Source organism: Rhipicephalus sanguineus, chromosome 8 (assembly GCF_013339695.2).
Source record: "Rhipicephalus sanguineus isolate Rsan-2018 chromosome 8, BIME_Rsan_1.4, whole genome shotgun sequence".
NCBI classification, from domain to species: Eukaryota; Metazoa; Arthropoda; class Arachnida; order Ixodida; family Ixodidae; genus Rhipicephalus; species Rhipicephalus sanguineus.
In genome coordinates, this window is record NC_051183.1 from 79134494 (window position 1) to 79278672 (window position 144179).

General features: G+C 46.2%; 4 protein-coding genes across 4 annotated transcripts; all 4 read right to left on the reverse strand.

Annotated features, from left to right (window-relative positions):
- Positions 1-5600: 5600 nt before the first annotated feature.
- LOC119403343 (Y+L amino acid transporter 2) lies at positions 5601-18710 on the reverse strand. Its single transcript, XM_037670286.2, has 7 exons — positions 18494-18710; positions 15499-15600; positions 13869-14126; positions 11012-11137; positions 10821-10917; positions 9576-10344; positions 5601-5660 (listed from the first exon to the last, which is right to left on the reverse strand). Exons 1-7 carry the CDS (start codon positions 18708-18710, stop codon positions 5601-5603), a joined length of 1629 nt encoding a protein of 542 aa, XP_037526214.2.
- Positions 18711-38733: 20023 nt separating this feature from the next.
- Positions 38734-42255, reverse strand: LOC125759463 (cystine/glutamate transporter-like). Its single transcript, XM_049418284.1, has 2 exons — positions 41875-42255; positions 38734-38790 (listed from the first exon to the last, which is right to left on the reverse strand). Exons 1-2 carry the CDS (start codon positions 42253-42255, stop codon positions 38734-38736), a joined length of 438 nt encoding a protein of 145 aa, XP_049274241.1.
- A 14087-nt stretch (positions 42256-56342) lies between these two features.
- On the reverse strand, positions 56343-78225 carry LOC119402147 (large neutral amino acids transporter small subunit 1). The gene is made up of 7 exons (XM_049418285.1): positions 78144-78225; positions 67557-67778; positions 66024-66125; positions 60422-60679; positions 58529-58702; positions 58377-58479; positions 56343-57765 (listed from the first exon to the last, which is right to left on the reverse strand). The coding sequence occupies exons 1-7, from the start codon at positions 78223-78225 to the stop codon at positions 56970-56972; spliced, it is 1737 nt and encodes a 578-aa protein (XP_049274242.1). The 3' UTR covers positions 56343-56969.
- Positions 78226-86703: 8478 nt separating this feature from the next.
- On the reverse strand, positions 86704-111131 carry LOC119402148 (b(0,+)-type amino acid transporter 1). The gene is made up of 8 exons (XM_037669270.2): positions 111024-111131; positions 107627-107717; positions 102669-102872; positions 96524-96625; positions 93852-94112; positions 91620-91751; positions 90783-90879; positions 86704-88873 (listed from the first exon to the last, which is right to left on the reverse strand). The coding sequence occupies exons 2-8, from the start codon at positions 107628-107630 to the stop codon at positions 88093-88095; spliced, it is 1581 nt and encodes a 526-aa protein (XP_037525198.1). The 5' UTR covers positions 107631-107717; positions 111024-111131; the 3' UTR covers positions 86704-88092.
- Between the last annotated feature and the right edge of the window lie 33048 nt (positions 111132-144179).

Sequence of the window (144179 nt, forward strand, 5' to 3'; positions counted from 1 at the left end):
GGAGGCGTCGTATATCATTTGAAATTAAGGGGCATCCAGGATTTCCACCAGCAGTGCTATACATCGCACTTCACTACACTTAGACCCCTCGTAGCCGCGATCACGAACAGATCCGATTAACAAGTCCGGCTTAGCTGCTGGTGCTCACTGATCACGGTGATGATTACCTTGTTCAAGAACTGTCAAGAACTCCTCCTAATCATATACAGAAATTCGTGAAACGTGCGTGCGTTCTCCGTCATAATGGACAGGTATAAGCATAACAACTGTAACGTAACTCTAACAACTGCAACTGGGACTGTAACTTACATGCAGTGCGCCTGCGCGGGCCACTCGGCTGCGTACCATATATCTAGAGAACCTTTCCTAAATGAAGCTTAGTTGCGAGTAACGCATGTCCTGTACATTTGTGTTTCTTGATTGTGCTGTTCGGATTCGCGCTATCCAGTATTGAAGAATATAAGCACTACATATCAGCTTACCGCGTCAGGTGTTGGTAACACCCATATTGCTGTTGGCATCGTCACGCAAGTGTAAACAACTGGTTATATAATACATATGCGACTCTTCAGCATATATGAGTGTGTTTATACCTCTTCCACATTTCTCTAGCGCCATTCCGTAAACTTTCGCTCAACCTGAAAAATTATGCCAGTCACCATCCCGCGCATGCTTCGCATAACATCGATTTCTACGGTACGTGGGATCTGCCGAATTTTTTTTCTTTTTCTTTGCTGAATGTTACAAGTGTATGAGAAATAGTAATACAGCACTTTAACTGCTGGTGCGTATTTAAAAGATTTGGAATTTGCCGATTTAATGGCTGCAGTTCGTCATTAATTCTTGTTTTGGCCCAATGAATGCCGAATATCTAAATTCGAACTTTGGTGAAGTGTTAGTATAGGCGGGTGGAAAATTTTGACAATAAGCTGTGTGATAGTTAAGAAAAGTTACGCAATAGTCAGAGATGAAATTAACAACCATGCGCCACAGCCCGGAGCTTGCTGTCATTCTGCGTATCACGCTGTCCTTGCTGCTTCACCTGGATGTACAACCCTGCGGCATAGAACACACCCAAAAATTTGTGAAGATGACCTGATTTATTACGAATGGTGCACATAGGTGATGTGATTAAAGAGTCCTGTAATATTTTGCGAAAAAAGATCTGCTTAAAAACAGTCGGCTTCAATCCTGTACCGTGAAAATCGGTGCACCATGCAGGGGAATTATTAGGATTTTAAGAGTTGGCATTTGAGCATCAAAGCATTATCGACCAAGCCATAGGTGGACATGCCCATAACCTCGCTGTTAATTAAATGCCTCGCCTGTCTGACTAGACAAAAAAAATCAATTTTATAAGTTTTCACCAAGACATTCTTAAATATTTTCTCAAGAAGTATGCTTTCCGAACTGATTCGCCTAATATTTTCCTTCGTAGCTTGTGACCCTGATATCAACATGTCCATCAGCGTGTAGGTCTTTCATGTTTTACAAATTTTCATTTACCATGTATTGGAAAGCTTAAAGAACCCATTTGCTTGCCTGTTTTTACATTGCTTTAATACCTTAAAATAAAGTAAGTGCCACTGGATGCTCAAGTTCAAGCAAGTTTAGCTTTTTAGAATTGTTAAATATAGAATTCGCTCCATCAAACACACCCATATTCACTAAATAGAACTACTCGTGGTATTTCGTTTTGTAAAGGCTAGTTAAAAAGCCTCAGTTCATCACACAGGCGGATGCGACGACTTGCTGGTCGTTAACCGCAGCTACCTGATACGACGGCGCATTGTGTGCAAAAATAACCCGCACCCAAATGGCCCGTGATACTCCAGCCCTACATTCATAGCCTCCTAACGATGCCGTGGCTCTGACTCAGCGGTGCCTGGCGTGTTCTCAGCAGGGCTTGCACGGCGAGCGTGTAGTGCGAGTAAATAAAGAAGCAGGAGACCACCTGGCCAGCCAAACAAAGCGAGGTGCCAGATGAACCGAGGACCTGGCTAGCTCTGAGGTTAATTGCATAACAGGGAATGCCTTGACCCTGCCACCTTGACGCTGGCACAAGATAGCGACTCGCAGCTGTTTTCAAGCTTAAAAGAATAGTGGCACCAATTTTTCAAGCTGAGCTTACTCTGCCATACAAATCTTCTGAAGACAAGAACCACTCTCAGCAATTGTGTAAACGCTGATATCTTGTTTTGATAATAAAAAGCCAATTTTCGCATGGCGCCCCTACTCTCGTCGACATTATCATGACGTCAGTCTACACTATCAATTCTGGTGACTTCACGCACAAGTATGGCTAGTTGTGATGACGTCGGGTACCAAAACATTCAAAATGGCCGCTCGTGTATCACTAACAGAGTAACGGAGCGCAGCGGCCATGGAAACATCCCAATATCTTGCGCGAGCACGTGACGTCCCGATACGGTATGAGCTCGTCGTCAGGGTACAGTAGGAACCGAAAGTATCTTTTTAAAACACATTGTAATAATTTTTTCAGGATACACTCACGCTTAACGGTACAATGACTAGGCTCTTGAGGGCTTGGGCTTTAGTTTGACGCAAGAGCACGACAGCTGAAAATTTTTGTGTCAGTACCACTCTAACTGTGTTTATCAGTACTAGATGATTTGAGTAATCATGTGCTGGCATGCAGGCTCCGCGACTCCAGCTCCACATGTGTGTATCTCTGGCAATAGGATGAATGAACTAGAGACAATAGGGTGAAAGAACTAATAAGACACCCTCGTAGACTATCTCTGGCAATAGGATAAGTGAATTAGTCAGACACCCATCGTAGACTATCTCTGGCAATAGGATGAATGAACTAGCAGGCAATAGGGTGAAAGAACTAATAAGACACCCATCGTAGACTATCTCTGGCAATAGGATGAATGAACTAGAGACAATAGGGTGAAAGAACTAATAAGACACCCTCGTAGACTATCTCTGGCAATAGGATGAGTGAATTAGTCAGACACCCATCGTAGACTATCTCTGGCAATAGGATGAATGAACTAGAGACAATAGGGTGAAAGAACTAATAAGACACCCTCGTAGACTATCTCTGGCAATAGGATGAGTGAATTAGTCAGACACCCATCGTAGACTATCTCTGGCAATAGGATGAATGAACTAGCAGGCAATAGGATGAATGAACTAGTCAGACACCCATCGTAGACTATCTCTGGCAATAGGATGAATGAACTAGCAGGCAATAGGATGAATGAACTAGTCAGACACCTATCGTAGACTATCTCTGGCAATGGGATGAATGAACTAGCGGGCAATAGGATGAATGAACTAGTCAGACACCCATCGTAGACTATCTCTGGCAATAAGATGAATGAACTAGCAGGCAATAGGATGAATAAACTAGTCAAACACACATCGTACACTATCTCTGGCAATAGGATGAATGAACTAGCAGGTAATAGGATGAATGAACTAGTCAGACAACCATCGTAGACGTTCGTCTACAATGGGTGTCTGACTCCACTGACGGGACACGATACACTGTGCCGGTTACATGTAAACTAGCAAACTCATTTCTCATGCAAAACAATCAACTGAAAACTAGCTGCAATTGAATGCTAAGTTGGTAGTACTTGCCTTTGTATCATTAACAGCGACGTAGTGACAATGAGGTTGAGGTAGCATATTCGATCATGACCTGCAACGGAAGCATTCTGGTGTGTATGGAATACAAAAATGTAGTAGATGCCCCCTTCATAGGAATCTGTTTCAACACGACAGGGAGAAGTGTACTCATAGAAGTAGTTTCAGCTCCGTTAGATGTTAAGAAATATAAAAACCAAAATTTTAATTAGTTGTGATATGACTGAGTTCTGTATAATGTTTTTTTTATTGTTTAGCTTTTACGCCAACTTTAAATCGCAAGAGGAACCCCGCTCCACCTCTGGGGGCGGAGCTTGTATTTTATAATAAGTACAAGCTCCGCCCCCAGGACTGCAGCGCACTTGTCAATCACCAATATAAGAGAGCCGTGCAAGCCGGTTTGCTTTCGAGCATAAGCACTTTCTCTGTGACTATCGAAAACTAAATGTTCGTCGTTCCTACCTAAATCATGAACTTACGCTAAAGGTGTATGTCAGAATCTCTGATGAGTTTTGCAGGGACGTTCAAGTTTTCGTTTTAAAACCAGCGACACGAACATGGGTCTGTTTGGGTACACCAATTATCTAAATCACGCGCACAGTGCTTGGCGTCACAGGAATGAGCAAGTGTGATTGGGTGGAGCAGTGATTGCTGTCGGTGGTGCCTGTATTTATTCTTAGGTTGTAGCCGACTATAGCTCAGGATCCTTGTATTCCGAAGCATTCTAAATACTGTGTTCGTCAAAATTTTTAGGCCAATGGTAGGTTTATTTGATTTCCGCGTGGTGTATTACAAATTCAGATAAACGTTGTACGCGGAGGTCATTGTTTTCCTGAACAAGCTTGCAAAAATAGGATCGACCGATAATTCGCCATAAAACGCAAAGAGAATGATCAAATGGTGGTATTACCTTTAGGACGGGTGCGTAGAGTGGCATCTGGAAGACGTGCGCCGGAAGGTGGTTTCAAACAAGTCGCGAATTCATGGCGAATTCTGGTTCTCGTCAAGGTACGTCTACCTCATGATATTCGGGACAGGCGCTCCCATAGTAGACAACAGAGTAGTCTAAGCAGTCTACCATTTCTTCCAAGCACGTCTCTTAATTACGTTCAAGTGTCATTAAAGCGAAAGGCTTACATGCCTCAACAAACGCGAAAAGTGTCCATCGACCTGAACACGATTGATGCGAAAGATCATCACGTGATGACGTCATCGCCAAAACGTGTCAGGTCATAGCATTACATGGTCGCTTGGCCAAAGGTGTGCCGATCCCGGAATCAGTGCAAAACCACGTTGGGCGCAGAAAGCTTTCGGGGATGGGAGGATCAACTCAGTCCACTGTGGAGAACAAGAAAAAGATGGTTTTTGCTTTTGCCTACTCACCCGAAGGTTCCGGGATTCGATCCCGCGACCTTCGGGTGAGCGGTCTAGCACCATAGCCACTAGACTACCGGGGCGAGTATACAGCTTTAATTAGCTCTTTCAGACGGCACCTATGAATAACTGTCTCTAATGTGTCAAATCTATACAACGTTATTTTAAGGTACTCGACATTCTATCGCATCAAAAATAGTGTCATAATGCGTTAATTTATGTGTGTGATAGTAATTAATTCTAATTCAATTGTAAAGAAATATCTCATTTTTGTGAAGCCATTCATGCTACCTTTTTGCATTAATAGAATGAAATTTTATGCCAGAAATACAGTGCAAATTCGTTTTCGGGTATGTCCACTTGGAGCAAAGAAAAATTACAATTTCGATGCGGCTCGCGCGAAGGGGCAGGTCGAACGACTCGTCGAACCGTGGAGTGCCTTCATTAAACTGATCATATACAATTTAAAATGAAGTTAAATGAAGACAAATTTATATTGCCGGAGGTTCATTTCATCCAAAGCTAAATTTATCTTGCTCTCTCTTAGCTTCTAGCGGTGAGAAATGGCAAAAACGAGTGGTGTACACAACTGTGCACATAGCGTGTCACAGGTTTAGACGCACTCGTTTTGTGATCTTCTTTCCTCCGTCCTCGTCCAAGTGGACCTGCAAAGTTCTCAAAGATGACTTAGCACCAACTCGCCAACTTTCTCTTCTGGTCGCAGCTATAGAGTTTCGTGAACGTTGAAGCCCGTGATACGCTGGTTCCATCTGATTTATTCGACGTGTAAAGGCGTTTATTGACGGCTGGATTGACGGCGACGATGCACAACAGTCACGACGGAGCGCAGACTCTCACGAGCACGAGCACGAGAGGCGTGCTCTCCGAGAAGAGGCGAAGAGGGCGACCCACTAGAAGGCGCTGGAGAGTACGGCCCATTACAAGGTTCCAATGCTTCTCTACAATTACCCCGGGTGCGAAAAGGGAGCCGTCTGGCGACCTAGCAGCTGGTCACTATGAGCGGGTCATGGTAGGGCTTGAGGCGCTCCACGTTGACAATGTCGCGCCCTCGACGGCGCATGTCGGAAGATGGGTCGATGGGTTCAATCAGGTAGTTGACCGGGGATGTGCGTTCGACGACACGGTAGGGGCCTTCGTATTTGGGCAGCAGTTTGGAAGAGAGGCCAGTTGCAGTGGTAGGGACCGAAAGCCATACGAGTGCTCCAGGTAGGAACGTGGGTGCAGAAGTGTTGGTCTCACCGCGAATGCTTTTCTGCCGCTCTTGGTCCTGCGTAGTAAAGGTCTTCGCAAGCTCGCGACACTCCTCAGCAAGTCTGGCTGTGGCAGAAATAGGCGCACACTCAGATCGATCTGGCTTGTATGGAAGGATTGTGTCGATTGTGTGCGACGGGTACTGGGATCGATACCCAGCACCTCCACCACTTTGTGAAGGCGTTTATTGACGGCTGGATTGACGGCGACGATGCACAACAGTCACGACGGAGCGCAGACTCTCACGAGCACGAGCACGAGAGGCGTGCTCTCCGAGAAGAGGCGAAGAGGGCGACCCACTAGAAGGCGCTGGAGAGTACGGCCCATTACAAGGTTCCAATGCTTCTCTACAGACGCAACAAAGGCACCGCAGAAGGAAGCTTTCCGTCTTTTTCAGTCCACAGCTCTGCCGGTACGCCATACCGTGGCCGAAACGGAAACCCCGGGGCTCGTTGCATCCGCTAACCGTCTTTGTTTTCCTTATGTATTTTCGTTGTCTTGGCACCATTCGCCACTCATGCGTAACTGCACTGAGACTTCTTACGCAACGGACGTAGATACGGCTTCAAAACCGCATCTACCCAAGTGATAGCGGGCCCATTCTGGGCCTCCCGGCCGCTTCTGCTGCGGACGGGTATCGTGCTGTCAGCGGCAGGCGCAGAAACAAAGCGAGCCGCGCTAGGCTTGGGCGTGTGCCCACCACACGGTTGTGTATCCCGGAATAAGACAGCGGGGACGAGAAGAGGATTTAGCGTTGTGGCAGCGAGGCGGTGGCGTGCTTTAGGCCGAGCTAAATTGGCCAGCCGCTTCGTGACGACGATACGCAGGGACGCACCGTTGTCTCCTACTCTCCCGAGATTCCAGAATAGCAGTCATTGTTCGTGTGGGTGATTGCACCGGCAGGGAATGCTCGGGACGTGTTTGTGTCCGCGTGGGCGCGTTTCACTTGTCTTCATGCATTTCACCTTTTTTTTTCTGTGTGGGTTGTTCCACGCAGTCGGCAGCGATGTTTTGCTGTAACGCTCTCTTTTTTTTTTCCGGAGAGAAGCGGCCCGTTTTGCACGCTGTTGCACTTTCTGTGTTCCTGTTGTATAAGTTTGCTTTGCACTCGGCGCGCAGGTTTGAAGCTTCCCAGCGGTGCATAAACAGTGCGACGTTTGTGGACAATGCCGTTTTCAGTGTCAGCGAATTTGTGGGGGTGAACGTTTCAATTCAGGTGCTGGAAGACATTCAGGCCCGGCCGGGCTAATTCGTTTTCGTTTACCACGTTAAAAATGATTTCGAGCCAAGCGTTCCTTCTCTTTACCACAAGTACGACATTACTGACGGCATATAACACCGAGTTGATCTTTATTAACATGAAGCTACGCTTTTTCAGTATGTTCAAGCACCGACAAAAATTTTGTATTACAATGCCTGGCAATCCAAAAAAACGGCAGAAAGGGTAAGATGGAAGCTTGCGATGAAAAAAGCGGGTGCTCGAACCGACGTTTCGACAAATGGACTGTCTTCTTCAAGGCTGGAACTGATCTCAAAATCAGTTCCAGCCTTGAAGAACACAAGTGCACTTGTCGAAACGTCGACTCGAGCCCCCACGTTGGCTCGACCACCCACTGTTTGCGGATTTTGTCAATCCCTGGAAATGTAACAAACAGCCCCTTCCGCTTCTTAGGAAGGCTTTTCAACGTATTTATTTATTTACTATTTATTTCAATGTACTACCTTACGGACCCCACGGGGAGCACTGAGTTGCGAGGGCATGGTGGAATAAATGATAGCAAAGAAAACTGACACACGACAGCCCAACATACTTGCAATATTAAAGTGCTAGTAAAATAGCGTTACAACCAAAATTGCATGGGAAAGCAATACTAAGAATTGTTAGAAAAAGGGAAACGCAAAGCGCGTCGTGCCGCCTCGGTAGCCCGGCCGCGATTTTTCTAGGGGTGAGCGCGTGAGCGGGGAACGCGGTGTTACAGCACGTGAGGCAGGCGAGCGTTGCAGAGCTATGAGCGAGGCCGACGCTGTTACGACGCTTGGCTTAAGGCCGCCACCTCGCGGTATGTCAAGCATTGATAAAATTAAACTTCTATTGAAAACGCGCCGAATGGGAGGGACGTGTAACGCGTTGCAGGCGCTAATCTCGGAGGTCACAGTAATGACAAAATACTTTACCGCTCCCAGAGGGCACACCACCCCGGCGACCGGGAGAGCGGTAGATATAAAAGGCGCGTTTGTAAAGCCTCTAGAGTCTGTGACCATGGCGCAGTGGATAGCGTGCCCGGCATGTGTGGTTGCGGACAGAGCGGTCGTAGGTTCGATGCCCGTTGACGGAACCATTTTTTCTTTGCCACCTGATCATGTAATTTTTTTCGACGTCATTTCCGTGACGGAAATATAAAATAATGTTTATGATATTTCATTAGTATGCATTACCGTAAATAAAACACACAGGATAAAACCTACTGGAAAAATTAGAAGGTTTTTCAATAGTGCCCACCGAAATAAACAAGGGAAGCGGCGAGCGTCGTCACTCTGTTCCTCCTGCTCCTAAAGTTCACTCCTAAAGTTGAAACAGTGTCATGCAGTGGAAGCGGAATCCACGATGAAGAAGGGTAAGCCAGCTCACCAAAGGGAACTCTTGAAGAAAACACTTGAAGTCTTTCACACCTGAAGAAAAGATGGACTCATCTAGGGGATAAACTCTCCATGTACCGGTTGGGGTCTTCAAACAATGTCACGCGTTAGAGCACCCACAACTACCATCGTTCAAATTATCCGTCAGAGACCTTGCGCGTTTGTTACTCTTCCTAGTCAGCCGTGAAGGGAGCATCTCATTGGTCGCGCTTTTTTTAATACTTTCCTCAAACAAGGGCGCTCAACTGGTTGGTCAATTGGTTCCTCTGTGACTAAGCGCAAGGCACCTTGACGAATCGGTCCTGTCATCCCAGGTTCATAGTAAAAAACAGCGCGAAAACTACATGGACGGGACAGATGAAACAGGAGTAGCGCTGCTGTTTCATCTGCTTGTTTCATCTGTCTCGTCCTTGTAGTTCTCGCGCTGTTTTTTAGTATGAATAGTGTACCAACAAGCTCAAGTTCGCACGCTTCTCAATCCCAAGTTGTTCTTCATCTTCGTCCATTCCTCCGCGTCTCCTCAGGTTTGTTGATCGTTGCCGTTGTCTTGCTTGGTTTCAGAAAACCACACACGCTGAACTCAACCGTAATCGCGTACGACAGTCCACGAGAATCCTCAGCGACCTTACGTTGCTCCCACAGGCGCGTTATGCGCTATCGGTAACACGTACATTTTGTCTTTCCAAATCTTCGGAGCAGGGGGCCGACTTGAAGCACTTCTGCACAAACACCGCCACATTTTCGTAGCCGCGAAGCCGAAACTTCTTCCTGACACAAAAGTAATAGTAGACAGCCCCCGTCGCAAACACGATCGCCAGCAACGCGTACTGATAAGCGTACCGCCTAACCTGGACTAGGGTCACGGTAGCCAGGGCGAAGCAAACGATGAGCCTCAACACGGCGACGACAGTGGGTACACGGTAAGGTCTCGTTGCGCCCGGCATAGAGCGACGCAGGAGGAACAGAGAGACGACGCTCGCCGCTTCCTTGACGTTGCTCAGCATGATACTCGCCTGTATCAGGAAGTGGACAGAGCCGGTGAGGGCAAAGGCCACGGATATCAGGCAGCGAGCCACGACGGCTACAAGCGGTACGGATCTGTCCACGTGCACGTAGGACATGACGCGAGCCAGGTGACCCTGTCTACTGGCCGCGAAGAAGATTCTCGACGACACGAGTACCGATGCGCACGTCGTCCCGAACACGGTCATCGCGATGATGAAGGGCATGACGGTGGCCATTCCCTGCCCCCACGTGGCGCGTATGAAAGAGACGGCTAGAACGTCGGTGTTTGTTATGGTGTCGGCGTCCAGAACGACGAAGAACGCCAGGTTGATGAGTAGGTACGTGAGCACAGTGATGGCGGTGCTGACGGCTATGGCGATGGGGATGTTCCGGCCGGGATTCTTGATTTCTTCGGCGATGTAGTTGATGCAAGTCCTGGGCAAGTGAAGCAGAATGTGTTGCACGGAAGCAATGTACGATGATTATGAAACAGCGCCAATTGACGGAACTCAAGCAGCCAGAAATCGAACATCAAACGGGGCACTTGAGCTCCTCCCCCCCCCCCCCCTCCGATCTTCTACTACCTTTTTGAAAACAGGGGAGGGGAGCGATGTGCCCCCTCCTTTTTTTTAACCTTAACTTCCGTTATGATTGCGCGAGACGGATGCAATATCGACTCTAACTGTACCATCCCTGCATAAGAACATGTTAGCAACTTCATTCGAGCATGGGAATCCGTGCAGTAACGCTTAGCCTTGCCCCCTCGCTAAGCTACTACTACCTGTTAACCGTGAACACGCAGCTTCTGTATTTCATCTGTTGTGAAATCGGCACGCGGGCTTAATTATCTTGAAAATTCACTCGTATTCTCCCCGTATTCACAGATCTTTGAAGTGATGAAACCACCTTACCATCCAACGTAGCAATAGATCGCGGAATACAGAGCCGATGCTATATCGCCGGCCGAAGGAGGAGTGTCCGAAGGCTGGGAATCGAAGATATGATTACCTGTTTGTTCAGTAAAGCAGAAAAAAATGACACGTGTCAGTATCTGTATACATAATGTAGGAATTTTGAGCATTTTTAAACAGATGAAACTTGCCATGAAATGCGTATATTGCTCCTGTGATGATCACAGCGTACAGGAATGAGCACTTGAGAACGGAAAGGACGTCCAGCACCTTTGAGGATATCTTAACGGAGAAGCAGTTGACGGCTGTTGCCAAAGCTGGGGGAAAATATACCAGAGTGACGGGTGAGGCCTACATAAACGATTCTATGTTTGTTACCACGTACCTTCATATTCTACCTCATTCATAACAGCTTTCCCATGAAATGAAAAATGGTATAATCAGAAGCTAACAAACACCTAAGTTTGTCTTCATTCCTAAATTATATTGCGCAATCGCAAGGTGCAAGTACACTTAGGACGAGATTAGGTATCTTTGAGAACAGTTGCTCTCTTTATTGCGATAGCAATTATATGGACAGTCTCGACGGGTTTCTGCCGTCGCCGTGATGTTCCGTACGAAGTCCAAATTGATAAGATCCCCCGTGCTTCGTATGTTCTACCGCGGGTAAAAGCGCGCGAGCGGGGGTGACAAACGCTGCCGAAGCAGGTATCAAACGAGCCGGCCCATTTCCGTCGCTCGGAGAGTGCATGCGATAACATCGCCCCGCTCGGGAGGCCTGCCGTCGAAGCAGACAGGAAACGCCCCGCCCGTCTTTAACGACCATGAAAAGACGCGAGGGGGGGGGTCGCACGAGCAGCAACTTTGAACTTTGACTCTAAGGGCGTGGTCGCGATGTCTGGCGCGTGCACTATCTCGACAGCAATCACAGCGGGTGGCTCGTATACCCTTGTACGTGTTGCGCTCTCAACGCGAAGTGACTATGCTGACAGAGTATCTCTCCCTGGAGCGACCGTATTCTCTTACACCAGCGTTTTGTAGTTACACGAGATCGGATACAAAACAGGTGCCAGCCTCACTTCGTATAACTCTACAATTTGTTGCTGTCGCATTCAGTGCTTCGCCCTTGCGGTGAAACCATGAATTTTTTGTTGACATGATGTAAGGAGATGTTGGCGCACAAATGAGGCGCCGGCTACTCTTTAACTATTAGAGGTGTATAATACAGAGCTCATATGGTCCAAATTTCAAAGCACAACTAACTTTCGGTACATTCATTATACAACTTAGCGTAACAATTAAGATATAACATAAGAGTCAAAACAACAGATTCAAAAATCACATATATGTGTACACACCATGATCTTAAAAATAAAAATAAAGAGCAACCGTTGCCTAGCATAACCATGACAAAAATTGTCAACACGCACATAAATTAATATTTGTAGTAATTAGGATAGAAATGTGAAGAAAGTAAAGTGGACGGAAAGATAACTTGTCACCGGCAGGGACCGAACCTGCGTTTAAAAGATAACTTTCCGTCGGCAGGAACCGATTGGTGAGATGTCACATGAAATGTTGTCTTTTCAGGAGTCTAAACAAGTGCGCGCGTGTACTCTCGGTTAAGAAACTGATGTTTCTCTACCTGACAACCCCTAAAAACCTGTAAGTTCATGCACAACGTGACGACGATCGCGTACACTCACCTGACGCCGAGTTCTTTTGCTGGAATTCACCAACACACGTGAGGCACTGTTATAGTACTGTAAAAAAAACTGTGTCACGTTTACAGTTCTCGACTTCGAACTGTAACGAAATGCAATTCGTACATCACCGCTGCATCTGCCTCCGCATGCGATCTTCTCCTTTGAAGGAGCATGAGCTGCACGAGAGCAGCAGGTGAAATGTGTACAGGTACGACGGGTAGGCTTGACTCCAAAATATAGGAAGCAGAGTTTGCGCACCGCCAACAGTACGCTTATTTGCCTCGATATTGTGGTTATTGGCGCAAAAAAACTAACAGAACATTTTAAATTTTTTTCTAACGCGTCCGGCGGTCCTCACGTAATATCTTGCGAAAGCCAAAGTGCAACCGAATGTGATCACCCGAGGATGCTGCTCCAGGAAAAAAAAAACGCCCGCCAGTCACTGTCGCAGACCGGGAGGTCGTGGGTTCGACTACTGTTAGCGGAACTTTTTCTTATATTTTTTCTTCTTTGCCATCTGATGGCGTTTATTGCGATTACGTATTTCCGTGACGGATGTACGTCATGAAAGTCTTGGTGGACCCCGGCATGAAACACTTTCGTGTTAAAAAAAATGAGCAGCCTTTCTCCTATCGAGAAAATGAGGAAAAGCGAAGCTTGGCGTGTGCGTGGCTGACCTGCAATTTTTCTTTTAACGCAATACCTTTTATCTACAATACATCTGTCAGATGTTGAATAAAAATTGAATTGAATTGAACTGAACGCGCACAAAAGTGCCTTTACTTGCGGCTCGGTCGAAGGCATTGCGCAAGGGGCCCGATTGCGCTATCGCGATATTTTCTTCAAGGCGTCCTCCAAGTATTCTTTCTTTTTGTCACATTGCGCAATGCTCCCTCCTAACTTTTTCCTTCTTCTATGCCGGGAACTAGACCTTCACTCACATTGCTTAGCAGCGCAACAGTTCTTCAGTTCTGTTGCTACAAGCAACAACGGCGGTCGTGAATTAAACAATGAAATGCAACAAGGAAATGCAATCGTCATTCCACGTTGAAATGGGACAACGTGGAATGACAATTGCACTCGATGAAGGTATGAGTTTCATCTTCAGAAACGGTTGATCGCCGGTAACTCCGCCATCGGGAAGGCCTCACTTATTAGAAAACGGTGCATACAAACACTCATGTGAATGGCGAATCTTCGAGAGCCTTTTTGTATACACTCGCACTTACGCACACGCGCCAGCGACGGGTCTTTTTTGAACCAAATCTGCCGCCGACAACGAGATCTGTAACTCACAGAAGCTTCGCTAACAAATCATGCCACTACAACAGACAACGCTTACTTATGAACAGACAAGCGACCAAGACTAGCAGCTCGTTAGGCGGAGCGCAGTTCGGGTACGGCAGACTGAGCACGTAGGCCGAGAAGGTCAGCCCCTGGATAGTCATGTACGAAGGATCCACGAAGAAGGACGTCCAGGCGAGAAGAAAGGCCGGCACGTCACCGTACTTTCCGTACGGCCTGCCGGCGGCGAGGAAGAACGCGTAGTCACCGCCAGATGACGGTAGAAGCGCACCCAGTTCGGCAGCGCATAGACCACCTGAGCAGAGTACAGGAGGTGATGTCAAGATCAGGATCCATTTCATTAAAGCGAAAGCCTTAGAAGCCTCATCAAACGTCAAAATTGACTGGCGTCTCCCGCCGGCGTCCACTCGAGTGATGCAAAAAATAATCACGTGATGACGTAACCATGTGTCAGCATCATGACGTCACAGATCGCCAAAATGTGTGACATAATTATGACGTGACAGTGACGACACGTGGTGACGTCATCAATGCATCTTAGCTTGGTCAACGGTAGGCCCATCACGAAGGCAGTGCAAAACCAGGCGAGGTGCCTCCGTCCTGGAGGCAATGCAAAGCTACATTAGGTGCAGAAAGCTTTCAGAGGGTGAACGCACAGGAACAACACGTCGACTGAGAAGCAAAAGAAGACTTGTTTTGTAGTCATCTTAGTTGTGTGCTTAAGGGTGCCTATGAGTTTTTTCCAACACACTTGTCGGGGGTCCCCCAGGCGAAGAGTTGTGCAAACAGCATGGCTGGACCTGGGGGCCTACAGAGGGCAACACATGTAGTGGGCTTCACACAGTTGTATTCATTTTAAACGAAACACAGACAGAATAAAACAAAGAGAATATAAGAAATCGCTTTATATACAATGAACATCAGAGCACCGTTCCAGTATGATACACACAACGTGAAAGGTTGCAATGAGGTTTCAACGAAAGAAAAGGCTTCATGGCTTGATCAGGTAATCAGACACTTCTGATTTGAACATGCTGAGAAGGATACTAAGGTTAATATGGGTTGTCAAGGCGTTATAAAATGTTGGTATACGATTTTCTAGCCTAGCTCTATTGTAGTCTGTGCGTGTGTGTGATGCTGGTATTTTCCTGCTACGTATGCTGTAGTCATTAAGGACGTCGAGTGACTTAGAGTTTTATTTGTTACTTCGGCACTAGCCAACAAGCCAGCATTTCCCCAACTCTAGTCAATAGTGCGCACCCTTAGCCAACAGTGACCAGCCCTAGGCAACATTAGCCATGTTGGCATTAACCAGATGCACATCATATTTCCGCACGAAAGCTTCCAGGCCAACTCATACCCATTCATTACGTACTGCATGTCTCGCCTTGAATGCGGTTCTATCGCGCAGTTTTCACGCGCTGCTTTACATAGAAGAAATGTAGGCGACCCTAATCCTACAAGGAGGTCGTGGGTTACGAGAATACGGGGTAGTATCGATGCGCTAAATATTTAACTTCTTACCCTTACTGTAAGTGTTTCCCAAAGCTTGCTCCTTGGGCATTGCAGCCGCATCGAACAAGAGACAATGCGCAGTCGATGCCTTTTGCATTACGAAGTTTTTTCGATGACCAAACATAAAAGAACCGTTTGTGCGTTTAACTTACCGATGAATGCGTTTAGTCCACCAATAGTCCACATGAGCATATCAATGCCTATAGTCTTTGAATTCCTTAGTACTCTGCCGGGAGTTATGAAGATGCCAGTACCTGAAACGACGGAATAAAAAAGTGCATTATTAAGCATATTATTTAAGAAAATGAGCTGCTTATTCCGGCAAACGATATCTCATCCATCGAAAGAAATAGTCTCACAGTGCTAGCGTAAGTCTTTCAAACATTGATTGAGTGCTACAATGTTTCCTATATCAGCCCTAGCAGAAAGCATTTACGAATTCTGTTCTGTTCTGTTTTAATTCTGTCGCCAAAGGTTCCAGGCTGTGCATATTAAGAACATAGTTAATAAAATATTTACCTGAAGAGCATTTAAAACAATCAAAGCACTTGTCGGGCTGTTCTTGTTTTCATCTGCGAAGCTTCACGTCGCATAACTTAACTACTACACTTGAGTAAAATCATCCCATGACCAAGTTCCTTACAGGTGACATGATTGAATTTCGCGCTTTTGAGAAGTACTTCAGAATATTTTCGCGCGCTCCTCATAGCAGATGCACCCGCTAACCCACATCACTGTCAGAGGTACGTCAATATAACAGCCCGAAAAGTACACTCAGAGTCTCAATGAGGTCCGGTATAAATGTAAACGCATTTTAGTGCAGGTGTTAGGTGATCCGGGCTAAAATAGCTCATACAATGTTACTGACGTTTCGACAGGTACTCTTATGTGGAAAACAATCATATTTTTTGTCGCCATGAATTCGAACCAACTCGCCCAAAATTCGGCCATTCTAAAGGTAGACACGTTTCAATCGAGAGCACCCTTGCTGTCCCTAGTGCCTTTGTTTTATATCGTGAGTGCGGTGACGTCACACGCTGTCACTGTAGCTGATGGCGACAGCTACCTCTCTGTTTCTAACAATCTTGTTTTAATTTCTTTCGACCGGAGATAACTCTCGCGACCAGCAGCCCCACAGACCTACCCCTTTTCGCTGGCCACTTACCTCGAAAGTGAGCTCGATGAGCGAAGAATTAAAAGCGACATGAATATATGGCGTTGCGATAGAGCTCCTTGCATGGTACGTTCTGCATACACATGGGCGCGATAGTAATACTGCAATAAAGACAGCATCCTGCCTTGAAACAGACATTTCAACGCTAAATCGCGCATTTGATGAGACCGACAGGAAACCGCGGCCTTTGGCCAGTGCGGCATAAAATCGCTCAGCAAAGTTAGCTTGAAGTTCATTGTCCGTTCTGGGAAGGAAAGCATCAGCAGAAGCCGGAACGCTGTCCATGCTTTGTGACTGTGAATAATGTGAAGCGCACAACTATTTGTGCGCTTCACATTCTAATTATAACGCTTCATGCTAAAATTCCACGACAGAAATGGATTTGAGGTCATTAGGTTGCCACGTGAACGATGGTGATACACTGCGTGAATATTCGGGCTTCAAAATGAAGACGCACTTGTGACTATATTCAATGCCCTTAGTTCACTTTATTGTAATTTAATTTAGATAATACTTAGATAGTAATTTGATTTAGATAGTACCAGAATTCCATAATATTCCGCTCACATTCACGGACATCTTTCACTCTTGCACTTATCGGAGAATATTCCGCCTATGAACGAAAAAAGGCGATTGGATCAAGGGCTCGTTTCTTCGTTAGACACATATCCTAATGAAAGCAACAGATAATGAAGCCAAGGAAAGCATAGGAGACATTATCTGTAATTTTTTTACTGTAATGTTGTAATTATGACATTAATATTGAACATATATTTTGCTTATTCTGATCAGTACGTAGTCACATATTTGATTGAGTCCAGGTAAGGTGAGCTTATGTAGTCGCATTCTACCTGAACTGTCATGCTTGTAGCTGCCATACAATTGTTACACTGTTCAATCTAGTGATCGCCTTTAAAACTCGCTTAAAGCACTCTGGACGAGCGTACGCGCATGCGCTGTATGTATCAGGCCAACAGCATGGTGGTCTGATACATAAACGCTAGAAGAAACTCAAGGCCCATTTTCGATAAAGTTAAGGCAAACCATTCGCCACTAAACAAGCAAATTAAGTTCCTCAGACAAGCTTGCCGCTCGGCAAGCCTGTCAACTTAGTTCATGCAACATTTAGGTGATACTGTCTGAAACAGGTAAGTACTTTGTGTTCGATTCAATCCAATTTTTGTTTCCAATCTAAGTACAACTCTGGAGGTGTTGTAGATGAAAGCTGCCCTAGCGAAACTTGACGAGTCTATAATACCCAATCCTCAGCAGGGAGGCCGTACAGCTTATACAATCCACCCGCCGCGTTGGTCCAGTGGTTGTGGCACTTCGCTGCTGACCCGAAGGTCGCGGTATCGAATCCCGGCCGAGGAGGCCGCATGTGGGTGGAGACAAAATGCTAGAGACCCGCGCGCTTAGGTTAAGGTGAACGTTACAGAACCCCAGGTGGTCCACATTTTCGGAGCTCTCCACTACGGCATTTCTCATAATCATATCGTGGTTTTAGGGAGTAAAACCCGAACAATTATATATTCTGATACAATTTAAAACAGAGATCAGTAGACCAAGGAATACACTAAAGAGAGTGTAGGAAACAGTAATATGCACCAGTTAACTTAAATCACATTACTTAAGTACTCCAATACTTAAACTTACTCACACGAATATACTTTAGCCCTGTGCTACATCAAAAGCAGATATGTGCTTCTAGAACTCGTAGTACTGTCAAGAACGTACACCTTGTATATGACGCATCTTAGCCTCAGATGCTCTTGCGCCATTAAACCCAATTTAACTAATTTAGTAACTGTCAAGAACAACGTAAGGTGGTCTAATGCAACAGCTATTAGTAGCATGTTTCCATGAAGAAAATGATATTGGAATAGTGGCGATGGGATAAAATGGAAGTAATGTCGTTAGCTCATCAGACGAGGATATTGGACGAACGAGAGATACGGGTGCATGGTATTCACCGATGGTCGCACTAAGAAGAAAGGTGATGCTGCTGAACAATCCCACATCCCTCCTGAGCGCAAGTCTTCGCTGCCGGTGCGGATCATCTCCAGGAGGAACGCAGCAACTCGTCTCTTCTTCTTTTGCTGCGAGCCCATCCCGATCGCTCAGCACGCGGTACTTGGCCTCCGTTCGGTTCCGTGGCTCATCGGGAGGTGGACCATTCTCTTTATACATTAGGCCTGCGAAAACGTTGCAAGCAGTAAAAGAAAGCGCGAGGAAGTGATACGCAAGTTGCTTTCTTCGGCTGTACCTGAGTTATCCACACTAGATAACATTAGACTAGATTAGATTAGATTAGATTAGTATAGATAGATAGATAGATAGATAGATAGATAGATAGATAGATAGATAGATAGATAGATAGATTAGATAGATAGATAGATAGATAGATAGATAGATAGATAGATAGATAGATAGATAGATAAAAACGTTATATAAGATGACCAACTCTTGTCAGCCCTTGAAGCCCTCGTCATCGCTATTCCTGTGAACCTCAATGGGTGGTCCATGTGGATGATGAGTGCATTTGTGGCTAGCTGAAGAGCATGATGCGCTCTACCAGCTAGGGTTTTGGTTAAAAAAAACTTATGCAGAGTTTGATGTAGTTGTAAATCCTGCGCTAAGTGCAGCGCCACTATATACTGTGAATACTGGGGAAGTTTTAATTTGTCTCGTATAGCTTGGCTTCGGCTTAAAATTCGTGTCTTGTCTTGTGCCGACTATTATCGGCTATTGCAACCATCACGTCGAAACCAAGTTGCGTGGCGCATCGCCTAAAGCTAAAGCTGTTGAGGCTTATACATACCGTAGCATACCGAGCAAGCGGTGTAAGATAGTCGCGCAAGGTTTTGACGGGGAGGCCTTTGCTCAATTGCGGACCAAACCTTCAAGACGGCGGCGGAAGAGCCTCCAAGAAGAATGCACGCATGTGCGTATAATGAAATGTTTTATTGAATAGGCATGCATTTGCTGTTTATGCTGAGCCGGAAGGACTCCTAGCGTGATATTTTGTTATGAGAAGAGAGGAAGGGCGTTGTTCAAGTGCTGCGACAGTTTGTGACAACTCAGAATCCAACCCCGAAGCACCACACTGTAAAAGTACTACGAAACGTTGCACATATCTAAACACTTGGGTTCCTAGGATCCGTTGCTGTAGAATTCTGCAGCGGAGAACAGATTGAAAAGAATTGGCGAGATTGGAGGGGCGGGAGCGCTTGCTCGGTCATTGACACATATTTGAAATCTCCCGAAAAGGGGAAGGGGGCGCTTGCTCGCGATTTTGCGGTAATATAGTGTTTAGTGTGTGCACACGGTAAACAGTGGGAGATTGCAACGTACCCAGGCAGCACACCAGCATTGGACCGATCTCGGCCCAACGTCGGCAGCAATATTGGCCCCACGTCGGTAAATCACGCTCACGCTACTTTCTCCCGCATCGGCCCGATGTCGGCTAGCCGGCGTTGGACCGATGTGGGGTAGCCAGCGTCGGACCGAGGCAGGCCTGCCGTTATTCAGCCGATGATGACAAGCCGTCATTGGGCCTATTTAAGCGAGGCGATGCTGGCGGGGTGTCGGCCCCACCGACGTCGGGAAGCCGCCGGTGTGACCATTTGCGCCTGTTATTATGGTGTTTTAGCCGTGGTCGTTTACCATGCGATAATATTGTACCGTCATGGTCTGCATGTAGGTAGTTTAGATGTGACACCAGCGGTAGTTGTTCGATGCAAACAATAACTTGATTTAAAAGGCTGATACACGTGTTATAAAGTAAAACGGCTGCGTGCCGACCACGGCATTTTGGTATTACTTTAGTTACTGTACTGTTAGTCAGCAGTGCTAAAATAGTCTATTCGCAGCCCAACGACATTCATCGACCGCCATTGGCGCCGTATTCGTAAAATACTTCAAAATTACAACGACAGCTCCGCTGGGGTCCATTGAGACCCAGAATTATGTGGAGCCGTGCAAGGACGAGAAGGAAAGTGCATATTGCCTCCACAAAACTAAAAGTATGAAAGGGCTTCTGCACCAACTACGCATGCGTCAGGGTAATAAAACAGCAACACATTTGCAAGATGATAAACAAACTTATTCACACATATGAAGACACGCCAGCAGTTCCGGAATAATTATGCCATAAAGGAATACCTAAACAACTGTAGATACCATAGCCAACATCTAAAACGATCCCACAACCACCGTATTCCTCAAGAAAGGCAGGAAAATCCTGATCGAGAATGGGGTCAGGCGAAGAGTTACAAGCTATCCAATGCTATTCACGGCACATTCACAATAAAAATTTAAAGAACAAGAACAGGGAAAAATAGGAATAAGGATTCGCGGAGAATATCTTAGCTACTTGGCGTTTTGCTGACGATATCGCGCTTTTCAGCAGTGATGGCGACAAATCACAAAAAAAATGTTCCTTCAAAAAGGTGTATTTTGTTTTTTGTTCGAAGATGCGTTTCACGGACCCTCAGAAGTGGCTTCGCTGACCCCCCTTGAGAACCACTGTATGCTACAGATAATGCTTGTGTTCTATCAAATGGGTTGAACCGATGATTCTTGCAAAACATCGTGCAGATAAGCGACAGGCAGTAAACGGAAACAGATCAACAGTGATCGAACATGGATGGGTTGATAATTTATCATGGTCGCATAATTTGTATAATAGATTTGGACATCAACTACAGGTACACGAGGCAGTAGGAGTGCACATGGCACTCACTTTTTTCAATTTTTATTTATCTGCTGCCCTCATGTCCGTGCTATGTGTAATTCTGAATCACGAAAAAGTCAAGTTGTGTACTACCGTGACAAAAATATCCTACCAATTAAAACGAAACCTCATTTTCTGAAGAACAGCTGTTTAACTGAGGCATACAATAATGCCATTTTTTAAATAGGTACTGCACAAGCTCTTCAGGAGTAGCGCCAACTACACGCGGACGTTCGCAATACAAAAGTCAACAGTATTATCTTTTCTATTTCAAGGGAGACGTGTCACTCGCGAATTAGTGGACATCGTGCTTAACCTTGGTGGACGCCTTCGACATTCATTTTAACGGCGGCGTGATACGGCAGAGTAGAGGTTATTTAGTAAAAGGTTAGCTAGTCTCCGAGTATAAAAGCAAAAATGCCCTTGAAACTCTGACATGCGACAGATGATGGTCTTCAAACAGCTGGAAACGCACTGCACACACTTGCAGCTAGCGGCAAAAATAACGAAAACTGCTCAACAGCACACGCACGTAGAATACACATACTTCTACCTAAAGGCACTTGCAACGCTGGTATCAGCAAATGTTTGGGCGAGCGAGACACCCACGATGTATGGTGAACACACAAAAAAACACACGTTTACCATTTCTATTGCGGCACGACAAACGACGAACGGAAGTCGGAGCTGACGGTGCTAACGGTGGCCTTCGTGAGTTCATGGTGCCGCGCTAACTATTTACTAACCTAATGCACGCGCAAATACACGCCGATGACGTAAGAAAAGAAGTAGCAAGCTCCGCCCCCTCATTGCAAACCACTTTGTAAGTATATAAGGTTGGGAAAGTCACCATAGCATGCGGTGGCTCTGTGGCGTAGTGGTTAGAGTATCTGCTTTCGGTGCTTGTGGTCATGAGTTCGATTCCCGTGTCCTGTGCGATTTGTATGTGTTGTCATATCTGCGTGTTTACATTGATGTCCGTTTTGCAATTATCCCTAGAGATAAGTATTACAGAAACTACTCCGTGAAACGCTGTTCGAGTGTCAGAAAGTCTCTTTTTTCGCAGCCGCTTTAGGGCCGCCTATTGACTTGACGCCAAGCGTAAGCGCTGCAGGCCATACCTAGCCAGGAAAAATATTGTAGCGGGGTTGCAGCTATGACTGTGGTGAGGTGTGCGAAGAAGAGGCAGAGGACGTGTCGGTGTTCTAAAAATACGCAACCGCCATCTTGATTGCTGGACTACTCCATACTGTAAATAAGTTAAATATATTCGTAACATTTTGGTGGTGGTGCTGGGTACTACGCAAGACGGAACTCCGCAGCGGACGTGTCCTGGACAGCCTCAATATGTCAACAGAAAGCAACTCTGCTGCTGCCGCTTCGACCGCGACTCCGGTACAACCGGTACAGCCGGTCGTATTGACTCAACCGCGCGATCCCGGTAACTTCTGCGGCACCGACCACATTGACGTCGATGACTGGATTGCGAAGTACGGGCGGTTTGCAGCGGTCTACAGGTGGGACCCTACAATGATGCTCGCCAACGTTGACTTCTATCTCTGCGGAACAGCAGGCGCGTGGTTTCAGGCTCATGAAGCTGACTTAACAAGTTGGGATGCCTGTAAACAGAAGCTTCGCGACCTATTTGGTAGAGCCGTCGGACGCCAGCGGGCCGCTTCTAAAGAACTCTCCTGTCGGGCACAAACTTCCACCGAATCATACGTCTCCTATATCCTTGACGTCCTGGCCCTTTGCCGTCGTGTCGACACCAACATGTCAGACGCTGACAAAGTAAGCCATTTGCTCAAAGGAATTGCGGATGACGCTTTTAATTTACTTGTGTCTAAAGACTGCTCAACCGTGGACGACATCATCAAAGAGTGCCGCCGGTTCGAAGAGCTGAAGAGTCGCCGCATTGCCCAGCATTTCATGCGACTTCCGAACACGGCCGCTACATCATCCTGCGAGGACCTTCAGCCGCCATGCGGTCAACCGCCTACCAACGAGAGCGTAGTTCGCATCGTGCGCCGAGAAATCGAGGCGGCGTCGCCATCATCTTTGCTGACGCGACCATCTGATGATCTTCGACCAACGATCTCGTTGATCCAGCAGGTTGTGAGGGAGGAGCTTGCAAATGTCGGACTGCAGCCGGTATGTTCGTTGACGGAACCTCGTGTCAGTTCCATAACGCCTCCTCGTGCACCGGAAATGTTTCGCCGCTATCGTGACCCTGCCCAGTGGAGAACGCAGGACGACAAGCCGATCTGCTTTCGTTGCCACGGTGTAGGACATATTTCCCGCTACTGTCGTTCTCGCACCTTTTCATCTCGCTCGTTTGCTGGCTATCGACGTGGCGACAACCACCGGCCCCTGCAGTTTCCCGCTCGTGACGGTGCACCATACGATGAGGCTCTCACGACATCGGTCCGACGCTCCAGCCGTTCGCCGTCCCCACACGATCGTCGCTCCCGGTCACCTCAGCCCCGTCGCCATTCGTCGCCTCGCCCTACTGGACGCCCATACTCGGAAAACTGAGCAATGCAGCTCCCGGAGGTGACGCTGCATTCGAACCCCGACCTGAAAACCCTCTGCTGACCCTCACTACGGACCAGAACCTGCTTGCTGTGGAAGTGGATGGCCTGCCTGTTACTGCCCTCATTGATACCGGCGCACATATTTCTATTATGAGCTCTGATCTCCGTGCACGATTAAATAAGGTCCTTACGCCGCCCGAGTCCCTATTTGTACGTGTCGCTAGTGGGGAAACTCCGGCTGTACTCGGAATGTGCACGGCACGTGTGAGGTTCTCCGACCGCCAGACGTCCGTTCTGTTTCATGTTCTCGCTCATTGTCCTCATGATGTCATCCTCGGACTCGATTTCTTGTCTGACCACTCTGCTGTCATTGACTGCTCGGCCGGTGTTGTACAACTTGACATGCCTGCGTCCGCCGACGTGTCGGAGGTGGTTCAGACCAAACTTTCGTGTGCTGAGGCTATTCGTCTGCCACCACAAGCCCTAACTTGCGTCGCTGTTGAACCCTATCCCAATGTACCGGATGGTGATTACGTGGTTTCTCCTTCTCCCAGTGTTCTACTGGCCCGCAACGTCTCATCTCCGTACACAGTTGTAACTATTACAGCGAACAAGACGTGCCTTCCTCTTCTGAACTTCGGACTGAGCCCTCAAGTCCTACCACAAGGCATTGCTCTCGCTACTCTGTCACCGTCGTACGAGTGCCAGATCTCATCGGTGTCACCCGAACTGCCCGCTGTCGTTTCTCCAAACCCGCATAGAGTCGACGCAGTCACCTCTTCTACACTGCACAACAACATAACCAAGATGATTGCCTCAGACCTTTTGCCATCTCAAGTTAAAGACCTCAGTGACCTCCTTATGACCTACTCTGACATATTTGACTTTGACGGTAGGCCCTTAGGTCAAACCTCGCAAGTCAAGCACCGCATAGATACCGGTGATGCAGCTCCAATTCACAGGCGTCCTTACCGAGTTTCACCATCAGAGCGCCAAGTAATTCAACAGGAGGTCGACAAGATGCTCACAAAAGGCATTATTGAGCCTTCTTCGAGTCCGTGGGCTTCCCCTGTTGTCTTAGTTAAAAAGAAAGACAACACCTGGCGTTTCTGCGTGGATTATCGGCATTTAAACAAGATCACCAAAAAGGATGTCTACCCGCTTCCTCGTATCGATGACGCCTTGGACTGCCTTCATGGTGCTACCTATTTTTCTTCGATAGACCTACGCTCTGGTTACTGGCAAATCGCCGTAGACGACCTCGACCGTGAGAAGACCGCCTTTGTAACGCCTGACGGTCTCTACCAATTCAGAGTCATGCCGTTCGGTTTGTGCAATGCGCCGGCCACGTTCGAGCGGATGATGGATACGCTTTTGCGCAGCTTTAAATGGTCTATCTGCCTTTGTTACCTGGACGACGTCATTGTGTTTGCTCCCACCTTTGAGTCTCACCTCGACCGACTGTCGTCTATTCTTTCCGTCTTTCGTGCGGCTGGGCTACAACTTAATTCATCGAAGTGCCACTTTGGCCATCGCCAAGTTGCTATTCTAGGGCATCTCGTCGACTCATCCGGCATCCGACCCGATCCCGACAAAGTTCGCGCTGTCCTCGATTTTCCCGTGCCAACTTGTGCCAAAGACGTTCGAAGTTTTGTGGGCCTATGCTCATATTTCCGACGATTCGTCAGAAACTTCGCAGATATTGCCCGCCCCCTCACTGACCTTCTCAAGAAAGATGTGCCATTTTCGTGGGGGTCCTGACCAAGCCAGTGCTTTTTCCCGCCTCATTACGCTGCTCACCACACCGCCGATCCTCGCCCACTTCGACGCGTCCGCTCCAACCGAGGTCCGCACCGACGCTAGTGGTTACGGCATTGGCGCTGTGTTAGCCCAGCGTCAATCCGGTCATGATAGAGTTCTTGCGTATGCCAGCCGGCTCCTTTCTCCTGCCGAACGCAATTACTCTATTACTGAGCGCGAGTGCCTGGCGCTTGTATGGACAGTTGGTAAATTCCGCCCCTATTTATATGGTCGCCCTTTCACCGTTACTACAGACCACCACGCTCTATGCTGGCTTTCAGCACTCAAAGATCCAACAGGGCGCCTAGCTCGTTGGGCTCTGCGCCTCCAGGAATTCACGTACACAGTGGTCTACAAGTCCGGCCGTCTACACCAAGACGCCGACTGCCTTTCTCGGTACCCCGTCGACGATCCAGACCTCGAAACGGATGACACGTCCATCTGTATTTCCTCGCTCTCCGCTTTCGGCAACATCGGTGACGAGCAACAGCGTGACGCGTCCCTACGAGATCTAATCACCCGCCTGAATACTGACTCGACGGACAGTTCGCTTCGCATGTTCGTCGTCATCGACGGCATTTTATACCGCCGGAACATGCGCCCAGTGGGACAGGAACTACTACTTGAAATGGTATAGCGCATTACGGGGAAGAAGAAACGGCCTAGCAGACCGACACAAGAGGACAGAGCGCTAACTTCCAACTGAGATTTATTGTCAAAATGCATCAAATATGTAGACTTGCGCAAGCATACAAAAACACCCTAACGCAACGCCAAGATTAGACACCATCGCACCGTCACACACCACAAATTCACAGACGGTTTCCCTGATTAAGAAAGGTCACTTGGCGTTGCGTTAGGGTGTTTTTGTATGCTTGCGCAAGTCTACATATTTGATGCATTTTGACAATAAATCTCAGTTGGAAGTTAGCGCTCTGTCCTCTTGTGTCGGTCTGCTAGGCCGTTTCTTCTTCCCCGTAATGCGCTATACCATTTCAAGTACGACGAACCAACTCGCCCAATCTTCAACACTTGAGGAACTACTAGTTGTAGTACCCACTCATCTCCGCTCGACCGTACTTCAGCAACTACATGATGTACCAACAGCCGGCCATCTTGGTGTTGCCAGAACGTACGACCGTGTCCGCCGACGCTTTTTCTGGCCCGGCCTCTACCGTTCCGTACATCGTTATGTCGCTTCTTGCGAGTCGTGCCAACGCCGGAAAAAGCCAGCTGTGCACCCCGCCGGGCTCCTTCAACCTATCGACGTACCTGGTGCGCATTTTTTTCGTGTCGGCCTCGACCTTTTGGGACCTTTCCCACTTTCTCACAACGGTACAGATGGGTCGCCGTTGCTACGGATTATTCGACCCGTTTTGCCATTACGAGACCTCTCCCGAGCAGCTGCGCTACAGACGTCGCCCGAGTTTTTGATCCAAGACGTCATCTTACATCACGGCGTCCTCGTCAACTTATCACGGACCGAGGTCGTTACTTTTTATCCAAGGTAATCGAGGACCTACTTCGCTCTTGTGCAACCAGCACAAGCTTACGACGGCCTATCATCCCCAAACGAACGGACTCACAGAACGTTGAATCGCACGCTCACTGACATGCTCGCCATGTATGTCTCGACTGATCATCGCGACTGGGACATTGCGCTACCCTTTGTCACTTTTGCTTACAACAGCTCGCGCCACGACACTGCTGTATATTCTCCCTTTTTACCTTTTGTATGGAAGAGAACCGACCTTGCCGTTCGAAACGCTCGTACCCACCCCTGCCCACCTGTCCACCGAATATGCTCGCCACGCTATTAGCACAGCCGAAAAGGCCCGTCAGATCGCCCATCGACGCCTTTCGGACTCGCAACTCGCCAGAAACATACATACGACAGTTGCCACCGGAACGTTCGCTTCAATCGGGTGACCTTCTCCTTTGGTCTCCGTCTCGGCATGTTGGCCTCGCCGAAAAACTTCTGCCCAAGTACCCGGCCCTTACCGTGTGCTACGCCAGGTGACTGAGGTTACCTATGACATCCCCTTGGACCATATGGCGCCCTCTACGTCTTCCAACGTCGTCCACGTCGCTCGCCTGAAGCCGTACCTTTCGCCCACCACCTGCTAACAGGCGCCGAGTCGGCGCTTTCGCCGCCGGAGGTCGATGTAGCGGGGTTGCAGCTGACTGTGGTGAGGTGTGCGAAGAAGAGGCAGAGGACGTGTCGGTGTTCTAAAAATACGCAACCGCCATCTTGATTGCTGGACTACTCCATACTGTAAATAAGTTAAATATATTCGTAACAATATGAACAAAATCCCGCAAAAGCAACGTCTAGGCTATTGTTTTGCTTTCTCTGGGAGCCGCCTACGGAGTCGCATAAGGAATTGACTAGCAGCGGCCGTAATTTGAACGGATTTCCTGCCTGCACGCGTGGATTCCAGCGAGTATTTGAATAACAGTGTAGCGAAACGCTCACTAACATCACACCTGAGTACACATCTCTCCCTAAGAGAGCGGGAAGGTTCTGTTTTAATGTATGTGTTTTGGTTGCGAGCGCTCTACATGTTTTGGCTGCGTGGATGTGTACGCGCAAGAATGTGCCATTTTCTGTACTCGATTATTTTATTTCAAAGCTGTTTCAACGTGATAGCTTTACTCCCTCGGAGGAGTGCTTTCACTCTATCGCTGACGGAGTACTGTACTCCATGAGGTCGATCACTCCCTGTCTAGAGGGAGTTGGTTCACCGCGGAAAAAGGATTGCCCAGAGGGACAACCCAAAACACTCGCAAAGGGCGTCGGGGCACTCCGTTTGTTCTAAGAGTGTGGGTAAATGTTGCGCCGCACGTTGCGTAGCCACACGCACGCTGAGTTAAGCCGTCTATTACCGGCCGGCTGCGGAGACACTGTATTTTCGCTACCCTTTTGTTATTATTTATTGTATATAAGGTGCGCCTGGCGGTAATGTGTGGCGGCTACTCCACTCGCATAATAGCTGCCGCCGCAAAACAGTGAAGAAACACAGAACTATAAAGATAGGTACATGGAAGAACATTCACGCACTTAGTTTCAGTACGTCAGTACAAAAATGCGCCCACTGAAAAAAAAAAAAAAAACATGGCTGATCCCTTCGTCATAGGAATCGGTATAACAGGAAAGTGAAACGTGTCTTCATAGACGTAGTGCGTATTGTGTAGTGATATACGAGAGCTTGTACAATATCTATTCATGTTTGGCAGCTATATCACCGTTTGACGTGGATGTGCCCATGTTGACGCCTAGTGGCAGGTCTCCATCGCGACGACTAACGCCCACGATCATGATGAAACCGTTGTGGTAGCTGGAGTTGTGAACATATATTTGGACACAGCGAACCGTGTATCCCGCGTAAAGAGGAAATCAACAAGCTCATAATCAACACTGGCACCCGATATGTGTTCCTTCGAAACGTCGTCAAATAAGCAGAGAAACAGCACGGTGTGCGCTTTCTAGTAATGGGTAACCGACCGCCTTTGCTCATGCGTACACTACCACAATGCGCTTCAGCAACATGGCAGGCAGAGGTTCGTAGCTTGAGCACGACATTCGGGCACGACATTCGCCAGTCGAAATCGTGTCCTTTCTGCAGCGCGTATTGCAGCAGTTTTTCTAGTCGGTGCTCTCGCAGTCGAAGCAGTCGGTGGCAGAGAAATCCCCTGGGTGCATGTGGAAGCTGCACTACTCCGATGAGCCGGCGCACGCTAACACGAAGCGAAAACCAAAGAACGTAACTGCGTCAAGCGTGCCTCGGCGACGCGAGCCGGCCAGTGTCCTTCGCTGGTATCGAGACGCTTTAACCATGACCTCCGCTATCACGTGCAATCTCGGAGTAAGCGCTAGTAAATGTCAATCGTAACGCATTACTTTTTTTCACCTCTTACAGACAGCGGCACAGTCCCGCTCCGCCCCGCTACTTACACCACCAACAGAGAGCACCGTGGAGAGAGAATGTGTGAAAAATATAAGGCGCCTTCGTGAAGTGTCCAGGTCTGCCAAGGTAGCTTAGTCGGTTTAGCGTCGGGCGCCACGTCGGGCGCCACGTTTAGCGTCGGGGCCGCAAGGTCGTGGGTTAGATTTCCAGCGGGGGATCTTTTTCTTGGTGCTTTTCTTTGAGAAGAAAAGGTAGTCACAGCCGATCACCAGGAACGTATAAATTGTCTCAAGTACCGCACTCTACCTCCAACACTTACGTTTGCATAAAAAATGCTTTCGTGATCAATGTACGCGATCGTTGTCGTAGTTCGACCGTCCACCACGTATGAACTACGTGGCCCCGCGCGCGCTTTGTCCAAACAAGTTCCATGCTTGAAGAAAGAGAGCGGTTGGCCGTACGTACGTTTGGTTGGGCGTACGTACGTCACACATGAAACCTACGCCTGGCAACAGGTACAGTCGAGCGTGATTTGAAGGTTATCGCGCGAGCGTCGACCAAGGACTACAACGGCGCCACGGCCCAGAATCCTATTTCGAGGAAAGGGAGTTACGATACAAGCTTCACTCTCTCTTTTTGCTGTTCCTTAAGCTGCGTTCACTCCCGTCTGAGGAAGGCGATTTTTTTATGGCAAGTCGATCTATTTTCTGCAAGTAGTTTAAATGAAGCAGTACACCAGCTTTATCAGGTGTTTCCCATTAATCCCGCTGTCGTCCGCAGAGATAAGAGCCAGCGCTTGATCGGAGCGAATGGAAAGATAGAGAGAAAATGTGGCGAGTTCACAGTAGGGGCGATTGTTGCAGTATGGAATAGCCAACGAGGGAGCGAAGAATGCGTAATCTTGAATTTCACTGTTCCAAAACGTACCGCTAGGCCCTTGGGACGCTAGGCCGGTCGATGCTCGCGCGATAACCTTCAAATCCCGCTCGACTGTGCATGCACTCGGTACCGACTGCTTCGCTTCACCCCTGCAATATATCCCAGTAACGCAGTATTTGCGTGCCTGTATAGCGTAATAAACCCCACCATACCTTGAGTACGTGTCGCTCCGACTACAGCCTCACTACGTTTCCCGCAGCAGTGTGTCTGCCGTTGCAGGTATGTGTCTATGCATCCAAGGATTATTCCAACAACAGCTGTGCTTTTCACACACGTGTAGCTTTCGCCGTTTTCGTATGTTTTGATGGCCGGATACTTACTGCGATTATTGAATTTGAGACATTGCTCGACAAACAAAAAGCCACATCGACAGCATCTACCTATCTATCTCTTTCTATCTATCTATTCATCTAATCTGCCTAGAGATTATTAATCGCTTTCTATGTCTTCTTTCGTTTTGCCGTATTGCGCCCCGTGCAATTTGAGCTTCCCGCGTGTTACCATAATTTCGGGCCACGTACAGCAAGCGTCAATAATATTATCTGGGCTTTAACGTCTCAAAACCACGATGTGATTGAGAGACACCGTAGTGGAGGGCTACGGAAATTTCGACCTCCTGGGGTTCTTTAACGTGCACCTAAATTAGGTACACGGGCCTTAAACATTGTCGCCTCCATGGAGAATGCAGCCACCGCGACCGGGATTCGATCCCGCGACCTTCGGGTCAGCAGTCGAGCGCCGTAACCACTAGACCACCGTGACGGGACAAGCTTCCAGCCACTGTGGCTACCACCTGCACGGAAATGTCGACGTGCGCGTATGACATAACACGAGCTAGGTGACCCTGTCTGTTGACCTCGAAGAAGGTTCGAGAAGTGGCGAGCACTTCGGCGCAGGGCGTCCCGAACACGGTGAGGGCAGTGATGACGGGCATGATGTTGGCCATTCCACGGCCCCACATGCCGCTCACTAATGTGATGGCTAGGACGTCGGTGCTCGCTATGGTGTCCGCTGGGAGACAAAAAAAAATATCGGGCAGTTCCGCGCCGTGGAAACAGTAGGACAGCAAAGCTGTAAGCGGGCGACCGTAGGTGATTTTTTAGCGAGGTCACGTGGTGGCGTAAGTAAACCGCTGGATTTGAAATACGCGCGCTTGCGCCTGATTCCGCGAGCGTGGCTGTATAGCTCAGTGGTTATAGCACCCGCCTTCATACCGTGAAGGCCCTTGCTCGAATGCAATTTATTTCGCTTTGTTTATTGTCCAGTCCCCCCTCTATTCACGTGAGCTGCGTGAGGGCTACTGCTATTACTGCGACAACGACGATAGCACAGGGCTATCCAGGACAGATTCGCTGTATAGGTAAAGGTCTGTGGACAGATTTGTGACCACAGTGATAACGACGCTGACAGCAATGTCAACGGGGATGCTCCGGGCAGGACTCTCTCGTTTATGGTGTCTTGTGGCCGTGTTTGCAAGCCAAGTCTTTTCAACATGATTCTCGCATACTAACTGAAAGGAAATCACTCGTATGCGCAAATAGCGAACTCAATTTCATGATAAATAAATAATACATAATTTATAATAGGAAAAAAAACTAAGACAGATTGGCGCTAGTGGTGGTGAGCCCGAAGGAAGTGCGGAGCTTGGCGGCCTTCTTTGTTTTTCTTTAGTTTTCTCCTTCTTTCTTCTAGTCTTTTTTTTTTTGCTCTCTTCTCTGTTTTCCTTCAACGTCGTTTCTGTTTGTCTTTATTTCTATTCTTTCTCTCTCTTTCTTTTTATAAATTTCTTTCTTTCTCGTTCTGTATTTATTTCTCTTTCTTTCCTTTCTTTGTCTAAATACCTATTTCTCGCTTCCTTCCTCTTTCTATTCTTTCCATCTCTCTATTTGTTTATTTCTCTTTATTTGATTCTCTTTCTTTCTCTTTCTGCATTTCTTTCTTTCTATTTCTCTCTTTCTCATTCTTTATATGCTATGCGTTACCCTTTCCCTCCTCCTCACCACCATTTACCTTTCCCGCCCCTTGCTATATGATACTATGCAAGGCTATGCTATGGCCTGTTAGCGTATCTAGAGAGCCGAGTGGTTCGGACGCTGCCTTCGGATTGTGGGTACGCGGGCTTCGATTCCGCCGCCTCGTGAGGAATCCTTTTTACAGCGAAAGCTGTTATGAGATCACAAGAAGGGCCGTTTTTGGCGCCGTACTTGTCCGCCGCCGCCGCCGCCGCCGGTGTCCGTAACCACTATCGTGCGAAATAAGAAAACAATATCCGGGATGGAACGGGGTTCGAACCTGGGCCCTCTGCGTGGGAGTCCAGTATTCTACCTCCGAACCATGCCGGTGCTTGAAACTGCTTTGCAAAAAGACCCTATACAGGCTTCATATCTGGAATGCACCACATTAACATATGTAAGTGTAGTGTGGATAGAGGAGTGAATTAACAACCAAGCGTCACGCAACGGCGAATTCTGTAACCAGGCGTCACACAATGCGAACTTGCGCAACGAGTGGGTTGTTGAATGCTTCCAATTCCCATTACAAAGGCTTCTGCCATAATTCTTCATCGTCATCAGGCACAGCACCGACATAGTGCACATAATGCCTTACAGGTGTTTAGCGGGTACCACGGTTATCCGCAGAATGACGAGAAATTGCATAATGGCTGCTTCCCTGCTTCAGAAACAGTATGATGATTTATAGCGTAATGGGTTCCTCGCAAGTGCAGTTCCATTGGTTGCCAAGGAAGCCCATAAGGCTCCCATGATCCATTTCCTCAGGGTCTCAGTAAAGTTAATTCCATCTCTCTTTCTCACGTAAGCGTACGTTATAAAGCGTGCTGGGAGAGTTAAATAGCGAAAGGGCGTCACACAATGCCACTTACGTAACCAGTAGGTCGTTTAAACCTTTCAGCCGATTACAAAAAGGTTTAGTCACAATTTTTCATCGTCATCAGCCGTCGCATTAAGAAATTGCACATAATATCTTACAGATCGTACCTCGCTTCTCCACAGAATGACGAGTATTGTTGTGGTGGGTGCTTCCCAACTTCACAAAAAATATGATTTGTGGCGTAGTGGGTACGTTGCTGATGTACTTATATTAGTAGCCACAAGAGAGTTTACAACGGGCTTTAGAAATGCCGCTCTCCCAGCTTTCGCTGTGACTGTGCTGCGCTTTCCGCGCAGGCCTGGCGTTTTTTGACAAGAATTTCTCTTTCTTTCTACCTCTTTCTCTCTCTCTCTTTTCTAATTTCTCTCTCTCTCTCTCTCTCTCTGTACTCGTTCTCTTACCCATCACGGTTATTATAGGGCGTGCCGGAGAAATCGGTGCACATGTTCTGCGAGCGCAGGAGAAGAGGATGAAGAGAGCGCGTGGTGGTCCATGACGATGATCATTTCTGTTTTCGCGCCACGGACCAACGCTTGGCTTAAGCAGCTCTGCTGTTAAAAAAATCTTGCATTGGCTTAGCTCGGCTATGACAGGATAACGAAGCGTTAGCAAACGTTCAGTTAAATGTTCTCAGCTGTCCTCATTGTCTAGGATTAACTTGATTATCGTGCTTACTGCTGCTCCAATGACACACACATGGTATACATATTATGTGGCACATGTACATTTATTTTGCCACGCAACTACTTTGGTATCCGATGAGTTAAGCTTCTCCGCTCTTCTGCGCCATTCAGCAGCATTTGCGCTCTCCTTCTCCATGGCTAAACCACACTGGCAAACGCCAGTCAGAGGCGCTATCAAGCGGCTAAAGCGCAGTGTCAGACGGCGACTACACAGCGAAGGCGAATAGCTGCTCGCGTGCCGGCGCCAATACATCTGCCACGGCTACGACGTCACCCCTCTGGAAAGCGCAGACCGGCAGCGGAGTGCGCGCGAGGTGCCGGCTCCGATGCGCCAGCTGTGTGAGATCACTGATCCGCGCGAATGCGCAGCACGGCTCTTGAGAATCCACGCGAGATTGGCTCGGCTAGGCCAGTGTAGCTAACGCTACAAAAGCAGAATTCTAGAGTCACTATCATTACTTCCTGCGACGAAAGAGGCTACCGGTAGTAGCGGATACGATGTGCCTAATTAGCGCAGTGGAGTCGACCGGGCACAAAAAGTGTTATGAATGGCTTTGACTGTAGGTTGTGGCAGCGGCATGCTGCTAACGTTTCGAAGCGTGATATTAGGCCTCGCGGACGAAGTGCGGGACTTGGTCGTGAATAATGCGGACGTACGAGCAAATCTTAGGTTTATTTGCGTTCGGTACAGTAAAAAAAAACTTGGTCGAATTGCCGCAGAGGCACAAGATTTTGGCCGTCAGCAAATCGTACGCCGCGGTCCACGGACAGGAGCAAAACTTGGAGGACGCTTGAGCTTCGCCTTCAAGAGTACAACGCAATAGCGTAATCAATACCAGTGCATATCGCCTTCACAATCGCTATGCGGCTTCGGTTCTAGGCGCATGCCTCAACTATGTCGCAAGCAAAGGAACGTCGGTGTTCGTAATTTTCGAATAGGCAGCGCACAAAAGGGCAACAAATACGTACACATAAAAAGACGCAAACACAAGCGCTGTACTGCAACCGGTGATTTATTGTCGAAAGACCTGGATTATGTATGTGAACACGCACATGCGCTCTGACAGCAGTGAATACGATGAGGACCAGAAAACACGAGGAGACCGCACAAATAAAGGCACAAAAAAAACAACAAAAACCATGTGCTTCTGATTCATTTTTTTTCCACACAGTATTTGGTTATATACCAAGGTATCGGCGTGCTTTTTCAGAGAACGCAACCGAGGGGTAACTGACACATTTATCTTTCCATTTGCCAATTTCCATGGCCTCGATTACCTCTCTAGTTTCCTTATTGCGTTCCTTGCGCACCATCTACGTAGCCGTTAAAGTGGTGAGCACAGCCACAATCCCTACAATGGAAGGCCAAATGTCCAGAATTTTTTGCTGCAAAGTGGCGGTTGTGTCCGTTAGCCATGTGTTTATGCACCTGCCCGTCTGACCAATGTGAACCTTGTTACATGTCAGAGGGATCTCGTAGATCACATATTCTGTGCATGCGACGTATTCGTTGCGGTGCTTGATTTCACACGATTGCGTATGCCTCTGAGCGCCATTCACCTTTCTGCACAGGCCCGACAATCGCACTAGTGCCGGGAACACAACGTCGACACCGGCTTTCCGTCCTATCTTTCTCAGATTGTGCGAAATGGCGTGCACATAGGGTATCACCACCGTACTCCGGTGGTTCCTGCATGCGGCAGCACTTGTTTTCTTTTTTTGCAAGCCTTGTGCGACCAAAACCAAGAGGTTCGACGGATACCCATGCTCCGACTTTAACAGGTACGGAAATTGTGCGCAAGGAACGCTAGAAGAAAACTAGAGAGGTAATCGAGGCCATGGAAATTGACAAATGGAAAGATAAATGTGTCAGTTGCTCCTCGGCTGCGTTTTCTGAAAAAGCGCGCCGATACCTTGGTATATAGGCACATACTGTGTGGCAAAAAAAAAATTTTTTTTTTATCAGAGCCACGTCTTTTTTATTGTTTTTTTGTTGTTTTTTGTTGTGCCTTTATTTGTGCGGTTTCCTCGTGTTTTTTCTGGTCCTCATCATATCCACTGCTGTCAGAGCGCACGTGCGTGTTCACATACATAAGCCGGGTCTTTCGACAATAAATCACCAGTTGCAGTACAGCGCTCGTGTTAGCGTCTTTTTATGTGTACGTATTTGTTGCCCTTTTGTGCGCTGCCTATTCGAAAATCATGGCTCACCAACTAGCCCATCAGTACATATTAAGCAAGTTCATTTCTAGTTATTCGGGCTTTGTACCTATACGTTCTCTCGAAGACCCACACCGCATCGTCGCCCTGATTGCAGCTGCTGCGGCCAGGGCTTTAGGCTTCGCAATTCGGAAGAAAGTCCTGCCTATCGAGGTGGTCACGTTGCTCGGTGGGTTCACCCCGTCAACCAGCCATGGAATGCGGTTATGCAGAATCTTGCGCTGAGAGTGGCGGCGCCAAGTTCGCGTCTACAAGGAACATCCTAGCCTTCTGCTTTAATGTTTCGTCACCCCTCGGCATCTCGAGGTTCAAGCGGCTGGAATTCTCCAGACTTACCGACAAGCCTACCGAAATGTTGTGGCCACACATACTCGGCCAGCTGCGGAATTGCCTCCCCAACAAGGATCCTTCGGCACGGCACCTCGTCCATTGCGTCGGTGACGTTCAACTTCCAGAACATGTCACGACGGTTCTGAGCCAAGGCCCCAAGTTGGCTGTGCAACTCACAAGGACGCACCCAGAACTGTTCACTATGGTAAGAGAAGTTGCTTCAAGTGTTCCGGAGGCCGAAATGGACAGGTGCATTTCAGTGGGACTTGATGTGCTTGAAAGGTGCAAGGCTCAGAGTACTAGGATTCCATTCCGCCAAACTGTTCCGTATCTGAAAGAAAATTCGTTGTCTCTGTTGGCAGCTGACAAAGACGGTAGTTTCGCCGTTCTTCAAAAAATCTTGCACAATCGTAAGGCACCCGAAGCTGTCTTGTCAGTCTTTCATAACTGCCCTAATTCTTCCATAGAGAATTCTAAAAAAGAAGGCTATAAAGTTGTATAAACAGCAAAAATTGGAAGAACTTGCGAAGTCCTTGGGAGCGAAAAGAAAGCTAGGTCTTAGCTTATTCTTTGCTGCAAAAACGCATAAACCTGAGTGCCCGCTTCGGGTGATTATCTCTGAGACAGGAACCTGGCAGAAATGTCTTGCCAATTTTTTTTGCAAGAAAAACTTAAACTTTCAACTATCGATGACCCTTACCTGATTCGAAACTCCGGTCAGGTAACAGACTTTCTTAAGAACACGACCCAGTCAGGTCACAACTTTCAGCTTTTTTTCGCTGACATAAAAGATTTATATTACGGTATCCCGCACAACGACCTAATGACAAGCGTGGGAGAATGTATTGACGAGCACGGTGCCACCAGATTTCAAAATAGCGCCTGTATTCACAGCAGGCAATTCATGGAACTCCTCTGAACTTTATTGCATTCTACTTTTGCAGCATGGGAAGACGAAGTGTACATAAAAAATGGAATTTCTATCGGCTCCTGCATAGCTCCGGTGCTGTCCGACATTTATTTTGCTGCGCGGGACAGGAAGCTAAATAACGCCTTTCAAAGACAGCAGGGGACTAGAGTTTTTAGATACGTCGACGATTTTTTAGTGGTTTTAGACTGTGACGACAAGGACTTTGATTCTGCAGTATCTAACGTTATGGCCACATTTGGTTCGTGCCTCGCACCGTTGTTACTAACGTACGAGCTGCCCATTAGCGGGTATATCAGGTTTTTGGCCCTTGGTGTATACGTATCGCCTGATCACACATGTTCGGCTTATGAACCAAGGGGCAACAAACCCGTCCTCCCTTACCAATCCGCACACTCCAAACATATAAAGAGAGCTATTGCGAGGTCTTGCTTCCTTAGCGCCCTCCAAAAAACCTGTCCGCACAAAGGTGATGTCAGCTTCACTAACCAGGTGAGCCGCCTTAGGCGCTCTGGGTATCCGTCGAACCTCTTGGTTTCGGTGGCAGAAGGCTTGCAAAAAAAAAAAAGATTTGCGGTGGCTTAGCTCGGCTATGCCAGAATATACGTATCGTTAGCATAGGTTCAGCTGATTATTCTTAGCTTTCCAGATTGTTTAGGATTATTAGTCTTCTTCTGTTCATTCTTCGTACGCTGACCCGTCTAATTACCAGGCAACTACTTCGGGATCTGATGAGATAAGCTTTTCGGCTCTTCTGCGCCGTTGAGCAGCATTTGCACTCTCCTTCTACATGGCGTTCTCCAGCGCAGTGTCAGCCGGCGACTGCACAGCGAAGGCGAATACCTGCGCGCGCGCCGGCGCCAGTGTGTCTGCCATGGCTACGACGTCACTCCTCTGGAATGCGCAGACCAGCAGCGGCAAGTTGCGCACGGCGGTGGCGTCGTAGGCGCGCGCCGGCGCCAGCGTGTCTGCCGCGGCTACGACGCCATCCTCCCGAACGCGCAGACCAGCAGCGGCGAGCCGCGCGCGGCGATGGCGGAGTCCGCGTGAGATGCCGGCTCCGGTGAGCCAGCTGTGTGACATCACTAATCCTCGCGCATGCGCAGCACGGCTCATGAGGATCCATGCGAAATCGGCTAGGCAAGTGTAGCTAACGCAACAAAAAGAAAAGTGCTGCCGCAAGCAAAACCCTCCGGAGTACTGTGGTGATACCCTATGTGCACGCCATTTAGCACAATCTACGAAAGTTAGGCCGGGAAGCCGGTGTCGACATTGTATTCTCGGCACCAGTGCGATTGTCGGGCCTGTGCAAAAATGTGAATGGCGCTAAGAGGCATACGCAATCGTGTGAACTCGGGCACCGCAACCCCTACGTCGCATGCACAGAAGAGGCGATCTACGAGATCCCTCTGACCTGTAACAAGGTTTACATTGGTCAGACGGGCAGGTGCATAAACACATGGCTAACGGAACACAACCGCCACTTTACAGCAAAAAATTATGGACATTTGGCCTTCCATTGTAGGGATTGTGGCTGTGCTCCCACTTTAACAGGTACGGAGATTGTGCGCAAGGAACGCAAGAGGGAAACTAGAGAGGTAATCGAGGCCATGGAAATTGACAATTGAAAGATAAATGTGTCAGTTGCCTCTGGGCGGCGTTCTTTAAAAGAGCGCGTCGATAGCTTGTTATATAACCACATACTGTGTGGCAAAATTTTTCTTTTGAGAACCGCGTGCTTTTTTGTTGTTTTTAGTTGTGCCTCTATTTGTGCGGTTTCCTCGTGTTTTTTCTGGTCCTCGTCGTATCCATTGCTGTCAAAGCGCATGTGCATGTTCACATACATCGGTCGGGTCTTTCGACAATAAATCACCATTTGCAGTATACAGCGCTTGTTTGCGTACTTTTATGTGTACGTATTTGTTGCCCTTTTGTGCGCTGCCTATTTGAAAATGATGGCTCACCAACTAGCCCATCAGTACATATTAAGTAAGGTGCGCGTAACATTGGCCGTTTCAAACCATCCTAGAATTGCTACTGCACAGTGGTGGGCATAAATCTTCGTTTTTGCGAATTAGCGAAGGACCCACTACGCATCAGGAAAGCAACACGCGAACCTACGCAGCTGATCACTTTGTTGATGCTTTCGCTGATGATGAAGACGTTAAAATATGTCTGAGCGCTTTCAGTCGGTGGGCCTTTAAAACACCCACTCGTTGCGCAACAATCGCATGTTTCGGCGCCTGGCGCAATTGCTTTTGCCAAGCAATATTACATGCGTTAGAGACACTATTCTTACCAAATTACAATAACATGCTGTTTTGTTTTCCCGAAGCAGCTTCATGCAATAGCGCGGCTTTGTGTTACAACATGTGTTTGCCACGCAGAAGGCCAGGGTTCGATTCTCACTCGATTGAAATATTTTTATTATTTATTTTGTTGCATCTCTCTCGGTTTCTCGGTCATGGACAACGCTGCTTTTTAGCCCACAACCAACGACACCGACACCAACGCCGACGCCGGAATTTCTGCGTAACGAGCACTATAATGCTATATCTTCAAAGTTTTGTGCAGTAATAGTCATAGATACAGCACGCGGCCTCGTTATTTAATCAAGACTCCTGGGTGAACATCTTAGCAAGGTTTACTTACAGAGGACCACTGTGATAAACTGATGACCGCTATAGCGTGAGTGTATGTAACTATATTTAACTCGTTGGCCGGAACAGCGAAAGTCAAAGTATATATGTGGACATTTCCTTGTGTTTGTACGTGCGCCTACACTACTTATGATTTATGAGCCACCGAGCGGTAACATGTGTAAGTGTTTTGATGCTCAAATATCTATGGCTTTATTGTGCTTGCAGACGTCATTACAGTATATAAACGCCGTCATTCGTGACTGTACCCATACAAAATCCAAGTCTATTGGCACACTAATTGCGCCCAAGCAAAGCATTCTGATATATTGAGCGTCTGTACGAATTACGATTACGCAATCACAATGACGCTGTCAGCCTTGCGCTGTGCGTTACTTGAACTCTCAGTAGAACGGGATGCTGCTATGGTTTAGGAGATTATTGTGAATTTAATGCGCAAACTGTGTGATAGGCTGATTGGATAAACATAGATACACAGCGACAAGAGTACCCTGTTTGTGGAGAACGCCATCTTCAGTGTTAGTGAACTTGTCGAAATGATCGTCTCATTCAGGTGCTCGATGACATGTAAACCTGGTGTGACTTATTCGTTATTGCCTAGAAGCGCTAAAAACAAATTTATGTCGGATGCTTTAGGCTAACAAAAGTCCCGACGTACACCACGGGATGAAACAATGAGTTGAGAAATTTCTTAACATGAAACGTTTTTTTTTGTCAGAACACAAGAACTCACGACTTTAACACTTTTAATTACAATGTCCATCAATATAAAAAAAAAAACAGATCATTTCGCTTTTCGTGAGAGGTTTTCAGCATGTATTTCATTAGCTTGCATTAGCGTCAAGACAGCACATCTTGCGAAATCTGCCAATGGGAATAAGAACAGCATTGTCTGCCGAAAGGAGAAAAGAAAAAAGAAAGGCTCACTCCTAAAGTTCGAACAATGCGGTGCAGTCGAAGCGAAAGCCACGATGAAGGATGGGGTAGCGGACTCACCGGATGTCTAGTGCCACGGTTCTAGCATAAAGGCAGGACGTCGCCATAGAAGTACGCCATTAATTTTTCTCGATTGCTCTTGAAGCAAACACCGCGAAATCTACAGGTCAGTTAAACACCATCAGAACACCAAGAGCATGAATTATCCAAGTACCGGGTGGCGCCTTGAATTTCGAGGACTCCCCCAGCTCCCGTGGACGGCGGTGTGCATTTATGGATTCGAGCCGTAGAACTGTTACCTTGTCCTTTGTTACTTGTCTTCAGCCATCGATGGAACACCTCACTTGTTCCATCGCTTTTCTATATATTTTCTGAATCGAGGGTGCTTGATTGGTTCGTTAGTTAATTTCTCACTGATCTGGGGTATCTTTCATGACATGCCAGGCTGTGATTCATCTTCATTCACTCCTTCCTGTCGCCACAAGTCTGTTCGTTGTTGTCGTTACCTTGTTCGGCTTAAGCGCACTGTATACACTGCACTTTTCCGCCCTGGCCAACTGTTTTCAGCGAGCTTACATTCACACAGGCCCGTTATGCACATTCGCCAACGTGCACTTCTTGACTGTCTAATTCTCTAGAGCAGGGAGCCGACTTGAAGCACTTCTGCAAAAACACTGCCAGCTTTTCGCCTCCGCGCAGCCGAAACTTATTCCTGACAAAAAAGTAATAGTATACAGCCCCCATCGCAATCGCGATCGCCAGCAACGCGTACTGATACGCGTACCGCCTAACCTGGACTAGGGTCACGGTAGCCAGAGCAAAGCAAACGACGAGCCTCAACACGGCAACGACGATGGGTACACGGTGAGGCCTCGGCGCGTCCGGCATAGAGCGACTCAGGAGGAACAGAGTCACGACGCTCGCTGCTTCCCTGACGTTGCTCAGCAGGATACACGCCTGTATCAGGAAGTGGACAGAGCCGACGAGGGCGAAGGCCACGGATATCAGGCAGCGAGCCGCGACGGCTGCAAGCGGTACGGATCTGTCCACGTGCACGTAGGACATGACGCGAGCTAGGTGACCCTGTCTGCTGGCCGCGAAGAAGATTCTCGATGCAACGAGCACCTCGACGCACGTCGTCCCGAACACGGTCAGCGCGATGATCAAGGGCATGACGGTAGCCATTCCATGCCCCCACGCGGCGCGTACGAAAGTGACGGCTACGACGTCGGTGACTCGTTATGGTGTCCGCATCCAGAACGACGAAGAAGGCGAGGTTGGTGAGTAGGTACGTGACCACAGTGATGGCGGTGCTAACGGCTATGGCGACGGGGATGTTCCTGCCGGGGTTCTTGATTTCTTCGGCGATGCAGTTGATGCAATTCCTGGGCAAGTGAAGCAATATATGTCGCACGGAAGCAATGTAGGATGATAATGAAACAAAGCCGATTGACGGGACACATGCAGCAAGAAATCAAACGGACGCTTGATCCCCCATCCCCTTTCTCGCTTCTTTTGTACAAATGGGATACGGCGCTATGGGTCCCCTTTATCAATGTTAAGCTTCCGTTATGATTATTCAAGACAGATGAAATATATCTTAGGAGCTTATGCCAATCATAAAAGTCTGCCCAATAACGCTATGCATTGGCTCCTCGTTAAACTAATACCCCTGTTGGCCGTGAACAAGAAGCTATTGTATTCCATATTTTAATTGTTAATTATTTATGTTAAATAATTCGATGATCTCAAGCTCGATGTTCCAGAAGCATAAATATTTCGTTCTTGAATTATTGTGCCACGTTTTCGTTCACAACTATCGAAGTCGCACTCACCAGTAGATCCATCCTTGTTGACTAAATCGATTTGATCTGTCTTTTTTTTTTTTTGGAGTTTACACTTGTAACAAGTAAGGGGTTGGGGTTGGGTGCAAAGTAAGGGGTTGGGTGCAGATATAGTGAGAAAGACCACACAGGGGGAGAAAGGGGCCCCTGAAGGCCTTCTTCATAGTGGTCCGGGTTTAGGGGGGATGTGAGGCGGCGTAGTGGAGGGAGATTAGAAGTTCAAGTGCGTGATGGTCCCCACCTGACCCTATTCGCGCTATCACTTGTAAATATTTTAAAACTCCCCCCCCGCACACACACACACACACACACACACACACACACACACACACACACACACACACACACACACACACACACACACACACACACACACACACACACACACACACACACACACACACACACACACACACACACACACACACACACACACACCACAACACACACACACACACACACACATACACATACCAATACCGCCTCCAAATGGCCATTTGAGAAATTGAGGCTCATTTCTGAAGCTTCTGGTTATCGGTGGTGCTGCATTCGATTCTCTTTAACATTCGTTCTCCCCGCGTTTTCTTATCTTTTTGAAGTGATGAAACCGCCTTACCACCCAGAGTAGCAGTAGACAGCAGAATACAGAGCCGATGCTATATCTCCGGGCGAAGGACGAGTGTCTGAGGGCTGGGAATCCAACATATGATTGCCTGTTCGGAAAAGCACGCAAATTGTATATCGATGCCAATATCTCTATAAATAACGTAGAAATTTTTAGCATTTTTAAAGTTCATAACTTACCATGAAATGTGTATATTGCTCCTGTGATGATGACAGCGTACAGAAATGAGCACTTGAGACCAGAAAAGATGTCCAGCACTTTTGACGACATCTTAACGGAGAAACAGTTGACGGCTGTTGCCAAAGCTGGGAAAAAATATACCAGAGAGGGAGGGGGGGAGCATTAGTAAAGAAGTACGGTGTTTTACCACGCACCTTCAAATTCTACGTCATTCCCAACAGCGTCTTCCATGAAATAAAAACTACAGGGCGATTCCTTTAGAACTGGCCTACTTCACTGGGCTGTAGTTTTGCTACGAATTATACGATGTTAATGCGGTTTGCTACAAAAGACTCGGGAAACAAATTTGATGGCCTATCCTATTTTCTATGTGCGACGCCGAAAGAAAAAAGAATAACACGGAAGTAAGGAAAACCGCGCCATTCCGCGAAACTGCATACATGAGGGACGCCGGGCGCGTGCTACTGCGCATGCGCCAAGGCGACACGGTGCTGCACGCGCGTGGGAGTATGGGGTGGTCGGTTTTCGCGTTAATGTAACGCTATGAACTTGGCGTCGCCAACTTCCACTGCTGCTGGCTGACGCGAAAGCTGCTCTGAACTCCCTTCTTTTATAGCATTCCGCGTTTTCGGTATTTCCTATTTATTCTTTATTATTTTTTTCGGAGGCACATAAAAAAAGAGAAACAATTAAATAGGCATCCTTTCTGAATGTTTTGCCGCAAAACTCATTAAATAGGACATTTTGTAGCGAAACCACAGCCGAATGAAATAGGTCCGTTCTAAAAGAATCACCTTGTATATCAGCAAAAGCCAAGAAAACACTCACCTTCCTCCTAAGCAAAAAGCAGTCTATCAAATGGCGGAGATTAGAGACCAGGACTTATCTGAATCCGGTGATCTCTCACCTCATTTACCCAGATATATAAAAGACAGATAATTGCAAGAACTGTGTTTGTGGGACCAGTCTGAAGCATATGCTACAGTAATGTCGAGGGATAACGAACATTACTGGGGACGCAGCCTATAGTAGTTGCCTCCGCGCGAGCTGTGAGACTTGTTGCACAGCTCTGCCCTTGGCGATCAACTTTGGGCTGTGCAGCGGGCCGAGGAAGCCGCCAGGATTCGAGAACTCCTGGCCGTCACCTAGGCGGGACCTTGTGCTCGTCCTACAGACTCGCAGGACCTTTCATTAAATTTCTATGTATGTATGTATGTATGTATGTATGTATGTATGTATGTATGTATGTATGTATGTATGTATGTATGTATGTATGTATGTATGTATGTATGTATGTATGTATGTATGTATGTATGTATGTATGTATGTATGTATGTATGTATGTATGTATGTATGTATGTATGTATGTCTGTCTGTCTGTCTGTCTGTCTGTCTGTATGTATATATGTATATATGTATGTATGTATGTATGTATGTATGTATGTATGTATGTATGTATGTATGTATGTATGTATGTATGTATGTATGTATGTATGTATGTATGTATGTATGTATGTATGTATGTATGTATGTATGTATGTGCGTTAATTATATTGCGCAATTAAAAGGCACAAATACGCTTAGGACGAGAGCAGATATCTTCAATATTAGTTGCTAAGTTATATGTCACATAAAATATTTAATTTTCAGGTGCCTGAGAAAGTGCGCGCACGCGCGCGTGCTCAATTAAGAAAGCGATGTCTCTATACTTTCACGTCGCCTACAAACCTGGGAGCTAACGCACAACGTGATGACGGACGCACACGCTAACCTGACCTCGAGTTATATTGCTGGAATCATCCAACATGCGTAACGCGCTTCTATAATGCCGTAAAGAACTGTGACATCTTTACAGTTCGCGACTTTGAACTGTATCGATATGCAATACTCAAATTACCGCGGCATCTTCCACCACTCTGCATTCTGATATTCAAGGAGCGTGCGCTGCAGGAGTGCAGCGGGGAAAATGTCTACAGGTATGACGGGTGGGCTTGGCCCCGAAATAAAGGCAGCGGAGTGCACGCACCCCCAACGCTATGTTTATTTCCGTTCCAGAAAAAAAATGAGCAGCCTTTCATCTATCGGCAAAATCGGCGAAAGCAAAGCTTGCCGTGTGTGAGTCTGACGTACTATTTTCTTCCTTTCTTTCTTTCTTTCTTTCTTCCTTTCTTTCTTTCTTTCTTTCTTTCTTTCTTTCTTTCTTTCTTTCTTTCTTTCTTTCTTTTTCTTTCTTTCCTTCTTTCTCTCTTTTTCATTGCGCAACGCTCCTTCCTAAGTTTTGCCTTCCTCCATGCTGGGAATTGGACCTTCACTCGCGTGTCTAGAAGCGCAACGCTCTGTTGCTGTAGGCAACAACGATGGTCATGTGGGAAACAATGAAATGCACCAGTCAAACGCATCATTAAAATGTGGCAACCGGAAATGACTAGTGACCTCAAAAAAAGATCAGATTGCCATATCAGAAACGGCTAATCGCAATCAAGTCCATGATCGACAGAGCATCAGCCATGGAAAGAGCACAGTAAACCAGGCTACACATGCATGGGGGGGGGGGGGGGGTTACCATGTCTATAACTAACATACTTACACCTTAGAAAAAAGATGTTTTGAAGCATCAAAACAGCCATATCATGGGGTGTTGCCAATGGACTAAACACCCTTATGATGGGTTGTTGCCAATGGTTTAAACACCCGTGTCACAGAAAAATCGTAATTCCATAACATGTAATTACAGATCACAACAGCATAGAAGGCGCCCGTACGCGCCCAATTCTACTCACAACATAGTGTATTGTTAAACACCCAATGGACGGAGCGATAGCGCTACACAGCCTTACACCAACCATCTGTTATGTATAGCCATAGTATATGAAGCCGATATTTAGTGCCGGTGGGCATATTCCTGTTCCGTACAAATGGACATTAACATTAATAGAACAGGCATAAACTTATGGTGTGCTTGTAGATGACCATAGAAGGGACAGATCTTTTAATCTAAATCGCCCAGTATGCAATAACTTTTCAATCAGCGATTCGCAGTGATCATCTGGCACGCTGTCTTATGAGCCACAGGTGTTTCGATAACCCATAACACCCTTTAGCTTCTAAAGGGTGCTTTAGGTAAAGGGTTACTCCTTAAATGCTATTTGAGGAACGGAAAACACCCTTACTAGTCACCCTTTTTGCAAATTCTAGTTGGCAAAATGGTGTTTTCCTTACTTGAAACCGCTTTAAGGGTGCAAAGTGGTTTACAGTGAGGCGCTACAAATAGGCTTGCGACCTGAGCCCATATGAGGTGCTATTTGTGTACACCCGCATTTCGGTACACTCGCTGGCGCCAGCTTTTTCGTGAACCCCGCCGCCACCGGCACCGCAATCCCACTCCGTATGTTCTCGACGTGGAGCTAAATTCCGGTAACATACGGGAATCCAACTCCGTATCGATGTAGCCCAGTTCCCAATATACAAATACGTTGCGAACAACAACACCCTATGTTGTCAATGCATTTGTACTGAAAATTTTTTTGCTGTGTATTGTTTGTCTTAACCAGCAGATGCTTTCCAATACGAAATTGTTTTCTTATTATTCCCATTTCATATTGTACGCGCTCACTAGCTGTCATGTTTGCTGCCGAGTTGTGTGGGTGCGACGGGGCTAGTCAAGCTCTGGTCTACGCAGCTTTTATCCCGGCTTCCTCACCACACCTTGTGCATGCACTGTACGTGTTGTAGTAAATAAATTCAAACTCCTTGGAGATTCCCTTAAAAATGATGCCACTACGACAGAGAACGCTTACTGATGAACAGACAGGCGACCAAGACTTGCAGTTCTTTAGGTGGAGCACAATTCGGGTACGGCAGACTGAGCACGTAGGCCGAGAAGGTCAGTCCCTGAATAGTCATGTATGCAGGATCCACGAAGAAGGAAGTCCAGGCAAACAGAAAGGCAGGTACGTCGCCGTACCTTCCGTATGGCTTGCCGGCGGCGAGGAAGAACGCGTAGTCACCAGCCAGATGACGGTAGAAGCGCACCCAGCTCGGCAGCACAAAGCCCACCTGAGGAGATTAAATGAAGTGAGGCCTACTGCAGTACGGACTTTTTCTCGTTGAAACAACGTGGAGTTGTTAGTGCTTTTCACTTACCTACGAATGCGTTTACTCCACCAAGAGTCCACATGAGGAGATCAAGGCCGATTAGTCTTTGAATGTTTGAGTACGCTTCCCGGAGTTATGAAGATACCAGTGCCTGAAATGACGGAGTAAGAAGATGCTTCATAAAACATATTTTTTTCAATGAAACTTCCTGTTTTTAGGCAAACGTTATCTCATCCGCAAAATAAATACAGTGCCAGCTTCAATTTTTAAAGCATTTTTCAGCGGCCATAAAATTTTATGTATGAGCCATAAGTAGCAAGGACTGCCCGGATTCTGCCGGCAAAGGGTACAAGTCGTGCTCATAATGAGCGCATTTGTTCATGAAATATCTGTCGGAAGAACAGTTAAAACAGTCAAGCCCCCTGCCACATTGCTGTTGTTGGTATCTGCGAAGTTTTACGTCGTATAACTTAACTACCATGCTGGATAAAAGCACGCAATGACCGACTGCTCAGGAAGTGAAATAACGCTATATCGCGCTCACCTTCAGAGGTACTTCAGGACATTGTCGCGCGCTCCTCAATCAATGCACAATTACGTCAATTCAACTGCCCGAAAAGCATTGTCGAAGTGACAGTGAGGTCCGGTATAAGTGGAAACACACTTTAGTGTGTTAGATGGGCCGGGCTAAAATTGTACCTGAACTCTCATACTTGTAGCTGCCATAGACTTGTGGCACTGTTTAATATAGTGATATAATTCAAATCAGATAAATTCCGCTCTTCCTAAAAAATGCACTTAAAGCACTGTGCACGAGCATTCCGCGTGTGCTCCGTATGTGCCAATCCAACCCAACAGTGCCGAGTGCTGCACGTGGAGCGCCCAGTTGTACAAACCCGGGAGGAAATTAAAGGCCCACTTCTGTAACATTAAGCCATACAATGAGAAGTTCGGCAAGCCTGCCTGAGGAACATAATTGGTTTATGCAACTTTTATGTGATGGTGTCAGAAAAAAGAGTAGTTCGTGATCAAGTTAATTTAATTTTTATTTCCCTTCAAACAGCACTGGAGGGGCTGTGGATAACAGCTGCCTCAGGATAGCTTGATGAGTATAGAAAGCGTTATGTTCAGCAGGGAGGCAGTACAGCTTGTGCAATCCACCCGCCACTTTGGTCTGGTGGTTACGGCGCTTGAGTGCTGACCCGAAGGTCTCGGGATCGAATCCCGGCCACAGTGGCCGCATTTGGATGGAGACAAAATGCCAGAGGCCCGTGTGCTTAGATTTAGGTGCACGTTGAGGAACCGCAGGTGGTCCTCATTTCCGGAGCCCTTCACTACGGCGTCTCTCATAATCATATCGTAATTTCGGGGCGCAAAACCCCAACAATTATTTATTAGCTGATACATTTGCAAACAGTCATAAGTTCACCAAGGAACCACCAAAGTATACACGTAACAGAATATATGAAACAGTAATATGTACACTTAAGTCACGTTATTAAAATGCATACTCGAATACTTACACTTATCCTCACATATATACATTCCCCCTATTCTACACCAAGGTGAGATGTGTCCCTGGTCTTAGTAGTACTGTCAAGAACTAAACAAGGTGGCCAAATGCAACATCTGCTACTAGCACGCCCCTATGCAGAAAAGTGTACTTGAATGAAGGCAAAAGGATAAAGTAAAACATCGCCAGCCAATCAGACGAGGCTAAGACATTGGCGCATGTTGTTCACCTATGGTCGCACTGAGGAGAAATGTAATGCTGCTGAACAATCCCACATCCCTCCTTAGTGCAAGTCTTCGCTGCTGGTCCGAATCATCTCCAGGAGGAACGCTGCCGCCCGTCTCCTCTTCTCTTGCTGCGACCCTTTCCCGATCGCTGAGCGCGCGGTAGTGGGCCTGATTTTGGTTCCTTGGTTCATCGTAAGGTGGGGCCTTCTTGTTATACATTAGGCCTGGAAAAGTATTCAAAGCAGTAAAACCAAGTGCGAGCAATTGATACGGATGTTTTGCTCTTCAGCTACACCTGAGTTCCCCATTAGAATATATTAGATAGATAGATAGATAGATAGATAGATAGATAGATAGATAGATAGATAGATAGATAGATAGATAGATAGATAGATAGATAGATAGATAGATAGATAGATAGATAGATAGATAGATAGATAGATAGATAGATAGATAGATAGATAGATAGATAGATAGATAGCACAGACAGGATGGCCACGAGTCTCATGGCATTCTGACTTCCATTACCCGACAGGTGCGGGCTGGGGATGCTTGTCTCGTATATCCGTGCCTGGTATTGTGTCGACCAGGGCCGGCTATTGAAGTTTGTCTATCGACACTAAGTTGCGCCGGCCAACGCCTATAGGCAAGGCTGTTGAGGTTGAGGCACAATGCAATGTTTAGTTGGTGCACACGGTAAAGAGTGAGAAACTTTAACGTAAGCTACGCGCCACACAATGCTTACGCACAACCATGCGCACGCTGAGTTAATCTGTTGGTTACTGGACGGCCATGGAAAAGCCGTGTTGAACGGCCATGGAAAAGTGTATATAAGTACGGGTTGTGGCCAGTGTATGGCGGCTACTCTATTTCTCTTGCATAATAGTACGCTCCCGCCGCCAAGTAACGGACACGCACAAAACCATACAAATAGGCAGATGGACAAACACTCACGTACTTAGTTCCACTTCTTCAGCACAAAATAGTATCCACTCAGCGGAAAAGCTCACAAAACACAAATATTCAGGCAGACGAAACGTCCACACATATGATAAACATTCGCCAAGATGCCACAGCCGATGAATAGACACTTGCGAATTGTCTTAGGTGCCACACTCAAACTGCAACAGTTATGCTTGCACATACAAATAATTGCACGTGCTGTGTACGCGATCGTTGTCGCAGCCAGACTGTCGGCGCCGTATGAACTCTGCGGGCACGCATGCGCACTGTTCCAACAAGCCGCGCGCATGCGCACAGTCCCAACAAGCTGCCTGCGGAAAAGCGAGCGAGCGGCGCTTATCGGTCGGTTGTATACGCACTTGATCACCATATGCTCGAGTCACACGTGACAATTGCGCCTGGCAACACAGACATGCACTCGGTACCGACGCTTTGCCTTTACCACTACAATGTATGCCAGTGTGTTTGTGCGCCTGTATGGCATAATAAACCCCACCATAACTTGAATACGGGTCGCTCCGAATACGGCCGCGATAAGTTCCCCGCTGCGGTGTCAATCGTTGAAAGTATTTTTGTACGCGTCCTCGGATTATTTCCATAACAGCTGCGCTGCACGGAGGTGCAGCGTTCGCTGTTTTCTTTCTTTTTTATGTGGGAATACTTCCTGCGTTTAATAAATGCGAGGCATTAGTCGGCGAACTAAAGGCACATATCTATCTATCTATCTATCTATCTATCTATCTATCTATCTATCTATCTATCTATCTATCTATCTATCTATCTATCTATCTATCTATCTATCTATCTATCTATCTATCTATCTATCTATCTATCTATCTATCTATCTATCTATCTATCTATCTATCTATCTATCTATCTATCTATCTATCTATCTATCTATCTATCTATCTATCTATCTATCTATCTATCTATCTATCTATCTATCTATCTATCTATCTATCTATCTATCTATCTATCTATCGTTCGTCGCTCTCTTTTTCTTCTTTCGTTTTGCCGTATTGCACCCCCTGCAATTTCACGTTCCCGCGTGGTATATCATCATTTCGAGCTGTTATGAGTTACAAGTGGACTATTTCTATTGGACAACATGAACTTCATGACTGTCCAGTTCTAAGAGCAGGGTGCATACTTGAAGCACTTCTCCAGAAGCATCGCGGCCCTTTTGCATTCCCGAAGCCGGAATGTTTTGCTTACAAACAGGTAATTGTAGGCAGCCCCCGTTACAAACGGCATCGTCACCCCAGTCACACGGGCACCCGCGAACTCCGTTTAACTCCCTCGTCTTTAAGTCAATGGAGATGCGGTCCGTGTCCCACGGTCTCCCTAGGACGTTAAACGGAGCGTTTCGCAAAGGGAGTTCGGCGAACTTCGTTAGCGGCGGGATGAAGTGCTCTCGTCCCCGTTAATCTGTAGTTACGGAAAAAAAGCTGCAAATATAAAACAGCCGCTGTTAACACAATAATGGCTTTTATCAATATTAAATGTTTTTTGACTGCATAGTCCATTCATCAGGTGCGTTTAACGAAAAAAAAATGCGCTTATAAGTGCATATACTCTCCGCACCATGCCTCGCGAAAAACCATCGTGCCGCCATTTTGAATAAGTCTCTTCGAGTCCGTGCGCACCACTGTGTTTACGCCTGTGCATTTCGCTCCCTTCTCATTGCGGTGCTCTTAATTTTACTTCAACACTACCAAAAATCATAGCAGTCGAGTGACGCGGGTTTTCTTTTTTCTTCGTCAACGTCGGCAGTCGTTGCGACAGTACGTGCGAACTGTTGTGGGACCCATCGCCAGCAAGGGCTTCGTGGACCGAACGTGAGACCTATGATCGTCCGATATCGGAATGGACAACGTGATCTAGGTGGTGGCGCAGCTTCAGAGATCTCGACGACAGCTTGCGGCGTGTTTGACAATCGGCGCACGTAGAGAAAACGCGTACCAAAACAAACGTATAGTGTCGCCAGCACTCCTGCCAACATTACTGCCAACAAGCTTGCACATACACGTTTCTGTGATAAAAGCGAAAGCATGTTTTTTTTGCTTCGATGCGATTCCATGTGCCTCGATGTGATACGAGTTAATAGAGAGTACCTTAGTAACCTGCGATTCGCTGATGACATTGCATTAATGAGTAACTTAGGAGACGAATTACAACTCATGATTACTGAACTAGACAAGAAAAGCAGAAAGGTAGGTCTGAAACTTAATATGTAGAAAACTAAAGTAGGAGAACAGCGCCTTGCAATAGGTAACGAGGCACTGTAATTTGTAAAGGTCTACTTAGGACAGCTAGTAACCGCGGAGCCGAACCATGAGACTCAAGTAACAAGGAGAATAAGGATGGGATGAAGCACATTCGGCAAGCACTCTGAAATCATGAATGGCGGCTACCACTATCACTCCAGAGGAAGGTATATAACAGCTGCATCTTATTGGCACTTACCTACGGAGCAGAAGCCTAGAGGCTTACAAAGAGAGTTCAACTTAAACTGATTACCACGCAACGAGCAATGGAAAGGAAAATTATATAGGTGTAACCTTAAGGGACAAGAAGAGAGCAGAGTGGGTCAGGAAACAGGCGGGTGTTGTTAAGGCCATCTCATTTGAAATGCAAGAAGAAATGCACATGGGCAGGGCATGTAACGCGTAGGCAAGATAACCGCTGGTCATTAATAGCAACTGACTGGATTCCAAGAGATGGTAAACGCGTGAGGGGGAGACAGAAAATTAGGTGGGTAGATGAGCTTAAGAAGTTTGTAGGTATAACGTGGCAGCAGAAATCACAGGACCGGGTTGATTGGCGGAACATGGGAGATGGCTTTGCTGTGAAACGCAACAAGACAAGAGCGGCGCGACCCTGTGTGCTTGCGCCGCTTCGGTTAGATGCGCCGCCGCGACGGATGTAGTGGCGCTCCGCGGGGCGCAGCCGCGCTGTGCCGTGTTCAGCCTAAGACAGGACGAGCCTGTGCAAAATCACGCCACTGTCTGCTGGCCGCGAAGAACATTTGAGAAGTGGCGCGCATCTCTTAGCAGGCCTTCCGGCACGTTGTTAGCCCGATTATCACGGGCCATTCCTTGGCCCTACTTGGCGCGAACTACTATGGCGGTGACAGCATCGGTGCTAGCTTTGGTGCCCGCGTCGATATCGACGAAAAAGGCAACGTCGGAGGGCTGATATACAGGGACAGTGATGGCGACGCTGACAGCAACGGCAACGGGGTGTTCCGGGCAGGATCCTTGCCGAAAACATATAAATATTTATATATATCAAGCCACAAGGTCCCTTATGCATTTTCCTAAGAAGACTTGAAGGCGAAAGCCATGCTCTTCTATTTCTTAGTCGATTGTATGAATATCACCGCTCCCCCCCCCCCCTTCCTGCCGGAAAGCTTTCTGCACCTAATGGGGTTTTTGCGCTGATGCGGTATCGGCCGCCTTTGAGCAAGTGACGACGTCATCGTGTGACGTCACGCTATGTAACACCACGGTGACTTCTTCATCACGATGCCAAAAATTTTGTCGACATGTGACGTCATGACGTCACAGGTTCAAGTCATCGCGTGATGGTGATTTCTTGCTTCACTCGTGTGGGACGCCAACGCCGCCGGCGGTCATCTGTCGCGTTTGACGGGGCATCTAAGACTTTCGCCTTAATAAATACCGAGGTTCTAGATTTACTACGATGATTTCTTGCGACGAAAGAGGCCACTGGTACTAGCGGACACGGTGTACCTAATTGGTCTAATTTAATGAAACGAACATAAAAAAGTGTGATGAATGGTTTATACATTCGATTGTTTGCAGCGCCATGTTGCTAGCGTTTCCAAGAATGAGCCTAATCGAGAGCCTCGTTGTTTCTTCCTTTTGAATGCAGGATATCACCTTGCGATGCTTCATGAAAGGACTGATCCTTCACTGGATCACGGCCGGAACTCTTTGGAAAGATTCACTAGTTGACCCTTGGTCTTAGGGGTGAGCAACGAGACGCGTCGTTTAATAATCGTCAACATTTTGTCAGCTATGTTTTGGAATGAATACCTGTTTTCAGTCGGTCGAAAGGAATTGAATCAAGGCATATGCGACATGATTTTCAGGTACATATGTAGAGGTTATTAAATAGTGGGGGCTAGGGCAACGATGTTCTCAAACGTGCTAAGAAAATGAAAATTCAGCCAAACGTAAAAACCTTTTTTTAGGTAAATTCGTGCACCTTGCCGGTTCGGACTTTTTTTAGAAGTTCGATGATGGTATATGCCGTAGGGTTCAGATTGTTTTATATGAAGAAGGCCGAAGAAATAGGTCATGTATTTTTGCACTGTTGGGAACGGGTGTATTTCCGGGGCGTTTTGGCAGAGAAGCCTAAAAAAAGAACTTCTCTTGCACTGACTTGGAATCTGGTTTTTTCAATAGAATATGAGGATGGGCTGCCTTTCGTTCTAATAATGCATCTTGGCATCCATTATCTATTGCGGTCTAGAATGGCCGGTTTCCACTGCGACCTTGACAGGCGACCTGCGCGCGCACGTTTTCGCGATAGCATTGGTCAGTACATTGATGTACCCAAACAACAAGACTTGGTTCCTGGCTGGCTTTCCAGGGTTGAGCCCCTGGCTTACCTAAAGGAATTTTAGGAATGTAACAACTCATAGGTTTGTCGACTGTCTTGGCATTCTTGAAATTGTGTGTATTATTTTAAGAAGTGTCTGCTGGTGATGCTTGTGCTGTGTAAAGAAACCGGTAATCAGAAAAAAAGACGCATGGCGTAATTGTCTAAGGCAGCCTGCGGAGCGAGGGGTTGTCGGTTCGAATCCCCGATCACGCGCTTCAAATTTTTTCCTTCTGAATTATTTTTGTAGCTTTTATGTATATATACATGCATACACATATACGGGACGTGGCGGCGACGGCCGCCGAGAGTGTTCATATAATTGCTATCGCAATAAAAAAACTTGGATCATCTCCCCGAAGGGAACCCTGATGGGATGCGAAGCAGCAGCGGTGCGCACGGCGTTGACCCGGTTGAAACGGGCGTCGACGTGGGTGCTGGAAGAACGGTTTGAAGGGAAACCCGGCGTAGCGTTTACTCGAGTAAACATTTGTTTGAAACGCAAGGACACGGGAGGCGGGTCGGGTTTCGTGTAAGTTTCATCAAAGCGTTTGGCAAGACTTCGTGGTCGTTGTTTCTTCAGAGTCGAGACACGGGCGCTGGACCGGAGCAGGCACGCGTTTCCCCTTGACTACCACAGGTGAAGCGAGAGAGAAGTGACAGGTTCAGAGGTGTTGCGAGCGGGCGGAGCAGCCGGCAGCTGCGGGCGCTACGGCCAGCATGCTGCGGGAGAGGGAGAGAGTGACGTCAGCGCACACCTGCGAGGGAAGCGTGCGAGGGGAGCGTGACGTCAACGCAAAGCTGTGGCGTGACCTACTTGGCAACGCTTCAACACCTACGGCGAGGGGAACGCGTTGCGGCGCATTCGTGCGGACGCACGTAACGTACGGCGTTATACACGTGAGTCAAAGAGCTGCTTCGCATCTAAAATATTAAGCCTACTCAGCTCTCGAAAAGAACGCTTGAATCTGTCACTCTAATCCATGGTCCTTTCATTTCCACCGGGATCGAATCGCACGTTCTGGCCAGTTGTCGGGACCTTTAAAGAAAAGACCGCTTATATATCGGTCCTGTAACATATATGTGCTGTCAGTTTCAATATATATATATACCTGAGATTTGTGTTTGCAGACGTCATTGAAGTATATCAGCGCCACCATTTACGATTGTACTCATGCAAATCCAAGTGTATTGGCACACCATTTAAGCCCAAGCAAAGCGTTCCGCCAAGTTGAGCTCTTGCACTAATTGGGCTTTCCAAATTACAACATTGCTGTCAACCTTGCGCTGAGCGTTTCTTGATCACTCAATAGAAATCAATGCTGGTGTGGTACAGGCAACTACTATGGAATTATTGCACACGTCGTATGATAGGCAGGTTATGAAAAAAAAAACTCGAGGGTATAGACACAACACGGTTGTCGATGTATATATACGTCAATAGAAATATGTATTCCAGATACTTCGCACACACTGTACATTTGTTGCGGTTACAAATGCGCTGTTGTATTCTACACCTATTTTCCAGCATATGTAATTCTGCGCCTTGTATTCTTATGGGAGCAGACAGTTTTGAAACAACAGCCTCAACTCCGATGCGCAACAGCCTCGACTATTGTGCGCAACAGGTGGCGTGACTGTCGGTGGTTTCAAATGAAAGACTGTTTTATGATAACAAAGGCACTTGTCCCGCGATATCAGAAAACACTAATCATATTGAGATCTTACTAAAATAGGGCATTCAATGTCATTTCTTGAAATAAATACACACCATGTACGTCCAGCTAGTTCACACTATTCACACACGTGCACTACTTCCATTCCACAACGACAGAGTCATCGAGCCTTTCCAATTCATTAGAGCATGGAGCCGACTTGAAGCACTTCTGCAGAAACACCGCGATCCTCTCGCATCCACGAAGCCGGAACTTCTTCCTCACAAAGAGATAGTAGTAGACGGCCCCCGTCGCGAACGCTATCGCCACCAACGCGTACTGGTACACGTACCGCCGAACTTGGACGAGTGTCATGGCGGCCAGAACGAGGCACACGACGAGTCTTAGCACAGCGATGACGGTAGGCACTCGGTAGGGTCTCGGGGCGTCGGGCATGGAGCGACGCAGGAGGAGCAAGCTCGCGACGCTCGCCGCGTCGAGTACGTTACCCAGAAGGATGCTCACTTCGATCAGGAAGTGCACCGAGCCGACCAGGGTAAAGGCCAGGGACAACAGGCAGCGGACCACCATGGCTAGCAGCGGCACGGAGCTGTCGACGTGCACGTATGACATGACACGGGCTAGGTGACCCTGGCGGCTGGCTGCGAAGAACACTCTCGAAGAAGTCACCACGTTGGCGCAGGTCGTCCCGAACACGGTCATCCCAATTACGACGGGCATGACGTTGGCCATTCTTTGGCCCCACGTGGCGCGTACGAATGTGACAGCGACGGCGTCGGCACTCGCTATGGTGTCCGTGTCCAGAACGACGAAGAAGGCGAGATTAGTTAGTAAATATATGGTCGCAGTGAGGGCGACGCTAACTGCAATGGCGATTGGAATGTTACGGCCAGGGTTCTTCACTTCCTCGGCGACGCAGTTGATGGCGTTCCTGCAAGGTGAAATAGAAGTTGTCACCGCGCAAACAACTGATAATCAATCTTCAAACCACTTGAAGCTCACCTATCATCGTAAGATCCAATTACCTTTGAATCAGGCGGTTTGGACGCAAGATTTAAGCAAGAAGGTGTTGCAGTACACCGTTTCATTATGCTCGGTGATGCTGCGCACGCGTTTAGCACGCCTTTACTCGTCACGTACATGAATTGCGTTGGCGATTGTTTTATAGTAAACTTGCATTGGCGTATTTACGAGTATTGATACAATAATTGTTTGCTTTGAGAGAATGACGTGGCGTAAATTTGACATTACGTGCTTCGTGTGACATTCTCGTGAAATGGTTGCTCGGGAGCCATCTAAGGCAAACCGAACTGTCCGATTATGGTTCATGTTTAGTGAAGGTTATCGTGGCCCACCTATTTTGGTGGCCTACTATAAAATTTGACTTGTTTAACAACGGCGTAGCATCGCCTAACGCAACTCTCCAATGTGCTTTTGTACAGTAATGCGATGCTTGGCGGAGCCATACTTTCTCAAATTTTTTTTCGCTGAATAATACTTAGCGTGTCTCACATGCTTAAACTTATGCAGAAAGGGCCGTACCAGCCACCGTAGCAGTACAGTGCAGAATACATAGCCGACGCGAGGTCTCCGGTCGAGGGGGGTAGGTTTCCCAAAGGCTGTGAATCCCAGATGTGATTTCCTGATTGTGTGTAAGAACAAGAACAAAAAGTAATATCAGCATCTGTTCATACATAACGCAGTGAGTGAAGCTAATTGATTTAGTTGAATTATAAACTTGCCATAAAATGAGTATATTGCCCCAGTAATAATCACGGCGTAGAGAAAAGCGCACTTGAGTCCGGATAAGACATCTTGCACTTTTGTGGACGTCTTCACCGAGAAGCAGTTGACCGCTGTCGCGAAAGCTGAAAATATGTCAAATCGAGAAGGCTAATCAATCTTCACGAAGGAAGCTTTTTTAAATCATTGCTGGTATACCTCATTCACAATAACTCAACAAATAGCATTATAGAATTCAGCCAGAACCAACTCTATAGCGTGCCGCGTATTACGACACACACCAACATTTATTTTGATGTCCATATTCAGCACGTACCTCCTTTCCCCAGTCTCGAGAGAGCGAGAATTCGGCCGTGAATAAAGATGGATGAGACGTATTGGAACCTAAATGAGCATATAAGTCAAATGTATTCAATGCTTCTGATAGCAGCTTTCAAAAAAAAATTGGGAGTGCTTGATGTTTGCTGCCGATTGTGCGGATCGTTGCTGAAAATATACGTGTTTCCCAGCCATCCATCGTTTTAACGAGGTAGCGTTAAAGAGCCTGTGTCTCAGACATTCCGGTGTCCACGTTGGCGGCGTTGGTTCTGAGCGAAAAGTCTGGATGGATGCAAATATAAAACACGGGTTCAAGTTGAAATCAAACCCAGACCCTCTGCGTTGCAGTCAGGTGTTCTACCACTGAGCCACGCCTGTGCTTGAAGGAGGTGCGGAAAAAGACCCTATGCAGGCGCCATGTCGTGCTATGGGTCGCGTTAATACATGCAATATAGCGTGGCCGAAGCGTAGAATCGCACCAGGCGCCACATCACGTGAAAAGCACAGCGAGTGGGTAGATTAAAGGCCCACCTATTACACAGAGCTACGCCACAACTTATCCTCATCATCAGGCACGGCATTAACGAAGTGTGCAACTCCGTAGGTGTGCGTATTGCCTCGCGGACGCATAGAGCGTAGATCGCTAATTCGCAAAATGAAAGAATTATGCTGTAGTGGACACTCCGCAACTGTACTTCCAGTAACCATTCTAGCAGAGCTTAAAACGGCCAATGTTACCTGTACAGACGTTCCTTAAATTTGCTCGCATCACGATTGAAGTGTCCACTGAGAAGCGAAGCATCGAAATCGAATCAGAAGGCGGTGTGAACGGGGACCTATTGCGTTATCGCGTTCCACTATATAAGTCGATGCTCATGAGTCCTGCAATTTTTTTAGAGGTCTTTGCATTTTCTGTTGCTTCTGTTTTTTTTCTGTTTGTCACTATTGGTGACAGAGCCAACGCAAAGTCTTGCAGTTATTGCATCATTTGTTTTGAGATATTTTCACTGCTTCAGACAAAATATTCGCGGCTTCATACTGGGGTCTTATGTGTCAAAAGTGCGATTTCATTCTAAAGCAAACCGCAGTGGCCGGCACTGAATTGATACTGATCAAATTGTGTTCCTCAACATGTGCCGATATCTGCGTACACGGTCGCTTCTGCGTTCACATCACATCGATATGCGTCCGTCCCGGTCGGTACTCAATGCACTGCCTTACAAACAGCTGCGCAAAGATATTCAGTAATCAAATCAGTAGATTAACATTTATCAACTGTATCTTCATCACACACGCTTTCATTGCGCGCTTCTAGAGTAATGTTCCGTAATGAACTGTGGTAGGATAGAGAGTGCCTTCGATTACCCGTCCCTGACGGCCGCGGACTGCTGAAGGTGGGGCCTTTAGCCAATGAGCGTTGCATATTCAGCAACTCGGGCAGTCTAAGGCTGTCGGGGACTGATAATCGGTGACGCCCACTAGTGCGAAGCAGATAGATTGACGTCCCTACATTGATGACCACTTACTGATGAAAAGGCAGGTAACCAATACTTTCACTTCGTAAGGCGGCGCGCAGTCCGGGTACGGCAGGCTAAGCACGTAAGCCGCGAATGTCAGGCCTTGTATAGTCGTGGTTGCAGGATCCATGAAAAAGAGTGTCCAGGCAAAAAGAAAGGCCGGTACGTCGCCATACTCTCCGTACGGCCTGCCGGCGACAAGGTAGAACGCGTAGTCGCCGCCAGATGACGGTAGTAGTGCGCCCATTTCGGCAGCGCAAAGCCCACCTGAGGAAGTAAAACGAAGTGATTAGTTACATGACTGCTTCTCTCAGTTTGGTTTTTCATCCTTACTGACCATTTGTACTTGGCATTGTTCTGATATGCTAGGGCTTCGTTCTGATGTTTTTCTGTCCTAATAGCTCCCGAGATGGAAAACCAAGCGGGATTCTGCCCGTTATTCATAGGCGAATTCCTTAGGAGCTTACTTCACTTTGATGATTAGGAACGCTATGGCGTAGGAAGAAAAGAAAACAAATGGTACATGAATGCTACCCCGCACCCTATAGGAAGTCCACCAAGGCTTTGGAGTTAGTTATTTCGGCCTTAATTTCTCAAGTCGGCATGCCATCTACTCGTATTAGAGACCGGATTGTAGGCAAATGCCTATTTCGTTTCTTAAGCTCCTATCGCGGCATTTTGATATATGAGCATGAATTAGAGGGTAAGGAGGACTTTTATAGTGTTTTTGTAGCGCACATATATGCCTTTGTTTTGGCGTTCGTGCCTATATGCCTATAAGTGCCTATAAATGCCTATTTTCAAAATCGGCGCCTATATGAACACTATTTAGCCTCAAGTTTCCCTTTCGGGTGCAGATTGAGCCCGTTATTCATTTTACCGCGCAACAATGACTGTTCGGAACTCCATGGCGTTCAACCTACTCCTCTAGTTTAACACCCGGAAACAACCGCTAGCAGCAGTGAAATGGGACGCACCGGCGAGCATACGCCGCCGCGCTGGCATGGCGCGAGCGGTGGGCGAATACGAAATTGCGGAGAGCCATCAGGTAAGAGTGAAGAGCAAATGAAGACAGAAAACTGTGATGTGCAGGCGGAGTTTGTTGAGTTTATAGTTTCGTTTTCAACCCTTTCCCTACCGAAAACGAGCTGAGCTCGTCCACGCTGAAAGAGGCGTTTTCGGGCAGAGAAATTAAACTACCCTGATTCATTTTGCTGTGTTCTATTTGGCTTGAACAGCTGGCGCAGTAAAAAATTTATAAAACCCTATCAAAGCATGCATTTTGGTCGAGAAAGTACTGAATTGTGGCAACCGGAATTAGAAAATGGCGTCCTCCTCTGGACCACGCGTACGGGCACCAGCTTTTTTCAGAAAAGAAAAGAAAACGCTTGTTCGCCGAGGTTTTGTGGAATTAATAACTTCAGCTCTCTTGCGAGTGAAGCAGCGACTGCACAGAGGAGCATATTTTTACTAAATCATCGGATTCGGACGAGTACCGCGTCCCAACGTTTCGGCTTAGACGCCGACAGGTGTAAACAAACCCCCACCGACGCGTCGAAAACTTTTTTTAAAGACGATAGTCTTTCTTGGAGAACTTAAACGCAGAAATTTCGGTCTGTCTGTGCGTGTGTGTGTCTGTCTGTTTGTCTGTATGTCACCCGATTTAGCCACCCAGCCAATGTTTAACCACTCTCTGAACGCCCACCCATCTTGAACTGGTACGGCCGTTCATGCTTGTGAGCATTGCCGATCAAAAAGCAAATATTACGCATATCTGAGGCGCAACATCAATACGTAAGTATTAGGTGGTGTGTTCCTTTACTAAAAAATGCGTAGATAAGTAATTCTAAAACGCCGAATATTTCTTCGGCTGCGCTGAAAATGCTAGTGTTTCTTAGGCTGCGCTGGAAATGCGACGCTATGAGCCAGATACGGCGGTTCAACATAGAGGAGGAGGACTAACGCAGTACGTCCGGCACAAGGCTATCGTCTTTCGACGACATTTGCAGCGAAGCACGCAGATACGCGGCCAATTTTTTGACGGGCTCCCTTGTACCTGCACTTATTTTTTAACACGAAAGTGTTTTATGCCGGGGTCCACCAAGACTTCAGTGACGTATTTCCGTCACGGAAATGACGTAGAAAAAATTTACACGATCATATGTCAAAGAAAAAAAGCTCCATCAATGGGGATCGAACCCACGACCGCTCGGTCCGCAACAACAGATGCCGGGCACGCTATCCACAGACTCTATAGGCTTTACCAACGCGCCTTTTATAACTACCACTCTCCCCGCCGGCGGGGTGGTGTTGCCCTCTGGGAGCCGTAAAGTAAAGTAATTCGTCATTACTGTGGCCTCCGCGATTAGCACCTGCAACGCGTTACACGTCCGTCGCGTTCGGCGCGTTTTCAATAGAAGTTCAATTTTGTCAATGCCTTAACACACCGCGAGGTGGCGATCTTAGACCAAGCGTTGTAAAAGCGTCGGCCTCGCTCATAGCATCACGCTAATCCAAATCTCTGCGACGCGCGCCTGCCTCACCTGGCTGTAACACCGCGTTCACAGCTGACGCGATCGCCCCGACAAAAATAGCGGCTGGGCTACCGGGGCGGCAGGACGGGCTTTGCGTTTCCCTCTAGTCCGGCCGTGGTCGGACTGGTAGTCCAGTCACATTTTAACGTGCCGCGGGATGGCGACCAAGTTCAGCGTCCAATATGCGACACTCTTCTGGCTATCACACCTCGTTTTCTGATTACGCTTTCACCGTTAACTACTACAGCTACCACAAGGGTTTGTTTAATCATTTAACATGGACGTTAGTCGTCGGGATGGAGATGTACCACCAATCATCGAAGTCGGTGCATCCACGTTAAACGGTGCTATAATAATAATAATAATAATAATAATAATAATAATAATAATAATAATTGCGGTTTAACGTCCCAAATGCACGATGTGATTATGAGGGACGCCGTAGGGGAGGGCTCCGAAAATTTCGACCACCTGGGGTTCACTAACGTGGACCTAAAGCTAACTACACGGTAAACGGTGCTATAGCTGTCAGACATCAATATAGATTGTGCAAACACTCTTACATCAATTCAGTTACTTCTGTAAATATTCAGTTACTTCTGTGGGCACGCTTTTCTTTCGTGTTATTCCGATTCCTATGAAGGAGGGATCAACCATCTTTTTTTATTTCAGGGACATTTTCTGCACCGAAGACAGGAGAGGTTAGAGCACTTTCCGCGGTCCAGTGCAGCGAAGCCAATCCTCTGCATATTTCAAAAAAAAATATTTTGTTTGTCTTTTGCGAATAAAGCGCCTTTCAATAGTTGTTTAATTGTTTTAAGACACGTATATAATAGAATCGGCGAAGGAAAAAATTGTATTTTTGTATTGTTTTTGTTAAAAAAAGCTTGGTAGTCAAAGGGTTAAGGTGTTCACCGCCTGCGGAGAAACTGATTCTACGCGATTCGACCCGGCCAATAGTAAGAATCCCCTCCTTGTCTGCTCCTTCTCTGCCCTCTCAGACATTCCGTAAATAAAGGCACAGAGGTGTGTGCTGATTCGACAGTGGAGACTTAACTCACACTTGACGCGGAGATACCGTGTTCTGCAAAGCGTGCGTGACAAAGGACAATTGAACGGCTGCGTTCAACTGTTGGTGCCTGTGGGGCACCTTAAACAGTAACATTTCTTGTTCTGTCGTAAATAGACGTCGCGCACGTCTTCCTTTGAAATTATTTGCTTTTATGTAAAAGTTTATTGTGCCCATCTTTACGATATTAGAGGCCTAAAATGTTTTGCCTGCCTATTTTTGGCGCCTAAAACGTGCTTTTTTAGTGCCTAAATATACGGCCTCTACTTATGACTAATCGTCCAAAGAAGGACTCCAGTTTGTGGAGTGGTGTTTGGCAGGTAGGCAGCATGCATAGGCGTGCGCACAGGGGGGGCAGGGGGGGGCGGCCGCCCCCCCTAATTACCTAAGAGGGGGTGCGCAAAATCTGCCCCGTACATTGACCCTTCCAGTCACATAACAGGGGGGGGGCGCAAAATCTGCCCCATACATTGACTTAGAAGGGTGGGGGGCGCTGCGACGACCATTGCCCCCCCCCTAATGGGGAACCCTGCGCACGCCTATGGCAGCATGTACTGCGTGTTGGTTCTTTGGTGGCGCTGACTGACGCTCCCACGTTTAAAATTCACACATATACCCTATAAAGTGGACGGGGGGATGGCCGCCGCGGTAGCTCAGTTGGTAGAGCATCGGACGCGTTATTCGAAGGTCGCAGGTTCGGTCCCTGCCCGCGGCAAGCTATCTTTTCGTCCACTTTTCTTTCTTCACAATTACCTTACATTTATTACTAAAAACATCCCCTATACTTTCCTTGGCATTATTGTCTCTTAGTTCTCATTAATATTGTGTATAACAAAGAAAACGAGCCCTTGAAATTAACACTTCTTTCCTTCATTCATAGCGAGGGTCTCGTTCTGGCAGACTTGATGCGTTCAGGTAGTATGCGAGGGATTATTGGTCAGCTGCCAGCTCGTAATAAGTTCACGTGCTACGTGACGCCAACAGGAAGAAAAAGAGTGTTCCACACTCGCCGTCATGGCTACTGGCGGCGCTGACTGACGCTCCCACGTTTAAAATTCACATATATACCCTATAAAGCGGACGGGGGGATGGCCGCCGCGGTAGCTCAGTTGGTAGAGCATCGGACGCGTTATTCGAAGGTCGCAGGTTCGGTCCCTGCCCGCGGCAAGCTATCTTTTCGTCCACTTTTCTTTCTTCACAATTACCTTACATTTATTACTAAAAACATCCCCTATACTTTCCTTGGCATTATTGTCTGTTAGTTCTCATTAATATTGTGTATAACAAAGAAAACGAGCCCTTGAAATTAACACTTCTTTCCTTCTTTGGACAATATAGCACATGCTCATCAGTCGGCGCTATCCTTCATGTCACGCTTTCTATTTGCCAAATTTCCCTTTTTCTTGAGGAGAGGGAGGTGCAACGGAACTATAGTTCTACTGAAGGAGGCATACAAGGTATATCACTGTTGTGGTCGGAATTTGAAGTCTCACAAGGTTAACTCCAGGTGTAAACTATATGCATAAAATAAAGTAGGCCAATAGCGGGTACATTTACGATATTGCAAGAAGAGGACTTTGCTCCCCTCCGCTCCTTTTCTTCTTTAATTGGTGCTTCCGTGCTTTCGCCTTGCATGTTGCGATAACATAGGTGATATCAAGCCCACCGCAGGCAACATTCTGAGGAAAGCTTCCTCCATCCGTGATTGGCACGCCCACCACAGGCAACATTCTTAGGAAAGCTTCATCCATCCGTGATTGGACACCCGGGGCTATAAGAGCGCTCGTGTCCCGTTTCACACACATATATACTTTTAGCGAGGGGAGCGTTAGAAATGGGGCAATTCGGGCATGTAAAAGAGTGATCTGGACATTAGGACAGAGAAGATATTGCACGACGTTTTTTGATGTCGTAGCGAGGTGCAGTGTAGCTGACTTTGTTCTATTTTTTTTTTCGTTGAATGGGGGGGAGGGGGCGCTAGCAAGGACGTCTGTGCTTTTTTATTTACCTATGAATGCGTTTAGTCCTCCAAGGGCCCACAACGAAAGGTCGACGCCTATAGACTTTGAGTTCTTGAGAACGTTCCCCGGAGTTATGAAGATCCCTGTGCCTGAAACAACAAGATAACCAAGTGCTTATTTATAACAGATTTGTTTGGGTGAGGGTGAACTGCTGCTTTTGTCAAACGATGTTGCATCACATAACGGTGTGTCAGTAGTAATGTAACTCTCTATTATTGTGAACATTCCTAATATTACAGACAACAGCATTGAGCAGCAACGACTTCACTAATTTTCTTTTTCAGAGTGACACGTCGTGGTTTCATCTCAAAGTATACGTTCATGCATCCTCGTGAGGCATTCTCAATGTCTGAAGCAGCTATAGGCACAAAAAGTTGAATCGCTATTATATTTGCGCAGCTAGGCGTCGATTACGAGTAGCTTATTGTTCGAGGTAGTGGTCTGCTGGGCCAGTTGGTGTAACGTATTGCAAAAGTATGCGCGAAAATAAAAACCTTTAGAAAAGAAAGGAATTGACAGGACAGAGCGTCTGTCCTGGTCAATTCCTTGCCGTCCTTGCTGTTTTTCCACTCCCACTTTTACATTACCTTAGTCTTTCTTGCCCTGAGCATGCTCGCAAACGAAGGTGTCCACAGCACTATCTCACTGACCACCTTTTAGCAACGAAGCTGTTGTAAGTTGGCGTAAAATGTCGTGACCCAAAATTATCATCATGAACCGGCACGCGATCTCTTCGTCCTCTTCCTCCTCTTCTGCTTCGCTCCCAAAACACGTGCACAAATTTGTCGGGTGTGTACCAAGGAGGAAGGACAAAGCGAAGGAAAGATGTGAGGGTCATGAGGAGGGCGCAAAAGGAAAGAGAGAAAGAAAGAGAGAGACAGAAAGAAAAATATAAAGGCAGAGAATTGGCGAAGAAAAGTTCCCTAAACCCCCGTACCCATGAACCGAAGGCGAGCGTCTTAACCACTCGGCTATCCAGGCACGCTGACAGGTCATGGCATAGCGTTGTATAGTATCGTATAGCACGGGGGTAAAAAAAGGGAAGGGAGGGTGAGGAGGAGAGATGTGACGGTGAGGAGGAGGGAAAGGAGGAGGAGAGGAAGTAAAGCAAAGCCTATAAAGAAAGAAAGAGGAAGAGAAATAAATGCAGAAAGAGAAAGAAAGTGAGAGAATCTAAGAAAGAGAAAGAAAGAAATGGAGAGACAGAAAGAGATAGAAAGAAATGGAAAGAAAAAGCTATGCTTGATGAGAAATCCGCCGCACAACTATTGTCACTTGACCCAAAGCTTTGACAAGGGGACTTTTCTTCAACGCACTCTCTGTCCTTACAACGACAACTAGCCTTGTACAAAGTTTGGTTTTGTGACATTGCCTGTACGACGATTATATGCCACCTCAAGGCTCCATTATCGCCCTATGGTATGTCCTCTTTTTTTCCGAGATGAAAAAAGTGGTCAGCCTGTCCGACTCTCTTTAATATGAACACACCCAGAAGGGAGTTACGGGAGAGCATAGTTCACCTATGATTGAACCAAGCAGAAATGTGATGCCGCTCAGCAATCCCACATCCCTCTTGAGCGTTAGCCCGCGCTGCCTGTCCAGGTCGTCTTCAGGGAGGAGGCTGCAGCTCGTGTCCTCTGCTCTTGCCGCGACATCTTCCCTGCTGCTGAGAGCGTGGTACTCGGTCCGCTTCGCTTTCCGTGAGTCATCACCAGAGGGAGCTTTCTTTCTGCAGGTCAGAGCTGTGAAATATATTCAGACAATATAAGTAAAATAATGACATGAGCGTAAGAAAAAAAAATGTTTTGGCCACGGCTGCACTTGAAGTTTCTTCTTGATAGAGAGATAGGTTCAAATGGACGAACGGAAAAAAAAAACTTTATTCAGAAAAGCACCTGCGAGGTTGCCGGCCCTGGCTCAGACCACCCGGGCATTATGTGCCCGGGTGGTCTGAGCCAGGCGTTCCTGATGACCGGCCACCACGGCCCAAACACGCTGGATTGCCCAAAGCTGGTCGTGTAGATCTGAGCTAGTCAGAGCCCTTAGCCACCGCTCCTCGAGAAGATCCGCTTCTACGTTGTCCTTTCTGTATATTACTCTAATCTATATGTATTTCCATAGGACATGGGCAACGTGTGCGTGTTTGGGCTTGCAGAGCTTGGAGCTTGCTTCTAAGTATTCTCTGGAATTTACTCTAAGTATAATGGAAGAGCGAAGCCTGATGACCGTTCCCTATATATGCCCAGCATGTGGCTGGTATATCGGCCTCGGTCAGATGCCGAAATGCCCCTTAAAGACCCTGAAAATTGTTTTAAAGATGATGATGATGACGACGATGATGATGATGATGAAGGAGGTGCAAAAGGAACGGAAAAGATAGCGGCTAAGAAGAGATAGGGGTCTACAAACTGCTAGCTCCACTAGCTTGAATTACTCGACGAAAGCTGCTCAACGCTGATTAGCAATACTAGAAGACACTGGCACCTTCCATGATTTTCGCTTTGTGCTGGCAAGATGGGTTATGCGTTTATCCATTGTCTAGGTGGAGGTAGGTGAGAAAATGTCTTTAATGGCGCAAAAATGATCATGTCAAGGTGGTTTACTTGCCACGAGTATCCGTGAGCCACCTTTGCTACGCCCATTCTCTCGATCAACAAAACCTGATCCGAGAGGCGAAAGTCCGATAACAGGATCTCCCACAGCTCCGTGAGATGGGATGGTACAGGGTGAAAGCTCGGATTTTTCTTAAATGCTGTGACAATGCGTGAGAGTGTTTTTAGGTGTTAGAATTGGCAGTGTTCGTGTATTGATTTGGGAACCAGCAACGTAGCTTTGTTGGGTGTGGCAAACGTATTCGATCGCAGCAGCCCAAGCACTGTATTTTGCGCCTTTGTCAGCTGCGCGGGCGTGTGTTTGGAAGTGGGGAAATGTCAAAATGAGCGCTGTTCGACTTCGTCCTTAGTATTCAGGGATGTATCAGTGGCACCAGGAACTAACAACATCTTTTTCTTTCTTCTCTAAGCACTTTCGGTCGAGCCCTCACTTCTGGTTTTCCAATGATAGAAAATGTCCTTCAAAAAAATAAACCTGGTAAATTGGTGGGTCTGATTCAAGCTAAGAATTATGTTGGATATATAGGGTGTCGGACCATAGATTTATTGGGGTAAAGGTCAACTCCCTGTCAGCTAAATTAAAGAAAATTTATTGAATGAATTCATTGAAAGAGCATATGGTTTTCTTGCGAGCATCTGGGACAGTGGCGGCACCTGACGGAGCAGATCTCAACTACGCGCTGCTTTCAACGTGGCCTCTGAAATCCACTTCTTCAATACGACGAAACGCATAGTTAGCCCAAGAAATGCAGCAGTCCACACAAACGCTGACGTGCGAGTGTCAGTAGCGGACGCCATAAATCAAGGGTTAGGGTTGCCTCCTTCAATTTTTTTTGTATGCAGCCAGAAGTGCGAGCCCTTCTGTGTCTCCCCGGTTCTGGTGAATTAGTCCTTGGACCTTGAAGGTCCTACCGAATGAAATAAAGATGCTGACCGACCAGTGAATTTGACAAAGGCTCATAATGGGCCTTCAGTCTTACGCCGCTAGAGTCACAGTGGGCAGAGAAAATGTTCCGCCACTGTTGACTGGAAGCTCAGGTACAAATATCTTTCGCGAGACGCCTTCAAACTTTGTGTAGGGCTGCAGCAGCATCACTGCAACGCTTCCAGCGCGTGCACGCTTGTCACATGAGCAAAATAGTGAGGTCGAGGGTTTGCCTTGTGGGCTTCATGCAGTAAGCACGTTGGTCATGGAGTAACTAACAAGAAAACTGCTCAGACGCCATAGAGAGGAAAAACCATGCCATACGTTACCATCGCGGTAGTGAATGATCGCGCACAGATGTAAACAATTCGTCCCAATGACGAAGAGCAAATATGTGGGGTTGGTAACTACGGCAACGTCCCTAGTTCAAGAATGTTGCAGCTATATAAAAGTTTAGAAATTAACAAGGAGTCATTGAGTCTCCCGTTCCTCTCCTTCACGAAATTTGAGCGCTTTAGGGATACCGATAAGTAGGTATCACATGTACAGGTCACATGTACAAGTTAGACCATACTCAGTATAACACTACTTTGCCTACACACACGGAACACTTTCAAGAATAATTATTCACTGCTGCGGTGTTTCGGTGGTTACGGTGTTCGGCTGCTGACCCGAAAGACGTGGGTTCGATCCAGGCCGTGGCGGTCGCATTTCGATGTAGACGAAATGCTAAAGGCCCGCGAACTGATCAACGTCAGTGCTCGTTAAAGAACGATAGATGGTAGAACTTATCCTGAGCTCTACACTACGGCGTCTCTCACAACCTGAGCTATTTTGATTCATTAAACCACATAAATAAATTAACCATCGATTTCAAGAGTTATGGGAAGCAGACGGTTAAGAGGCAATTTATTGCAGTTTTTAAGTGGAGATGTAGAACGCGCTCCTTTGCTAGGCCCCTCGTGTCAGTCGTCATGGCAACGTCATTCTTACTAGCAAAATAAATTAACGTACCTTTGTATTTTTTATTCCGCAAAAAATTTTAGTAATGCGCGTGCAGTGATGGTTTGCAATTTTTCTATGGCCATGGGCCCAAAAATTTTCCTAGTGATAGTGGCAGCGTATCAAAAGCAGGTAAGCGTCTTCAAAAGTGCTCACTACGGTGATATGGAGGCGAAAACGCTTGAGGCCCGTGTGCTTAGATTTAGGTGCACGTTAAAGAACCCCAAGAGGTTAAAATTTCCGGAGTCCTCAACTACGGCGTCTCTTATAATCATAATGTGGTTCTGGGACGTTAAACCAGAACAATTATTATCACTACGGTATGTGATGGGCCTATCACTTGAACAAGTGCACTGTAGTGACAGGCAAATGGCCGAACTAAATGGCGACGCAGCATTTTTGAGGCTTCAGCTATATTTTATTCGGGTTGTCGACCCGTGTCACTTAGGTGCACGTAACATATGGTTCGGCCGCCGCAGGTGTATGACGACTGCTGCTCTGCCGCTATAGTGTAGTTGTTTTAATAACGTACGGACCAGCTCACTGTAGCGAGTTCAGTTTTCAAAACCTTAGTTGGAGCGACACAGTTTTTTCAGTGTAGGGGAAAGTTCCCAGTGCCTTCTTCAGCCTTTTTACATGAGCATGTAACAGTGTAAGTGTCTCCTATATTACACATGAAGCTTTAAGTGCAGACAGGGATTTGGCTCTTGATTAGGTGGAATATACGAAATACAGTAGAACCCTGTCGATATGTTTTTGAAAAGGTCGTGAGAAATAAACATGGGAGCCTGGAGAGGCAAGAGCCGAAAAACAGAAAAAGAAGATAATTATTTACTGCTAAAGAATTTCATTTCAATTCTTGCGCTTGAAAAAAACCCGTGCAACTTTGCCTGGTGCGTTCACGTATATGCTCCGGCAGCACGAACAGCTTTTGAAGCACCTGCAGTGTCGCATACCTTTATTAAATGTAGTGCCACCACAGCCAACACCTGACAAGCGGTCCCTTTTGGCGATGACTTCGCAAGATTCTCACCGGATGCGTCGGTGTCTCCGAGCGATCAAGTAGCACCGTTAGCCTAGTCTCGGACCACTGTGGCGCGTAGTAGATGGTCGAACGCCTCGTGAAAGTACCCCCAAAAGCGACCGTCGAAGAAAATTACCCCTGCTCCACCAACTCCTAAACTTCGTCACTGGTGCACGCATTCGCGCACTCATCTAAGATATAGTCGACGGATAGAAGCGTGGAACTGAGAATGGGGTCACAGAGAAATTTAATCAACGTACGTGATTATTTTGTCCCCAACAGTCGTAGGCGTGAAAAAAAAAAACTAAGCACACGAAACACGACCAGCGCGACGAGCCCAACCATGAACCGCGCGAACTCCTCCGACAAATAACGACGATGATGAATCCACGCCAAGCAAAACGCAACAGTGAGGAACGTAACAGCGGGGTTCTACTATTTTTTTAAGTTAACAAAACTTACAGGGCTCTTTATGCGTTCGCCTAAGACGACTCGAAGGCGAAAGCCATCTTATTTTAAGTGTCCAGCATTTCGCCCATCCGTAGATCTCTTGTGGAGTGATCAAGGTCACACTCAGGTGGTCAGTACAGGTCTAAAACAAGGCTAGGGCTAGCAGTGCTCAAAACCGGGTTAAAATATACGATCTAGGCCTAAAATATTATAATTAACAGAAATAACGAACAAGTAATCGAAATAATTAACTTAAAACCGCTAGAAACGCTTCGGGAACATGCGGCTCATGCCCACGCCGAGCAAGAGAGGGCGCTACCGCCTCGCCAAGCGTGCGATTGCTCCTCCCACCGGCGCTTCTCCGGCGCCTTCGTCGCTACATCTGAAGGAAGAAACAACCTGACGGAACTCGCTGCATACGACACGTATCTCAACTGCTGTAGCAAGCAGGAAGTCGATAAAGCGCAGTAAAAAGTAGCGCGCATGTCGCACACCGAGTTTGCGAACCTCCCTAACAAGATTCTACTCGGTGCCGGGGAAAGCCTACATGTCTACCTCCAACATTGACGTCATCGACAGTTCGGTAAACGGAGCAGTGGGCAATCTACAGACGGTGATCGCTGGGTGCCCATGCTCCGCACTTCCTCAGGTTTGACAGTAGTGCAGCTGCATTTAGCGCAGGATTTAGAACTACAAGTATTGCTACGCAAGAACGTCATTAGCGCTGGATTTCTTTATCTAGTCTGCTTCCACAGACTACTCAGGGCCTTTTTCTTCTCAGTCAATGCATTGTTCTTCCCCCTCACCGCTTCCGAAAGTTTTCTGAACCTAACGTGGTATTGCGCTGTACCCAGGATAGGAGACATTGCAAGCTTTCTTCACCTCACCTGGTTTTGCACTGCCTTCGTGATCGGCCCACTTTTGACCAAGCGACGATGCCTAATGATGATGTCATCATGTGAGGTCATCTTGCCGTCATAGTGGCGTCATGATGACGTACCGAATTTTGGCGATCTGTGACGCCATCACGTGATGATTATTTCTTGCAGTGCTGGGCAGTATCGAAGATACATGTATCTTCGATACTATCTTAGATACTCTCTGGGTATCTTGTATCTGTATAGCGATACGTCTCGCGAGACGTGTATCAGTATCTGTATTTCCGATACATTGAAGAATGTATCGTGTATCTTAAGATACAAGATACTGCGATCGCAACACCACGATGTGAAACAATAAACGTTGACTGAACTCCGCTTCTCAAGCCGATATTGCTCCCACTAAGCCGCCAGAGTAAAACTTAAGACAGTGACATTATTTTATCTTTTCGCCAGAGTTTTCCAGCGACGGCAGGAATGAGCTCTGAGCTTCCCTATTGAGGGAACAGAGTCATGTAGTGGCGCTCGCGTCGTCTCGACAGACAAACGCGCGAACGTCTACGCCCAAAGGACATTTTGTTTTCACGGATTCTTTTTTTTTCTTTTTAGTTGTGTCAGAGCTATGGCACTTGGCTCTTAGCCACTGTCCTATTCCACGTATTCCAATGCGTGCGGTGTCTTTTGCACAAAGTTTGATGCCGCTGTAGTGTCGTTATCGAAGTTTCTCTTGCATTGTGCTTCGTTACGAAGCCTGAAGAAAGCAAAAAAAGGGTTGCTTTGCGTCTCGTGGCTTTCACACATCGGCGATTTTAAGGACCTCGTCGATGCAAGTTTCGCTTACATGCAATGAGATTGACTTATATGCAAACGAGATTCGAACACCTATAGCACCACTGGTACCGATGCTGGATTTAACAGAACAAGCATTCGTTTAATAGAAGCTATTTTGGCGTACGTCTGTTTTTCTTTTATTCAATGAGTCTTTAAAATCATAATTGGATTGTGAGCACAAGTTCTTTCTAAGCTGTCCTTTTCCATCCCATACATTACCTATGCTTCTGTATTGCTTTTTTCTGGTCTGCTTACGGAAATATGTATTTAACGTGCTGGCAAGGTAAGCTCGAGATCTCTGCTTTGTTCTTACTTTTAGCTGCCTGCATCATTTCCTCTATTGTTTGCAGACTTATACTCTATTTAAGTTTACTGTTACGTGAAGGCGACGTTGAGAACAAATATATAATAATCTGCGCGTGCTTGGAGTATACAGTAACAAACATTCTGCTTACTGCTTAGTAAAATAGCGAAATTGAGTTTTCATTATAATAACGCAAATTATCAGCAGCCATCTCAAAGATGTTAGCAAAGGGATTGGAGAAACATTGTTATACAAAATGCTCCATTTTTCTTATGAGCGTCTCATCGAGTCGGTTTACGCTTTTTTACATAGACACTGAATTTTCTGTGGTCTTACCTTCCATGCCTAATTCTCATAGCTATTAGGGGTTACCCGCCGCGGTAGCCTAGTGGTTATGGTGCTTGACTGCTAACCCGTAGGTCGCGGCGGCCGCAGTTCGATGCCCGTGTGCTTATATCTAAATTTTATAACACCACGTGGTCGAAACTTCTGAAGCCCCCCACTACGGCATCTATCATTATCATATCGTGGTTCTGTGGGACGTTAAACGCAACAATTAAACGCATAAAACACAGCGAATAAGTATAGAAACGCTATACAGGCGGCTCTTGGGGGTGCCTCCTGTATCGTGTTTCTATACATATTAAGAATGTCGCTTCCAGCTTCTCGCTGATGTAGTACACCTCTCCGGTGGTCGGGTATTGCGAAAACCGTGCTACGTTTACGGACAAGGTAGAACTTTACAACGGTATTTGCACCATTGTGCGGAGGCTTCTTATTGAAGTTCTTGTGATTAGATCGCATCTCGCTAGCTGGTCGACAAGCAGAGCATAGACTCCAGCCAATTGCAAAAACGGCAAGCAAAAGCAGTTATCAGCGAAGTGTATAAAGAGCTGTCATGATATACAGCTAAAGCAACCCCAATAACTTGTTTCAGAACGAAAGTGAGATACCTTCAGCAAGAAATACAAAACTTTTGAGATACTAACAGACATTTCATTCAAATGAAACAAAAATGGTCGCAGTTAATAAACTTTCATGCGAACATTTTTGTGCATCGGCGTTTAGTGCTATATTACCGTACAGACAGATATATAATAACAAATTTCCGAATGTATCGAAGTATTTTAAGAAACAATTGGAATGTATCGTGTCGGATACAATCGGCGTTGTGGTATCTTGTATCTGTATCTCAAATACTTCGTGCCTGAGTATCTTGTATCGTATCGCGATACAATTTCAAAGTATCTTTGCCCAGCCCTGATTTCTTGCATCACTCGTGTCGACGCCGCCTGCGCGGGACGCCGGCGCTGCCCGCGCCGACGGTCAATTTTCGCGTTTAATGAGGCATCTAAGGCTTTCGCCTTAATGCCGAATAATGTTGCTAAAGTGTTCGCGTCGTTTTTCACCGTAAGGCACACTGTGTGGCAGGGGTCCGCATTGCTCGTGGCGCATTGTCACGCTCTCTTTCTTTTTCTTTCCCATTACTAGACAAAACTGGTATGGTCAGGCCACGCTCACAGCTGTGCGCTGCACGACTAAAGAGGAAAGGTGGCAGACGCTCTTAACCGAGTGAACTCACTGTTCTGATCGGCGGGGTGCACATTACCTGCGCGTATAGTGGCCATGGCTTCCAATGACTAACGGTCGCATCGACACCTTCAGTATTTATGACCTACGGCGGCTCACTACAACATTCGCGGAGTTGAGAAACTTAGCTCAGTCAAGCCGTAGCACACGACCACGTCTTGAGGGGTTTTCGTGTCGCCCGGAAATTTGCATAAATCGTGATTCTTTCTTCAAGCCTCACGACCCGCTTTTCTTTGCACAGGCACTTGCTCTTTTCACTGGAACTACTTACTCCATCTAGAATTCCCCAGCACTAGGTCGTTCGTGGTCGACCGTTCCAAGGAAACCACACCGCTTTTCTTACGCAAGCGCCCCCTGGCTTAACCTTCAGAGAACGTAATGTCTCATGCGAATAGACCTTATAGAGGGCTCGCTAATGACTACGCTGATTGTGTTTAGGCACCCGTACCGCCACTCAACCGAGTGCAAGTGAACGAGCAGCTTGAAAGCTCTTCATATTACAAAAAAAGAAAAAAAAAGAAATATCGCAGCTTGCACAAAGCCGCGCGAGCCTGGGTTACAGGAGACCTGGTTGGCACCTAGCTGGTCCTGACTTAGCCAGGGTTTAATCTCTCACCCCTCTCTTTCCCATCCCTTGTTATACTATACTATACTATACTATACTATACTATACTATACTATACTATACTATACTATACTATACTATACTATACTATACTATACTATACTATACTATACTATACTATGTTTGTTCTCTTTTTCTCTATATCTTTTTTTCTTTGTGTCTTTCTATCACGTTCTCTTTATGCCTGTTTCTTTCTCTGTCTTTCTATTTTTTCTCTTCTTCCCCTTATTTCTATGTATTTCTCTCTTTCTCTTCATTCCTATCTCTTTGTTTCTCTCTCTGCACTAATCTCCCCCCCTCCTTGTCATCCTTCTCACCCTCACTTCCCTTCCCCACCTCCATATTATAGTATACTACACAAGGCTATGCTACGCTCTGCTCGCGTGCCTGGATAGCCGAGTGGTGGAGGCGCTCGCCTTCTGATCGTGGGTACGCGGTTTCGAATTACGCCTAGCCAATAATTTTTTTTTCCGGCAAGAATTTCTCTCTTTTGCTATATTTTTCGCTTCCTTTCTCTTGCTCTTCGTACTCGTATCAGAATTATTGCATCTCCCGCAGGAGAAATCGGTGCATGTGTTTTGGGAGCGAAGCATAAGAGGTTGAAGAGTGCGCGTGGCGGTTCATGATGACTATTATTTTCTATCTGCGACACACGGCAAACCCCGAAGCTGACAGCTGTGTCGTAAAAAAACAAATGCTTGAGTCTAAATCCGCGAATTTGGTTTGTTTTGTTTTTATCATGCTTCGAACATTGAAGTACAAGCTAATAGTCCAAGTGGCTCCCAAAGACAATCCTGTTATTTTCTTACATGTCTATGGCTATGGCTTCTAGTTGCTCTTTCAAGAGTGTACCGTTGTCACTGAGATGGTCGAGTGCAGATTTCGTTACTCTTTCTGTGTGCTTTATTTGCGAATGCCCACGTTTAAACCAGTAAAAAGCCTAGCTCTCAACTACACTTGGCTAGGTGGATAAGCGACTCTTCACTAAAAGAAACCTTCTTGGGTACAGCCCTATAAATACACCCACTGTAAAGGGGCCACTACGCTGCTTATGCGTGGTACAGCGTTGTGCGGCAGCTTGTGACTGTGTAATGCGTGATTCGTCATTCATCAGAAAATCAGCGAGACTGTGTGATTCTGTGGCCCATTCAGAGGTTGTGTGACAACGTCCACCCAGACACTTCGGTAGCTGGGGAAAACCAGCCTATCAGTGTTATCGGATCAGTAGCTATGCACGGAGTAACTATTAGTGATGTGAATTTATGGCGCGTATATTATTTGCCATGGGCATAGATTTATGTGGAATTTCATGTTTTTGACGATTCTGTGAGTAAGGGTTCTGACTTTTTCCTTTGCACATTCCGCACGTCATGCATTGTAAGAGTTATATATTTAACCAAAATTTCGAATTTTCTGTTCATCGTATATTGCTTCAGATGAGCCGTTTTTTCGTGCAGTGTGCTTTCCTACGCAGTGATGACCGCTCACATTTTGGCGAGTACTTAATTCACAAGTTCGTTTTGTTCGCACTGAAACATACCTGCGTAACTCGAGATCCTTCACTGACAACAGCACTTGTATCTAACGTAGTTAACGAAATTCCCTACAAGCAGCCTTCCCGGGGTAAAACATCGTGGAGTTAAGTAACTGTGCAAGTGATTAAGAGTGAGCACACTTAACATCCGAGCACAAAATAGCATTGGCCTTCACTGATAACGTCATTAGGGTGCGGAGTTACTGCGAGTCACAGTCACAAACTTACTCCGTAAAGAGTACTACACAAAAGCATCAGTCAGCCTACAAATCCCTTCATTCGCAGTCACCGCACCGGGATAAGATCAAAGTTCCGAGCGGAGACTCACTCACCATGTGCGAACCCGCTACTGAACATTCCAGCAGCCGCCTGCGTCAACTTAGGGTTGATCTTCAGGACCCGAATAAAGTTCATCATACCATACCAGTTTTCGCCTCGCCAGCGGGCAATATGTGGAGCAACACTTGTGACCATGACTTATTAAGGTAAGTTCGGTACAGCAGCGCATGCAAGCTTACAGCTCAGTCCCCAATAATAGTCTATAGCTCTTTGGTAATGTTTCCTTTACCGATCATTGTCAGCTAAAAGCAAATTTTTGAAAAAGAAAGGCCGCTCCTATCCTTTTCCCCGGGTTGTAAGCTGAATCAAATGCGTCAAGTCTTGCCTGGAACGTGTATCTACTGATGTATCGCTACCTGAATGCATATTTTCTACCCACTACACATTATAGTGTCTAGCGAATGAGTAAAGCGCTGCTGGTGAGCGAAGCTTACGCATACGTTTCCTGTTTTCGTGTCTGCGTTCCACGGTTTGTCACTTGTGAAACGTGGCCTATATATTTGTGACCTTAAGCGCGAGGACTTTCTGAGAGTTGCTATTTAAAGTGGATGCTCGTATAAAAGTAACTCACGGCCCATTGTCTAGACAAAAGACGAAAAGCTGTATAGGACAGAAGCTGACGCGAGTTGCTGTATTTTTACCGAGATGCTCGAGCAAAATGTTTTCAACGTCTTCCTTTAAGGCGTCTAAATTATTGATGACCCCACTGTTCTACCAACTTAGTTGCATGTCTTCGTAAAGCTTTTGCTGGAGGTTTTATAAAAAGAGAATGCAGTGAAAAGAATGCGGAAACGTAAAAATTTAGTCGTGTAGAAGGCTTTCTTTTTGCAACCAAGCTACATATAGCTAGAAGGTGGGAAAACGTGGCGTTACGTAAGTCTGTGAGTGCACCGAAACTATCATGCAGGAACAATACTAGCATACGCTACCTCAGAGGGTCTGGCCGCTTGCGCTTGTGTCTTTTCGGGTTTTCTGAGCAGATGTAGTTAGGGATGGTTATCGCCGCAGCATTAATCTCCACCCACAAAATCTTTTAGGTGTAATCGATATCCTTTAAGCTAACGTCACCAAACGCAATACATTTGAAGCACGCATCTCTCAAATGTGATCATAGAGAAGTCAAAAGTTACAACAGAAGACGCTTCGATAGATTCCAGCTCGTGGTAAACATTGAGGCCACTTGTTTCAGCTTCTTTGTAGCCATCTGTGCTGAATGCTTGGGTGGGGATATTTCAATTTTTTTTACTAACTACGCAGATTTATTTATGGAAAAGTGTTATTTCTACCTGAAATAGAGATTTCTGTAGACATCTTTTACGAAAATGAGACCTGCCAAACAAGCAGGCAAACTTCTCTTTCTTCTTTGGCGTGTGAACACATGGATCAACAATAATTGTTCCTTTGGCCATCATTTTACTTGAAGGCCGCACTTCTAGAGGCTAAACTTTAGACAACACGAGAAAACAACAACATTAAGTTCAAGAGGGCAATAATCAACTCCCGGAAACGTAATAGAGCGTTAATAACAACGAACCAATCAAGAAGCGGCTGGAACGAAATACCTCACCCATTTTTTTTTGTTCGCTTGAATCAGTCGGTAATCCTATGCCGGCGCAATGTCATCAACTCAGAATCGGCACCAATCCGCAGGAACGGCGTTTCGGATCGCTCATTTCTTCGCCGCTGTTCGAAAACAAACGCTGTCGCGTGCGAGAGAACGGCCCACTGTCAGGAGGCACAAATGACGGAAGTATTTCCAGCTCTCCTACGATGCAGGGCGAAGAGACGTTATCGGCCGGCTACGGATACTCCGTATCTGGGCAACCGCAGACGCGTTGTAACGCACGGTTGCCTTCGTGGCTGTGCACAGCGGGAGACGGGTGAACTTCACAGTCGCAAGCGAACGCGCTCTGCCTCGCAGCTGCGCGCGACGAAGCCAACGATCCGCGGCTCTTCGGTCGGGTTTACGCGTTTTCAGCGCGTCACACGCGCGTTCCGTGTCGCTACGACGGTAGCTCGCACCTGGCGTATTGTATGGTAAATTATGGACGCGAGACGCCGAAGGCCACGTTCTACCGCGGCGTCGCGGCGTAACACTGTGTTTATTCCCCTATGTAGCGTAACGACAGAAGCGGCGTGTTTACAAGGTTTTCTACGTCAATGCATGTGGGAAGGTGTGGTGCTGTGTGGGGGATCGGCGCCGCATGCGTATACGCGTGCAATGTGTATGATTTCAGCAGTGGCTGCAATAGGACGACCTGCCGCGCGAGCTCTTGGCGGCTGAGCTGCAGGAGGACGCGCGTTCGATTGCATACTACGGATGCCGCATTTACATGGTGATGAAATGAAGAACGTATAAAACCCTTGTGCTTAGCTTTAGGCACACCTTATACACTTCATGTTGTCAACATTTGCCAGAACTCTCCCACTATGCTTATATGCTCAATATGATATCGTACCCTCGCACGTCTATCGATAATTAAGTAATTAATCATACTATTAAGAGGCTTGGTTGGATAGGCTTGGATGTGCAGCTTTATTCGTATGTTCTTGTTTTGCTCAGCACGTTTTTTTTCATCGGGGACAGGAACGACAAGAAGTTAAAGGGACTCCATATGTGGTCGAAATACAACAAGCTGGCAATTTTAAGAGAAATAAATTAAGGCGGCTTGGCACTAGGGGTGCCAAGCCTGACGGAAGTGCGGAGCTGGACAGCCTTCTTTGTTTCTCTTCTGTTTACTCTTTCTTTCCTCCTGTCTTTCTTTCTTTTTCTTTTTTTCCAGTTTCTTCTATCTTTTGTTTTCTCTCTTTATATGTGTTTATATTTATCTCCATTTTTTTCCCTTTCTTTCGCTCTCTTTCTATTTCTCGCTTGCTTCCTCTTTTTTGTATCTTCATACGTGGCTTTGCCTGCGTTACGTGAAGCGGCAACAGCATACAACAGCCCGGACCCCTAAAGTGATCCGCAATTGATATCATTATCAAGGCGTTCGAAGAACATGAGGAAGAAGACTTCTCCTGGGCGCGAGCACGCGCTCAATATGCTACAAATGGCTATGCTATACATGGTTTTACCAGCGTTACGTCAAACTACACGAGATGGCAACAGCATACGACGGCCCCTAAAGTGCTCCGCGCTTTAAATCTTTACTTTCAGATGAGTCTTAAGCATAATAAGATTTACAGAAAGTGGATTATAAATATTTGGCATATGCCTCGAGAACTCATGCTCTGGCATTGCGAAGCATTAGCTAGTTGAATAGCCTCATTGTTTTTGTATTTTTAGTGTCCCTCGACAGCCATGAATCAACAAATACTCTTTTTCAGCAGCCTCCACGTTAGGTCTTAGGTGTGGTTCATGCGGAACTGCTGCACTGTAATCACGCTGTTAAACACTGCACTGCTCGAGAAGATCTATCAGCCAGTTTAAAAAAAATTGGGGGACGCTTAAGCTTCGCCTTTAAGAGTTGAACGCGATAGCAATATCCTGCCCCTATTGCGCACTTCGACCACCACGAGTGTTTAACAGAATGCGCGCAATAAGGTGTGTGCCTTATGTAATGGGTAGCATGCTTTAAACCTGGAGCAATTATGCACGAGAACCTTTTTCGAAGCTGCGATGCACCCACTACGTGGTCTTAAGGGAATACGCGCAGTCATGTGTGTGCCTTTTGTAATGGGTGGCTGTCTTTAAACCACCAAGTCGTTATAATATTGACGTGGTGTGACGCCCGATGGCAATGAACGCTTGTACCACGCAATATTACTGCCATATTACATCTCGTACTGTGACACCGGTATACAGGACGCGTATTTTTGGGATGCATGAAAGTTACTTTCAGTGCAGCTCCAAGCAGAGGCGTGGCTGTGTGGTAGAACACCTGCTTGACACGCAGACGGCCTGGGTTCGATTCTCACTCGGACCAAACATTTTTATTATTTATTTTATTTGCACCTTTTTCGATTTTTCGGTCACGGACAAGATGATGATTTTTCGCTCACAACCAACGGTGCCGACGCCGACAGCGGAATTTCTGCGATACGAGCTCTTTAACGCTATCGCGTTAAAAGCACGCCAGCGGCTTCAGTGCCTTGGAAAGTCAATAGAGACTTCGTAGAAGGGGCGTGTCTACCCCTCATAGCCGCATTTTTTTGTTGTTGTCATCAACTTGACATTCAGCTGTTCATACACTAAGAGAAGCCCATGGGAGGTGGCACGTTTCATGAACGTCGTCATATGTGCGTCAAGCTACGAAGAATTTCTATTGTGTTTTGTCAGTTTAGTGGCTTGTTTGCAAACATAACTTTCTGCTCATTGGATTAGCATCTCCTATACCGCGCCAGTGCAAGCGCATCACATCAATTTTCGAGGCCACCGCTTACTTATTTGTAGAGCTCTGCCCAGATACAAATTCTACTATAATCTCGGCTTTATTTCTAGTCAAGTCCGGCATAAAATGCTCCGTATATCCAGTACACTAGCTACCAAGAGGTACAATTTCCTGACCACAGCTTGGACAGAAGTTGAGGAGGAGATGAAAGCTTGACGAGATGTATATTTTTGAACAGGGGTTGCCTCTAGAGCCGACGTTTCGGTCTCCTTCGAGCGCGCAACTGCCTTAAAGACAAGAACATTTGTCGAAACGTCGGCTCCAGCGACTCCCCGTGTTCAGGAATATTCATCTGTAACCACAGCTAGCATTTTAGGTCGGGCCTAATTAGCAGTGTAGACGGGCGCTACGTTCACTTAGCGGTGCATCGAAAATCTCGGGGTGAACCGGTTTGAATAGTCTTTTAGCAAGTTACGGAAGTGCGGTACGCAAATATGGTAAGACAGTACGGTACCGCTCCTCCCTTCCCGGTCGTTGTACTTTTGCCAGTGAAGGCACCCAAACACCTCAAAAGCTTTTTTCAAAAGTTTCTGTGGGGTTGTCACGCCTCAATGTTGCCTGTCAGCCTACGCATTGTTAACGAGGACCCTGCCGTTCGGGGGACGCCCTCTCACTGGAACTGGGAGCGGCTTAAGCACAACGAGTGGAAAAAGAGGAGCGCTACCGTACTGCCTTGCCGTATTTGTGTACCGTATTTCCGTAACTTGCTAAAAGACTCTTATGTCGTAAGCAAGAATTTACCGTGTTCAACCAAGCATGTAGGTAACAATTTCGTTTCTGCTAAGTGGCATATTGGTATCGCTAAGCCAAACGCACAGCGAAAAGACCAGTTTGTCAAAAAGCACACGTAGATAATTATTGATATTTAGTGGCTACATATTTAGTGGAATTTGCCGGTGAAAAAGAAGAATTTTACATACCCTCTCGTGAGAATGTGTCAAACTACTAGCGTGACCTGTTATACAGGGTGCACGGTAAGTAACTCCCTATTAGAATTGTTTATAACTTGTATATTGCTAAAGCTATATTTATTAAACAAGAACCATTTTGTTCCTTACAGTCGTACAACTTGTTTCATATCTCATTTATTTCTTTGGAGGTATCAGAAACATGACCTCAACAAAGGCTGTGCGCCCATACGCTATTCGGGAACACGTTTTCCAGGAGGCTGGTTGGGACGTCTTGGCCCCCTAAAGCGGCGGGGGGGGGGGGGGGGGGGAGGAGGGGGTAGGCTAGAGATGAGGTTTATCGCCCAACACGGAAAGCGTCGCTATGAACTCGAGGAGTGTACTCAGCAAGATTTTGCAAACGCGCCGCCTGAATACCTGCGGAAGGGTATGGCAAACAGCTCCAATAGTTTACAAAACAATTAGTGATAAATGGTGATCCTTAAGCGGACATTTTGCAGTGCGTAACTATTCTCCAATTGTAGGGAACAAAATGCCTTTCGTTTCATAAAAATTGGTTAAATATAACAAGATTTATAAACAATTCTTGATAGCGAGTTACTTTCGCACACCCTGTATTGCTCCACGGATGCCGGACACACTACAGCCGGATAGAACTATAGAAGTTCGCGGCATTTCCTCCTCAAAAGCAGATGCACACAAGCCTGCACCAATGGGCGCGCCCTCTAGAATGAAGTCACGAGCTGTGCGTCCGGTGTCCTCGCCTTCGGAGAAGATTGCCGAGGGCATGAGCGAGACTAATTACTTTAGTCGTTGAGGTGATCAGCTGCAGTGCTTCGGTCGTCTGGGCGGGGCTTCTCCGGACTTCTTAAGTAGTATCTGTCTATAAACCATGAAATAATGTTGCTTGAACGAGTGATTCACGAGAAGGAGAGGTAGTGTATATAAAAGGAAGGAGAGGCAAGAACGAATCACCTATCGCGCCTTCGAGTTCAGAGTTGTTTAGGCTTTCTTTATTTAGGCTATTCTTTCTTAGGAAGCAATTATTTTCGATTTTAAGAGATATCTGCGCTCAGAGCTCGAGGACGCGGGTTCGATTCCTGGCCGCACGACGACCGCATTTCGATGGGGGCGAAACGCAAAGAACACTCCTGTATTTAAAATTAGGTGCACTTTAATTAATTAATCCCTGGGGTTTGACGTCCCAAAACCACGATATGATTGTGAGAGACGCCGTAGCGGAGGGCTCCGGAAATTTCGACAACCTGGGGTTCTTTAACGTGCACCTAAATCTAAGTACACGGTCCTCAAACGTTCTCGCCTCCATCGAAAGTGCAGCCGCCGCGGCCGGAATTCGATCCCGCGACCTTCGGGTCAGCAGTCGAGGGCCATAACCACTAGACCACCGTGGCGGGGCAGGTGCACTTTAAAGAAACACAGGTGGTCGCAATTAATACGGAGTGCCCCGCTACGGTGTGCTTCAAAATAATATCGTGGCTTTGTTATGTGAAACCAAGCAATTATTTTTTTTTTCAGAAGTGCGACCACCGCAACGGCTATTCGTAGCGACGACCTTTGTTTTTTTTTTGTTTGTTTGTTTAGGCTGCGGAATGCCGCAGTTACGCAGAACCCGCGACAGAGAAAAGCGATGAATTTTGAAAAAAAAAAAGTTTACGCACCCTCTGAGAAAGTACTGAATAAAAACAAACACACACACACGCACAGGCGCACGGCAGAGCTCTCTGGCGACGGATGAGCATAACAGCTGTCCTCTCTGTACTCGTGATGGCCTGAAACGCAGCTGGTCAAACACCGTTTCTGTTTGAAAGCGTTCTCTGTCCTTCGGTTCTTCGTGCGACAACCGCGACGGTCGTGACGAGCGAGCGAGCACACACTGCCGTGTTTTCCGTGTTGTGAAGACGCAAACTGTCTGGGCTTTTTTTCGTCGCGAGCGCCGCATTTGTGGCGTTGGAGCTGCGCTCGTACCGACTGCTAAGTGCAGCCGTCTCCGGAGCGTCTAATGCACGTTTCTAAAACGTTCTCATAAAGAAAGAAAAAAAAAAGGTTATGCGCAACTTCAACGAAGTTAATCAGTAGTTTATTCTGTTGATTTATAGCATGAAAGCACAATAAATTTAGCTAAGCCGTGACCACAAAGGTGCGAAGGCTGATTAAACTGGCGGAGTTGGGGGCATCTGCTTTAGCTTGGCCCATTGCCGAACATTGCGAGGCCCTCAGCTTTTCCAGGATGGTTGTCAGCTAGTCCTTCTCTCCACACCACCTGCTTCGCTCCCGCCATAGCTTCGGCTTGCTCTCCTCCTCCCTACCCGGCTTCACCCTCTCCACATAGCTACCCATTCTCTACCAGGCTCAAGTCTCTATGCTAGGCTTACCTCTCACCCACTTAGCTTTGCCCAGGCTCTCCCTCTCGTCTGGCTTCGCTGTTAAAAAGGAAGAAATCTGAGCGAGGTGGGTCACACTTAGAATTACAAGTGCGAGAATGTGGCACTGCTTATATAATAATAATAATAATAATAATAATAATAATAATAATAATAATAATAATAATAATAATAATAATAATAATAATAGTAGCAGTAGTAGTAGTAATAATAGTAATAATACCCCTGGTGTCACATGGTCAATCTTTGATCACGATCGGGTTTGTCTGGATTAAATTTCTTGATCATTATTGGCTCCTTTACGCAAGCTGCAGAAGGGAGCCCATCATTGAGAAATATGACCCTGATCTGGCATAATGGCGATCAGCAGTGTGCCTTGTGACACCGGTATAATGCAAGTCCGACTGGGCACAATGAACTTACGTAATGAGACAATTCAATGACTGTAGGATGATATCTGAATTCAAATAGAAAGAAAGAAAGAAAGAAAGAAAGAAAGAAAGAAAGAAAGAAAGAAAGAAGAAAGAAAGAAAGAAAGAAAGAAAGAAAGAAAGAAAGAAGGAAAGAAAGAAAGAAAGAAAGAAAGAAAAAAAAGTGCACAGAGAACAAAATGAATATTATGTCGTAGAGTATCATAAGGTTTGGCTAAAATACAAACAATTTTGCGATTACAACATCATTCCGGCATAATCTGCATTAAGCGGCATTACCTGCATAGCCTGCATTAACGGAATCTACCAAACTCTTACCTACTAACAAACATGGCAACACCAGCCACCATTTGCCAATTTTAAACAAGAGTAACCAATATTAGAAGTACATTTAACTAATATTATCAAATCAAATCAAATCTTTATTTCCACCATGTACAATTTTACAGATGGAGGACAACGTAATGCATGGCGTGTGGGCAAGAGCAATGAAAAAAAGTAAAAAAAAAAACAAATTAAGTAGTCAACATTAACCAACATTAGCCTACGCTTGCCATATTAGTCAATTTGGATGTAGGCGAGTAAACATGGCACGCAAGGGCGCCGCTCGCAGCTTCCGCTGATCGCGCTGGGGCGTAGAACATGGCCTCGCATGTTGCACGCACGAATGTATCGTTAAGCAGGCCAAGGATATTCAAAGCAGGCCAGAAGGTTGTCGTGTTGTTGCGAAGCTTAGCAGGAGGTTTGACCTTCCAAGCGAAGTGTTGGCCAACGGGGCAATCCTGACGAAAAATATACCCGTACTACGTTATCAAGAATCTCAAATGACAGTACAGTCCGCATCGGTGGTACAGTGGTTACGGTGCTCGGCTGCTGAACCGAAGGTCGCGGGTTCGATCCCGGTCGCGGTGGTGGCATTTTGATGGAAGGCGGAATACTAGAGGTCCGTGTTCCGTGCGATGTCAGTGCACGCGAAATATAACACCTGATGGTCGAAATTTCCGAAGCTCTCAACTTTGATGTGCCTCATAATCATATCGTGATTTTGGCACGCAAAACTCCAGATAATATTATCTATTGCCACGCGCGTTTATTGCTTTATTTTGGTGTATGTTTTCACCCGGAAACACTGTTAGCAATGCTTGGCGCAGACCGCGCCGCAGTGTCCGGGAACCTTCAAAGGTTGTTTGAGATCATTCTGTTAATTACGCGCAGGGCGCGAATAGTCAGGTTTATTCGAGAACTTACGCGAGCACCAGCAATAACGCTAGAAGGTTCGATGACTGATGTATTAAGGACGACGCGTTCCTCCGGTGATCAGATTACTCGACGGCCGAGGCCTCGCCGCTATCAGTGTACAGCGTGAACTGCTTGTACAGACAGAAGCACAATTGTCGAGCGCGTGGCTGTGGACGCTGTTGTTGTCTGCAGCTGCTACCTCACGTTAGCTACAAGCTTCCGTTCGAGCTTGAATTATAGCACAAGGAACTAACATGCAGTTTGGCTATGTTAGGTATCATTACGGCGTCGGTCTTTGCATATTTCTGCAGAAAAGAACAGTTGAAGCGGCCGGCTGGGGGCTCTTGACAAGTGTGATTCCGTACTTTGACCTTTCGTTTTTCGGGAACAAGTTGGCCCAGTGAAGAGTTTCGTATGTACGAGTCTTGTTGCAGCCTTCTTCGCTCTCACAACCACGTGACACTATACGTCTTATCAACATGCTCAAACAGTCGCCTTAGTGTACTGACACCTACAAGACCATTCACGAACAATAACGCTCGCCGTCATTCACAACACAAACACACGTCTATCACATCTTCTCTTTCAACATGATCTCCAGATCGTTCGTGCAGGGCGCCGAAAGCAGAACTTTCTGGAGGAACCGCGTGATGGATTTCGTTCCTGGAACACTGCACGCGAACGCCACGAACACGACGTAGTACACACCACCGGCCACCAACATCGCTAGGATGACCACGTACTGCACGTAGTCTGCTGGTCGCAGTAAGGGGATCACGAACAGCGCGATCGACACGAGGAACTTGATGACCGCCAGGGGCAGCGGAACGGCGTACGGTCTGTGGGCGTCCTTCATGGTGCGCCGGAGGCCGAACAGGCACAGGAGCACCACGATCTCCCACATGTTGTCGAGGAACACGGATGCTTCGACGATGTACGACACGGAACCGATGAACGTGAATGCCAGGGCCAGGGTTCCGCGCAGCATGATCGCAGCCACCGGCGTGGATGACTGGACGGTGATGCAGGAGAAGATGGGTGTCAGGTGTCCCTGTCTGGACGCTGCTAGGATGACGCGCGCGGAGCTGAAGAAGCCAGCGCAGAGAGTACCGAAGGTGCTTATGGAGACGGCCACCGGTATGACGCCAGCGGCTTTGACTCCCCACGTTGCGGCGGTGAAGGACACGGCGATCGCTTCGGAGCTCGCGAAGGTGTACGGGTCCAGAACGACGAAGTAGGCCACGTTGGTGAGCACGTAAATAGCGGTCACCGTTAGGATGCCGATCAGGGCGGCCCTTAGAATGTTCTTGCTCGGCTCGGTGACCTCTTCGGCGATTAGGCATACCTGTTTCCTGGAACATGAAGAAGGGAAGCAGCGATATATATCCTCTTGCAGTAACAGGTTACTGAGCGGCAGTGGATGGAAATTTGGATGATAATTTTGAACCCTCTAGCGAACAACTTAGCTGCAAACTGCGTTTCTACGTTTGACCGAATTGTAGCCATGCAACCAAGGGGGCAGTGTTTTCTACTGTAATTGTTTTATTATGACCGGTCAAGATAAAAAAATATTCAGGCGACCTTAATGTTCCATATAAGCGTCTTTAATAGCGCTAGCCGCGAGCAGTTTTGTTCCATTTCCAGGCTCATAGGCGCGCATCCAATGCGGGTATTACCACACATCATTTCTTCTTTGTACGTGTGGTTCACACCTGCATATCCCTGGCCCACACCCGCATATTTTTTTTTTTAATTTCGAGAGTTTGCCCAACGGCATACATAGTTAAATATACAGGTAGAGGCCGGCTTCCGCTATATACATCAACAATGCTCTATGGTGGGGCCCATAGAGCCACAAATCATAATCTGGTGGTCTTGTCGGATGAAGGCCCACTGTTCTCAGGTAGCGCCGCCGTATCTGATTCAGGCCAGGGCATGTCCACAACAGGTGCTTGATTGTAACCGCGGACGCTTCGGTGGTACAGAATGGGCAAGTATCCCCAAATGGTCCAATGTGGTTGTTAGGAATAACCGTGACGTAGTTAACGAGCACATCACGTTATTGATGTCACGACCTATCAGTCATGTCAGTCATACATTCCTTCCGTGCCAATTTTGGTATCTTTTGCAGGCCTGCCCTTGGTCTTTAATAACATCCATTCGGTGATTTATCTGAGGTTCTGCGCAAGTAACGGAATGTCGCTAAGTTCTAGTGCCATAAAATTATAGATTATCAATAATGCTTCTCGAGAGGTTATTTTAACGCAGTATTCTGTATTAATTTCATGACTTATTTATCAATTGGCGCCTTAATATCAAGTAATGAGTTTCTCCTTCTCGCCTTGCTGGAATGATTTAATTGCTGAACTATTTCACCATAACATTGTGACCTATTTTTAGCCACAGTGACTAACAGACTATGTGAAGATGGTTAGCTGTACTTCTTGCTTGTTGTAGAGCTGCACTCATTGGACCTGGCGATGTTCTAAGCGTAGGGAAGAAACATAAGCGCGCACTATAAACCTTCGACGCAAAAAAAAAAGAAAACTTGGAGGACGCCTGAGCTGCGTCGTCAAGAGTAGATCGCGACAGCGTAATCGGGCTGCGTGCGCATCGCCTTCAGAAGTGCCGGAAGGAACAGAACGTATGTACGCGTAACATTGGTCGTTTCAAACTATCCTAGAATGCGTACTGCAAGTACAGTTGCAAAGTGCCCACTACACCATAAGTCTTCCTTTTGCGAACTTGCGAAGTACCCACTACGCGTCCGTAAGGTGCCAGGCGCACCTACGCCGCTGCATACGTTGTGAAGGGTGGCCAGCTCTAAACCACCCACTCGTTACTCAATTTACCTGTTTTGACGCCTGGGGGGATTTTGCGATCCTGCCACGCAATATTACATGCGTTAAGGAGACTCCTCCCACTACGTGACATTCTTATAGCGTTTTTTTTTTGTTTATGAAGCGGTTTCAAGCAATGGCTTGGCTCCATGGTAAAACATCTGCTTGCCGCGTAGAAGGCCTGGGTTCTATTCTGACTTGAACCGAATATTTTTTTATTGTCTATTTCTTTGCATCGATCTCGAACTTTCGCTCACGGACAGCGGCGATTTTTCACTCACAACCAACGACGCCGACACCAACACCGGAATTTCTGCGAAACGCGCTCTTCAACGATATGGCGTTAACGATAAATAAAGATGCCCGGTGGTTTTGAATACCAACATCTATGACACATCAACACGCATGTGGCTAGGCTCACCAGCCTCCGTAGGAGAAGAGTGCACCGTAAAATGCCAGGACGAGTCGGCTCGCAGACTCAGGCTTGTTGAATATTCCTTCACCTTCAAAATTGTTCCCTGAAACAGAGGCCATATTGTATACGTCGTACTTTAAGCGAAAATGTTTTACTACTGTAAGTGGTTGCGAAAAATAAATGCAAGGTCGGCAACTCATTTCAGCGGCAAATACCAACGATGCCCAGACTGTTCTTAGGCAAATTATATTTCTTATTCGAGCTTGACTGATGTCAACAGAAGTTAGTATATTGCCCGCCCAAGAGAGGCGCGATATGACATCGAACAGGAAGATTTATGAGGGGCACACACAGAATTTAGATGCGGATAGATAGCGATATCTAGGACGAGAAGAATGGTTTGAAAAATATGCTTATTTTTATATAGATTACCAGAAACTGCTTGCGGTTAAAAGCCGACTCTTCGTGTTTGACTAGACATACGACTTCGACGGACATTGGGAATAGTCGTCTTTCATTATATACCGAATACGAAAAAATGGTGCAGCTTTCAACATCAAGAGATCTTCAGCAAGTAAAGTAATTCAGGCAAGGTAGCCTAACCAAAGGCTTTCCGCTATTTCAGTAGGCGTCGATCTATGAAAGGCGGCAACATGCATTGGGGTGGTCTGGCTAGCAGCGAAGCAAAAAAAGCTCTTAAAAATAGCGTTAATTTAAAATATGCCAAGAAATCTAAGGTTTTAATCACATTGTGTCATATTTTACTTGGACATGCAACACACTCCCATCTTAATCACCTTTACTGTAATAAGTAAATCAGAAGTAAAAAAAGTTTTAACTTACGGGTAGTAGTGGAAGCGAATACTGCGGCAGTAATAATGACTGATATCAAAATGAGGCACTTGATGCTGGACAAGATGTCTTGAACTCTCGCAGATGTCTTCACAGAGAAGCAGTTTACAGCTGTTGCCAGGGCTGCGAATATACAAGACGCAGTTCATTTAAAATATGTCACTGTTTGTCTCGCGATATTAAAGAAGTACTGCCACAAATTTTTGAACATCTTCGTCTTGTTCTTTTATTTAACAACACCGGTGGCGAGAACCCAAAAAGAAGATTGTGGTGTATTGCAATGCGGTGAATATACTTTGAAAACTGTTGCCTCAAAAAGTCATTTTCGCTTTCGATATCACGGAGCTGATTTCACAGTGACGTGTCCAACACAGTCTCACGTAGGGACAGCTGCTCGTGACGTATACTAACAACAGCTCTATCGTCAGCAGTCAGTTGCACATTGTGCACATAAACAACAAGTAAATTTTCGTCCAGCCACCCCGACAGTGACTTCGGCGATTTCGGCCGCATGCATGACGCGATATTCGTAAACCCAGCGAATGGTGTTGGCTCGTCATGTAATATTCATTGCTGTGGGGCTGGCTTGCAGATGCTGGGCGATGAAAACTTTGAAATCAAATTAAGATATCTTATGTATGTTTCCATGGCTCCACACTGTCCGACAATAAAACGAGAAATATTCCATTTTTTTGGTGCCTCAAATTGTGTCGGCACTCCCTTAAACGCGCGAGCAATAATGACTTTATTTTCGCTGTTTCTCGCAAACCCTTTCGAGAAGCGGCTTTTAAAATACTCCAGCGCAGTTATTTGGAAGTCTATACCAAAGGCAATGCCAAAATATTTTGCCCAGGTTGTCAGTCTCTAAAAAACATTGTTATTTGAAAGTTTGAAAGCGTTTGCTATCGCTCGTTATCTCGTTACCAAAATTTGTAGTTTAGTTGTTCAGTAACCAGCTACACGTGTGATTTACAGCTATTATCTTGAGTCACCACATAGGCTAAATAGTTAAAAAAACTTCCTAGTACAAACTAAGTTTGATTTGATTGTGAAGAGCTGATTGTAGCTATCTGCCAGAAGGCTGTTTTATATTAGGATCCAGTCGCAATGAGGAACTCATTTTATGCTACGCACCCACATCTTCATTATCGGTTATCAATACCGTAAAGAGCCTGAAGAGCAGTTTAGCAGGCCACGTAATGCGTAGAAGAGATAACGGGCCGCTATCTCTACTGCAACAAGGGCCTACAGCAGGTGTTGCAACAGGTCCCTACAGCCACGCAGAGTCTCACAAGCGTGCCGTCATTCACTTTTTCAGGCGCCTGTTTTCAGTGGTTACAGGAGATGAGTACAACCTGATGCCGTTGTCGTTAGCTAGCGCAGAGCGAGGTATCGGATGGCGTTATATTACTGCTTACTTCTCAGACCAGGGCATACAGACCGGGGCCTCAGCTGCATAGCTAGAGTGCTTATTTTTTTTAGCTAGAGTGCTTATTATTTTGAAACGCTCATGTGAGCATCGGGAGTCATAACGCTATCCTATTTTCTCCACCGATCGAGGCAGTCGAGCATTGCGTTGAAAGTGGGTTCATTTAGTATCGTCTTTTTTGCCGCCAAATGTAGCCCTCGTATCTAGAGGCCCTCTTCCCTCATCGTGATTCGTGGTGCTTATATGTTCGGTTGTTTTCAAGAAAAGAAACAGTTGTGAGTTCGTACTCGCTTGTCTCTATTGTTTGCGTCCCTGTCAACTGTGCGCGCTACAAATTTAACCATGAATACCTACCAACTCGCCCAACTATCAGTTTTACTGGTCAATTTTAATTCGCCTACAGAGCTGCTGCGGTCTCTCTCATTAGCTTTTAATGTTGCCATTACAAAATGTGACAATATGGTAGAATTTGACAGTGTCCGAAATAGCACACCAGGTGATGTGCTTGATGCTGTCGTGTTAACCCTGCGAAATTCATAATCTCATATACCCACGTAAGTCTGTGCCTCTCCTTGGTGCGTTTGACTTCCTTTGGAATCCGGTCTGTCAATATTAAGGACGACCGGTTATCACACCGAGGCGCTAACCTTGCCGTACCCGTGTCCGTTTCTTTTTCTTGATTTCGTCTAAAATATCCGTATGCCTAGTTTGTTCCCCAACCCACTCTGATCTCTTTTTGCTCGTATTTGAACCTTTTTACCACACAATATTTTAGCCGCGTCGAAACAACTCACTGGTGAAGCTCAACGCGACAAGCACGGTCGTCTCGTAAGGTGCTTCGCAGGTAGGGTAGATGACGCTGAGCGCGTAGCTCGAGAAGGTGAGACCCTGCAGTGCGGCGCTCATTGGATCCAGGACCAGAGAGTAGCACCACATCTGCAGGAAAGGCACCGCGTCGCCGAAGCGACCCAGGACTTTGCTAGCAGCCGTCAGGTACGCATAGTCTCCGCCAGATGCCGGCAGCAGCGTCGCCAGCTCCGCGTAGCACAGTCCGCCTGCAGGAAGTACAGACAAAAATTCGCGACAAGCCCGTATTTAGAGCGTTTATACGCTCTATAAATAGTAGTTATTTTGTTTTAGTGGCGAAGCTCCTAAAGCCGTGGGTTTGTCCCTCCTAGCTCGTACGTGACCGCCTATGCCGTGCGTATGTGCCAGTGGTGATGGCAACGAAGCAGCGCGAGTGTTCTTGGCCCAGCGCAGGGACGAAGAAGACGTTGCAGTTCTTTCTCTGATCGATAAACCGTGTTTGTTTGTCGTGCTCCGTGTCCTCGTAGATCCCACTTCATTACACTGGTGGAGGTGCGGGGTAAGCTTCATGCTTGGCACTCCATCGCGGAGCCGACAATCGAGCCCGGAATCACCACCACGCGTCGAAACACCGGTCCACCGATTCAGTCGCCGTCTGCTAGTCGCCGTCATGACCGTGTACCTGCACCCAACCTATCGGGGACGTCAAGTCGTTTATAGACGCTGCGTTACGTGACTACGACAACAAGTACAAGAACCGTCCGTTTGTGCTGGTTGGGGACTTCAACGTGGACCTCATTGCCAATGACTGTATCGTGCAGCACATGTTTTCCAAATACGCACTCGGATGTATCCATATGCAACCTACCACGATCCGAGGGACGGGCATAGATTTAGTGTTTACAAACTTCCCACTGCAGCCAGTACAAGAACCTGTCTCGCTTGATTTCACGGACCATTGAAGCTGTCATAATGAAGGGACCTCGCAATCCAGCCGCCATGACAACGACGAAATGAAAAGAACAACCGAAGAAACGAAACAACAAACGAACAAGAACAAAATAAAAGTTGATTTTGTATAATATACGCACAGTCTTACGTCTTTCTAATGATGTAATGGGCTAACTTTCACGGGAGAGTTACGGTTTACCGATGATCTCCCCCTCTCGAGCTTCGCCCACTTATCATCATTCATTCCGTGGATATGGCGTGATTTTTTTTTTCCTACGTGTGACTCTCACTTCTATAACCCCCTTAAAGGGCCCCTCACCCGGTGACATAACGAATTTTAGTTAGACATTGGAAGTTGTTGCGAGCCCAGTAAAGATCATTATGCCACAAGAAGTTTTGTAATCGGTCCGTTAGAAGCTGAGAAAAACAATAATTTGTAGCAGCGCGAAACCATGATGCGAGGAGGCGAGCTGCAAACTCTTGCCTATACTCTTGCCGCTCGCCCCGTGTAGCCTCCGCAAGCCAAATCCCTTCCCTGCCTTCATCGGCACGCGAGCGAGAGGATCACATAACGCATACGCATGAAGACGTCATGCGCACACAATGTCACGTGCGCATGACGTGCCCGAACCAGCCCGAGCCCCCGAGACGCGAGTGCTTTTGTGGCGGCGTTCTTTGCACTTCATCTCTAAAAGTTATGCCGAATGCGCCCTCGCCGATCGCTTGGCTTTCAACCTATTACCACTATGCTATTACTGAGCACGAAAGCTGCGACATTTGTACGGACGCTAGACTGGCGGTGTGCCGCATGAACATCTAGTTAGACGCGGGAGGATAAATGAGCATAATGAGCACTGGAACGCGTTAGAATATTGTGAAGGGTGGCGTCTGCACGATGTGCAAAGGGCGAGAACACGAACGCGTGCGAAACGCAGGTGGATTAGTCTCGAATCTCACTGCGATTTGCAGTAAAAATGAAAAAAGAAAACGCACACATTCCGTTTGTGTGGTTTATCATTAATATCAAGTTTTATTCATCCATTCAAGCAACAAATTACACAAACAACACGTCGTGTCGAATATTTATCGCAGTGTCACGGGTTACTGTTGGCGACGTCAGAGCACAGTCGTCTACGTAGAGGAGCGACGTCACAGCACAACCATCTACGTAAGGCCATTTCACCATGTACGTCATCCCCTCATTCTCTAGGCACGTGGCCGCGAGAAAGACAAGCAGCGTTCAGCTTGAAATTTGACTTATTTACGCGGCGCGTAGCATTGCAAATTTTGGCAGGCGTAATTGTGAACGCCCAGTGCATGCATTGCGCTTGTAAGCTCAAAATTACCAAACCTGGTGAAGCGCCCTTTAAGAGAGACACATTGACTCTCCTTCGGAGAGCCATGGTACTCTGAAAAAGACATTCGTTTTTTGAAGTTCCTCAGATGAGGGCTGTTGAGGTTTATCTTCGAAAACCCCGGCGCGAGCACAGCATCAGGAACAACATAATATTCTTCCTGTTGTCAACGGCCTTTCACTCTCCTTGCTTTAAGTTGAAGAGAAGAAAGTGTTATTTTCAACAGGTAAAAACCTTTCTGTATAATTCAACACTTAAACAAAAGGTACAAACAATACAATCGCAATGTTTCTTTTTTCATTTTGAGGTTCGTGTTTGTTATCTTCTGAAACATATGGTAAGAACAAACTCACCTATGATGCTTAAGATTCCACAAACAACCCACACCAGCAGGTCTACACCAATGGAGCCAGAGTTTCTGAATACGGAGCTAGGTGTGACGAAAATTCCTGAGCCTGCAAAAAATAGAAGCAAATAAGAAAGAGGCAGCATTGCCTGTTTAAACTTAATGAACCCAGTAGCCGAAAGCTTCAGAAAAAAATCACAGCATATCCACGGGGTGAATGATGATGAGTGGGGCGAAGCTCCGGAGGGAATCATCGGTAAACTGTGAAACTCTTCCGTGGAATTCGCCCAGTACATCATATAAAGAGTGTGAAACACCGTGTATATATATATATTAAACATCAAACCTTTATTGTACTGTTGGTTTACGTGGTCCCTTCATTATCATCGCTTTGTGATCGGTGAAATGCAAGGAAAATGTCCGCTCCCGAGCGAAAGAGAAAGCGCGCCAAGAGCGAGCGCGACTCCGAGCGAAAGAGAAAGCGCGCCAAGAGCGACCGGTGTTCCCCGCTCGCCCTGTGAGAATTAACGGCAAGGCTAGAGGGAAGACAGGACGCGCGTAGCGTTCCTCTATCGCGTTCCACGACGCGAGGTCGGTAGCATGCCCAACGAACGCCAACGGAACGCTATCGTGCGAGAGTGCTCCGGCTTCGCATCGCCTCATGGTCCCATTTAGCGTCCCAAAACCAAACGTCTTGCTCAAGGTGTGCGTTGCGTTTTTCGTAGAAATAATCTCTTTATCATGTACATTAAGACGAAAACTTTGAAAGCTCACTCGAGTATACCGCCCGCAAAGTATGTCTTTTAGTGTGATTTAACTCTCGTACGGCAGGGTCCTCGCGCCGTTGATGATCGGCGCTCGCCCGTTGCCGATCCACCTCGCCCGTTGCCGATCGGGCGAGGTGGCTACATACTACTACTACTACAAAGGAGGGAACGACCCACACCCTAAGGAGCTTCGCCCCTAAGAATCCACAGCATATCCACGGGGTGAATGATGATGAGTGGGGCGAAGCTCCGGAGGGAATCATCAGTAAACCGTGAATACTCCGAGTAATTCGCCCAGTATATGATCAAGTCAAAGCGTGAGAAACACCGTGTATATAATAAACATAAAACTTTTATTGTACTGTTGGTTTACGTGGTCCCTTCATTACAACGGTCCCCCTAGCGTACGTCACCACAATAAATCGAACGATTGCCTTCCACCAATGACACGTGTCACATGTGAATCTTCCGTGAATTCTGCCCAGTACATCATCAACGACGTGAGATCGGGCGCGTTTATACTAAAGGGTCGATGAGAGTCATGGCGACTTGCAGCTCACTTTAATTTTACATGTACGCTGTGAATTTTTATTGTTTAATCACGCACAGGAGAAATCTCACACAGGATTTTGACCTCCCTAGAGGTCAAAATCCAGTGGCTACATATGCGGGGTGGTCAGGGAACAGTTGTGCAGGGCGAGCAGTCGGTTTTTTCGATCAAGAAACCCGCTACCTGGAAGTGATACTGTGAAGGTGACAGCTTTCGCCGATGACATCACATTGTATCTGAAGAATGAGGACAGCCTATCCCGTAGTCTACGGCTTTTCGCTGAATATGGAAATATTTCCGGTGCCTAAGTCCCTCTTCCGCCTTCAAAAAAGCGGCTCTCTTCGTATTTTGGGGCTTGATCATACCTACTACGGCATAACATCCTCCGTGTGGGTTTCAGTACTCGAAGATGTAAAGACGCGTCTGGGAAGCGCAAGAGTACGATTTACCGCTGTTGGAAAGAAGGTACTTAGCACAGACAGTATTTTGCGGCCGTGCATGGTACATTTCTCATGTTGTGCAGCCCTCCTTGCGAATAACTAGGTCGTTGCAATCCCTTCTTGGCTTGTTTTAGGGGCGAAGCTCCTTAAAGCGACACCCGTTCGTCCCCGTCGTAGTGCGTAACCAGTCTTAACGCAAGTACCAGATCTTGACCTCCAAGGTGGTGCCGGTGGAAGATTTCTCCTGTGCGTTGTTGAACAATAAAAAATTCGCAGAGTGCGCGTTAACTAAAAGCCGAATTCTTCTGTTTCTCATTCCCCATTAGCAGCCATTGGCATGTTCCAGTAAGAAACGTTAGTAGAAGTAGAAGTGTAAGTGTTAGCTAAAAGGCGACTTCTTCTGTCTCTCATTCCCATTAGCAGCCATTGTTTACCTCCAAGGTAGTGCCTGGTGAGATTTTTCCTGTGCGTGATTAAACGATAAAAATTTTGTTCAAAACGCCGTTGATTGATGAAATAAACCAACGAAAGACGCCAGATGTTTTCTAAAAGCAAAACGAAAGAACGCCAGATGTTTCTAAAGCAAAACGAAAAGACGCCAGCTGCTTAACGAAAGACGCCAGATGTTTTCTAAAGCAATGGTTTTCTAAACAATGAAAATTCACAGCGTACATGTAAAATTAAAGTGAGCTGCAAGTCGTGATAACTCATCGAACCTTTAGTATAAACGCGCCCGATCTCACGTCGGGAATGATGTACTGGGCAGAATTCACGGAAGATTCACGGTTTACCGATGAACCTCCGCAGCTACGCCCACTCATCATCATTCACTCCGTGGATATGCTGTGATTTTTTTCTGGTCGGGTGGCACTGAGCTGGTTTGCCGCGCTGCGCTTGGACAACCACGCAACAGTGGTGGATTCGCGTTCCCATCTGTGTCTGTTCGCTGCCGGCTGCTTGCTCTGCGATTCTTGCTTCGCTTTCTAAACGGTGACCAGTGTCCAGCACGTGATCTTGCCTGCTATTTCTTAGGCATAAAGTTACGCTATTTGTTACCGGGAGCACGTCTTAACTCCGCGCCGCAAGTACTTAACGTGCCTGCATTTTACTCCACGGCAGTAGCATTTTATCGGCACGCACAGCAGGTTTGCCCTGATGTGGGCATTCTAGAAAACCGGGTTGTAGATACAACGGCAGCCCTGCTGCTCCCTCTGGTTCCTCCAGCCCGTCTAGTACGTTTGAGTCGTGTCTCGTGGAGCGCGATAACGGCATCCTTTCTACTTGGTCATCTCCGTGACTTCATGCGGCGTCTGGGATGGAGAGTACTCCCAACACGAGACAGGCTGGTGAGATGGGGCATGGTCCCATCTTCCACTTGTCCTAACTGTCCGCTACAAGAGTCCAACCAGCATGTGCTGCAGCAGTGTGTAATTGCAAGGGTATTTTGGGGAGCCGTTAATACTGGTTTTCGTGGCCTAGGAGTTAATCGTTTCGTCACATCTGGCGGCTGCTCGCGTAGTCGCTTTGCACGCCTTCTAATTGCTGCGGGGGCTTTTTGTTTGTGGCGTAACAGGTGTGAGGCTGTTGGAGCGGGTCGCCGTCGCCGATCTCTGTTTCCAATTCTGGAACGATTGTACTCTACCCGAACTTATGTCCTATTTGTCGGAGGAATTGTTCTTCCTTGGGGAAGAGGAATTCCTACGGCAGTGGTCATGCCGTTTACTGTCGGTGGTTGATGGGCGTGTGCAACTGGTTTTCCATCTAGCCTGGTTCTTGTAGCCAGGTCATCAGACAGAGCTCGATGAATGTATATAATATGTATGTATTTATTATTTCTGTGTGTGCATGTTCCCGTATCCGTGTGGGTTCTTGTATATATACATATCATGCTAACATTAATTCAATTCTGTACATTGCCTGCGCCATACCATCTGTTGTACATATGTGCTTGTATGTTCACGAAGTCATGCATATTATGTGAAAATAAGATTGTTGTGAGTGTATGTTAGCCCACAGTAGCATGTGTTGAAGATGTCCTGTGGACTTGGACTTCTGTGTAAAAATGTTTCATGTATATAGTGCTTAGGCATTTGCATATGTTACTGTCCTTGATTACGACACTGTACCCAACTGTTAGTAGCATCCTGTGATCAAATAAACTTTTTCTAAACCCAGAAACTCGCTAGCAGACGCTGTCTGCGTCGGCCTCGCGAGGCGAGAGAGGGGGGGGGGGACTAGAGCACGCATCTGCAACGCAGCGAGCGTCTCCGCGCCATCTAGGGATCTTTCTGAGAACTAGAGGTGGCTACGACAGCGCCATCTGCGAACACTCCATGAACTAGAGGTGGCTACCTACTACTACTACTACTACTACTACTACTACTACTACTACTACTACTACTACTACTACTACTACTACTACTACTACTACTACTACATACTACAGAGGAGGTACAGACCCACACCCTAAGGAGATTTGCCCTTAAAATCGACTCTGCCATGAGTTCCTAGTTCAGGTCCCCCCACCACCCGTTTGATCGTGTTTTAGATGAAGTTCAGGAATGAATGAATGAATGAATGAATGAATGAATGAATGAATGAATGAATGAATCCTTCGGCTCTGGCGGCTTCTTTGACTCGCTGGATGGTCCAGAGTTTGTCTTCTGTGATTAGGTAGGAGCAAAAAAAAAAAGCTATTGGTTCGTAAACTTCGAATGCGGGGCAAGCTGGGAGGCGGCTCTGCTCAGCGCCGTATATGAAGTTTAGTAATAGATATAAATTTTTTATTTCCGTCTAGGCACATGCATTCAGGGAAGCGTTGAAATGCTAGAGAGATTAAAATTATGACAAACACAAAACTATCAAGTTCAAACTAGATTTATGCGAACCTGAAGCCATTGACAAATTTAAGCGTGCAATCTTGTTTGTCACGATTGTGGTAGAATGGATATGATTCAAAGGGAAGCTTTCGAAAGAAGGCGATTGTGGGTAGACGGGCCCGTTTTCTTGTTAGACACAGCTGTTATAAAGCAACGAAATACTGTAGCCAAGGAAAGCATAGCGAAGCATGGTTCTGTAGTTCTAACTCGAAGGATAGTAATTATATGTAGGGACTATGAACTAACCCTTTCAGTCCCAGTGATTCCAACTGGAATCATAAATTTTGTAGGTCAGTCAGCAAGCACGTGGTAAAGATAAAGCATTGTTCTTATTCAAGAGCTCATATTTAGCACCGGCTCTAGATGTGGTGCCAACCTGGTACACTCAACAAACGAGGTCACATGTGAACGAAGAAATTACAGAAGTGGTAACGCTATTCGTGAATTTTGCTGAGGCAGCTTCTTTCACTATGCAGAGTAGGGCACTTATCTTAGTTCTGTGTTGAAAATTGGAATTTTGGCCATTGGGTACTGTGCTATCCCATTGAAATAATTTTTAAGTAAGAAATTACGAAAAAATTATGGAAATATTACACAATAATAAGTATTTTACAAATTAATTCGGTCCGTATTTACTCTTGATTGAAAAGTGGGAGGACAAATTTTTTCATGTTTTTGAATTACATGATAATGCGCATTTCAAATTTTGAAAACCAGTTGCTTACACCAAAAGAAAGTCGAGACTGAAAGGGTTAAAGTGGACGAAAGAACGTCTTGCCACCGGTGGGGACCGTACCTAGACCTACGATACTCCACCAATTGAGCTACGGCGGCGGCCACTCCTCCATCCACTTTATTGGGTATTTCTGTAAGTGCCATTCTGTGAGTGTTAGCCAACGCCACTCGTAGCCACGGGGTCGAAACTGGAACATTCTTTCACTATAATCCTTCGCGATACGATGGCGTCCTCATTCGGAGACGCGACTCACTTTTGCCATTTCTGGACGCTACTGGCAAGGAAGAGACCAGAATTACTGAGCTTATGATGAAATAAGTATTCTTGTTGCCTAGAGTTTCTTTGTATCACTTTTAGTTGAAATATTTTGCTTCAGACGATCGCCTTGGTGAAGGCAGTACCGTGCTTAACGAGACGTTGGACGTGGCGTGTTTCGGCAGGAATTTCAACATAATTTTTTCACCTTCGTAGGAATGCTCGCTGGCATACCTATCGCACGTTAGTTGAGCGGGTTGTTGAAATCTGTTTTCGAAGAAATATATGATGACCGACTGTACAATATTTGGATAATAATTTACGTTGTAATTATGATTATTTGCTCTAAAACACACTATACGTTATTCTAACACTTCGACTTGCTTCAACTTTAGTCTCTAAACATTTGGCATCAAATTTGGCATCAAATTTGATGCCAAATTTGAACCCATTTGGCATCAAATGCATTTATAGACAGTTGATCATAATGCGTGTCGCAAAATGATAAGCGCTAAGGTTGCTCACCAATGATACTTCCAATAATAAGGGCTACTGCACTTCCAAGCCCGACTTGTCGTTTCAGGGCCGCCTTCTCAGTTGTCGCAGGGGGCGCTGCCGGTGTCTTTTCTTTGGTCGCAGCAGGTGTTTGGCCTTTGGCATTGCCCTCGGGTTGCGAAGCGCAGTTTTGCTTAGCCGCCTTGTCCTTGACCACGTAGCTCGCTGTCGACCCTGTGCTCGCGTGTGAGCCATCAGCGTCGTTCACTTCTATTTCTCAAAATTAACTACAAGTGAGCAACATAGAGTATACACACAGTTTCTATAAATAACCACGGTAGTCATAACAAATGATGCGAGTGCATATAAATACGCTATGGGAAATTGATTTCTTGCTGTTTTAGTATACTTGCTTGCTTTATTTTGTGTTTCCTACTATTAAGGTGATATGAAACTCACTTGAAATGGCAAAAAAATTCAATTTTGAGATTTTGCAATCACCTGATAGACAATTTCTTTATCTTTCATAAAATATATTACACTTGGGTACTAACAGTTTCAGAAACAATTTTTGGTCCTTATTCTTTGAGACGTTGAAAGGAAATGCGCCCCCTACGTATAATCCTGCATTTTTCTCAAGACAACATTTTTGGAGTTTGTGTACCTTTATCTCGGGAGCTATCAGGCCCAAGCAAATAAAAATTCTCGCATGCATTAAAAAGTAGAATTTACATAACTGGAACTCGAATCTGTAGCTCGGGTGCTTCTTTATTTTTTTCAGCAAAGAAATAAACCATTCATAACTCGTAATTTTCATACATCGACAAATGTAAAAAAACATAACAAATCTAGTTTTATTGTACGCGCACAATTTTAGCTCCACTTCTGTAAAGCGTTGGTAGCAAAATCGCAATGTTCTGCAGATAGGAGGCCTTAAGAAAAAGTACATATGTATAAATACTAAAAAAACAAAAAGATAAAAACTAAAAAATCTAAATAATAGTAATTTTGAGTTCTAATGCAACCTGCGTCTACCTCTAAAATACCTTGAAAATTTTATAGCCTTAGCTTTTATTACCCCTGCTGTACAGCCAAATTTTGGAACTCACTTTCAGAGCCTAACCGCACCTTAATTTCTGCATGCTATTGTTAACTCCATTAAAATTTTTAAAAACTTGATTCCTCAGTGCCATTGGATTCATTTATGACAGTAAAGCGATTAACCCTAAAAAGAATTCCATCGTTTTCAATGAATTCAACGAGAAAAAAAATGTTTTCCTAAGCTAAACCTTCTTTCTGTTGGAGAACTTTTTGCAATATAATCCGCGAACAATCTGTATTGTTTGTCTACGAATAAAATAAAAATAAATGCAAAACAAGGAACAGTTAAAAAGTAAGGAAACACGTCGGTAGTGTACCGAATGGGAAAAAGAATTTGAAGAAATTGTTTTAATTCTGAGTTAAATGTCAGGATGTGTTTCTTTATTTTCTTCCAATTTCAATTGTACATGCAGTTTACAATAACTGTTAAGTTTATCTGTCATTGAGTCATTGTAACTAAGCTGCGGCTTTCGAGCAGGAGAGTGACATTCTTTTATGTTTCTGCCGCTTTCGTAGGTGCGAGTAAATATTAGTGATGTAGAACTATCGATGGTACTATCGATACTATCAATAGCTGAGTCACTATCGAACCATCGATGGTAAAAGATACTATCGACAGGGCTATTGATAGTAAAAATTCGGTGCAACTATCGATAGTATAAAATCAACAGCACAAACTCATTCCAGAATAAGCTTGTTTCCCCGCGCGCGTGGTACATAATGGAGTCGGAGGAGGAGGCTGAAGGGCATGAAAGTTGGCGTGTTTGTGGTCTTCGCCTGAGTGTTTGGCTGACACATGATCATAAAGTCAAACTGTTCATCTGTAGCGGGAAGGAAGGCTTCACATGTGGTGGAACTGCGCTGCTTCAAATTTACATTGCATTTTATGATTTCAAAATAAGAAATGCTGTTTTGAGAAAAACGCAGGATTATATGTAGGGGGCGAAAATAAGGTGGAACTGGTTGCTTTTCGATGTGAATTTATTGATGGACATATTCCGCCATTTTCACTGCAGAAATAATTGATTTTTTTTCGCCAAAAGTTGCTCATAAATTAAGCGAAGCTGATAGAACGCTATCGCAAATATTTTGGCAATTTGGCCCACCAGCAACAGCATCATTATTCACACCACTATTGATAGTATTGTCACGTGGTTGTGACGGTGAAGAATGCTGCAGCGAGATTTGGAAATACTGAGCCCTTTATTTGGGCGAACTTGTGCCCAGAAAATCAAAACTAAAGAAAACCGAAAACAAATCACGCTGCTCACTGACAGCGCCGAGAACAGTCGTCGGCCGCCGAATAATCTGATCATCGGTGCAACGCGTCGTTTTTTATACACCAGTCATCGAACCTTCCAGCGTTATCGCTGGTACTCGCGTAAGCTTTCGAATAAACTTGACTATTCGCGTCCGGCGCGTAATATTAACAGAATGATCTCAAACAATTGTGAAGCTTCTCAAACATTACGGCGCGGTCTGCGTCAAACGTTGCTAACGGTCTTTGTGGGTGAAACCCGAATACGCCAAAACAAAGCAATAAACGCGCGTGGCAGTAATATCGCTAGCAATATTAACCATGGTATTACCGATTGCACTATCGATAGTTTGTCGATAGTAGTACTATCGAAAGTTTGTCTACACTATCGATAGTTAAAAAAAGCTATCGATGCTATCGATAGTCAATTTACCGATAGTTCTGCATCACTAGTAAATATAGAAATTGGGAACTAATCACTTTCCCTTACCTAATCATGAAAATGTCAATGAGGCATATGTAGGCATGTTCAAATGACATCTAACGGCGCTATTTTAAACAACGTAGTAATTGCGTGTTCACTTTTTTTTTTCTTTGGCTAATAAAGAAAGCGCGCGAAATCACAAAAAAATGACGTCTGAACACACTTCAGCACGCATCAGGAAGCAGCGCCCTCAAAGAGGATCACTGTGAGGTAGCTAGTCAATACTACGCTCCCACCTTTTTGTTGGTGGGAGCTAGTCGCGTGTTATTTTTCATATTTCGCAGGCTTTCTTTATCAGCAGGAAAAAATGGGCACGAAATTCATACGTTGCTGAAGATAGCTCAGTTAGATGTCATATGAGCATGCCTACATATGCCTCATTGACGTTTTCATGATTACGTTAATACTGTCGAGTGAGAACCATAATTGGGACCAATTAACTAAATCTCATTAACGAAGGAATTAGCAGTGGCTACTACAGTATGCAGGGCACAATATGCGCTAGGTGTGCTTCGCGTAACTTCGTTTCTCCTTTTTTAAATCGTGCTTTGTGATAAGTGGGACGCCCTGTATATGTCACGTGTTTACTCTTAGCGCGTTCGCTTGGTTTTTATTGTTGTGAATTCTCTGAGGAGGTTTGTTTATTTACGGCTGATAAAATCCGCTTATTCTGAATCTCTGGGTTGTGGTTTCGGTGAGCTCAGTGTAATGATGTGTCTTTTTTTTTTAATTTATACGTTTTATGCATGTGTTTTATTCAATCTTTTTCAATTTTTTTCCCTGGTAATCCATTTCCACTTCTGTTACTGGTGCTTAGTCACATGTCCGTTTCGCCATTTTTCTATATTTTTACGATGTTTTTGCCATATACTACACGATTTTGAGCTCATCTTCATTGCCAGATTGGTCTTACATGGCATCGAGTTGTAATTTTTCAGTTATTTACGAAGTTACGATTTCAACGCGATTCGCTCACTGAGATAGTCGCAAAACTATTTTATTTTTATTTTTTTGTATAAATCAACGTACGCATGCCAGCCACTGTGTCAGCTACGCGGCACTCTCTAATGACTTCGAGATGCGGACAAACGGTACGTGTGCACAAATGTTACGCGATGCTTTCGCAATCTTTGTGGCAACAAGGAAGATGGGAGCTCTTACGCGGTCGTTGCTTCACGATTGCACACCTAAGCGAACGATCGGAAAAACAGGTTTATGTTTGTTTTTATGTAGGAGTTATATGGTGACAACATTCAACAAGTGGCAGGGCCAGTGGACCGTTAGTCAAAGCTACATGGACACACGTGTAGCGTGAGCAAATGTACGAGACGGCTTGTCAATTCAACGGGACGCGTCTTTCTTTCGAGCGAACAGCGATTTTACACCAGAAAATTATCGTTCTGTTCACTTACACTCGCTTCAAGAGAATGCCTACAAGCATTTCCAGGCAATCAATATATTCAAAATATAACAGAGCAGGCTTACATTGTTCTCTTCGCAATCTCGGTAAACTTTAGCTGTTTTCTCGACGTCCATTTTGAATGTGGCAAGCTACATCGTTTCCAATTTAGCTGCTTTTAACACACTGTTTGCAGAGACTTAACAACATTATTCATTCATTATCAGCCTATTTTGTCCACTGCACGGCAAAGGCCTCTCCCAATGGTCACAAACTTACCCTGTCCGTTGTGAGCTGATTCCATGTTATGCCTGCAAACGTATTAACTTCTTCACGCCATCTAATCATCTACTGTATTCGGTTGCGTTTCCCACCCCTTCCTATCTATTCCTTCGCTCTCAATGGTCATCGGTTGTCTGTCCTTCGCAATACGTGATCAGCCCAGGTCAATCGTTTATCTTAATGTCAACTAGGGCGTCCGCTAGCCCTTTTTGTTCTCTGGTCCACTGTGGTGTTTTCCTATCTCTAAAGGTTACGCCTAATATTTTCTGTTGCATCGAACGCTGCGTGGTCCCTAACTTCCTTGTTATTTCTGCAAGATTGAGCCCCGTATGTTAGACGTGGCCATAAGGACTGACTATACGCTTTTCACTATTAAAAACAAACAATAATTTGTCTGTATAATTACGTCCTGCCGGGAAGAATACGACCATACCGAACCAAGCACGCATTGATAATTTACTCACCCATCCTGCCTCTGCCGAGCCACTAATTGAAAACCAGGACACGAAAGACCATGGTCAGCAGCTCAGTGTTCTTGGCTCGCTCCACCTATGGCTGCAAAGGTCGGGTTAATTCAGACGCTTGCTCCGAAGTTCTCACTCGGAACACGTAATTTCTCTTCCCAAAAAAACAGCTTGGCTATCCGTGAAGCAGGTATGGTAAGTGCATTGACACCATTTTAAGTAATGATCCAGCGCATACGCAGCTGCTGACACCATTATGGCGGCGCTCATCGCCAGTTTTGTTCTTACACTGCCACATTTATATATATATATAGCTTCCCAGTGAAGCGTCTCAATCATTCGTTTTAATTTAATGGACCACGCGCAGAATTCGAAAGCGATTTTCCGGACAAACATTTAGGATTTAGTTGCAGGGTGTGTTATTGGCTAGTGGCTCAAAATTCCGCGTCACCTTCCTGTCGTGTGCTAGACAGCTTTACTAGTGATCCACCAGCACAAAATGAAATGGCTCACAATTTTTTTTATTTTCTTTGTAGCATAGTGACGTCAGAAGCACGTGTGCAACTGCGGAAGTGTGTGCCTTTCCTAGTCATTCATGAGTAGCTGCACACACCCGCCACGGTGGTTTAGTGGTTAAGGTACTCGACTGCTTGAGATATAGAATCCCAGCCGCGGCAGCCGCATTTTCGACGGAGGCGAAAATGTTAGAGGCCCGTGTACGTAGATTTCGGTGCACGTCAAAGGACCCCAAATGGTCAAAATTTCCGGAGCCCTCCACAACGGCGTCTTTCATAATCATATCGTGGTTTTGGGACGTTAAACCCCAGAAATTACGGAGTGGCAGCACACACGGAAAATAAAGAAATGAACTTCACGGGCACACGTGGTGTCCATTTCTTTCTTTGTCTGTGTGTGTGTTGCGCAGCCAGTCATGAATCAGTACCAGCTTGCCCAATCGTCAGTACTGTTTCGTAGTGATGTTCATTGGGGCTTGATGCTCGTAAAGTTACGACACATTCCCGTCTCGCCCTATTAGCAGCAGCTGCGAGTATTGGGGAGCGTAATGGCCGTCTGTTGCACGGGTCAGCTGGGTGAATAGGTCTTAACAATGAACAAGTATGCCGCTGCTCTTATTCAATACATGCGTACGCAGCTCCAGATATTAATGACAAGCATTGGTATAGGACACAGCTGGCGAACTGGGTGGAAATTGACGAGAGCAGTTGTTCGACATATTTGGCAGGCGTGTGCTTTTGTTGAAGTTTATTTCAATGAACAAATGCTCACGTGGGCTATCATGTGTCTTATGGATATCTTCCCTTTCTTTTTTGGCGAAGAAGGAAGAGGTAGGCGGTAATAAATGATAATGAAGCTTTGGAATGTCAATTCTGAAGGCTAAGTGTTAAATTCCGCACCTTATTGCAGCTCATGCCGGCGGCTTTTCAACATATTACAATGACTACGATACATGTGAAAACTAGAAGAGCTCGCGGTATTGCTGTAAATGTGTGAGGGTGTTGTTAGTTGTCTACATAATAATGTTATGTCTGTCAGGTTTTGGATGGCTATGTTGATCTCTCTCACTGCTTTTGAGTTTGCAGGTCTGCTCATATTCAAGAACAATGCAGTATTTACTCATAGAAATGTAGGTTATCTCTATAGCGGACAGGTGCCGCTGAAGAACGTTAACTTAAAACTACCCCTTTGGTGGATCAAAAAGGCCTCAAATATCTCCCGAGGGGTGATCGATGTATAAGCGTTCCGTAACTCGAATTGTTAGAAAAAGAAATCAGCTATTTGACGTCACGCACGTGACAAAAATCTTGTAACCTTATCGTTTTTTTTTTCGCTCTTTCGTCTATCGACTTCTTCTTGGTTTCGTCAATAAAAATTTCAGTTGGCAGTCAGCGCCCGTCCTTGTGTCACTTTCCTTCGTCCTGTCTTTGCGCTGTTTTTCAAGTTTTAAGTTATGCACCAACTAGCCCGCCTTTCGCCGCTTCTCCAGAACGTTAACTTTGTCTAAGTGGCCGGGTAGGAGCTCTATATTAACCCCTCTACATGTGGCGTTGATGAATTGGCGGAATCCAGATGTTTCCCTTAACTGGATTACATATCATTTATACGACTGTTTCCGTCTGTCTGCCTCAGCGAGACTATTAGCAATGTATTTACGTTAACGTAAAAATATCACTTTCTGTAGACAAGCCTGCGCTTGTACCAAATGGCCTTGCGGGGACCACCAAACTGACTGAAATAATTTGCAAATACATTGAAAGCACGAAAATTGAAGGGTGCTATTACAAAGCGCTACATTAGAAACGGTCAGATGGAGTAAACAGGATAAATTGAGGCGAGTGTGGTTTCAGTTATAGATGTGATGAAAGCAAACACCTGGGCTAGTCGCCATGGATACTTCTGTAGGACCCGGATAGTTGGTACGCTGTTTTTTTTTTTTAAGTAATGGCCCACTACCTTGAAGTTCGTATTATATGCATGATCAGACGGACTATAATAATAGATGCGCGCCTAATAAATGCGCTCAAATGCCTCAGACCAGCAAAACAGTAATGGCTCGTCTTATATTCAAGCATGTGGCATGATATCCACGAATTCTGCAATTAACCTTGAAGATAAATTAGAATGCGAGTGTCAGAGTGGCGGTGCAACGAGCACAAATTCCGGCGGAAAGAATTATCGGGTCAATGTTACGCCGATCACCAGCGTGGCTAACGAGCAATTGCAATAAGCCCTGTTCGCTTATTCTTCTTCCAAAGTACACAAGACCCTAATTTTCCGTCGCTATATGATCGGCCGTTCCCTCTGGTGTTTCGTGATGTAATGATGGCTCGCTGAAGAGAACTTTTGTGACGTAATGCAGTGGTCAGAAAGAGCATGTCTGCTCGGCCCGAAGAAGTGTGCACCTTCTTCTCTAAGGTCCCTTTCATTTTTTCCCTTGTCTCTAATGGTTGCGCATTGTTTACGTTCGGAACGGGGCCGCTTCACCGTACAACCATTATCGGAATGACTCGATTCAGAACAAAGAGGTCTTCGTAATGCTTATGCCCCAAGGCAGAGCCACGAATGGCACGACCGAAACATTTGTGTCTTCACTGAACAAAATGCCGGTGCAAGTTTCGCTTTGCGCTCATGTTGGCATGTCCATGAGTCAGTTTCGGTTCTATCTCTCTGCTCAAGGTAGGCCTCGCGCACACACACGAACGGCTCCGCTTCGCGAAGACTTGGTACGCTACGCAGTATGGTAATGAGGAGATATCTAGATAGGCTACGTTTATGAGTGTATTAGTTAGCGGTTCGTCAAACAGAGTCGCGCGCCAACTTGGCTAAGGGCGGTCAATAAACAAAAACGACCATTTAGCGCTGCTGCTAGGTCACTTACCATGGTAGCTGCTGCGGAGCACAATTGACAAGCCAGGCAGGACCGATTAAATGTCGGTCAGTTCCGATTCGTGTAGTTGTACATTTCACGGTGGCCTATACTCGCGTTGCCAGCGGCATCGCAAACGCTCGAGGACTTTGTGGGAGAGGGTATACAGGGGAGGAGGAGGGGGAGGGTAGCTGCACGTGCGTACGTTTGCGCAAACAGGTTTGAAGAAAGCGAAGACTCCGACGAACTCAATGCCGAGGGAAAAGTCCTGGCGCGCCGGTCATTTGTTGCTTGCACGTTATTTCTTTTTTTTTTAATTTTATTTCTTTTCCCTTCCGTCGTACGGACTCGCGCTTCTGTTGGCCTCGGTGCACGCGTCGCGCGCGCGCGCATAGCAAACGACTTGTTGCTGCCGGCGCACAGTACAAGCGTAGACATTCTTCTCATCCCGTTACTTTATACGGCTGCTATATCTTTTTTTGTTGTTGTTGTGGACGCAGTGACCTTCGCGCTCGATTTCGCTTGACGACTGCCACGTTATAATACATGTCATGCATACCAAGAATCGTAACTTGAGCTTAAGCAACCGTTCCAACACGTACCCGGTTCGCCCAGATGTACAATTCGATGCTTTTCGCCTTCCGTTGAAGAAAATTTCAGGTTGTTTATGCTAGATTGCTTCCTCAATGTCAGTTCAAGAAATCCGGGAAATTGTACCACTTTCCAGTTCACGGTGATTAAGAACTTTGATTGGAAAAGAGGCATGCCGATCCCAGCGTTACCGAAGGAATTACGTAAGGAAATGTCCAAGGGAAAAGCGGAATTTCGTAAATGCAATTCTTTTACGTGGTTTTCTTTTACCCCAGATTCTCTAGATGACTTATCAATTGTTTATTGAGTGGCGTATGTCAACGAAACTGGGGACGTGGCTTTGTGTGAGTTGACGATAAGTTGCAGAACTATTGAAAAAAAATTGAAAAAAAGAATTCTTACAACACGCAGCCATCTGACATCAATCGTCAAAGTGCTGAAAGACTTCACCGTGTACATATTGTTTCATAAAACCCGCCTCATCAGTTTGATTGCGCGCTGGTGTATCCTTCTCATAATAAAATTGGAAATGTTTACAGAACACATTCAGGACGAACACGCTGTACTGCAGTAAAACTTGTTTTTAAGCTAGTTGGGGCATGCTTCAAGAAAATTAGAAGACGCAAACCATCAAGAAGGATAGGCGAAAGGAAGGAGCCTCTTTCCTTTCGCCTATCCTTCCTTCCCGCAGTGTAGGGTAGTATGCCGGTCCTTCTTGACTGGTTAACATTCCTACCTTTCCTTTCCCTTCTGTTCCTTCCTTCCTTCCTTCCTGATGGTTTGCGTCTTCTAATTTTCCTAATGCTGTACTGCTCATGCCATACTGCTTTTTACGTGCCACTGGCATTTCTATAGCTCGCACGGTGGATTCCACCGAATAAATGATCGATCCGCTCTCCAGTGTGATGTCTCACACGTACACACAAGTGGCGTCAGCGTGGCGCTTATGCATAATGCATAAATATACATAAAGAAATGTTTTCACAGTGTTCGGGCGGCGGGATTTTAAATCTAGGCCTGTACTGATGAATTCAATGCCTAAAACCTACCCTGCCACAGGAACATGTCCCATCAGGTGGAGTAGAACGCCTTCAAGAATATTCTTTTATTGATGTAGCGCAACTCAGTGTGACCATGAAGGAAAGGTGCGAAAGCAATTAGCGCTTATCCTGTCGCCTGTCTTCTTCCTTCCTTGCATTCGTCCATTTCCTTCATTTTCATACTGAGTTGTGCTACAGCAATGCAAGAGGAGCATGCACCAGCTCGGGCAGTCAGTAGTACTAGCCTTTAAGAACATTTCGCGCGAAGAAAGCTTATAGGTTCATACGCTTGGTGTGTTTTCCACAATGTTGATGGTTTCCTAGCTTCAGAATTTTCTTCGTGCAAGCCACCGCGCGGTGATGCTTGGAGAGTTTTCACAACGCTGACACGGAATGTCATTAAGCCACCATTATGCTATTCGCATTGACAGTGATAACTGGTACCACTTTTGATAGTACCCTGTCCGGTCTGTCCTTTTTCTTGGCCGTGTATGTTCCGTCATCCTTGTGGGCAATGATACCAGTAAATGCCGGCTTTATTATTTTTATTTTTGTTTGTGCACAAATGGTTCTCCCCCATAGCTGGCGCAATGCATTTGTGTTACCTCGACCTTTGTTCAGAAGAGTTAGATAATTAAACTCGGACGTAGTGTCAGATGAATGTAGCTTCAAGATTAAAGTGTATGACAAATCTCGCAGTAAGGTGTTTCGCTACGGTGTGATCATAATGTAGCTGCTATAGCTTTCGAGAAACTTACATTGATTACATGTAGCGCCCATTAGTCAATATTATTATTATTATTATTATTATTATTATTATTATTATTATTATTATTATATTATTATATTATTATTATTATTATTATTATTATTATTATTATTATTATTATTATTATTATTATTTGGTTTGAATACATAGAAAACACGAAGACACAGAGGAAATAGGGAGGGAACAGGCTGGCAACTGCCGCCTAAAGGGGTACAACGCCTGCCTGATCCTTCGGGAAGGGGAAAACACAGGAGATGAAGATAGGGGGGAAAGAAAGAGGAAAGAAAATAGGGAAAAAAAAGACAAATAACACAGACGTAAACACAAATAAATAATCACATGGGAAAATGTCTATAAACGCGAGGCCACGTCGGTTTTTTCATGAAAGCTAACAGGGCTCGATGTGCCTGGTCAGAGAAAAGACAACCAAACAATAGTTTCTAAACGCGTAAACATCTAAGTACATGAAATTTCGTTTTGTTATTACAGCATATACACGTGTGCAGAGCGGCCTCATAAGCAAGAATCCTGGGTCAGTGAGACGCGATTGTTGTGAGTTCCGCCTGATTTCCAGCAAGGTGGTGTATCTTTATTGTGGAGGAAATATTACTTCTACCATGTGAATCGGAACACGCTCACTCTTTACATACATTGGGGCTATACTGCTGCTTCGGCCATATATAATCATCTGAGCTCAAATATTTAAGTTCTCAGTATATGAATGCAGTAATATACCAGTAATATTAGAATAAGAATAATACAGATACAGAACCACACAAGCACCTTGAGCGTCGAATTAAATAATTGTGCCGCAGGACAAAACAATGCATATGCCATAATTGTGATATTTCTGAGCTAAATAGAAAGAAACAACTTATATGTTATGAGTAAAACTAAATGAATGCGTAACATTGCTCCCACTTTCGCAGAACATTTCTTGCTTATGTGTTACCTCCGACTGGCCATTGGCTCAGTGATCACACGCCTATCCTCTCAATCTATATCATGAGCGGCAGCTCACTGAATGTAGAGGACTAAAGAAACATTTCGTGCAAATAAGCGTTACACATTCTTGCCTTCATATCTTAATGATCACTCATACGCTGTGAACAGTAGCCTATGGTGAAGTGTAAGGAGCGTTGTCGAACTTCACAGGTATTATTTGTGGAAACTGAAATTTTGACAGCTTTCTGCAGAACTTTCCAAGAATGATAGTTTCACTGCAGTACGAGCATGCAAGTATGACATGAAATAATACCTGAACAATGATAACGGTGGTACTCGTATATATTCATAACATTGAGCAAAACCCGCGCGCCCATTGGCGAGCTAAAGAACGATCTGGGGACACTTGATGGAAAGTCATGTACCGAACAGTGTATCATATATTAGCCGCGATGTGAGATTTGATGCCCACCACTAAAACCTTGTGGTCACTGTGTCGATGGTCGCGTAAGTTTTGTTCGCAGGCGATGGATTTAAGGGATGCCGTGTGGTCGCATCTTTTCGAAGAGCCAATCCGGCTGAAGATTGCGAAGAGTTGGGCTTCAGTTCTTTGACTGCGTTCGTTGTGTAGATTGTCTGGTTAACGTTTTCACCTTGCCGGGACCTATGAACAGCCGTGGTTAATTTTTTACCATTAGTTGGAATATCACACTTCTTTTCACTCAGCATAAACGTGAGCTCGTCGAAACAAGGTACCGAAAGCATCAACTTCTGAAGAATGCCCGTTAGCGCTCGCAACGCCCGACAGTCCCAACGCATGCCAACGAAGAGCACGTAGTACAAGACACCCATGGCATAGACGCCCGCCATTATAAGATAGCCGTAGTAGTTCGTTGATTTAACCAGGGGAATGATGACCAACGTTACGGATGACACCAGCTTCAGAAGGACAACAACAAGCGGTGCCTTGTAGGATCGGCCCCTGTCCTTTATGGTGAAGCGCAGTACGAGCAGAGAGATCATCACGAAGATGTCCCACAGGGTCTCCACGAACACGGACGCCTGGATCAGGGCTTCCAGCGACCCGAAGAAGATGAAGGCGACGGAGAGGACGCCCTTGAAGATCACGCACGTCAGCGGCACGCGAGATTCGACGGTCACGAGTGACAGGACTCGAGGTAGGTGTCCCGTCCTGGCCGCTGCCAGGACGAAACGGGACGCACCGAAGAAGGACGCGCAGAGCATACCGAAGACGCTGACGGAGACCGCCACGGGCACGGCGGCGTATCCCACCTCGCCCCAAGTCCTGAGCGCGAAGGCCGAGGCGATGGCGTCGGTGCTTGTCAGTGTCATAAAGTCCAGGACTACGGCGTACGACAGGTTGGTCAGAACGTAGATGACGGTTGCTGCAAGTAGACCAGCCAGGAGGGACTTCTGAAGGTCACGGGCCGGATCGACCATCTCTTCGGCAATGAAGCTGACGTACTTCCTGGAAGCCGAGAGAAACAAAGACGGGTTGATGTCATATTCACGATCATATTGAAGAGTTGTCATATTCAAGAGTTGGTAGTCTAGCCGCTTTGCTGTCTCCTTCACCGTTTCCTGTGTTCGTCTGTTTTCGGCTGGGTATAATTCCTTGATATAATAAACACGTCACCTGACTGGGCCTCCAGCACTACTTTAGCATTGCATGCACATGCAATCATATAAAAACACTGAAATTTAAATAGAGCAGGTATACAAACCGCTTTTAGCTCTACGTAGAGGCCTCCTTCATCTTTCTTTCTATATATATTTATTATTGCTGGTAACGTCCGCGATTCAACAGCACTCGCTATACGCACCCAACGCTTCGCGGGATTAGCTAATCGCCTATACGCCTCAAGGATCGGACGCCGTCCCAGAAATATTCCTGTCGACATTCAATAGAGCAAACGCGAATCTATTTCAGTGCAGCTTCCTGCTAACGGCGGTAAACGATATTTCTTTTTTCGCCGGTCCATATTATTTTGCTACTAGCACACCGCATTCCACAAGTATTTACCGAATGACTAAAAATAACAATGCCGAGTACAAGCGGAGATACTTCGATGACATCGTTTACTTTTACCATCGCGCTCAGCGGCCTCCGCGCTCCCGCACACCGTACCTTGGAATCACCTACACATCTGCGTGGACACATGGGTCTCATTTAAACGAAGGTTGCTTTGCCTAATCAAATGCCTCAGATTTTATATACATGCGTAACGTTTCTCTACGAATAGACAACATCAATAGCCTTGGATGTTGACATGCAGAAAATGTCAGTATAAGGGCACCCATGTTTCGCGTACTTACGCATAAATACCAGCATTAAGAAAGCTGTGCACGTATTACCCGCTCGCTAGCATGTTAATGAAGTAGTGCGTGAGGAGGATGAGGAGGAGGACATTGTGGGTTGCAGATGGATCTAGCATTGCGAGATCTACAGGCAATTGCCCCGCCAGGTTTTCTCCTGTCAAATTATGCTGAAAACATCCTTTCCAGGAGTGAAACGCCGGCAACCGCGCAAGGATGCGCGCGCAGCACGACGCAACAATTCACATTCCTGAAAAGTGTACACAGAGTCACAGAGAGGCACATGTCACACAAACGGAAGCGCTTCTATCGACTGGATTTTATTGAAAATCCGCCCTACATATATACATCGCTTTACGGCCACGGGACAACTTGAACGCCCGGGCGAATTTAAGAAGACCAATTCTTTTTCTTATAAGACAATCGACGAAGTAGAGGCACACTTCGCCCTTTCATTGATTATGCTTTTTACTTATATGATTCCCCAATAGCATTTATGTCTGTGGCGACTGATTATGCCACATTTTGAATATGAAGGAAAACAACCACAGTCATTGGAATGTGTGGACAGGTCCCAATCTCTGTACCGAGCAACGTTTTGCTCGTGTTCCCGTAAGCGATGCTCAATGCATCAGCCCATTTGGCCGATGTATTTTCCGTCACATTTCAGGTGCAAACTCTATGCCACTCCTTCTTCGCATGGCATGATAAGGTTCGGGTGCTTTTTCTTGCACTCTTTCGGCTTTTCATTTGCAGGGTCGGTCAGCTTACCCAAGTGGCTTAGCGTATCGGGTGCTGAAAAAGCACCTTTAGCCAACCTGACTTGCTACTTTCTTCAGCCCTTGCAAACACCCTGTGTCCGCACGGGATTACTACATTTCCTGCCCGCCCAAGAAACAGCACTCTTAATTCACATTCCCGCGGCCCGTGAGCCGTCTCGCGCGTAACTGTGCTGTGCCGGGCCCCCATTCCACCACGCAACACTCCAATATGAGTGTCACTCATCACCAATCGCATGCGATGTCTTCAGCGTTCAAAAACTTCAAGATTAGATGCGGCACCCCCTTTCTGAAAGCCTTTTGCCCACGCGGAAACGCGACACCATTCACTCTGTGATGTAGTGAGCCTAAACGCCGAGTGCTTCAAACAAACACTTTCCATCTCTATGAGGTTCATTTCAGTTCAACGAATAATATGTGACCTTCAGCGTATTTGTTTAGTTTCTCCTATTCGGAATACCCTTTTAAAGGGGTGATGAAGCACCCGTTGGGCTTGTTGAAAAAACACATCCTGCGGAAAGCTGACACGGCTATGAACTGCTCTGCCAAATATTACAGTCGTGCGCGCCGCGCAAAGGCCACAAGCGGAGCACGAAGTTGCCGTTTCCTCAGGCGCCCTCTTTTCAAACAGAGGCCGGTTCTCACTCTCGTCGGTGGGCGGGGCGTCTGCACGTTGACGTCGCGGTTCTGCCTGTTTACATCGCAAGAGACATAGCATGCTTATTGGTCAATAGCCGACATAAATCAAGAGCGCTGTTTGGATCAGATGCGCTTGTTCCCGTTGACACTGTGTATATTAGTTGTTGCAGTTAAACAAACAGGCTGAAATATGGATAACTCCGTTGCGAGTTTTCGATAAGATGACTCACTTCCGGTAGAAGCCAACTCTCGTCTGCTGAACTCGGTGCGCCCTTTTCGGTATCGCAGTTTCTTGTGCCTGGCTTGTTTCGATTAGTCTTGTACGTCAAAACTGGCCTCAAACCTCACAAAACTTGTGCGTGGTGTTGAGTTCGAACGACACGGATATCGTGCTGACTTGATCAGTGCGCGCACAGATCGAGTTGCAAGCAGGTTCTTAATTAAGAGACCGGAGAGCGGCCCCTCATTAACCATGAGTGTTGGATTATAGCTGAGGGTTTTAACACTATTATTTTGTTGATAGAGAATGCACACGATCCTTTGACCTTTGGATAATACACTTCACGTCGAAGGTATCCCGAAGATGGATTCAGCGGTAAGGTTGAAATAATACAACCTAAATTCCACTGTCAACTCACTGAGAGTACTTTTGCTTCCAGTTGTCTTCAAAGAACAACCATCGACCTGTGTTTAAGCTACATAATTTGTGGGGCGTCATGCAGGCCGAAGTGAACACCTTCGGCTCCGAATTCTCCGGTTCGTCGTGTCGTGCCGTTATAAAAACAATAAACGTGTGCCCTCTTGAGTGCTTCTTCATGTATTGACAATGCTTCGCTCGCCCGAAATTCGTGGATACCAGCGTGACAAAGGTATCTTCAGTTGGCCGAACGTATCTGCATGTCATGGGCGTATGCTGTGGGGAAATTTTAGCAATTTCTGCCGCGAGCTGCACGCGTCCAGTGGCAGCAGCGTGTTCCGAGCTGTTCTAAGACGGCCTGTGTTTGCATTGTAGGGGTGTGGGCCAGCCGCCGCGCAGAACCCTTCAGAGACGAGAACGAGACGCATGAGCGCGGCCGCTCGATCTCCCTGTGCACTGAGCAACACGTCTTTATCATTCCAAGACTCGGCCGCGACTCACTGTCAACGGCCACTAAGCGCGAGCCGCGAGGGTGTCCGTGTCCATCGTTCTCTTCTACCGTCGGTGCGCTCGCGGCTGCCACTCCTATACCATATAAAAGTTAGTTACAAGGATATTGTAACGTGCCTACATTAGGTGCATTTAAAGCGCGCCTACTGTCGCGAGCAGTACGCAGGGGCAACAGCGCCTTCTGAGCAGCTGAACGATAATCTATTTCCGCAATGAGCACTAATTTGCAATTCGCGCTCTAGCGTTGCATACAGCGGTTCTCTATAACTGATATTTTGTAATAAGTTGCTTTCATACTCGTAGACTACCTACTATCTTACTAATTAACGGTTATTGTTAAGCATCACACCACCGCGTTAAAGCGAATGCCAAAACAATTCACACCATATTCACGGGTGAATGATGAAGAGCTTGGGCGAAGCACCTGAAGCAATCATGGTTACACCGTGAAATCTTCAGTGGTTTCGCCCAGCAGTATTCAAAGCGATAGCCCAGTACATCATCAAAGACGTGACAAACACTGTATTTATATAAGAAATTTTATTAATCGTAAGTGTTAGCTAGACGTGACTGCCGCTCCCCCTTCATTATAACGGCTTTATGGTCGGTGAAGTGATGGATCGGCGATGGGTCGTAGTGGGATGTTTGCAAAGACGAAGTAGTGGGCAGTTTGCAAAGGTGGCTTCCGTTCCCCCTTCATTATAACGGCTTTATGGGCGGTGAAGTAATGGATCGGTGATGGATCGTAGTGGGATGTTTGCAAAGACGAAGTAGTGGGCAGTTTGCAAAGGATCGGTGATGGGTCGTAGTGGGATGTTTGCAAAGACGAAGTAGTGGACAGTTTGCAAAGGTGATTACGCTGGACAACGGAGACGTGACAAGGTTAGACTAAGAGGAGCTTCGCCCCTAAAAGCGCGCCCCGATGTCAAGTTAACCTTGTAACGTTGGTCAAGCACAACATCCACAAATTTACCAGTGACATGTCTCCCGCCAAATAGAAAAGTGAATGCACTTGCACTTCGCCCTTGTGAACGTCCATGTGTACTTGGCATTCCGCGTGCACAGATGACGCAGAACGAATTAAAAAAATTTGTATTACAGTCCTCCTCAATGAAACAGCTGTTCTCCAGAAAATAATGGCTCGCTTGAATTGCTAGTACATTATAATCACAGCAGTAGACAGGTTGGCTTGTTCACAATTCAGAATGTTACATACATAACACAGTAACACGAGGACTATAGCAAATAGGTACAAAAGTGGAAAACCTCGGTCATATGTGCACTCCCTCGTCCACCTGCACATTATTTTAAAGGTCACTTGTACAACAGGCACCTTCAATTATGCTGCGATTAATGAAATATCACCCAACCTACGTTAGAACAGTGATGACATTGCCTAAATGCCTGCCACCTATTTCTCTTCCACAATGTGTTCTAATGTGTAAATCATCTGTTCTACTTGTTTGGTAATAAAACACAGGCCGTTACATTGAGCGAGCAGTGTTTCACCAATTTGTATTGCATGCAGAAGTTCATTTCTTCCATTTGCATGCACGGCAAATAGTTGTAGACGTCCAGAGCGTTGGTTGCGTGATGATATTGCGTGTTCACAAGTCAAGAAAGACAAAGGCACGTCTACAATAAGAACTCGTATATTTAAGCAGGAGCGCTGCGAGGTGAACGAGGCAGCAGCGACGGGGCGACTGGCGCAGCTTCGGCCCGGCGGCTGTGTTTACAACACCCGGCCGACCCGGCCGCCGTAACTCGAGTTCCCAGGCCACACTCCGTGCCCGCACAGTAAACACAACACGATGCGAACGTGGACTTCCGAGCGCCGAGCACGCTCGCTCGGCGCGGTTGCTATATAGGCCCCCCGCTAGTGAAGGAGCCCGCTGAAAGGAGGGAGCCTGAACATACAGAGCGACGCTCCGTGGTTGCAGCGGTGGGAGGGGGTGAGGAGTGCGATGAAGTGGTGGAAACGGAGCGGAAGGTGTGGCGCAATCTGGAATACCACGGGGCAGTGGGTCCTCGACGATGGCTGCTTTAAGGCGGTCGATAGACACGGTATCATGACGACCGTTCAAATCAAGCGTGTAGAGCTTCTCATGGCGCTTGATGACACGGTAAGGTCCATCGTAAGGGCGCTGCAAAGGCTTTCGGACTGCGTCGCGGCGCACAAACACGTGTGTCGCAGTTTCCAAGTCAGGAGAGATGTAGGTAGAGACACGGTGTTTTACGCGAGGTTGTGGGGCAGAAAGACTGCGCATAGCGGAGCGCAGCTGCACCACATACTCGGTTGGATCAGGGCAAGGCGAGGTAGTTGAAGCATCGAAAAATTCTCCAGGAAGGCGGAGCGGTGAGCCATAGGTCAGTTCGGCAGGTGTACACTTGATGTCTTGCTTTAACGTCGTCCTAAGGCTAAGCAAAACAACTGGCAGTGAAACTGTCCAGTTGACCGTGTCGGGTTGCGCCTTCAAGGATGCTTTCAGGGTCCGGTGAAAACGCTCGACCATGCCGTTAGCAATGGGGTGGTATGCTGTTGTGCGAATCCGCGAACTTCCCAGCAAAACCATGAGCTTCTTGAAAAGAGCAGACTCGAACTGTCGACCGCGATCGGTGGTGATTGTAGAGGGAACGCCAAAGCGTGACACCCAACCCGATACAAAAGCTTTAGCGATTGTTTCGCTTCTTATGTCGGGAATGGGAAACGCCTCTGGCCACCGAGTAAAACGGTGAATGCATGTCAGCAGGTAGGTGTTTCCATCCGATGGAGGCCATGGTCCAAGGATGTCCAGATGAACTTTATCGAAACGCTCCGTACGTAGCAGGTCCTGATCGAACGAGGTGGCCTTGTCACCAAGAAGCTGCTGAAGACGGCGCAAAAGCTGTGAAGGCTTACGGTCGCCTAGTTCTTCAGCAGAAAGCAGCTGCTGGAGGCGCTGCCTCTCCGAAGACGAAGTGCGTTTCAGGAGCTCGGCCGACAACTTCTCATAGGGGTTCGTCTCCGGTGGGGCCAGAATGAGGTCTCTGATTTCGCTGGCTATCTCCGGTGGAAGCGCAGACACCACGTGGTGGAATTTTGATGTCTGAGTTGTTACCCGGGCCGTGACAAACTGGCTGTTTACTTGCGCCAGCCAGAGAGACGGATCAGCAGGCCAGAATTGCGGAAGCCGAAAAGAGGCGGCGGAGACTGCTTGCGTCGCTGCAGGGTCGGGGGATGCTTGTCTGGAATCGCCGGTGGTTTCCATCGTCGTCGCAGCCAGGAAAATGCTTGTAAAAATTTCGATAGTCCGTGGTCACCAATTTGTAGACGTCCGGAGCGTTGGTTGCGTGATGGTATTGCGTGTTCACAAGTAAAGAAAGACAAAGGCACGTCTACAATAAGAACTCGTATATTTAAGCAAAAGCGCTGCGAGGTGAACGAGGCAGCAGCGACGGGGCGACCGGCGCAGCTTCGGCCCGGCGGCTGTGTTTACACCACCCGGCCGCCGTAACTCGAGTTCCCAGGCCACACTCCGTGCCCGCACAGTAAACCCAACACGATGCGAACGTGGACTCCGAGCGCCGAGCACGCTCGCTCGGCGCGGTTGCTATATAGTCATACCTCAATAGATACAAGAAACAGTGTTTTCACTGTTTTATTGGAATCAAAACAGAAGCAGTCCTCATGTCAGTGTAAGCATATGTATATTTCCATTTTTGTGCACAGAACCTGCACCCAATACTGAACACATGGAACAACATATACATTACAGCCCAAGCACTATATATAATTCACAGCAGTAAAGCAACATGAAAGAAGTGTGTAAAACCTCCTCATAATGCATATTGATATGTGCACTTCACAGTGCCAGTATCTAAGCACAATCCAAAGAAATCGGATGCACAAGGAACTTGGTGTCAGCCTACGCATGAAGGCAACTAAATTAGTACAATAAGGCTAGCTTTACTTTCGAGAAATATGCAACCATGCAGATAGGCATGTTCTAGTATTTTTACTGCATCAGTTTGGACTACGGCAACAAAACATATCGCACATGATCATACAGTGGAGTTTCCTGCAGAAAAGTCTAAAATTGATTGTAAATCCACTTACCACAATTTATAAAAGCATTCAGCAATGCCCACAAAATGACAACGTGGCCTACATATATTGATGCACATATTTGCTCACACATATCTGAAAACTAACGTAAATTTCTGGAACTATGCTTGGGAACTGTCGGCGTTATCATATGACTACAATGCACCAATGCTTCTATTATGCATAACTAGTACATCTATATTTACAATATATCCATGCCAGCTAGTGCGATCTGCAACTTAAAGTTCTTCATATTTAATTCCTCACTTCATGGCCTATGCATAATTACCACATTGAAGGTTAAGCCCAGCATAATGGCGTCAAGATGAACTTGAAATTAGGCAATAATGTGCCCAAAATTAAAAATTTACTATAAATAGTGGCTGATGGCTTGGCACATTGGATCCTAGGACTTGATATGCCATGAGGTTGAACAAAATTTGACCACACACTTATAGAGACTGTAAAGCAGTCAGGACTTAAGTTCATAGTAAAAAAAAGGGGGAAAACAAAACCACAACACACATAGAAATGAAGGGGACAGGATGGCGCAGTACCAACAACTGAAGTTTATCACGTGCTTGGCTTTTTTAGACATGATTTTACTCTTTCTGCGACTGCGTGATTCTTTAATTTTTTAGTTTTTTCATACTGTGTTGTATACCCTTCTGCGGTTTGCATTAAACTTCAGTTGCTAGTAGCGCATCATTCTGCGCCTTTCATTCTCATTTCTCTGTGCTGTAGGGGTTTTTTTCGCACTTTAACTATGAATACACATCAAATCGCCCAGCTGTCCATTTTAGGATAAAGTTTGCTGAATAAAGCCGGTTCCACTAAGTGTCATTTTGAACAATGCGAAATTTTCAAATGCACATGCTACTGGAAAGGTTGCACGCCGTATTATTTATTTTATTTATTTAATACTGCCAACTTGTTTTACAAGCCATAGGCAGGAGTGGATTGTACACAAAAGAAAATGTTGAACAATCTGTGAGAACGATTCCAAACAAATCTGTGAAATAAAACTAAAAACAGTGTTGAACAATCTTTTCAGTATGTGAAACAAGAAACAACAGGTTCCAGTAAAACACACACGATAATACAGTTGAAAATACTGGTAAGAAAATACATGGACCACAGAGTGAAAAAATGTTTCAGTTTAGGACAAATAAAATAACTACAAGGGGAAAAAAAGAGAAGAATGTGCAAAAGAGCGCATGTTCACGCAGTAGTCTGCTCGACAACGATAAGAAGGGTGTAATGGCTTTTGTTTCAATGTCGCACGCCATCTGGAAAGCGACAGACGCCACAGGAAACATCTCGGTCATAGATGAGCGAGAGCGTGCATAAACGACGACATGGTTGGGCTCTGTAATACATTTTCAGGCAATGCGTTCCATTCATGGATTGTACGAGGGAAGAACGATTTTTTGAACATGTTGGTTCGGCACGAGTATTCGATTAACTTGAACGAATGAGATGAACGGGTTGGGCGCCTACTACACGGTTTAATATACAATTCCCTATCTATTTTGACATGTTGTCGATAAATCAGGTATAACATCTTGAGCCTGTCTCGATAGCGTCGTACCTCTAGAGTTTCGAGGTTCGCGTCCTGTAAAAGAGCACTGACGGATGTATGACGACGGTAAGAATTAAAGATAAATCTGACTGCTTTCCGCTGTATGTTTTCGATTTCGCTTACGTTTGATTGGGTGTAAGGGCCCCAGACAGGAGTAGCGTATTCTAGTAATGGTCTTATGAATGTCTTGTAGGCCAACAATTTTATATTGCTCGTAGATTTAGCCAAGGTTCTTCTCAGGTATCCAAGTTTCTTCATGGCCTTTTTTTTAATGTGAGCTACATGGTTACTCCACCTAAGGTCCGACGTGATCACTAAACCGAGGTATTTATATTGCGTGACAGACGATAAGTTATGGCCATTAATGCTGTACACAAAAGGTAACGACTTCTGTTTGCGTGTTATGGTCATCGATACTGTTTTTCTGAGGTTAATGCTCATTTGCCATTCTAAGCACCAAGTAGCTATAACTGATAAAGATGAATTTAGGATAGCCTGATCTGCCTCGCTGTGGATTTCATTGTAGAGTATGCAGTCGTCTGCAAACAACCGAATTTTAACTGGTATGTGTTGCACTATGTCATTAATGAACAGTAGAAAAAACAGGGGACCCAAGACTGATCCCTGTGGTATTCCAGACCGCACATCAGATGAGTCCGACTTTGCGTCGTCGACAACGACTGTTTGTCGCCTGTTTGTCAGATACGCCTCTATCCATTGAAGTAGCTGGTCGTTTTTGAGAATGGGTTTTAGTTTTAATAGCAACTTTTGATGGGATACACGGTCGAAGGCCTTTTCAAAATCCAAAAATATTATGTCAATTTGACCTTGGCTGTCCAGTGCTGCCGCAATTTCATGTACGGTTTCCAGTAGTTGCGTTACGGTTGACATTCCGCGACGGAAGCCGTGTTGTCGTGTGTCGCAGAGGCCATTATTTTCAATAAAGACTGAAATGTGCTTAAATATAATGTGCTCCATCAGTTTCGATGAGGTACAAAGAAGAGAGATAGGGCGGTAGGAGGACAGCAGTGAGCGGTCTTCTGATTTAGGGATGGGAATAATCTTTGCATGCTTCCAGTCGTGTGGTATTTCTGCACGTGAAAGTGATTTGTTGAAAATAATGCACAGATATTTGGCGCACCATTCCGCATATCTCCGGAGGAAAGCATTAGGTATTTCATCGACGCCTGGCGATTTTTTCACGTCAATGCCAAGAAGCAAGGACAGTACTCCCGCTTCGTTTATGTCGAGGGAGCTTATGGGCGGAGTAGCGTCTAGAACAGATATGCGTGGTATCTTGCCATCATCACTCGTGAACACGGAGCAGAAGTACTCGTTCAGTGCATTTGCAATTCTGAGTTTGTCAGTCAACATGATACCATCAACACAAATATCAGACACGTGGGTCTTCTTTGGCGATAGATATCTCCAGAACTTATCCGGGGATGACTCAAGAAAGTTTTTCAGTGAAACATTTTGATAGTGATCTTTAGCTTTTAATATGCCGTTTTTAAGCTGTCGGCGCAGGTTGGTTAGCTTATCAGAGTTTGCTTTTGATGGTCGTACCGTATGCTGCTTTCTCACTTTTTTTAATTTTCGCCCAAGACGCACAAGGTTTCTTGTCATCCACGGATTCGTTTCACACACATATTTTCGCTTTTTGGGCACAAAATTGTCGATACAGTTGTGAACAAGTTTTTTAAAGAAGCACCATAAGCTATGAACAGAGCCGTCGTGTGATTCCGAAAGACATACAAATTTGGAAAACTCATTATCTAAAGCATCAAGTATGTCGACGTCGCTAGCATGTGAGTACACAGGAATTAAGTGTTGGCTTTTAGATGGTTTTAATCGGAAGTTTAACTCTAACGTAAGAGATGCCATTCTGTGATCTGAAATTCCCTCAAATATGTCGACTCTCGGATTGCGCTTGAGGACGTGGTCGTTTACCAGGAAAAGATCTAATATGTTAAGTGCGCGAGTCGGTTGTTTTACTAGTTGCGTCAGCCCATGAAAAAGAACGATATCGGTTAAAGGTTCTGCTGCTGCGCAAAGAGCATTAGGGAAATCAGTTGACCAGTCAACTGACGGGGCGTTGAAATCACCAGCAAGCAAAATGTTCTTACAATGCGTGCCAGCTGTACACAAAAATTCATTCAAATTGTCAAAAAATATGTCACAGTTTGGTGGGCGGTAAAAACCGGCGATTACGAGATGGAAGTCGTTTAAAAAGACTTTCGCAATGACGCATTCGGTGTCTGCTATGTCAGGGGATCTTTGAACATGCATGGACTCTTGAAACAACAAAGCGACTCCGCCCCCCCGGGAATCTCGGTCCTTCCTATATATTTTGTACCCTGGTGGTGTTATCTCGAAGTCTAAGATACCTGAGTGCAGCCAAGTTTCAGATATTATTACGACATGCGGCTCATGCGCCACTATAATACTTTGCAAGTCGCTAACTTTGTTTACGATGCTGCGGGCGTTCAGATTAATGATGCGGAAGTATTTTTGAGTGACCGAAGAAGTTCACTGTTTCTTCCTAGATTTTTTGTTGGCTGCTAAAACGGGAATTCTTTTCATCTCAGCAGCATCCCAAGCATATGTATCTCCATTTATGATGACTTTGTCGTGTACAAGTTTCACTTTCTCGCCCTTTTTCCTGATATTTGCAGTGCTTTCCCATAAGTACCTCCTGGTCTGCCTAGTTTCTGGTGAGAAGTCTTCGGCAACTGAGATATCTTTTCCCTTCAGTTTAGAGCAGTTTCTGAGTACATTAATTTTTTCACGGTGATCAATTAACCGGAGCACTACCGGTCTGTTTTTGTTTCGCCTCTTTTGTCCTATTCGGTGAATTCTTTCGACTGTTGACACCTTTACACCGAGCATGTTTTCAAATATTTCAGAAACCACCGTATTTGTTAGTGACTGGAATGTTTCATCAGGACGTTCCGGTAAACCGAACACAAGAAGATTATTGCGTCTGCTCCTGTCTTCGAGGTCGATCAGTTTGGTTTGTATGGTCTGGATAGTTGCCTCAAGGCTGGAAATTTTGCTTGTGAGTTCTGTAAATGCTGCTGTCGAATTTTCGACCTTGGATTCAATAGTGTCAAGCCTTGCTTGCATGGTTTTTTGACCATCAAGGATTTGGCGCAAAAGCTCCTCTGTGTTCGGCCCAGGGTTCGATTCCACATCACCACACATTATCAGCAATGAGCATACAACATCTTGAACAAAAAAGTACAACTTATTCAGACATGTGGGGCACGTCAGCTGGATGAAACAACGGTTGCTAGTTTTGACAGTGGAGTAATTTTTACTAACCTGCATGAAATACAGGAAGGGGTTCATGTTTGCTGGGGAGCAGCTGACGTGCCCACTGAAGAAATTGCAGCTCGGTCCGTCTCTTATAGTCGGCCGCATTGATGACGTCGAACTGGGGGGTGGGTGGATCTGGTCAATGTGGCCGTCGAAGTAACCGTGGCCGTCGAAGCAACAAAGAAACCCATCTGCGCAGGCGCCTCCAGTTAAGTCTGTCGATGCGTTGCCGTACGTTTTTCCATCTACAGATGCGCTGCTCAGTCCAGTCGAGCCGACGAGAACAATCTGCATGAAATACAGGAAGGGGTTCATGTTTGCTGGGGAGCAGCTGACGTGCCCACTGAAGAAATTGCAGCTCGGTCCGTCTCTTATAGTCGGCCGCATTGATGACGTCGAACTGGGGGGTGGGTGGATCTGGTCAATGTGGCCGTCGAAGTAACCGTGGCCGTCGAAGCAACAAAGAAACCCATCTGCGCAGGCGCCTCCAGTTAAGTCTGTCGATGCGTTGCCGTACGTTTTTCCATCTACAGATGCGCTGCTCAGTCCAGTCGAGCCGACGAGAACAATCTGCATGAAATACAGGAAGGGGTTCATGTTTGCTGGGGAGCAGCTGACGTGCCCACATGCATAACACTCTGCATTAATCCCAGTATTTGCCCAAATGCTGCAAGATGTAAGAAATGTTCGAGATAGTGCGCAATGAGGCACAGTGGAGTATTCCCACAATACACTGTCTCGTACACAAGCAGTGGGCGAGCAACTCTTGCTGCTTTGCCAGAAATGTCTTCCTGAAAATAATACAAAAAAGCTCATTGATCTTTCTGTGTCCATAAAAATGAATTTCTCGCCAAGGACTCACATTTCACTGTATTTATTGCAGACCTTTCAACAAAACATGAAAGAAAGGCAAAATTGTGAGGCTAAGTAGTTCCTTGTCAACTTTGAAAGTACACAGGGCGAAAAATACACGAAGGTAAAGAAATGCGAAACAACACCAGAAGTGTTACTCTTGTCCTGCGTACCACCATTCAGGTAGATTTCTATGCCAGTGAAGTTAGCAATGTAGTGTAAAGGGGTGTGAATGGTAGTGAGGTTCACTTCGTATGTAAACACGCTGGACACTAGATTCTTGATCAACCACAACTGCTCTGTTTAGGACTGAATATTGGGCAACTTGGTATTCATTCATGGCAAAAATTGACAGCATACTTGTTGTGAGGACAAAAGAAGACCTGGACACAATGCCAGCGTTTTCACCTTGTCAGAAATTCTGTCAACAGTGAGAATACTGTGTACCAGGCACGTAGCCAGGATTTTTTTTCGGGGGAGGGCCCAAGGCCTAATTGTTCGAAAGTTTTTCCATGGCAAAAAGAAAAAACGTTGCCCGGGAATATAGAAGGCTGGACGAATTTCGGGGGAGGGGCGCCCCCCCCCCCCCGAAATTCACCAGGTTCAACTGGCTTATATCAATGTGATTAAAATAGCCTTGCATAACTAATACATCTCCTAAAGGCTATAAATATGCATATGTTACCCTGGCAAGTTCCAGTGCTGATATGTGACTAATGAAGTGACAATACCATAAAATGCATCTTCTTCAGTAAATTAGAGAGGTGGGCGAGTTGGAACCAGAAAACGAACAACGCATGCGCGGAAGTTACCTGTAGTCAAAGAACTCGTTAAGCTTACGTAGCTCACAATCTGAATTCCTCACATTCTCCCTTGGAAGAGTGCTGCACACACAGATGTCAAGATAGCTTTCTGCAGCAAGTTGATCGCCTAAAGAATTCTGGGTTCCCTGCGCATGTTCTAGTGTCAGCTTCGGAAAGATTAATTAAGAAGTGCAAATCCCGCCAAGTTGTAATCAGTGAACCAGACGATAAGCCCAGGAGATACGCGGTCATGCCTTACGTGCACCGGCTGTCTCATCGTTTTAAGAAGATAGCAATAAGTTTTGATGTCGATGTTCTCTTTTCATCAAACCTAAAGGTTGGTAAAGCTTGTGCCGCGATTAAAAACAAGCTAGAGGAACTTCGGGTGTGGGTTGCACGGTGAAGCATCGCAACCCCCCTGTTTCATGCTCTGTTGGAGTGGTCAATAGGATTCCCGTCTCCTGCGGCAAGTTGTATATAGGCCAGTCGGGTAAATGCATAAATGAAAGACTCCGCCAGCACAATAGTACCTTAAAGGGAACCCACACCTTTTGACTCATTGTAGGGCGTGTGGATGTAAACCGTTCTTCGACAACACTGTCATCTTGCACAAGCATAGAGATAAAAGGGCACATGAACTTGCGGAAGCGTACTTCATTAGAGATGCGGGAGATGATTGCATATCTGAGCCGTCTGTCTGCCTTTTAGATTGTGAGCTACGTAAGCTTAACGAGTTCTTTGACTACAAGTACCTTCCGCGCATGCGTTGTTGATTTTCTGGTGTTTGATTTTTCTTTCAATAAACTTCAGTTGTTAGACAGCGCTCGTCTTGTGTCCTCTTCTTTGTGCTCCGTCCAGTTCGCGCTGAAAAGTTTTCAAGAATGCATGTTCTTCACAACACACACTGTCACTTAGCGGATGTCTGTCGCATCATATGGCCATAATGATGTTTCATCATATGGTCATAATTATTTGACGATTATGCCACATGTCAACGCGCACAAATTGACATCGAGACGGAGGATCAAGACAAGCAAATCAAGCATGAAAACAGCATAAACATAAAAAAAAGATTTGGCCTCACCGCACATTTCATTACATAACAGCGTGATAATAGCGTCCTTTTTTTGCTTTCGTATATATTCCTTCAAAGCACTCTGCTTCATTTATGCTTTATCGCAAGGAAGGAAATGATGCTGTACAAACATCTTTTATCAAGGCGCACTCGCGCATCGACTAGCTGGCCGTGCGAAGTATGTGCTATATTCACAGGAGTTTCTAAACACGCATTACACATCGTCGCTATGTGAGCTTATTGACTGTTCTTTCTTTTTCAATTTTTCATTGCACTTTTCACTAGACGCAATGTACAGGAGGATACCTTCAGCTGCCTGAGCGACGATAAGGACGCGCGAACAAAGGAAACATTAGTATTACTTACCATTGTGTTCCCGATGGTACCGCGAACGCAGCGTGCCCATCATCTGCTTGGTAATATACACAGCGGCAGGCTCGCTTGAGTCGCCGGGACAGTGTCACACCATATCCCACCCGCACTAAGACCCGTAGTAAGGCATATTGCACTGTTGTCAAACCACACATTTCACGTTCAGCGGTAAAGAGCAGTCACAAAACGCGCACATACGGCCGACACATCTGGGCAGTTCAGAAGCGGCGTTCACAAGGCCAAGGTAATCCCATGACGGCTTTGCTTGGGCATCCCGCACGCTGCTGAGGCCAGCCTGAAACGACTCTCTTCTCGCGTTTCTTTCTTTTTTAAATGCGAATGCATTTCTTAGTCGGGGAATGTCGGGCGTCTGTCGATGTCCGCGCGCCGGCAGGTGTTATCTCTCCGCTCTCACTCCCTCTCCATAGCAACAGTTGCGGGCGCGCGCGCTTATCCTCGCCCCTAGCAACCGGAGCAAGTGGTGCGGGCGGAGTAGCGGAGAGTCAGTGGAGAGGAGGAGCGCGCTCTGGCGTGTGCGGGAGCTCGCATCGCGGGAGCTCGGCGGACCTCCCGCGTGTGTGGAGAGAGTGTAGGAGAGGGTAGGTGCAGTGCTTCGCCGCTCCTTCTCTCACCGTTCGCTCTCTCTCCTCCCTGCGCCCCACTCTCCCGTCCGCTCGCTCGCACGTATATATAAATGGAGTGAAGCGATTACTACGCCATGTACTCTCGGCGCAGGAAACGCATTCGCATTTCCTCAAGATTCCCTTCGGGGAGGTGGGGGCATTTTTTGCTTCTTTTTCCCCTTCGCGCGCGCATACGTCGCGACGCTTTTTCGAACCTCGCTTCTATTGCGACGCGTCTGATTTCCTCGCTCTCACCCACGGGCAGGCGGGCTGCAGCCGTCCGAAGGTCGAAGAGCATTTTATCTCGTTTCCTCCCGTTCACAGCGGCCACTTAAGAAGAATCGCGTTTTTCTTTTTTTGCTTTTGCGTCGCGTTTTCTCCGCACGGGATTTTATTCCGTGCGTTCAGGCAGGCCGCCTTCGCCAGTTCGTTATTTAGAAGCGTATATTGAGTGTACATGCCGTGCCAATCGGCCGCCTCGAGGGTTTGCCGGCTTTTCCTTTCAGTTTAATTTTGATTTCATGGAAAAACGACATAAGCGAAGTCACGAAGCGAAGTAACGACAGTACCAATGCGAAGTATCAATATCAATGCGACATAAGCGAAGTAACGACAATGCAGATAGATCGCGTAAGCGCTTACAACCCAGACGCGATAGACCGCGCCGCGCCGCGTGAAGCAGCCGACCGGAACTATTAGTTTCCAGCAACAGCCGTCAACACCGCCAAGTTACGGAGAAAGGAAACCACACAACATTGAAGCGAGGTGACGTAGGGCACTGGGCGGGGCTCCTCTAACGGCGCTGTTCTCTCCTCCGGAATGAAGCGAGTTGAGAGGGAGTTGAGAGGGTAAATATTGCGATCGCTATATCTCCGGTCCTTCTTTAGCTTTGCGAAATATTCTTTCGGCTATATATTTCTGGAAAGGGTCCGACTCATTCCAGGGTGTTTTTCACGCCAAGCCCGAGGAGTGGTTCATGACCCCTGTAAGAGCGGAGCTGTGTGAGCTTTATGTTGCGCCAGGTGTTGCGAGCAGAAATTGTCATCATCATGAATCCGCAAGCGCTCGCTTTGTCCTCTTCTGCTTCGCTTCCACAGCACGTGCGCCGATTAGTCCAGTGTGGAATGCAATAACCATGATGGACGGGTCTGATACGTGACTAAAAATCACGCGACATCACGTAGCAACCAGTCACGGGACTAAACTCACATAACATCGCGTAACAACTAGTCACGTGACTAACATCACGCAGCATCGCGTAACAACTAGTCATGCGACATTTCCCGCCAAAAACCGCGTAACAGCTAGTCACGGGACTCAAATCGCATCACATGACACCTACTCACGCGACATGTTCCCGCCAAGGCCACGTAACACGTGCGTAATGTGGGGGAACCGACCCGAACTGCAGAATATTAGCCAAGTCTAGCCATACTTAGTACTACTAGCAAATACTTAGCATCTCTAGCAAAAGCTTACAAGATAGGTCGAACACTAGCTCCGCTGTTGGTTTGAGCCTTGCACCACTAGTGCAAGCTGCACCCATTTTTTTCACGTCAGCTGTGTAAGTGGCACCGAATACTACGTACGGCTTTATATAGTATGAAACGCTGACCGATAAATTAATGACAAAAAGGGCACGCACTTCCCTTCCACATAATGCATTGTCTCTTTAGAATATTCTGAAAGGTACGAATTTAACAATACATAAAGCTGTGTTCTTTCTTTCTTTTGCATGACCACTTACAAATGCAACGTGCTCAAAAGTTTTGGGCACGCTGCATTTGTAAGTGGTTATACAGCAAGAATCGTAAACGTAATCGATGTCCTTTCGTTGTACTTAACGTTTACAGTGCCAGTAGTTGCTTAAACAAACGTAATTGTAATGACGTGTTGAATGCCAGGCGTTATGATACACTCTAAAAAAAGGGGCTTATTTCGGGCGTCCTTCCGTCCCACGACAATACGCGATATCTTTCTCACGTGCGCTTCCTTGCGTTATCGGCGCGCGACCAGTACTTTCCAGTCAATAACGACGTTGCCGCTATCTGCGCGATATGGTCTTTCCGATAAGAAAGTCCGAGCGCCGGGTTTTCAAGGAACTAGACGCAAGCATGCTAGGCGATGATTGTTTTTGGGGAACAAAAATACTCCCTAAAATATTATTAATTAATAATTTAGTGGTTTCTCATGTGCCAAAGACGATATAATTACGAGGCATGCCATAATGAAGAGCTCCGGAAGTTTCTACCACCTGGTGTTCTTTAAAGTGCAATGATATCGCACATTACAAAGGCATCCGGCATTACACCTTCATCGAAATGCGACCGCCGTAAGCAGGATCGAACCCGCGCATTTCGGACCAGCGGCCGAACACCGTAACCACTGTACCACCGCGGCGTACATCCCGAAAAGATGTAAGTTGTTTTCAGAGTGCACGCGTAACGTGGCGTTACATTTTGGCGGTGCAGTTACGCATTTTAAATCTTTGATATCTTTCCAACAAATTCCTCAAGATATCGAAATAGCGAAAAATAAACGAGGACGAAGCGAGGGGACACAAACAGTGGACAGAGACAAGCCCAAACCTTCAGGTTAATAAGTTACATAAGTAGTACCTTGGATGGTTGCTTGCTGGGCTAGATGGTTCTTATCGACGAGTGGCACAGCGCGGAAAAACAGGAAAGGACGACAACAGAGACAGAGTGCAAAGAGAGCTGACTTACAACTGTTAATTTCGCTGGCAGCACCAGGTATATTTACTACAGCGGGGCAGAAACATAGCGAAAAGACGATAAACAGGAGGTGCGTGGGGTGATAGGGAGAGGGATGCATCAGCATGCCATCGCTTACATTGACGAAGGAGGAGAAAACATTTTTAGAAACCTGGTGATTTAATCTTTGCAGCTATCACCCCATGCACCTCTTGTTTATCGTCCTTTGGCTATGTTTTTGTCCTGCTGTAGTACATATACCTGGTGCTGCCAGCGAAATAAACAATTGTAAGTCAGCGCTCTTTTGCACTCTGTCTCTGTTGTCGTCCTTTCCTGTTTTTCCGCGCTGTGCCGCTCGTCAGTAGTACCTTGGGCCCTGCTTAAATCTTCATATATGGGCTTGTCCGTGTCACCGCACTTGGTTCTCGTTTATTTATCGCGCTATCAATATCTTGTGTAATGGAGTACCAACTAGCCCAAACATTCACGCTAATACGTAACAAATCACGCAGACTTTAAGTCTCTCCACTGCACTTAAGACATCATATCAGCCTCTTCAAAGTACGATTGCTTAGTGGTTGTCACCATTGTTGGAGCCGTACGTGATTGCATGTAACTCTTCGAAATGCACGCCTCCATAATAGTTGGTGTTCTGTGTGCACTCGACCAGAGCGGTAATATTCAGATATTTCTTACCAGCCGGAGAAAGACAGCAAGGCCCCGTAGAATGCGTCAACGATTCCCGAGGTCGTAACGTTAGTGGAGAAAAGGGGCGCCTTAAGCTGGCTTTTACCTGGAAAAGGAAATAATGAAATACGTAATCACTGATTCCAGCCCCGTAGGGTAAGGGGGGGGGGGCACGAAATTTTGGTGAAGTAGGTGTGTTTAACAAAAACAAGTAATGAAAATCGGTGTTTTTCTCAAATAGTCAAAGATCTCAGCAAATGCCGCCCGCCCCCGCAAGAAATTCCTGGCTACGTGTCTGATTGATTCATTCACGAGGTACCGTCGCTGTGTTTGCCGTGGCGTATTGACAGGTTTGGAAAGCGCAGTTCTGCATATGGATGTCAGCATTTCTTTGTGTGGCGCAAAAAACGGTTCCTAAAATAATCAGAAGTCTTGCAACATTTTCTACAAGCAGAGGCGTAGTGTCAGAGGCGTAGAAAAAGCGTTAGGTGTCTCATCAAACGCGAAAACTGACTTTCGGCGTCGGCGGCGCCAACACGAGTGCGAGTGATGCGAAAATTATCATCGCGTGATTACGTGCCCAATGACGTCATCACGGCGTCACTATAGCGTCACATAACGTGACGTCCCATGACGACGCCATTAGACGACATCCTCGCTTGGTCGAAGGTAGGCCGATCAGGGAGGCAGTATAAGACGAGGTGAGGTGCAGAAAGCTTGCAATGCTACCGATCTTGGAGGCTGTGCGAAACCACGATAGGTGAAGTCGCCTTTTGAAGTGCGGGAGGATCAGCATATCGACTGAGAATAAAAAAATCAAGTCAGTCCGCTCTAGTGGTGTCAAGCCTGAAGGACCTGCGGAGCTGGGTGGCCCTTCCTTGTTTCTCTCTATTTTTCTCTTTTTTTCTTCCTCTCTTTGTTTCTTTTTCTCTCATATCTTTGTTTTCTCTCATCTCTCTTTTCAATACGGAGCATTTCTTAGTCGCACCTGCGGCGTCGGCCGCCGTCCACACCCCCACTGCGCATGCTCGGCCCGTCTCGTGCCGGCAGCAAGCCTCTCCTCTCCCTCTCTCGCATGCTCGGCTCGTCTCGTGTCGGCAGCAGGCCTCTCCTCTCCCTCCCTTCCTCTCTCTTCTCCGTCCCTCCCTCCTCTCGATCGAACGCGGGCGGTGTGTATATAAGCGGCGGAGCGCGCGTTCGGAATTCAGTCAAGGGCGTCTTTACTTGGCTTTCGCTTGACTTGACGCTTTGTTTGACTCTAGTAGATGCGATGGAAGCAACAGTACCTTCAATCAGCGTCCCACCACTCGTTGAAGGCAACGTTACCCCACCCTCACCGTCGTCGGCGTCAACAACAGCAAGCAACGCGGAAGACAAGGCTGCGAAGAGACGAGCATACGACGCTGAACGCAAGCGTTTGAAGCGAGCTGCGGACCCGGAACTTCGTGCACGAGAAGATGCTGCGAGACGGCAACGACGGGCTGTGGATCCTGAACGTCGTGCTCGAGAAGCAGCAACCATTCGTGAACGTCGAGCAGCGGATCCATCACTCGGGCAGTGCGACGCTTCTGCGAAACCCAATTACGCAACATTCACGTGATACCCCCACCACTCTGCGACGCATTTACTCGAGTTCCCCCGTGGGAAGATGCGGGTGAAATTTTTGTTTATCTGTTTATTTCTATTTCTTTACGTCTCGCTTTATGTATTTCTTTCTATTTTCTCGCTCCTTCTACCTTCCTTCCTCTTTCTTGACTTTCTTTCGCTCTCTCTCTCTTTCTGTTTCTCGCTTCCTCTTTCTTGATATCTCTTCCTCTCCCTCTTTTTGTTTTTTTCTGTCTTTTTCTTTTATTTGCTTTTTTCTTCCCTTTCTTTCTCTCTACTTCTCTCTTTACTTAAAAGTGCTCAGCGCGGGGGTAGACTTAGCAGCGCAGGAAAGACGAGCACAATTGCTGCGCAGTTGTAAGTATGCAATACCAACCAGCCCGATCCCACACGTTACTTCTCTCCTTCGCTTTATTTGTATGTTATGCTTTACTCTCTCCCTCCTTCTTTTCCTCCCACTCGCCCTCAGTTCCCTTTCTCACCCTCTTGCTATACTGTAGTATACCGTACTATACTATACTATACTATACTATACTATACTATACTATACTATACTATACTATACTATACTATACTATACTATACTATACTATACTATACAAGGCTATGCTACGCTCTGCTCGCGTGTCTAGAACCCTTGATAATGCGGCAGGAATTTTAAACTTGTGTTGTTACTTTCATCTGCTTCTTGTTCTACATGTCTGGGAACAGGCAGTAAAGAAAACGAAAAGGAATAGCCGAGTGGTTACCACGATCGCCTTCGGATCACGGACGTGCGGGTTCGAATCCCGCCTCGCCAAGAAATTTCTTTTGCGAAGAACTTCTCTCTTTTTCTTTCTTTCCATCTCCCTGTCTCTTTCTTTTAGGCTCTCTGTAGTCGTTCTCTCGTCCATCATAGTTATTGCATCTCACGCCTGACAAATCGACGCACGCCTGGGAGGAAAGCAGAAGATGCAAAAGAGGATGAAGAGAGCACGTGCTGGTTCTTAATGATGATAGTTTTCTGTGCACTCTACACGGACTAACGGTTCGCTTAAACAGCTCCGCTGTTAAGAGAAGTAGAAAAAAAATTAAGAGAAGAAGAAACACACACACACACACACACACACACACACACACACACACACACGCACACACACACACACAACACACACACACACACACACACACACACACACACACACACACACACACACACACACACACACACACACACACACACACACACAATATATTCGTGCTGTGATCACATATGCTGGGTATTTGGGAGGTTTCTTCCAGATATGCTTCATGTCTGGAGTAAGTTCAACCGGTAATTAGGGATGCTAAAGTTTCCGACCATCGGAAGGAGTGGTGGCGAGCACACACCCTTGCCCCACCTGAATGGCATTTCTTTGTACAAGGATGGGCTAATGGTCAGCTTTTCTTCCGCCGCCACGTTTATGAATAATTCAATATTCAATTTTTACAAATACCAGCATAGTCATAACTTTTCAAAATGAAAAAGCTTCGCGGTTTCTTTTTTTTTTACTTGTATAAATAACTCACGGAGCTGTCATCAGGTGACCGTAGTATCCGTAAATAGAACAGAAGTCGTTGCACTGTCTAATTATTTAGTTAAACTGATCGTCTCATTCATCGTTTATTCATCTGAATGTGTACTTTTCTTTCAGTCTAGCACCTATTTCTTTGAGAAACCTGTTTTCAGTAACTGCGTCTCATGCGAAATGTTCACAAGTTTTCATGAGAGCATGTATTGCCTCAATAGCAAATCTATCTTCAATTGATAGATCTATCTATCTATCTATCTATCTATCTATCTATCTATCTATCTATCTATCTATCTATCTATCTATCTATCTATCTATCTATCTATCTATCTATCTATCTATCTATCTATCTATCTATCTATCTATCTATCTATCTATCTATCTATCTATCTATCTATCTATCTATCTATCTATCTATCTATCTATCTATCTATCTATCTATCTATCTATCTATCTATCTATCTATCTATCTATCTAAAATTGACACCAATATGTAAGCCACGAAGTTAATCGAAGTGCGAAGAAACGCCAGACAAACTAACCTCGTGCAAGAAAAACTGCTCCGGTTATGACGATGCAGAGAAGTATCACACATTTCATAGTTGACAGCGCCTCCTGTAACCACGATGACGTTTTGTTGGAGACACAGTTAAGCGCAGTCGCTAGACCTGCGTGAGGAAGAACGCTGCGAGTACAGTGGTTATGCACTGCAATGTTTATTCACTCTGAGCACAATTAAAGTGTTGCACTTACAGCTGAAGTTATCATCTTTGCGTTGCGTTTCTTCTTTGAGCGCGCTGCAGCTTTCCTGCACGGCCAGCGCTAGCTTGTTTAAGTTCCTGCCTTGTCCTTCGTGTTTAATTGCTTCCTGCTGCTTAATTATCCTTTATATCATTCTTGAGTATACGCCAGCCCAATCACTTGTCTAGGTAGCAAACCGGATGTTAGCATTACCCCTTTTGCCTTTCGCATCTAACTTACGTGTGTGTTTTCACGCAATGGTATACAACTTGAGGAAGGTCTTTTTCAGCGTACATACTTTTTAGGGGGAACGCTACATACTATTTTCATGTCCACTTTTCGTTAAGTTTAGCATCTATTTCTCTGAGAATCTGTGTTCACCAGCTGCCAAAAAGGGCAACATGTTCTTGTGTTTTCATGAACACATATATTTGTTAAGATTTGTGTGGATGTCTTCGACCGTCACCACGTGATGGTCGTATCAAAACGACTCGGCCACGTCTCTGGTACGGGTGGCTATGGTCACGTTGCTTGGCCGCTTGTGACGTGTTAGTCACAAGCGGTCAAGTAACGTTCTAATGATCTTCTCTTGCTCACATGCAGCGTTATGCGCTACCTTTCTCTTTATTATATCATTTGCTGACAAATGGCACGTAGGTGACATCTTCGCACGGCTTGCCTTAAGCAGGCCTATCTTACAAATTATCTCTATTTAATTAAACAAACTCAACGTTCGGTGCCTCACGTTATATGTTAACTTAGACCAACTTGTTGAAACGGCCTGTGCTGCACTTTAGCTGGGGTTGACTGCTTCCAGGCAGGATACTGCAGTAGCGTGATGTGACAAAAATAATTACCCACGTGCTGGCATACTCGCTGGCTGGCGTACTCCCTGGCTACGACTGGCACGACAGTGCACTTCGTTGAAGTTTGGAATATTGTACTCACAAGTGAATGTCACCGCCACCAAAGTGCTGGCTGCATATGGAGGTGCGCAGTCCCCGTAGACCAGGCTGAGGGCGTACATCGAGAAGGTCTGGCCCTGAGTGGCTCCTCCTAGGGGGTCCGACAATGTAGCGAAGCTCCAGGCACACATGAATGCTGTCAGGTCCCCAACCCTTCCTAGAGACCTGCCGGCTGCGACGATATAGGCGTAGTCACCCCCGCAAGCTGGCAGCACAGCTGCCAGTTCGGCATAGCAGAGGCCACCTGAATGCCATCGGAATGTTAGTATCATGCAAGGAGCTTGAGTGACAGCGGTCTAATAAGGCATGTCTCTGAAACCAGTTCTTTGACAAACCTACTTGTCTTCGCTACCACCGAGAGGAGTGCCACTGTCGAGGCGTCGTCTTCTGAAACACGTCTTGTCCCGCTTCTGTTATACACTCGAAGCCTTCAGCTTCCTCTTTGCATCTATATATTGTTGCGATATGTACTGGGATCAATACCCAGCGTCTCCACGAAAATGTTGAAAATGTATTTATTTACACGTTGTACACAGGAGAGTATAGTCCAGCAGCCTATATGATAATTGTTGTCCCCCAGAGCACCAACGCGTCGTCCTCGCCTTCTTCACCAAAGTGACAGCTATAACACCGGAATAATTTGCTACGCGTAGTTAGGCACCTGTCCCGTCTTATCTGCACTTCTACATGTCGACGAATATAGTGCCTTTTCTGCTCATATGAATCAAACTTACCAACCAGCCCATATACAAGCACAACCGAGTTCCGTATTGCGAGGGTTGCAACAAAAGTTAAAAAAACGCCAGGCCTGCGCGGTAAGCGCAGCACAGTCACAGCGAAAGCTAGAATAGCGGCATTTCTAGAGCCCGTTATAAACTCTCTTGTGGCTACTAATACAAGTACACTAGCAACGTACCCACTACGCCTCAAATCATAATTTTTGTGAAGTTGGGAAGCACCCACCACGACATTACTCGTCATTCTGCGGAGAAGCGAGGTACCATCTGTAAGGCGTTATGAGTAGTTTCTTGATGCGACGGCTGATGACGATGAAGAATTACGACTAAGCCTTTTGTAATGGGCTGGAAGGTTTAATGGACCCACTAATTACTTAATTCGCATTGTGTGACGCCCGGTCGTTATGTCACTATCCCACCACGCTTTATAACATATGTTAACGTGTGAAAGAGAGAGAGAGAGGGAATTAACTTTATTGATACCCTGAGGAATTGGATCATGGGAGCCATATGGGCTTCCTTGGCAACCAATAGAAGTGCACTTCCGAGGAACACACTACGCTATAAATCATCATAATTTTTGTGAACTAGCGAAGCAGCCACTACGCAATTTTTCTTCATTCTGCGGAGAACCCTGGTACCTGCTAAACACATGTAAGGAATTATGTGCACTTTGTTGATGCTGTGGCTGATGACGATGAAGAATTATGGCAGAGTCCTTTGTAATGGGTTGGAAGCATTCAACAACCCACTCGTTGCGCAATTCGCATTGTGTGACGCCTGATTACAGAATTCGCGTTTTGTGACGCTTGGTTGTTATTTTACTCTTCTACAAAGCTACATTACATATGTTCATGTGGTTCCTTCCCGACATGAAGCCTGTATAGGGTCTTTTTGGAAAGCAGTTTCAAGCACCGGCATGGCTCAGAGGTACAATACTGGGCTCCCACGGAGAGGGCACAGGCTCGAACCTCGTTCCGTCCTGGAAATTTTTTCTCATTTAGTTGTTTTTTCTTATTTCGAACGACAGTGGTCACGGACACCGGCGGCGGCGGCGGGCGGCGGACAACTACGGCGCCAAAAACGGCCCTTGTTGTGATCTCCTAACAGCTTTCGCTGTAAAACACTTAAAGTTAATTTTAGTGAAGAAGGCTTAAATGATCGCAGAGCGGAAAGCAGGAAGCTCAAACCGTATCACAGCCAGCCAAATTAGCAATGATATGGCAAGGTTGCGGCACGCTAGGGTTATCACTAAAGTCAAACCGCTGTAGGAAAAGGCAGAAGCATAAATCACCGATAGCGCCAACGGCATGTTAATTTTACGATGTCAACGTTGTCAAATCTAATGAGAATATTCTTGGCTCGCTCACAACTTGAGATTACGCAATGAGCGCTTCATGCCTGCAAAGCCTATAGCATACACAATGTATGCATGTCTCAGGAAAGATATTAGTAATGTCCGCGAGGCTGTTGCCGTTTAGTTGGTGCATGTGTGGTTGCTGCATGTGTGGTTGCTGCATGTGCAGGTTCAGTCGCTGCAGTCGCTCGAACGGCGCACTGTACGCAACGGACGAGAAAACATGGTTTACGTTTGTCTGCATTTTGCCTAATCAAAGCAACCCTAATATGGATATTAAAAAATTAAGGCAACTTCGCTTTAGTGGTGCCGAGCCTGGAGGAAGCGCGGAGCTTGGAGGCCTTCTTTCTTTCTCTTTAGTTTTTTCTTTCATCCTTCCGCTCTATCTTTCTTTTCTCTTTTTCCGTTTTTTTCTGTCTTTTTTAATCTCTTTATTTCTGTTTATTTCTACCTATCCACCCATTTAATATTTTTATTTTTTTGCTCTTTATAATTTTGTTTCTATTTATTTCCTTTCTTCTCCCCCCTCTATCTACTTCTCGCTTTCTTCCTCTATTTCTATCTTTTTCTCTGTATATATTTCTTTCTCTCTCGTTCTTTGATTCTTTATTTTTCTCTTTCTTTCTATTTCTCTCTCAATCTTTCTGTGCTCTGCCTTACTCTCTTCCCACCCACCTCTTTTCCTTCCTATTCACCATCACTCCCTTTACCACCGCCTTTCTATGCTATACTACACAAGGCTATGCTAGCGTGCCTGGATAGCCGAGTGGTTACGATGGTCGCCTTCGGAGCATGGGAGTGCGGGATCGAATCCCGCCTCGCCAAGACATTTTATTGCCAGAAATATTTCTTCTTCTTTTCCTTTCTATATTCCTTTCTTTTGCTCTCTTACTCTCTTTCGTTCTCTCTCTCTCTCTGAACTCGTTCTCTCGGCCACCAGTGTTGATACCCGCTCCGGAGACATCGCCGCACGTCTTCGGGGACCGAAGAAGACGATGACGCTGAAGAAGAGGACGAACAGAGTGCGTGCCGATTTATGATGATGATCCTTTCTGTTTCCGACAGAGAAACGGCGAGGTTAGTGAGGTTAGGCAGCCCCGCTGTTAAGAGACGGCTAAGAGTGTAACATCTCGAGTTATGGTGCGTACTTTCCTAATGCACAAGCTCTGTGGGCTCCACAAGACGGCACAAATAATCTTGTTGAGAGACATCGGTGATCTGAACTAGATTATTTAATCTGTCGAAGTTTGTGTGTGCGTGTGTGTGTGTGTGTGTGTGTGTGTGTGTGTGTGTGTGTGTGTGTGTGTGTGTGTGTGTGTGTGTGTGTGTGTGTGTGTGTGTGTGTGTGTGTGTGTGTGTCAGTTTCCATTAAGTTAGCAGGTGGTACATAAACATCAAGTGCAGACCTTGATTTAGTTTGTCTCCTCACATGCGCATACTGCCTTGCAACAAAGGCAGAATAAGTCATTCAACAATTTACATGAGCTTGTAATAGGCACATGACTGCTAAAGAACTTACCCATCATCGATATCACACCGCTGAGACACCATATCAAGAGCGCCACTCCTACAGATCCCGAACTTCGAAATGTAGAACTAGGGGTTACAAATATCCCAGAGCCTGCAAAGACAAGGAGAACACAGATTTCATTCGGTGGTTGTCTGTAAATGGGCACAGCTTCGAAAAACAAGCACGCCTGTAGACTTGTAGATGAATGTGCAGATTTTTGTATAGTGGACATGGTGTGACTGATGCGACCCCGAGCGACTCGTTCCAGTTGAAATATGTACCCACCCATTAGTTTATCTTGTTTCTAACACGTCGTTGTGAGTGAGCTTTACATCAAAACACAACC

Bases quoted from the DNA above. Each gene is read 5' to 3' on its own strand.
- LOC119403343 (XM_037670286.2), bottom strand. From the start codon at position 18,710: ATGTATAAAGAGAATGGTCCACCTCCCGATGAGCCACGGAACCGAACG. The intron at 15,601-18,493 runs GTGAATACCATG...CCGTCGTTTCAG, and splicing joins TCTTCTTAGTGCGACCATCG to GTACTGGCATCTTCATAACT. The intron at 10,918-11,011 runs GCAAGTTTCATC...CTGAACAAACAG, and splicing joins AGCAATATACGCATTTCATG to GTAATCATATCTTCGATTCC.
- LOC125759463 (XM_049418284.1), bottom strand. From the start codon at position 42,255: ATGCCCTTGATCATCGCGCTGACCGTGTTCGGGACGACGTGCGTCGAG. The intron at 38,791-41,874 runs GTTAGGCGGTAC...ATTTTTGCACAG, and splicing joins CTACCGTGACCCTAGTCCAG to GCCCGACAATCGCACTGGTG.
- LOC119402148 (XM_037669270.2), bottom strand. The intron at 94,113-96,523 runs GTGAGTTTGTTC...TACTTCCTGCAG, and splicing joins TGGAATCTTAAGCATCATAG to GCGGACTGTGCTACGCGGAG. The intron at 88,874-90,782 runs GTGAGCCTAGCC...TTCATGTTCCAG, and splicing joins CTCTTCTCCTACGGAGGCTG to GAAACAGGTATGCCTAATCG.
- LOC119402147 (XM_049418285.1), bottom strand. From the start codon at position 78,225: ATGAACTTTATTCGGGTCCTGAAGATCAACCCTAAGTTGACGCAGGCG. The intron at 60,680-66,023 runs GTAAATAAAAAA...TTACTTCCTCAG, and splicing joins AGGACTAAACGCATTCATAG to GTGGGCTTTGCGCTGCCGAA. The intron at 58,480-58,528 runs GTATGAACAGAT...CTTACACACAAT, and splicing joins AGCTTCACTCACTGCGTTAT to CAGGAAATCACATCTGGGAT.